General features: G+C 40.2%; 15 protein-coding genes, 6 long non-coding RNA genes and 1 pseudogene across 36 annotated transcripts; 9 read left to right on the top strand and 13 right to left on the bottom strand.

The window, feature by feature from the left end:
* Positions 1-8912: 8912 nt before the first annotated feature.
* Positions 8913-12564, bottom strand: LOC123470031. The gene is made up of 4 exons (XR_006643453.1): positions 12176-12564; positions 11854-12107; positions 11744-11791; positions 8913-10701 (listed from the first exon to the last, which is right to left on the bottom strand). It is a non-coding gene; the product is annotated as an uncharacterized LOC123470031 (long non-coding RNA).
* A 12429-nt stretch (positions 12565-24993) lies between these two features.
* On the top strand, positions 24994-27479 carry LOC116916600. Its single transcript, XR_006643490.1, has 4 exons — positions 24994-25185; positions 25367-25475; positions 25553-26091; positions 26283-27479. It is a non-coding gene; the product is annotated as an uncharacterized LOC116916600 (long non-coding RNA).
* Positions 27480-33837: 6358 nt separating this feature from the next.
* On the bottom strand, positions 33838-34260 carry LOC123469855. The gene has a single exon (XM_045169201.1). The coding sequence runs from the start codon at positions 34258-34260 to the stop codon at positions 33838-33840; it is 423 nt and encodes a 140-aa protein (XP_045025136.1).
* A 22424-nt stretch (positions 34261-56684) lies between these two features.
* On the bottom strand, positions 56685-61158 carry LOC116936404. The gene is made up of 3 exons (XM_045169387.1): positions 59948-61158; positions 57885-58489; positions 56685-56893 (listed from the first exon to the last, which is right to left on the bottom strand). The coding sequence occupies exons 1-3, from the start codon at positions 61000-61002 to the stop codon at positions 56799-56801; spliced, it is 1755 nt and encodes a 584-aa protein (XP_045025322.1). The 5' UTR covers positions 61003-61158; the 3' UTR covers positions 56685-56798.
* A 40-nt stretch (positions 61159-61198) lies between these two features.
* LOC123469985 (TLR4 interactor with leucine rich repeats-like) lies at positions 61199-62605 on the bottom strand. The gene is given in 3 exon segments (XM_045169388.1): positions 61199-61957; positions 61960-62241; positions 62244-62605. Coding segments are annotated over 3 exon segments (783 nt in total). The 5' UTR covers positions 62589-62605; the 3' UTR covers positions 61199-61801.
* A 7-nt stretch (positions 62606-62612) lies between these two features.
* LOC123469984 lies at positions 62613-63574 on the bottom strand (annotated as a pseudogene).
* Positions 63575-66574: 3000 nt separating this feature from the next.
* Positions 66575-67926, top strand: LOC123469719. The gene is made up of 4 exons (XR_006643033.1): positions 66575-66777; positions 66847-66970; positions 67045-67420; positions 67498-67926. It is a non-coding gene; the product is annotated as an uncharacterized LOC123469719 (long non-coding RNA).
* Positions 67927-69599: 1673 nt separating this feature from the next.
* On the top strand, positions 69600-71555 carry LOC116917071. Of its 2 annotated transcripts, none has more exons than XM_032922434.2 (7): positions 69600-69704; positions 69798-69852; positions 69911-70069; positions 70139-70237; positions 70304-70369; positions 70464-70607; positions 70698-71555. In XM_032922434.2, exons 1-7 carry the CDS (start codon positions 69682-69684, stop codon positions 71352-71354), a joined length of 1203 nt encoding a protein of 400 aa, XP_032778325.2. In that variant the 5' UTR covers positions 69600-69681; the 3' UTR covers positions 71355-71555. The 2 variants fall into 2 exon arrangements, with proteins under 2 accessions (XP_032778325.2, XP_032778326.2); XM_032922435.2 differs by having other exon boundaries at positions 69649-69726.
* Positions 71556-72270: 715 nt separating this feature from the next.
* On the bottom strand, positions 72271-80295 carry LOC116917070 (serine/threonine-protein kinase Tao). Its single transcript, XM_045168602.1, has 16 exons — positions 80166-80295; positions 79508-79605; positions 79047-79335; positions 78780-78975; positions 78558-78710; positions 78287-78462; positions 78055-78217; positions 77808-77986; positions 77449-77658; positions 77211-77345; positions 76964-77145; positions 76285-76888; positions 74915-75097; positions 74627-74745; positions 74444-74535; positions 72271-74378 (listed from the first exon to the last, which is right to left on the bottom strand). The coding sequence occupies exons 2-16, from the start codon at positions 79522-79524 to the stop codon at positions 74248-74250; spliced, it is 2829 nt and encodes a 942-aa protein (XP_045024537.1). The 5' UTR covers positions 79525-79605; positions 80166-80295; the 3' UTR covers positions 72271-74247.
* A 5768-nt stretch (positions 80296-86063) lies between these two features.
* On the top strand, positions 86064-90378 carry LOC116917068. The gene is made up of 3 exons (XM_032922432.2): positions 86064-87092; positions 87781-89000; positions 89458-90378. Exons 1-3 carry the CDS (start codon positions 87041-87043, stop codon positions 89689-89691), a joined length of 1506 nt encoding a protein of 501 aa, XP_032778323.2. The 5' UTR covers positions 86064-87040; the 3' UTR covers positions 89692-90378.
* A 2050-nt stretch (positions 90379-92428) lies between these two features.
* LOC116917065 (SH2B adapter protein 2) lies at positions 92429-95049 on the bottom strand. The gene is made up of 8 exons (XM_032922428.2): positions 94786-95049; positions 93936-94719; positions 93750-93859; positions 93474-93682; positions 93195-93382; positions 92956-93126; positions 92812-92895; positions 92429-92732 (listed from the first exon to the last, which is right to left on the bottom strand). Exons 1-8 carry the CDS (start codon positions 94851-94853, stop codon positions 92601-92603), a joined length of 1746 nt encoding a protein of 581 aa, XP_032778319.1. The 5' UTR covers positions 94854-95049; the 3' UTR covers positions 92429-92600.
* Positions 95050-96460: 1411 nt separating this feature from the next.
* LOC123470222 (DNA-binding protein P3A2-like) lies at positions 96461-104873 on the bottom strand. Of its 12 annotated transcripts, none has more exons than XM_045170241.1 (10): positions 102958-103106; positions 101302-101705; positions 100949-101220; positions 100661-100826; positions 100453-100565; positions 99945-100376; positions 98994-99384; positions 98802-98902; positions 96887-97066; positions 96461-96829 (listed from the first exon to the last, which is right to left on the bottom strand). In XM_045170241.1, the coding sequence occupies exons 2-10, from the start codon at positions 101600-101602 to the stop codon at positions 96692-96694; spliced, it is 2094 nt and encodes a 697-aa protein (XP_045026176.1). In that variant the 5' UTR covers positions 101603-101705; positions 102958-103106; the 3' UTR covers positions 96461-96691. The 12 variants fall into 12 exon arrangements, 11 of the variants coding, with proteins under 11 accessions (XP_045026176.1, XP_045026177.1, XP_045026170.1 ...); XM_045170242.1 differs by having other exon boundaries at positions 98994-99348; XR_006643866.1 differs by having other exon boundaries at positions 96687-96829; positions 96887-97029.
* A 107-nt stretch (positions 104874-104980) lies between these two features.
* LOC116917066 lies at positions 104981-106780 on the top strand. Its single transcript, XM_032922430.2, has 4 exons — positions 104981-105198; positions 105271-105443; positions 105501-106187; positions 106254-106780. Exons 1-4 carry the CDS (start codon positions 105115-105117, stop codon positions 106504-106506), a joined length of 1197 nt encoding a protein of 398 aa, XP_032778321.1. The 5' UTR covers positions 104981-105114; the 3' UTR covers positions 106507-106780.
* Positions 106612-107491, bottom strand: LOC123470223 (iron-sulfur cluster assembly 1 homolog, mitochondrial-like). Its single transcript, XM_045170245.1, has 4 exons — positions 107271-107491; positions 107078-107131; positions 106910-107015; positions 106612-106850 (listed from the first exon to the last, which is right to left on the bottom strand). Exons 1-4 carry the CDS (start codon positions 107352-107354, stop codon positions 106702-106704), a joined length of 393 nt encoding a protein of 130 aa, XP_045026180.1. The 5' UTR covers positions 107355-107491; the 3' UTR covers positions 106612-106701.
* A 34-nt stretch (positions 107492-107525) lies between these two features.
* Positions 107526-108580, top strand: LOC116918803. The gene is made up of 4 exons (XR_004391661.2): positions 107526-107667; positions 107739-107775; positions 107885-108081; positions 108207-108580. It is a non-coding gene; the product is annotated as an uncharacterized LOC116918803 (long non-coding RNA).
* Positions 108581-109447: 867 nt separating this feature from the next.
* Positions 109448-112136, top strand: LOC116920945 (uncharacterized protein C01G6.5-like). Its single transcript, XM_045169200.1, is given in 9 exon segments — positions 109448-109567; positions 109732-109894; positions 109994-110329; positions 110507-110639; positions 110641-110819; positions 110895-111191; positions 111254-111648; positions 111715-111767; positions 111847-112136. Coding segments are annotated over 9 exon segments (1746 nt in total). The 3' UTR covers positions 111917-112136.
* A 1744-nt stretch (positions 112137-113880) lies between these two features.
* LOC123469854 lies at positions 113881-118485 on the bottom strand (the record flags this gene model as incomplete). Its single annotated transcript, XM_045169199.1, has 9 exons — positions 118480-118485; positions 117999-118030; positions 117482-117929; positions 117299-117416; positions 117143-117234; positions 116961-117081; positions 116777-116887; positions 116448-116717; positions 113881-114239 (listed from the first exon to the last, which is right to left on the bottom strand). Coding segments are annotated over exons 1-9 (1557 nt in total), but the record flags the coding sequence as incomplete, so codon positions are not given.
* Positions 118486-118502: 17 nt separating this feature from the next.
* Positions 118503-119453, bottom strand: LOC123469715. The gene is made up of 3 exons (XM_045168921.1): positions 119183-119453; positions 118882-119117; positions 118503-118812 (listed from the first exon to the last, which is right to left on the bottom strand). Exons 1-3 carry the CDS (start codon positions 119229-119231, stop codon positions 118735-118737), a joined length of 363 nt encoding a protein of 120 aa, XP_045024856.1. The 5' UTR covers positions 119232-119453; the 3' UTR covers positions 118503-118734.
* Positions 119454-120341: 888 nt separating this feature from the next.
* On the top strand, positions 120342-121215 carry LOC123469718. 2 transcript variants are annotated; one of them, XR_006643032.1, is made up of 3 exons: positions 120342-120463; positions 120724-120817; positions 120872-121215. It is a non-coding gene; the product is annotated as an uncharacterized LOC123469718 (long non-coding RNA). The 2 variants fall into 2 exon arrangements; XR_006643031.1 differs by having other exon boundaries at positions 120343-120463; positions 120721-120817.
* LOC123469717 lies at positions 121211-121998 on the bottom strand. The gene is made up of 3 exons (XR_006643030.1): positions 121679-121998; positions 121467-121617; positions 121211-121397 (listed from the first exon to the last, which is right to left on the bottom strand). It is a non-coding gene; the product is annotated as an uncharacterized LOC123469717 (long non-coding RNA).
* An 86-nt stretch (positions 121999-122084) lies between these two features.
* On the top strand, positions 122085-124321 carry LOC123469714. Of its 2 annotated transcripts, none has more exons than XM_045168919.1 (7): positions 122085-122320; positions 122402-122734; positions 122801-123007; positions 123074-123240; positions 123312-123566; positions 123620-123791; positions 123861-123924. In XM_045168919.1, exons 2-7 carry the CDS (start codon positions 122503-122505, stop codon positions 123863-123865), a joined length of 1038 nt encoding a protein of 345 aa, XP_045024854.1. In that variant the 5' UTR covers positions 122085-122320; positions 122402-122502; the 3' UTR covers positions 123866-123924. The 2 variants fall into 2 exon arrangements, with proteins under 2 accessions (XP_045024854.1, XP_045024853.1); XM_045168918.1 differs by having other exon boundaries at positions 122087-122320; positions 123851-124321.
* A 230-nt stretch (positions 124322-124551) lies between these two features.
* Positions 124552-126163, bottom strand: LOC123469716. Of its 2 annotated transcripts, XR_006643029.1 has the most exons (3): positions 125931-126163; positions 125051-125513; positions 124744-124996 (listed from the first exon to the last, which is right to left on the bottom strand). XR_006643029.1 is itself a non-coding variant. In XM_045168922.1 (2 exons), the coding sequence occupies exons 1-2, from the start codon at positions 125106-125108 to the stop codon at positions 124719-124721; spliced, it is 336 nt and encodes a 111-aa protein (XP_045024857.1). In that variant the 5' UTR covers positions 125109-125672; the 3' UTR covers positions 124552-124718. The 2 variants fall into 2 exon arrangements, 1 of the variants encoding a protein (XP_045024857.1); XM_045168922.1 differs by lacking the exon at positions 125931-126163 and having other exon boundaries at positions 124552-124996; positions 125051-125672.
* Between the last annotated feature and the right edge of the window lie 13605 nt (positions 126164-139768).

Below are 139768 nucleotides of genomic sequence, written 5' to 3'. Positions count from 1 at the left end.
TTACTTTTTAGATGTGCTTTTCCTATCGATGACCAATTGTTGCAAACGTCTCAAGATGGAGAGGAGATCTTTTTCTTCCAAACCACTCAGAACTAATGAGTCATGCAATTTCTTAGCATACTCTGTCTCTTTTTTGGTTGCTTGAAAGACAATAATTCCTTAATAACCGGCATGAGGGTTTACATTAATCAGTTTAAAAAAATTAGATTACTTTTACAAGACGTTTTACAAGCGAGTTTACCATACCCTCCTCTTTTTCCTCGTTGTTGTAAAATATTGCCTCGGTTATGTGATCTCGGCGAGCTTTGAACAAAAGATAAAAATTAATTTAAGGACTTTCTTACATTTTTTTTTTTTAAATTTTGTGATAAATATTTACATGCTGGGCTCATATGTTTGGTTACGGAACCATATCTCGACAATTTTGAAAATACCTGTTTCTGTTCATCCTCTAAAAAAGCAGCAGCTCCAGTTTTCCACCTTCCGTTATGAAGAACCTATAAAATGGAAAACAACTTAATATTGCTAAAAGAGATAAATTACAATTAAACTGAGTTTACCTGACAATCCCAAACACGAGTCCTGCCATGAAGAACCGAGAGAAAGCCCGTCATTTCCTTGGTCATCCTATCATAATTATGGGGATTCGGATGTCCCTCAGATAATTTTACAACATCTTTTGAAAATACGGATTAATTGTAGATGACGTCATAGCAAAAGTTTAAATACCCCAGTGCCCATAACTTTTTTTGAAAATGATGCAGAAAGTGATAGATTTCTCCAGTTTTTTAATTTCCAGTTATAAGGACATTTAAATGCCGACAGGAAGCAGACCCAAGCCCAGTTTCATCTTGGGTACGAAATCGAAAGCTGCTTTCTCAAGAACCCTGCCCTTTCGTGACCATCACCCCGTCTACCCCCCTCAAAGAAAAACCAACAAAAAACCCACTACCCCGCCAATAGGGCTGTTCGACATCTTTTTTACATTTGTTGCCATCGCGGCAACGCAGCAGTTGTTGGTCTTCTACATCCTTCAAATGAGTTTCCAGTAACGGAGAGGGTTCTAGAGTCAACGAAGAATAATTTGAGTAGATATCCAGAAATCAATCATGAACTTTAAAGCTTTCCTCCTAGTATGTGTACACGTAATAATAATATAACTGTTCCAGTACAACCATCATTTGTCATCGGTTTTACATCATCTGCAATAAATTGAGTTAATAATTTGGTGACACTAGTTCCTATAATCAGTTTTTTAAATAGAGCATTTTTTTATTATCAATTATGCTTATTATAAAAATTTTACCTTTTTTGGACTTTTTAGCAACTCTTTGATCTAGTGGATCGCTTTTTTTTACGCTCTTTTGGTTTAAGAAGATGATGGTTTTTTTAAATACTTTTTTCTGAAATTTTCCCGTCTTAGATCTTGAACCACTAACCTACACAGATTTTTATCCATTTTCAGATTACACGGCTTCTTTTTAATAAATTTGATTAACGATCAAATAAGCAACCAGTGTCTCGAAACGGTGAAAAAACAACAGAAAAATACCGGTATTTCAACATGCTACTCGGTTTTGGCCACAAAGAAAAACCCAAACAGAAAATCGAATCGCACCGCCGAAAGATGGCCGTTTTTCACCTTTTTTTTCTGTTTCATACAATACTATCAGCTGTTTTTAAAGCATAGGTCTATATTGCGTCACCTTGTGTGTGTATTTGTGTAATTTTGTGTTCAAAGTTTTCACCGTTATGGGTTTTTCTTATTTCATAAGCGTGTAAGCATGGGGAGGAATAACGGAAACCAAAGTCACAATTACTTCGATTACGATGCAACTGGAAATACAAGTAGGCGCAAAATAGGGAAATGTAAGCGCGTTTTGAAAGGGAAACATGCTACTAATTTAGAAAGTCATATCAGGGCCTGTCATGCTGATATTTTTTCCGAGAAAGTAAAATTAAAAGAAAACGTTAGAAAGCGTAAAAATAATGAAGACCATGAAGACTCTCATCAGTTAAACAAAATTACAATTGAGATGAGTAAATCACAACAACACAAATATCGGTTTCACCAGACTGGAGTATTTAAATTCCCACTATTTAATTACCGGTAAAGGCCCCGTTTATCTGAATTGAATATTTTATTAAAAAGTGGAGGACAATTATCACAAAATTGAATACAACTCCCGTAAAGTGGTAAAAAAATTTCCCCCTATTTTTCCATAAATCAGGGTTTAAATGTACCACTATTTAAATTTAATTCATCCTATCGTTACATAAATAGAATTCAATGAAAAACATTAGACGGGTGATGGTAAACTAGACATCACTTTCGTATTTTTCGGAAACACAGATATTTCTTATTATATTACTTTCTTGATATGTGATTTAATATCAAATCACGATATTAAAATGGTAATAGTATACAATTATAAGAGCATACATTGCACCAAACAGTTATTGACATTAACAACAACACACGGGAATAATAATGTAAGCAAATCAGTCGGAAGAATTTACTTGCTTCTCTTCCTTGGTTAGGAAGTTGGAGAACTGGTTAAATGAGATGGAGGCCCTTGTAGCTTCGCCTGGTTGCTTCAGGCATTAGGCCTGAAGAAGGAGTAATGAAATTTTCACTAATTCGCTGTAGGTGATATCGAAGATATAGTAGGAGGAAAAGAGAGCCAAAATGCAGTCTGAACTCGTCATCGCTGACAAATCCATTAAAGGCTTGTTATCGATGACAAGAAAACACTGGTTAACGATGAACAGCAAGAAAGGATTTCCTCGATGAGGAATTTCTTTTATTGCATTCAACAAATTGGCTGATTCCTGATGAAAAGACAAAAGTATGGGTTAATCCTTTCATCGCACCCTTCCACAAAAAATTTCATACCTCTCGGCAATCAATGGAATGCCTGGGTTCTTTCACGGTTTTGTTATGCCCTAATAACAAAAGAGGCATCAATTCCATACCCGCTCGGGAACGAAGATCTATAACATTTAAAAATAATTAAATAGTATAATGAAAATAAAAATATTCTTTGGTTTTTTAATAATTAATAGGTGAAATTCGGTAAATTGGTAAAACATAGGTACTTACCAAAATCGCTTTTGAGGTTGTCGAAGCGAGGTGCCTTTAAGAGATTATTGATTTTGACGGTACGGTGTAAGCTAGCGTATTTTAGAATATTAGACACGAGATCCATCCAAGCCTGGCGGAATCCCGCACTTGACAAGTTTTTTGGTGCATAAATACGATCGAATTCGTTGAAGAGCTGATTAAAACAATGAAGTATTACTCCTTAAACCATTTAAAGAGTAAAAAACTAACAAAGGGAATTGAATGTTGTTGTGTACCACAAAAGGGAAAACTTGGCAACAATGGATGGCAGAGAGAAAAAAAGATGGGGGCGTGCCCATGAGAAAAGTGAGAAAAAACCCCTTCGACAGATGGTCGATAAAATCGTGCTCGCTAGTTAATCAGACAGAAATTCAAGTGCTATTAGAAGAATACAATTGTGCCAGACTTACTCCTTCTATCTTCCAAGTGATTATTCCCTTGCCTATTGTTAACCACCGAAATAATCGAAATGAAACGTGGCTAACTCAGTGGCCAAAAATGCCACGCTCCGATGTATTAAACACGACACGAGGTTACAAAAAACGAAAAATTGGAGCGACAGGTTGCGACTGTCCACCACAACGAAAACGAATAAGAGTGACCTCGTTGTTGCATCTCCCTCCGTCTTCGAGTACGGCGGAAATGCAGAAAAAGGGTAAAACAAACGAAGGGCGCTAACGCGAACATTTAGCTTTAGGTGTAAATGGGGAGGAGGAATTGTAAGGGAGGGTAACCTATAGCAAAAACAAAGGGTATTAGTTAAGCCAAGGTCAGACAAGTTCAGACTTGTCTGCCCCTCGGCAATGACACGATCTTACACAATCACGCACATACACACACAGACATACAAAACGAAAATTAAATTAACATTACTTCCTAACGACTTCTGTCGTTAACACCTATTGTGGATAACAGAGAAATCTGCCACACTTTTGTGCCGAAACCCGGGAATTCCTGAATTGGACATCCACTTGATCCACCATTACTCCAGTCAAAAGGTAAAAAAAACGCGTTTTTAAATGCTTTTTTCGACTTCGCCGAACGCAAATGTCATCTTGGAAGCATTCATAGTAATTAATCTGTGATTTCTTCTTGTTTGAATCGTCCGATTTTAATTCCTCGTTCATAAAACTTCGATACTTTGGTCGTTCATAGGATTCTTCACACCCCGATCTGAATTTTCGCCTCTCAAACAACCGATTGAAACCCGCTCTTGTGGAAATACTCTCATCTCGTCGATCAGAATTGGTTAGTTTCGTTTTTAATTCGTTTTGAAACTGATTTGACATTTGTCATGTCTTCGTTTTTAAGTAGCTCATAAGCCACCCTCCGATTATGATGGTAGGGTGGGTGGAATTTTTTTTTTTTAATCAGCTTGGCTATTTTCATTGTATGTCGGTATAGATGTACGCAAGTTTGTTCGTCCAACAATTAAATTCCACGCAACCTCTTATGTCAATATGATCGACTGGAAAACCGAGTGTTTTACTGAACCACCATTGACAATGTTGTTTACCGCAAAACAGTTGTTCCAATCGGTCAAATCTGGTGACATTCTTCATTTCCCTGATATACCTAATAACACGCAGGGCGTCGAACGAATGATTAAGTTGGTAACGGAGGCCTCAAAAACCGTGCATGATCATGAAAAACGTCACTACCATATTTTACAAACACTGAAATCGAGAGAATCTCTTACTCCTGCCATTTGTAATAATGAACTAGTTTAAATAAACCATTATTAGAAAAGATTTCAACCTTTATAGTCCTTCTATGAAAACCATTTCAAATTTCGCGCGCTCTGGCAGCGGCTAAAACGGCCTCAGTTACACAAATAATTGATCGCGTAAAACTGAAACAAATCATGTCTTAATTATTTCTAAAATTTAGGTTATTGTTTGAACTTTCAGAAAATGTAGTGCGCGGTTCAATTATTTTGTTTAGTCATAGAAGAAAATCAATTCTTGTGCAAGACTAGCAGCGCCACCATTCAATTTCCCATAAGAAAATAAAAACTCTGAAATTTTCACGGTTTTCTTAATTTTTCTAAGTAACCAATTATCGGATTCAAAATTTTTAAACACTATTAGAAAGGCAATTATCTGTGACATTAGTTTACCGACTTTGAAAAAATTAGCTGTTACTGTTCCGATTTTATTACACCAAAAAGGTGACAGGTACCAAAATTTTAGTAGTTTTTGGACACAAAAACGAGCGGCGGGAACGAACCAATGATCAAAAAAAAATTTATTTTTCAGGATAAAATCTATACCGACATACAATAAAAATAGCCGGGTTGATTTATAAAAAAAAAAAAAATTTCGACCCACCCTATTATGATGGCACTCGTTGATGGTAAAGCAAAAGAAGAGTTGCTCGAAGGGGAGCAAGATAACGCGTCCTCAAACAGCTCCACAGCAAATAAAGCCGACTCAGACAATCCCCTGCTGTTATTTCCAGAGCGTTCAATCATAAAAAGAAGACACACAAAACTACTAACGCAAGTTGCGAAATTAATTTAAAAAGGAGAGTCCGCCATCATAATTGCAGAGCAAATTCCTTTCCTCCAAAAGGAACTTGAGACAATTAATCAGATTGACGCGAGATACCTGAATTTTCTCCCGGAAGACACAACCGACGACGTTATCTCCGCAGCAGCAACAAGGATTGAAGCGATTGAAGAACGTAACTCCGCAGCAGTTGAAGCAGTAACGAATTACTTAAACCAGCTTAAGCCCCAACGTAAGAAGAAAATACCCGGACAAGCAAGTAAATAATGGAACGTAACTGGCAACACTCTGGATCAAGGGAACCACCGAACGTAGAAACGCCCTCATCAAGCCAAAGCCTTCCAGTCAATGTAGGGGCAGGTACCAGCAAGCAAGACAACCTCGAAGACAACGACATCCAACAAGCAAAGCGACGCAAGTTGGACTTGGAATTCAAGTTGGAGCAATCCATTCTGGATCAAGAACGGAATCTTGATGACATCAAAAGGAAGAGTGAGCGTGAGCAGCAAGACATCCAGCGATCGATCGATCACGAAAACCGCCGAATGAAAATCCTATCAGGGGCCCCAAAGAACCCACTGACATCAACACCACGCTCCTCGGCACATCACAGCCCGAACATAAATCAATCCACTGTAAGCCCGTTGGGTCAAGCAGAGGCGGCCAATCAACCACCAACTATGGCACACTCATCCAGCCTTGTTCAAATCCCATTCTCCAGGTAAGCGAAAATTTCTATCACTCCCTTTGACGGCGACTCCCGCCATTGGCTACCCTTTGCGCATGCTATACATGCAACTGTTGAAAAAACCAACATGTCAGACTCGTACAAGCTAATGAGCCTAAGAGATAGCTTGACGGATGACATTAGAAAGAGGATGGCCCACATCTTTACTGGAAGGAACAGCTACACCCAGGCGTGGTACGAGATACAATCAAAATACGGGATCCCAGGAAACATCATTCAAGCTCACGTTCGATGTTTGACGCAAGTGCCGGCGCTGCAACCTGGCGATCTTAAGTCCCTATTTGACCTAACCGTGAAAGTGCGGGACGCTGTGACAAGCGTTCATGGAGAGCAGAGCATGGGTGAATTCACATATTCAACAATTGTAACAACACTCGCATCAAAACTACCAGGCGATCTGCAGCGTGAATGTGGGCGATACGCCTACAATCTGCAACCACGAATTCCTTCTCTCGCGGATTTTGACAAATGGATCAATGCGACGGTCGGAGCAGAAGAATTATGCGGAGTAACAGTCAACACAGTACCGGCCAAAGTACAGCAGTCGTACCCTCCACGTGAAAGACCTCCATATGGGCCAACTATCTTGAACCTATCATCCAACGCAGCAGGACCGGCACAAGCAAACGGAGCAAGTAATTGGGCAGCATGCGCGGCATGTAAAGAAAATCCAGGACACCGATTATAGAGCTGAACGTTTTTAGAAAAATGCTCCCAAATCAAAGAGCCGCCTTGTGCGCTGAGAACAACCATTGTTTCAAATGTCTAGGACGAGGGCATTTTGGACGATCGTGCAAAAAAGAAGGCCCAGGATGTAACTCGTGAAACTCAGTTTATCACCACTCGTTACTACACGGAGCAGACCGAAAATTTCCCATTTCACAAGGTAACAAAAATTTCAATATTTTACTTGAGCGTGCGCCAATTAAAAGCAAAATATGTCCCGTGCTACTCGCAATCGTACCCCTCGTCGTGCAAAATCTTGAGATTCGCTACCACACGTGCGCCGTGCTTGATCCTGGTAGCGAAGCAACGCTGGTGAAAGCGAGTCTTGCGGCAAAACTTAGACTAAAGGACAATTCGTTCCAAATTAGATTCGGTTCCTTTCATCAGTCCGTACTGATGAACTCGTCTCTCGTCAGCTTTTCTGTCGTATCCGAAAATAATGTTATATTCGTCAGCATTAACAACGCGTTCACAGTGCCAGATATCCAGCTCTCCTTTCGTAACCTTCATTAGCCAACGTTAAAGGCCAACTGGCCACATCTACAAAACCTAGACCTACCACCCACCGACTCAGAGAAAGTTGAATTGTTGATGGGAATGGACATAATTAAGGCGCATCGAATATAAGAATTCTCTCACCCCCCGACAATGAATGCGCTCCTTGCGCCATTCGAACGCCGTTCGAATGGACAGTAATAGGGAAAATACCAGCGAACCTTATCCACGGGCCAAGTAGAAAGAGCAGAGTGCAAGTAAATTACATTTCCGAAGACATACCCTTGATTAAAATTATAGAAAAATTCTACACCAAAGAATCGTTAGGAACTGACTTGCGAGCCCCGAAGGTAATTTCAAAAGATGACGCTCGAGTTCTGAAAATTTTAGAAACCTCCGCTGTTCATATTGCGTGTGGTTGGCAAGTAGACTTGCCTTTTAAAGTGCCGCTCCATCCATCCCGAATAACAGAGCGCACGCTGTCTTGCGCTTTCTTGCCATCGAGTGCCGCCTAATGCTGAAAGAAAATTCTCCCATAGAAGAGAAATATCGAAAGATCATTGAGGCCCACCTCGAGAACGGCTACGCTTTTTGAGTGAACTACGACAAACTAGACAAGCCAGTGGGAAGGGTGTGGTACCTACCACATCATTTCATTATTAACCCAAACAACCCCAAAAAATCAGAGTCGTGTTCGACTGTTCTGCCAAGTTAAAAAAAAGTCTGTTTAAACGATTTTCTTTTGCGTGGCCCCGTTTTACTATCAAATCTCGTCTGCGTTTTATTGCGGAGCCGCCAATTCAAATATTCCATATCGGCGGATATCGAAGGAATGTACCACAGGATCAGCGTGAACCCAAAAGACCAGCCTATGTTGAGATTCGTCTGGCGCAGGCCAAGAAAAGTAAAGTAATAATACATTTAAAAATTCAGAATGACATCGGTCCAAAAAAAACAATTAATGACTGAATTAAAAACTACACTTGTAGATAAAATAATTAAGTTAGAAAATGAATTAAATGAATCTAATGAATGCAAGGAAGAATATAAGGTAATTTATTACTATAGTTGCATGACAATATATTTATATATAATAATCTGATTACAGAAGGAGAGTGAACGTTATAAAACTCTATATGAGGAAAGTGAAAATAATTTGGCAAGTCTTATTATTTTATTTCATATACAATATTACAATTATTTACTTAGTTAATAATATTTAATATAGATCGAACAAGTAACAATGTTACAAAATGAAAAAAATGCTCTCCTTGAGAAATTAGAAGAAAAGGAAAAAGGTTAAAAAAAATTTGTACGACAAAAATTTCTAAAGTTTTTACAATTTTTTGGGATTTTATAGAAATAAAAGAATTAAAGGAAAAACAACTGCAAATAGATAACATTATAATTCCTGATATAGAGATGAACAACAATGTGATAATTAAAATAGTAGAAGAACACAATGAGGATTCAGAGGACGAACAAGACCTGAATATGCTTAACAATGACTTTAAGGTATATCTATATAAAAAACAAAAACCCCAAGGGTTAAATACTATATACAAATTCATTTTAAGTTCTAAGAAGTAGATAACATGCAAATAATTCTTTATAACAACTATGTATAAACTATATACATTAAGTTAAAACTATACACTGCACGATTAAAATGGTAGCCGGTGAAATAGGACCGAAACGAAATAGGACTGAAAGTTTCCAGTCCTATTTTTCCTGTAGAAATAGGACTGGGAGTAATAGGACTGATTTTTAAATACATTCTAAACAGTCCTATTTCTTCTTTGACCGGTCCTATTTCTCCTTAAGGTTATGCCTGTTTTTTATTTCTACTCTTTCATATTTCAGAACAATGAGCCTCCAAACCGGTAGGCAAGATGATAGGGGAATTATCCGAGACAAGCGGGTTGGCTTATATCCTTCAGTCCTAGAAAATTACCGTTGACAAAATTTCAGCGCTTAATTCACTTGCAGCTTAAGAACTCGTTATGATAAAAAAAAAATTTTTACAGTACTTTAACCGAAATTTTTTACAATATATAGTTCATTTATAAAAAAATTAATCATTTCATAAATGTGAGTGCAATTTTACTTTGGTTATTATTTATTCTTCTTACGACTTGCATCATAGAGGGGCTACGATGGGTGTGGTCCTCACCCTTCTAGGGAGGGGGATGATTCACCAAAGGGGCTGAGATTCCAAGGTACGAATCATCCCACGCAACCCCCTCTGTGTTGCAAGATGTACGAAAAATTTACAATAGAAAAAGTTAAACAACATTTAGATTTATTAAATTTAATTATTTGTTAAATGAACTGTATTCAGTCAAAAATGACGGTTCATATTCTGCAATAAAAAGTTTAATAGGATAAGGAATTCTTAGCATGCAAGCGAAGTAAGCGTTGCCATTTTGTCAACGGTAATTTTCAAGGGCGTAGGCATATAAAGCCAACGCTTTTCTACTGCAATTTCCCCCCAATTTCGCCTACCGGTTTGGAGGCTCATTGTCCTTAAATATGTAAGATAAAGGCAAGCAAAATAGCCTTATATCCAAGGAGAAATAGGACTGTTTAAAATGTGTTTAAAAAGTTGTCCTATTTCTCCCAGTCCTATTTCTACAGGAGAAATAGGACTGAAAATTTCCAGTCCTATTTCTCCAGTCCTAATCCGTTTCGGTCCTATTTCACCGCCAGTCGTTAAAATATATATTAACTTATTACACAACTTTAAAACAATTCACATTTCATAAAATACTTATATTAATTTTGTTTGTTTAGAAGTTTCCAGACGTAGCAACATTTAAAATACCAGCTACAATAAAAACTCTTCTGGAAACAAAAGTGCAAAACATTAAACCAGAAGATTGGACTTTAGATACCCTGAAAAATTCTGGATATACATTGTATAGATTCCTCAGTGAATTGATGACATCATCATTTACTGAGGAATATCTAAAAAGTAATATATATATATGTATAAAATTATCAACTAATAACAATATAATCTGAAAATCACAATTAAGCACACAAGAAATCTGGTAAAGGTGGAAAAACTGGTACTGTAAAGCGGGAACCCATGGATCCTAAAATAATAGAAGAAATATTTGGTAGTAAAAAAAAAATTATGATTTTGATCAATATCATTAATTAACATATTTAAATTTTGATTAGTTTACACTACACAAACATGGAAGGACCTCAAAGGTACAACACCGCAACTAATGCGCCAGGCCATCTTAAAGTACTTAGGCCAATTCTTAAATAACATGGGAAAAAAATTAAAGAAATAAATATTTAACTATTTCTTATATGACAAACATGAATGACTACAAATTTATTACAATAAAATAGCCATATTTATGAACCAGGGGTCTATGACTATTTGGGATCTGCCCCGCGCCCCACGTAACCGTTCCCAACCGCTTGAAAAGTAGCTACCCGAGTTGCAACCAAACGGCAATTTTTCGGGTAGTTCGGTGTGTAATCGGGGCCAATCCCTAATGACCATGCCAACACGTAGATAATAAAATTAACCAATTTCGCAACATTGATAGTTTTCATATATTAATCATTTAAAAAAATGTCTAAAAAAATTCACTGTTCCAAAATATTGAAAAATCATGTAGGCAAATTACAAAATGAAAATGAAAACTTCTAGCGCTGCAAACACAAATGTTTTCTGAGATTGTTTATAATTTGTCCCAAACAAGAAATGTAAAAAATAACAAATATTTCATTAGTTTAAATTGTATAAGTAATAAATACAAAATCAAATACGTATAACTGAGAACTATTTCATTAATAGATACAATCATCAACAGAATATCCACCATATAGATAGTTAAATTGTAGCCCATAGCCAAAAATTAAAAATTTTGTAGTGAAATCTACATTCATATTTGATTGTACATTACACAATTTTAACTACATCAGTTAGCCTGTAATCTTTATCGGTTACAACTAACCCAAGCACAACAGACATGCAATAGTAGATCTTTCTAAATATAGAGTGCATACCATGAAGCTATTGTGTTGGGGCTATAATAAATTTGTAAATATACACTAATTACTATATCTTACAATCACACACAAGTTCTCAATAACAAAGTGTTATAAAAAACTTACCTCTATTAGTGTTTAGACCTGAGTTTGCCATGGATAGCATGCCAGCACCTACACATAATGAAACAATATAAATGAAGAAGCCGTGGTTCTATATTTATTCAGGAAATAACCTGTATTGTATCATTCATCATGTAGTTCATCAGAGTAGTTCACTAATATATATAGTGAGCTCACCACCTATTTCTTTTATAATCAACATAATAAAACAATTATTTTGTCACCTTGAATCGTAACTCTCAGATGATGAGATGAAATTTTATGCCATAATAACAATTCCAAAAAGCTGTGCACAGTTTCTGCAGGTATTAGTGTCACTGTTCCAAAACAACTATATAAAAAGTTCTCCCATGCTGCTAGAAAACATCTGAATACCAAAACATGCATTATAAGATGATCATGTGAAATCTTAATCAGAGTATAACAAAAGTTTACCAACGTAGTTTGAAGTACTGAAAACGGTGTTCCCCAGAATCAACAGGAATCGATACCAACCTACAGCAAAAGACTATATTTAAGTTAGCAACATTGACAGGTAATTGAACATGGACAAAAAATACAACTGTTAGTATTATAATAAATTAAATCAAAGCATCCTTTGTGCACAGTAGTATGCATAGTATATTATGGAAAACACCCTGCGACGAGCATAAAATGCGGAACGAGGACTGCAGAATACATTTGCATAGTCGGAACAACTAATATCATCAACAATTATAGATCAATTAATAAATTTGTCAACATATTAATATTTTTACAGTAATACAACAGTAATACAAACAACAGTAATACCTTAAAGATGTCAAAAAAACCAATCCACTGGTCCAAAAAATTAAAACTTACTATAGCCAATTTAGAAACAGAAAACGAAACATTAAAATTAGCACTAGCAGAATCAAATGGAACCATAAAATATGTTAAAGAAGAAACTAAAAAATTATAAACGGTAATAATTATTAATAACATCACATATATTTAACTTCATACTATTTTTCCATTTCTGGTTTAGAAAATAACAATAACATTAGGACAAGAAGAAACAAAATCAACTAAACCGGATCTCAAATCAACTTTCCAAAACCTATCAATATTAACATATGTAAATATAACTATTACTATAATAAAACTTTCTATTACTAGTTACAAGGAAAACAACAAACTTTAGGAACTAATATCAAAAACAATAATCGACGCAACTGAAAACTCAATTAAAACAGAAGAAAACACCACACATCACCAAATATGCTCCACCCCATTAAACAATACGGTAATAAATTTTACTTTTCAATCGACACTCTAACACACTTAAAAAACTATTTCATAGCATCTAACTTTACATTCAGTGTAGACTCACCAAACTTAAACTTCTCCACAGACATAGTTGACGAGACCCCTATTCCTAATCAATTTTGTTTTTCCGAATAATAAATATTAATATAAAGTTTTTGTAAAATAAGTAAAATAAAGTAAAGTATGTTTTCCTTACAAGCTCTCTTTAAACGTTTTGTCTCAGTTACATCTGTAGTAGAATCATCAGAATACAATTTAGCTGCATATTGCATAAATAACTTAAAGCCATCTTTTCCTTTCCATTTAGTACGCAGCATAAAGGTTGCTAAATAACCAGCAAACATTTTTTTGCTTCTGTTTGTATTTGGAAGACTTTTTTTTAGCTAAATTCCACAATCCTGAAAAAAACAATAACTTATTACTAATCAGACTCAATATAAATTGATTTACCCTCTATTTGGTTGGTATGTGCTCCATTTTCTGGATCTTTAAAATGCAAGCTATGATTAACTTTCAGATGAATGTTGTTATTGTGTTCCCTAATTTAACAACAAAAATTATTAACAATAAAACATACATCAAATAAATATAAATAAAAACTAACTCTATTTTGTCATATGCTTTTCAGCAATCAGATATAATGATAGAACCAGGTAGAATCCATTCTTTGATTACATCCAATAATGTATTTGCCGATCTATCACTCACTGCTACAAGAAAACATTTTCCAGATATTCTTTCAACTCCACCAAAAACCCATACTCCCTCTACCCTTTTGCCTCGATTATATTTTCCTATAAAAACGTTAAATTACAATAACTAAAATCACTACAGCATCTAACAGATTACTTTTGCCAAATTTCGATTCGTCTATTTCTACCGTAATACCAAAACCACCAATAGACCAAGATCGGATGCTGAGTTGCCAAGGCTGAATTCCGACCTGCGGTATTTGTCCTCTCGGGCCCTATAGGAGGGAAATGAAAAATAATATATTTAATTAAGTTGTAGTTAGTTTTATTACAAAATCTTTTGGAATCGTGTACTATACCTCTGTGCTGATATAATACAAAAAATTTTATCTCCAAAAAAGCTGTTATTTTTCCAGGAAACTTTTTGAAAGGTACTTGTCTACCTTTCCACAACACCCCTTCCCCCCTCCCCGTATTACAACTGTAGAACAAGAAGCAGACGTTTTTCTAAGTAAATTTCTTTTTCCTTATGAATAAGTCCTTTAGCATAATCAGATAACTTAAAAAGACTAATTGTGTCAAATAACTCATTACTGACATCACAAACTACACTACTCATGACATAAAAAACGAAAACAGTTTGACACTACAGTCACTAGTCACAGTCAATCACTTTACGTCTGCTACGGTACATTGTAAACAAGTACCTTTCAAAAAGTTTCCTGGAAAAATAACAGCTTTTTTGGAGATAAAATTTTTTGTATTATATCAGCACAGAGGTATAGCACACGATTCCAAAAGATTTTGTAATAAAACTAACTAAAACTTAATTAAATATATTATTTTTCATTTCCCTTCTATAGGGCCCGAGAGGACAAATACCGCAGGTCGGAATTCAGCCTTGGCAACTCAGCATCCGATCTTGGTCTATCTTTTCAGAATTGTTAATTACTACATCTTCCGAAACTTCACGGCAAAAATTGTACCAATCAATGGGAGTTCCATGAGCTAAGAAAAAAAATTAACAAATAGTATAGTATAGTATCGTATCATATCGTATAGTATAATATAGTACAGTATAGTATAGTATAGTATAGTATAGTATAGTATAATATAGTATAGTATGTTATAGTACAGTACAGTACAGTATAGTATAGTATAGTACAGTACTGTACAGTACAGTACAGTATAGTATAGTACAGTACAGTATATTATAGTATAGTATAGTAAAAAATAACAGTACAGTATAATCATATTAAGTAAAACATAGTTAACACATTAAATTAACACATAGTTACCTACATAAAACAACAATAACATACCTACATCCAAATCATTTTCCACATACTTCTGAGAAATTTCACTCCACCAATAATACGTTAGTGTTAAGATCTCATGAATCGTTAGATGAGACTTGTGAAACCAAGAATATTTTCTAATAGTAAATTTTTTAAAACATAACTTTGTTTTGTTAGTACTACCATTAACTCCAATTCTATTATTACATTTCAGTTGGCAACCATCAATGACAGTAGTAGAAGGAATCTATTAATAAATGTAAAAAATACAACTAATGTCTTAGTACATAGCTTATTGTAAATAATTACCAATGTTAGTTGCCCAGAACACTGAAGACAATACGAAGACACACTGGTATCAATAAATCGAATTTCCACTAAGTATTTGTACAAATCCATTGGAGTAAGCACAGAACAAATCATTGTTATGGTAAAAGATGTCCAACACAGTTCATCAAATGGTATTTGTGATTTTGAACTAGATTTCCTTTTTTTGCATTTGAAATAAAACTTTTCAAGCATTTCACTATTACTCTTAATAATATCACTTGAGGAACTCATGAAAATAGATACATTAGCAGCCATACCTGAATCAATACTAATATTAAGTAACAACACACCCCTAAATATTAATTAATTAAGTATAGTAAAAAAAATTCTAACTTAATTATCAAAGACCTACAATACTTAACTAAACAATACTTTTTAAAATGTCGTAATACTAATAAAGTAAATACTAGAATCACTTTATCAACTTAATAACCAATTGAATATACTGAATACTAAACATATAATAACAAATTTACCTACGGCAACTAGATTTGAACCCAGATCCTTTTAATTAACAATCCAGTGCTATACCCACTGAGCTAGCAGAATAATGACTTGATCATAAATGACAAATATTTTGCAATATCTATATACGTATTTAATCTATATTACCAATTAATGACGGCAACATTGCATTCCAACAGTTGGCAACATTGGAATTTAAGCCGAACATTTATTCAGTTTACAAGTAAATACAGATCAGTTCAGTATACTTGCTTCTCTAAATTCAGTAAAAGTAAAGTAACAATAAAGTATACTTTGGTCGGGTAAAATAGACTTTATCCAATTTTTCAAAGGATGCAATTGAATCCTTAGCACTCGGTGAATTTCGTCTCACAGCCTTCACATCGTCATCGAAAAAGGTATTAGCATCCATCCCCGCATCAGAGAGATCAAACACTTTTCTAAATCTTGATCTTGAGAAACTACCAATTGAGTACCTGCTTGGAATGGTATGGGACTGCAACACTGATTGCTACCACATCCGAATTAAGAAAATTGAACCAGTCTTCACAAAACGGCAAATGCTGGCGGCCATGTCCCGGGCATTCGATCCACTTTGGGCCTTCCTACCCATCACAACACGCGCCAAAGAGCTGTTCCAAGCGAAATAAAGGGAGAAGTGTGAGAAGACAACCATTGTAAACGGTGTATTGACTACTCGTTTTGAACCAATCGGCTGGGACGAGCAACTTCCTGCGACAGTGCTGACCCAATGGAAAGTCTGGGCTGCTGAACTTAACCTGCTGGAATCAATTTCGCTGACTCGCTGTTTTCGGCCCCAAGGATTTTCTTTTGGAGAATCGAGCTTTGAACTTCTTGTTTTCGCTGATGCGTCAACGGCTGCTTTCGGCGCAGTGGCATATATGAAAACGATAGCAGAAGGCAAAATCTGCACAAGCTTCATTTTGGCTAAAGGCCGTCTCGGCTCGCTTCAAACAATGAGAATCCCACGACTAGAGGTACAAGCTGCCGTCATGGCAGTAAGATTCACGGCACGACAGCGCCGCGATATCTGAACTTAGGAAGAAACATACCAAACTCAAGCACCTCAAGCTCGCCGCCACACAACTTACTCGGGGTAGCATGGAAAAAGAAGAAATCATTGATGCATCCGAGCTTAAAGAAGCACTAAGAAAGTGCATTATCGTCGCCAATGAAGAATGTTTCCCAGACGACATCGCCGCCATCCGAAGTGGAAAACCAATAGCCCGTAACTCAATTCTTCGTAAAGTAAACCGTTTTATAGATTCCGATGGAGTACCAAATATCAAAGGAAGGTTAGAACATGCGGAGATGCCCGAATACGCGCGCCAGAAGATTATAATCGGACCGCAGCATCCGCTTTCCTCTCTAATAATTGACGACGCGCATAACAAGGTGCTACATTCAGGAGAGGAACAGACACTGAGTGAAGTACGCTGGTCCTACTACCTTGTCGTATTACCTTGTCGCAGAACAGCGCGCTATTTTCAAAATAATCAAGAGCTGCCGACAATGCAAAATGGCAAGAGCAAAACCGCAACCACAGATGATGGCAAATCTCCCAAAAGACGGGCTTCAAGGTTTCCGACAAGCTTTTACAAATAGTGGCCTAGATTTTTTTGGTCCCCTCACAGTCGTCATCGGGCGTCGATCGGAGAAGCGATACGGGCTACTAATCACCTGCTTAGTGACTCGAGCCGTACAACTGGAGGTAGTGCACTGTTTGAGCTCAGATTCATTCATCATGGCGCCCCGGCGTTTCATTGTCTACCGCGGAAAACCCGACGTCATCTTCAGCGATAACGGTACAAATATCGTCGCTGGAGAGAGAGAACTACGAGAAGGCCTAGCAAATCTGAACGCAAGAAAGGTCAGAGAAGAACTGGCTATCCAAGCCATTAGCTGGCGTTTCTCCCCGCCTTCCAGCCCTCACTTTGATGAAGCCTGGGAAAGGCTAGTTCAATCCAGCAAATGAGCCCTGTGAGTCGTCTTTCAAGACCGAACTGTCACTGACGAAGTTTTGTCTACGGTGTTTGCCGAAGTCATGTCCCCTTTGAATGGTCGGCCACTTACTAATGTATCGACAGACCCAGACGAACCAGAGGCATTAACACCAAACCACTTCATCATAGTTGGACACCAGGGCCAGCATAATCCGCCAGACTGCGAAGATGCATTTGGTGGTTTGACGTGACGCCGCTGGAAGCAGTCACAATTTACCGTTAATCAGTACTGGCGTAGGTGGATGAAAGAGTATGTGCCGAATTTGATTGAGCGGAAAAAAATTTTCCGTTCTTCTCGCCAGCTCCAAGTCGGCGACGAAGTGCTTGTTATTGACGAGGATTACCACAAAAGGGAAAACCTGGCAACAATGGATGGCAGAGAGAAAAGAAGATGGTAGGCGTGCCCATGAGAACAGTGACAAAAAACTCCTTCGACAGATGGTCGATAAAATCGTGCTCGCTAGTTAATCAGACAGAAATTCAAGTGCTATTAGAAGAATACAATTGTGCCAGACTTACTCCTTCTATCTTCCGAGTGATTATTCCCTTAACTATTGTGGATAACAGAGCAATCTGCCACAAATGTTATTCTTACATGAAGGAGCTGCTTCAAGAAGGGACAATTCTCCTTTACCCAGCCTTGAACATGTGGAATTCCAGGATTTGTGTGGATTTTGGCTTGACGACCGCCAAATGGCAGTTCAAGTCAGTTCAAGATAGTGGTTTTCAAATGATTTTTGACCCTATAATTAAAGTTTTTGAACCTAATTTTGCGATTAATTGTCAAAACATACGCCAAGAAATAATTAAAGTGGCATCTGATAGACGCGCTTCTATTTCCAAAGAGGTAGCAGGGAAACTCTGATGCGTGAAATTTAACTGTTGCACACGTCTTGATCGTCATATACTTGGAATAAACATCCAATATGCTGAAAAAGGTAAAATAGTTCTAAAAACACTTGGAATGATAGTAGTATATGGGAGACATACAGGAGAACATATAAAAGAATTGATTCTGGAGTGCATCTCCAGTTAAGGGATTTCTGCTTTCAGATTTATTCTCTTACAATTGATAACGGCAGCAACATGATAAAATCTGTGCAACTTTTCTTAGATGGCGACGAAGGAAAAGAAGACATTGATTTTGATGAACTTGACATAAATAATGACGAAGAAAAAGAAGAACTTGTTATAAACGAACTCTCGGAAAGCATTCGCGATGTTGTGCGTGGATTTCGGTGTGCAGAGCACCCATTACAAATCGCAGTGCTGGACGAGCTTAAATTGAAATCTGTTAACAGATTAATTGCAAAAGCCCGTGCGGCGATGAAAGCTTTAAAAAATCCGGTATTTATGGTTTCGATTCGGCGTAGTTAACTGAAAAAACAACACTTGATGGGAAAACCACGTGTAATATAAATAACTGTCGTATGTCCCTTTTTTTGAATTATTTTTTTATAACGACAGGTGGAACCCGACACTTGCGATGCTAGCTCGTCTTCTTGAGCTTCGGGACTTCATCACTGAAACAGAAAATTCTCGTGCAGATTTAAAGATCAGTGAGATTCAATGGATTGGCATCCAGGGGATATCTTCCGTTCTCGAGCCGGCCCGAAAAGCATCAGTCAGGTTGCAAATGGAACAGCTGACCATAGGGGATTTTTACTAACTGTTGACGTTGTGTAAAATGGAGGTAGAAGAAATCGACACAGTATTTGCGAAAGCTTTTTCCGCGGCTCTTCAAACACGGGAAAATATGTTGATGGATAATGACATTTTTCGATCAGCTATATATCTAGATCCCAGATTTAAGGTTAATTGTAAAATAAAATAGATTCGCTTTGTATAACTAATAGTAACTTGTTTTGCTTATTAAGTAATTCTATCTACTGATGAAAGGGTAAAAGCCAAAGCTTATTTGATCAATCCGTGGCAAACTGTCCATCAAATGAGGTTAGACAGAGAATCTAACAATAACTCTTTCCCAAACGGACAAGTTGAGTCTTTCATTGCGCCTCTTGATAAGTTCGAATCAGCCTTGCGGGAACGTGAAAATTCAATCGTTTCTCCAACATTCACCATTGAAAACAAACGAATCGACCACCTTTTGGAAAACTTTGAAGGTCACCCATGAATAAATACGACTGAAAATGTACTGGAGTGGTGGTATAATGCACGAACTGGCATGCCAGAATTATTTATTCTTCTCGAAATTGTTCATGGGGTCCCTGTTACTCAAGTCAACGTAGAAAGATGTTTCTCTAGCCTCAAGTTTGTTCTTTCTGCTTATCGAAATAATTTGACTCCTTCAATATTAGAGGACATTCTTTTGATTCGATGCAATGACAAATTTGAAAAATAATCTATCAATACATGTTCGGTTCGAAGATTAATTTGAATTCAGTGGGCTTCAGTTGTTAGGTTCTAAGTTTGATCTGGAGTAGGAAACGGCTTCGTTGGAACGATCTTGCCTTATACCTCCCTTATTTCTCTTATATACCACAAGCCCGTATTACCTCATCTCTGCCTTCTCTTATTGTTTTTTAAAGGGATCTTGTAGGTCCCCCCCATTTTCATGAAAAAAACGCAACTCTTCCTATCCTTACACTGAAACCACGATATCAGAAAAGAAACGGCCAGTTCTCTTTGTGTTAAGGTGAAAACTGAAATCAAAAACAGACATTTCGGTTTTCAAACTATCTAAAACAGAATAGCCAGAGATAGCGATATTTTTCAGAGGTTTGGGTCGCTGTAAACAACAAATCTTTCGGTTTTCCGTGGACGCACCTATTTCCGTCCAAAATTGCCACCTGGTAGAAAAGTTTACAAGCCTAGATCGGACATAGAACCGATCTCTGCCGCTAGATCATCTGATCTTTTGACTGGTGGAGATCGGATGATCTATCATCTCTCAACTAACTTATGAAATGAATTCCCTGAATTAATTTTTCGTCGACACATGTGTAATTTTAAGCGAATCGGCGCGGTGTCCCCCCTCTGGCATACTCCCAGTACCACCCTCTACTTTGTACTTACAAGCGAACGCTGAACAAAGGTTCAGCGGGTGGTACTGGGAGTATGCCAGAGGAGGGACACCGCGCCGATTCGCTTAAAATTACACGTGTGTCGACAAAAAATTAATTCAGGGAATTCATATCATAAGTTAGTACCAGGGATTTCTAGCATCTACAGAAGAATGAAATCCGTATCAATGCCAACAAACGGCATGCAAATGGTTCAAGCCATTTGTGTACAATTAAATAAAAAAACACCCTTTCTCCATAAGCTAACATGTAAGAAACACCATGTTCAAAGATAGCTGGGTTTTACTTTGACGGAAAAACCAGCAATCAGAAAATTTTTCAATCTCACAGCTAAATAGAAAATTGTCTTAGCTATTAAGCGATATAAATGTATAAGAAATAGCTTATATGTTAGACTAGAATAAGCGGGTCGGAGTCATGCGCATTTAACACGGGCGCTTATGGTAAAACGCAAAAGCGTTCAAAGTGAATGACGGTTACTGTATTTATCCATGTCGTCATGGGAGAGGGAAATGTAGAACGACTGCAATTTACGAAGATGCCCTTCGACGAATGGCACCGTGGGAAGGACCTAAGAATAATTTCCCACGATTTTCGAAAGCTTACTCACCCAGACTTGCCCGACCAAAGGGAGTCTAAACAGAACTTTAAAATGGCATCGACTTTTCCCTCGGGTAGAGCGAGGGAGAGGAGATTCGAGTTGATGATCATACCGAGATATTCCAGATTTTGACTTGGGTTTAGCTCAGATTTCACGCAATTAATGACGAACCAAAGAAATTCCAATACTGATACAACAAATTTTAACTCGCATTTAGGGCTTAGGCTGGGTAATGTTGCTTACCGAAACAATTTAGCTTATGTTCCAGCTGCCTGTAAATATTTACGTCGTTGTCAATGGAGTAGGTGTAGCCTTTGTGAATGTTATGCTGGAGATCGGTGTTCGATTCCAGATGAGGTGATGAATTATCTTGGTTACCTTACGTGAAATTCTCGTTCATTTATAAAACAAATTTTCATCGAGCAATATGTGCTTTTTTTGTTAATTAAATATTTTAAAAATAATAATTCCCTTCGTTTTAAAGTTATTAATATTCCCAGCATATTCCAATGAAGAATGTTATAATAGACGCCCAGCTAGAATCCATTGACAAGATTGAAGAATGAGACCAGCTTTTGATCCCCACGAAACAACAATTTCTCTCTTTATTGTACGGTATCCTGCACAAAAATCCGAACACCGATTTAATTTTTTAAAGTCACCTATTGGTGGGGTAAAGGGTTTTTGTTTGTTTTTATTTATGAGGGAGGGTAGACGGGGTGATGGACACATAGGACAGGGTTAGGTAAGTCTAGAAATTTTTTTGATGCCTTAAAGTATTACGCTTTAAGGCAAGTAACAGGTCGGGACATTTTTGCAACCCCCAGGGTGGTGTGTTTTCTTAAACCGACAATTGGAAATATTGGACTTAGGCTGTGTAATATTCCTTACCCAAATAAATTAGATAGCTGCCTGTTTACAATTATGTCGAAACCGATGGCATATGTGTGGAGCCTCTGATTGCGACGCCGTAGATCAGTGTTCGATTTCCGATAAGAAATTGCGAAATATTTGGTATCTTTATTGACTAAGAGACAGCTATCAACTCATGTCAAACCTAAGGGCAAAAGCTTTGACGTATGCTACCGATAGATGGAGGTCTAAGTAAGACTTAAACCCATCTCTGTCGTCTGGCATCGGACGCGTTCACCCATGACGGGTCGTGAAAGTCGGCGTGAAGGACGTTTTTTGTCAAACCACGTGGCATGGATAAAAAAATCATCAATAGATTAAGAAAATTACGCTGCTTTTTATGGTGTTTGAACAGACTCCTTGTCTGGCAGTTTTACACCAAACAGACGCTTTTGAAAATGTGTCAATTTTACGGTTTTTGTCAAATTAAGGGGAAAACAAACCAATAACATCCTTAAATAGATCAGCTCCTACTTGTTAATTTAGCATCAAAGCAGACGTAATTATCTGCCGTTTGGTTCGAAGCAGAATCAATTTATCTGGGAGATTCCTCCTGTCACATTTATTTACCTGGAACGGCAACCTCGCGTCCTACCCGCCAAATTTGGAAAATATTTTTTTTTACAACTGCATTTTATTTATGTAAATAGATTTTCTCGTAACAAATTTTTTATTCACTTTCATCTATCTGACACAAGTTTTGCATCATTCAACATCGTCTGCTAGTTGACTTTTTTAAACAATACAAGTGACGTAAATATTTCAATGATGTTTCTAAGTTAATTTGTGTTGAAAATGGCTTCATCGAATGAAGAAAAGATATGTGTGATTCACATAGTTGATACGGCTTGTTCGGGAAAGATTAAACTCTTTGATGATGAAAAGCTGATGAAATGTAGAAATGCACAACTGGTGTACAGTTTTCGAACAAACTCAAAGTTCAGTGGAGTAAAAATACCTGAATCCCCTAATGACATTTATGGTTATCATTCTTCCTGTTACATTAAATCACTGCTGTTTTAGGCAAGCAGATAATGTTAGCTCATCAAAACAAAGTGCAGCTGGAAATTCTTCCTCATGCGAGTCAGGTAATCCTTATCGATATTTTTTCTTTACAATTTGCTTCATTAAAAATATCCATAACACATTATAAAATACAGCGGACAAAGAAAGAAGGTAAAAACTGAGAGAAGAGCTGGGAGAAGACTCTTAGAAGACTGTCAGAAGACTGCCCGCAGACTGACTGAGTGACTTACTTGACGTTATGACGCTTGACTGTTTTTTCAAGTGGAGGTTGTATATCTTTTATACGGCAAGACAGAGAGCTGAATTTAAGGTCAAATGAGCTCAGACGTGGTCAAAATAAAAAGTCAGGCGGAAAACATCTGGGTTTACCGTTAAGATAATTAAATTATAAAGGGGGTCATTCGGGGCAACAAACTTAGGGTCAAAACAGGGCAATGGCTGAGAGATAAGGACAATAAATGCAGCGTGTTCAATTTTACTGTTTGAATTGGATTTGGGTGGTGAATCTTCACAATTGTAGATCTCTTATTTACGAGTATCTTCCTAATGAAAGAAGGTATTAATATTTTATTCATTGTTTTTTCGCAATTTAAATTAATGTATACATCGTAGAAAATCCCGTCACCGTAATTCAATTGGGAAGGCGTAGCCGGACGGCAAGGCTGTGCTTTACTGCGTGGCTTTGCTGTCTGACTAGGTGGAGCCGGCCGTTGAGGCTGAGTCGGCTGTGGAAGCTGAACCGGCCGTGGAAGCTGAGCCGGCCGTGGAAGCTGAGCCGGCCGTAAAAACTGGGCCAGCCGTGAAAGCTGAGCAATCCGACAGTCCTTTTGGATTTCAATCAGCCATTGCAGATCATCTCTACCAACATGGCCGTAGTTCCGCATTGAATCGCTATTTCAAATCTGAAGCGTCGTTATCCTAATGGGAGTTGCTGGCTGTAAACGCCATCTCTTGATGTTCATGGCCATACTGTTCCGTTAAAAGAAATTTAAATCAACGCAAGAATGGCTAGCATGAATATATTTCAGGTTATCTTAGCGAAAAAGACGAGGAAGAGCCTTCATCTTCTAAAAAAAATACGGATAATAAGGGTGTGCCAAAGCATAAAAAATGTGAGAAATTAGGAGTCATGAAGACCAGCCGTTTCGTTGTAAAATACTCATCAAATAAAAAAAGAAGATGTAAGGAATTTATGGTAAGTTTACCACTAGTTAGCCTGTGCAATACATTGTAACTATTTTTCTTTGATATCCATAGACGAGGCAGCTGGCCCAAGATGGAGATGCTCTCATTGTAAGTTTAATTTACACGCTAAATGAAAAAATTCGCACAAAGGATTACACAGCAAAAAAGGATTTTAGTCTTTTGGGGTAAGCCTTAGCAACCCCCAAGTAAGTGGGAAAAAGCAAAATTGTTGTATTTTTTTTAAATTTTTGGGTTGTTAATACAATGCATCATGTGTGGGTATAATTTGTAGGAATATATACAACATGTCAACAATAGATGGCAGCACCTGACAGATGGCAGCACATACTAATGACGGATGCCTCGGCCTTCTCTTCCATACATCATAGGCCCAAGACATCCCAGCAGCCATTTTTTTAAGTTCTGCTCCAAGCTAGCACCACGCTAACACCACGCTGAAGTCTCTCTCATTTTCGTTTTGCTCACATTGTGTAAAACTGTGTTAATTATTCACTCCACTGAAGCCAGTCATTTCTACAGTTACATTCAGTTCTTGTCATCGAGTATTGTATACTCAGGTAATTAATTCTATGTTTCTCTTCAATGTTTATTCGTGTGTTGAAGAAGACTACAACTATGTTCTCATGTATCCTACAATAAATGTAGAAGCCTGTCTCAGACAGAAGCCTAGTTATGTTGAATCCATCTCTCATATACTCGTCTATCTCCAACATAATTTCCCCGAAATTTTCTGATTAGTGGTCCCCTGGATGGAATAAAACCCGAATAATTTGTGGAATTGGAAAATTTGGAAGAACCACGCTTTTTCATGGAATGGTTTTTGTTTAGCCACTTGCATCAAAAACACGTAAAATCAAAAGTTTTCAAATCTTTAATAAATTCCCTCAAAATTTCACCTAACACACTTGAATCGAATCCGAACAGGCATTTGTTAATTAATCTTTATAGAATGTGACACAGTGGTAAGCCATGGGAATAGCAGGGTGATCTGCAATTTCTGGACATTCCTGCTGCAGAGCTTCAACAAGACATAGAGAAAAATAATCTCAACTCAGAGGATCCTCTGAAAGATAGAGAAGGAAGGGAGTTTGAAGCTGTACCAGCCAGTTTTGTCTATTATGAGTATCAACTGCTTATGTTTGGTTCTTTATTAAGACGATTATTAATGCATAGAATTTTTCATATTTAACCATTGTTTGATGACTTTGTCCGAGATGCCAATAACGTTCCTGCAACAACCTTTAGCTCATGAACCCTTTTGGATCCAACAATTTAGGAGAAAATTGCTTTGGAGCTGCTCTTGTTGATGAGCTTATAACGGACAGGAAAAAACTAATTCTGCACTTGCTAAAAAACTGCCAGTGGCTACTGCACCAAAACTGCAAGTGGCTCCTGCTCAAAACCGGCAAGTCGCTCCTGCCCAAATACTGCTAGTCGCTCCTGCCCAGACACCAAAATTTGTGGTATATTCATGAAAATCTTCGTTCGTTGGGAATGTAATTTGCTTAAGAACAAAGAAAATTTTGATTTGTTTAAATTATTTAACATTATATCTTACAAAAAAATAAAAATTTTCTTCTTTCTTAAGCAATTAACATACCCAAAGAACGAAAATTTTCATATAGATATCCTATATTATGCAATTTCATATCAGGAATCGAACACCGGTCTCCGGCGTTCTAGCCGGAACCTCTACACATATGCCAGCGGTATCTACGAAACCACGCACAAACAGCTAGCTAATTTTTTTGATTAAGGAATGTTTCAAAGCCTTAGCTCAACATTTCCAACTGTCGCTTAAAAAAACACACCCCCTGAGGGATTCATAAATGACCTGACCTGTTACTTGCCCTGAAGAAAAAAAGCAAGATGTAGACTTTCCCAACCCTGCCCTGTCATCTCCTCACCCCGTCTACACTACCTATTAAAAAAAAATAAAAAATAAACGCGTTACCCCGCCAAAAGATGGCTTTCAACATTTGAATCGGTAGTCGGATTTTTGTGCAGGATACTGTACGTATAGAAGAACTCTAATAGAGTGCCACGTAGCGGTAGAGCACTATCGCATCTATCTATAGTAACTGAGATCGGCAACCATAATTAGGTGTATGTTGTATTTCTCAGCTTCATTAGAAACACACGGGAATTTATGCTTTTTGGGAACAGCTGCTATGGAAGGAAATCTCTACCGACAAGACTGCTGGACATCTCAGATTATATTGCGGGAAATCTCCGATAAAAAGATCGCCGGACATGACAACCGAGTCCATAGTTTCAATCACCGCAACAATATGGAAGAAGCTTAGTTCTTAACACAAATATCTATGTAACAGTGTTCCCTAAGATTAAACAATTTTGTGTAAACAGTGATACTATTCTTGACGAAAACAAAAAAATCGGATGTTTATATATGCAAGTGTTCAGTATGTAATCTCTATTCAGTGAAGGAGATGGAAGATCAACATCCTCTTTGGATAGGGGGAAGGAATGAAGTAGGTTGAAACTGCTTTCATTATGCTTGACGGCAACTTGCCGTAGTCCTGAAGTTGAAGTGACGCACAGTGCACACACTACGTCACCACGCATACGATTTTAGCCGCTCTTATTGCGCTTAGCGGTAACTCACCATGACCCGTAGTTACTGATGGCGCGTAGTATGTTACTCTCTCACCACACCCACTTCTGTCTCTACCGCCTAGGCGTGTTGATGATTTCTCCCATGGCGTTTGCAACTGTTGCTACTTAAGTGTTTAAAAAAAACCTCCTTTTCGCTATTGAGCTTAGATTTGCCCGTGCTCGCATCTTGTGTATACTTGTACCGGGATATAAATAAACGGCCTATGTTCTCTTACTCTTACACTAGGTATCCAGTATAGTGTTGTTTTGGTGGCTAAGCTTCCTTAATTTTCTGCGGCATTTATTATTTTATAGATTATCTGGTGGTTCCCGATATTGAGGGATTTTAGAGCTTGTACCACTGACTTTGAGTCTGTAAATATGGCCAATACCTCAGTCAAGTCATTTTGGCACTATGTGATTTCCATAGCTCTCAGGATGACATAAATTTCTGCTGTAAACATTCCCCTCCCTCTGATGTCCCTTCCCTCATTATGTATACCGCATAAGGTTTTTTTTATCTTCTTTAGCTGATTTATTGATGTAAGCCCTTCTTGTTGGCCTAAGATTGCATTCTAGTTCTTGGTTAAGGAGTTCAGCAGCAGCTTAGTTTGATTTGCTCTTTTTTTTTTACATAGGGGAGAATTTGAGTTCTGTTTGTGGTTTTTGCCTTGGTTGCCCAGCGTGTTGGGTTTACTGCAGGATTTCTTTGAAAGGATCGATACCAGCGAGTGTTATATGCTCTGTTGCTAGTTTAAGTGCGGGGGTGTTTCGATTTTTTCATGTTTTGGGGGATTTTCTATAGTCACTGGATGTTGAATAGAGTGGATGGTTTCAGGATTTGTATCCCGTAAGGCCAGTTACTGCTGGCGCAGAGGGTCAGTCGGGTTTAACGGTGGTAAGCCTGCCAGACTGTTTGTCCTTGCTACGGTTAAACTTATCTCAAGTGCCGTAGCACTATTTCGAAGACTACTGCGGTCGCCTTTGTCGGCTAGCGCTTGTAAGTCCGGGAACTGCTGTTCGCCTTATCGGGCTAGAGCAAGGTCTGATTCTGTTGGGTCTTGTCGGGCTCAACAGAGGATACGGTCGCAGAGTATTACTCTTAGTAGCGGTGAAGTGAAGGCTCCGTGGGTCTGGCTCGGTCACAGGCTTGCACGTCACGGCAGGCGGCTGGCAGGCTAAAGGAGACGGTGGCAGGAGGGCTTCGGACTTATCTGCAAAAGGAACGGGTTTGCAAATAAATAGACTTGACGCGACAGTTCGGTTAAGAAAAGTGAGTGTATTAGCATGGCTCGACGGCCCCTTATATACACGGAAAACTACACCGTTGTCTAATTTGTCCGAGCGTCCGATCCTGGAATAGAAGGCACCGCTGCTGATGATTGCCGGCTATCGATCAGTAAACTGCCCGATAACCCTGTGGGAACTAAACCTATATTCTGGCGGGATGAACTCTGCAGGCTCCGCCTCAATGAGTTGAACCCTCAAGTCGTTCCTTTTACCCTCAACAGGTGTCTCCATTTATATGGAAAAGCTCTCAGGCAGTTCCAATAACACAGTCTTGCGCTCCAGCCTCCTATCTACGGCTCTTGCGAGCCGTAGGCCGTCTTAAGTCGCTTGCTTCCGCTAATGGACTTCCTTACCCTCGGTAGCGCGGCACTCCACCGAGGAGGACTCGTCTGAGTCTAGCCTGCTTCGGCGAAAGGGTTGTCACCCGGACGAGGGCTGTGAGCTTCGTCCGTCGGAATTTCCGACACTCCCCCCGTTAAACCTTGGTCTAACTGAGTTCGCGAAAGCTCACTGTCCTCGTAAGGTCCGGTGTTCCGATGGTCATCATCTATCTGGCCCGCGTGGAGCTCCAACGGATATAAACTCTTTGGGTCTCTCGTTATCATGATCGACCCTTTGCCTCTGAATTTATCTGCGATGAGCACGTTCACACGCCTCGTCTTTCCGTCATTACCGGGGATTAGTTTTACTAGTCTCCCAAACTTCCATCTTGTTCTTTTGGCCGACTCATTGTGAATCAACACGACTTGTCCCAACTCAATCTCCTTGACGTGCCCTAGGGTTGGGCAGTGAAATTGCTCCAAATCCATCACATATTCCGTGTAGAAATCCTTCCACCATTGAGCCACCAGGGTTCTCCTGATCCTCTCTCTCTTTGTCAGCGTCACCCGGTCCGAGTATTCTCTCTCCTCGTCATCGACTGGGTGATGCTGCTGTTGCCGATAGCCTGTCACCAATTGTTTGGGCGTTAGCGGCTCCATATCATCTTCTGCCACGTATGTCAACGGTCTCGTGTTGATCGTGTCCTCTATCCCAGTCAACACCGTCTGGAATAGATCGTTTTCCATACAATCGCTCCCGTACGTTTTATACAGCAGCCGTTTAACGGTCTGCACGATTCTTTCCCAGAATCCACCCCACCAAGGGGCTGGACACGGTGAAAAACTCCACTTTATGTTGAGATCAACCAGCGTGTTAAACACCCTGCTGTCTCTGTACGCTGCTCTCAGGTACTTAGCGGCCAACGTGAACGTTCTTGCATTATCGGAGTAGAGCGTACTCTCTCCGCGCAAAGAATCGTCTCAGCGCGAAGATGAACGTGGAAAACTCCTGGTCGGTCGTAACTTCGAGATGGACTGCTCTCGTTACGGCACATGTGAAGAGACGTCACCGTCGATTTGTTTGGTTCAGGTAAATTATGAATCTGACTCTAGGGCTTCAGGAGTAGGCTCTAGGTTGACCAGGGTAACAGGAAGAACCTCTGGGGCCTTGGTGGGCGCCGGCGATGAAACAGGTTGAACGGGTTGAGCGGGTTGACCTGGTGCGGGTTGATCCGGTAAGTCTTTCTTCTTTGTGGTGCGGTGAGCGGCCGTATGGTCCTTGAATGGGGCCGAAGATGGCTGAATAGTTGGGCGGCCATTGGAATTTTCGAGATGGTAAAATTCCAAAGGCCCGCCGCCATCTTTGTACTCGGCCAAATTTTTTAATCGAAGATTCTTGTAATCAACGATGGCTTTAAATTCTTCTTCATTTGGTGTCCAGTCCACCAAAGTATCGGCCACTTCGGCCAAAATGCCCTCGAGTGCTACCTCCTCGGCTTCGATGAGAAGCGTGCTCAATTCTTGGGCGCATTTGGTCATAGTGGCGTTCAATTTATTGTTGAGGTCTTCAGTCGCTATGTGGTGCATGGTTGGGACCTGGAAAGCCCTCGGTAGAGGGACCAATGGTGGTCTTCCGTCGGCTAACAGCAGGGCGTGGCGCTGACGCGCGTGAAAAATCACATTGTAATCAGCAATCATGCGTGATAAACAATGGACCGAAGTATCGGTGGTAACACCGGACGTCGGAGGTGATGGGATGACATCAATTAAATTTTTCGGCACCGTGGGCTGAGCAGAACAAGCATCACGTCTTGGACGAAGACCAGTGTAGAAAGTGGAACGGGAGGTAGAGGTGATGGGGAATCAAGCAAAGGTCCTCACCAATCGATTGATCCGTCAATAACTGGACGATCTTTTCAGCTGGAATTCTTCCAGATGTGAAAAAATCGTCATCATTGGGGAAATCGCTTGATGAAGGCACAAGTTCAATTTTCCATGACGGACTCAGAGCAATATCATCACATTCACTTAGAACGGGAGCAGCAAGAACGGCTTCCCAATTGTTGGCTAGGGCTCGCCAAGAGCGTGTCGAAGCAATGATGCGATGGTACGTCTTCGGGAAGCGCTTGGTCTTCAACGGCAGGACGAGAAAGGTGTGCTGATCGATAGAAATATCAATCGCTCCACTGGAACTGGGCTGGCAATGGTAAAACAGCTGATGCTTATTACCCGCAGACCGTCTCAGAAAAAGGCCAAAGCCTTTCGATAAACTCGCCTCGCTAAGCAGAAGATCCAGGTTGGATTTGTTAGTCGCCATAACTAAAAGGTGGCAGAGAACAAAACAGATCCAACAAAAAATGTAAAGTGAAAAAAATGTACAAGCCTTAGGAAAAGGCAACGCTTTTTAGATCACCAACACTTAAAACACGCTAAAAGAGTCCACTCGAAACGTTCCAAAACTGAAAATAAGATTGAAACTGAAAGTAAAATTGAAAATAAAAAATGAAACTCTGGATGCTTTCTGAATTAAAAAAAAACTTTTATTTAAAACACCCAATCGCGACGGCTACAAAGCCTCAAGTTGGGATAAAAGTCGAAACAGAAAGAACACAAACATACAAAATTGCGAACATTAAATAGTCGGCAAAAAAGTAGGCTGGGCTACAGCATCCAGTGGGTGTGGCGAATCTCGTGCGCTGATTGGAAAAGATGGCTGCCGAAGTGCACGTTTTTCAGACGTCGCACCGTGGGAAGTCCAAGCTCCAATCCGTTGAGGGTCCAAGGTTGAACGCAAGGTTCATTGAACTTAGGCCAGCTGCAACACTTGCGAAATCAGTGTGAAAACAAAAAAGAAAGGCACAAAAAATGGAAGCCAAAATACTGGCAAGCAAAAGAATATGCACAAGTTCACACAAAGATGACAAGAGATAGCCTAAGAAAGCAATTAAAGACATTAAAGGAAGGGTACACAAAAAAGACGGTAAATTCACTAGTCAAAAAACAGTAGAAGAAATCCAAAAGATCGAGATCAATAGACATGAGTTTTTTGACTGAATAGACCAATCACGAATACCTTCGTCTTGTCGCCGCTATTTGCCGGCGACTCCACTACAAACGGGCCCGCAAAATCTACTCCTGTTATCGTGAACGGATTGGACATTTGCAGGCGGTCCAACGGTAGGGGCGCCGGTATTTCATCGAAGTGCCTCGAGTCCATTCTCTGGCATCTCGTGCACTTACTTGTCTCTTTTTTGATGGCTTGACGCATCTTCGGAATCCAGAAATCTGTTCTGAGTGCCCCCATCATGGTTTCCAAACCCAGTATGTTTCAACCGAAGATGCGTCTGTTCAATCAGCCTTCTGATTATAAAGTGCTCGGCCGGTAGCAGAATGAGCGCTGCTTTTTTATTGTATTCCATCCAATTTAGATGCCTGCCTCGACACCTGATTATCTCGTCTTTTTTGTCCCATATTAGGCCGAGTTTCCTCAACTCATATGGGACTTCTGTTTTCCCAGCTCTAAAGCTCTTCACCACTGCTCCGTAGTGAGTCGCCTGGGCTTCTTTGTAAAGCTCGAGCGTTGCCTCTCGAGTTTCGTCGGTGGTCAACCCGGGGAACTTCAATTTTCTCCCCCGGTGTCTGACCGTTGCCACCGGGCTTTCCGGATTCTCTTTGCCCTTGAACTTCTTTATCGCTCCCAGCATCGTGGCCAAGACTCTTACCATGGTTTGCATGCAGCTGAATCTTTCATGTCATTTCGCTTCGATTGATACCGCACATTGCGTTACTTCGTCTGCCTTTTCTTCGACCGAGACTTCCTGCAACTGGAGCTCGGTCGCTGAGCTTGGTGACTGCGGCCATTCCTCTTCCTTTCCCATCCAAGATGGGCCAGTCCACCAACTCTTCTGTGCGTTAAGCTGCGCAGCCGTAGCTCCTATGGATGCTACGTCTGCTGGGTTCTGTAACCCTGGGCAGTGTCTGATTTTCTCAGTTTCCACTGTCTGCCTTATCTCCGTCACTCTGTTATGAACGAACTGCTTCCACCGACCAGCCTCGCCTTTCATCCACCAAAAAGCTATCGCTGAGTCGGTCCACAGTAGGTTTCTCTTGATCTTTCTCTCCGTCGCTTTCTCGACGTAGCTTCCGAGTCTTGCTGCCAGAAGCCCGCTCAGAAGTTCCAGTCTCGGAATCGAGACGGATTTCTTGGGGTCCGGCGCTACTCTCGTCTTGCTACACAGCATTACCGGGTCTTTTCCATCCGTCCTCTGCAAGTATGCCACCACACTGTAGGCGTCATTACTTGCGTCGCAGAATAGATGGAGTCGTCCGTCATGCTCCCCGGCCCATCTGGGCTGATAGGTGTTCTTTAATTCGGTTATCCCGTTAATAAAAGTCTTCCAATGAGGTATCACCTCGATTGGAATGGGCTCGTCCCATCCTGTTCCAGCCAACCAGACCTTTTGCATGATGAGTTTCTCCACCAGCGTCACAGGAGCGATGAGACCCAAAGGGTCAAAGATTTTCAGCGCTAGGCTGAAAAGCAACCGTTTGGTGGGTCTGTCACCAATTTCGCGGGCTTCTCTAAGTACCTGCGTCGGATCAAACCGAAATTTGTCCGATACTGGATCCCAGATCACCCCTAACGCCTTTGTGGCTGACTTGCTTTCCGCTGTGCATTCCACACCGTTTCCTTGAATTGGACCTCCGACAGTCTCTCAATCAATTCTGCGCTGTTGGAGGTCCATTTGCACAATTCCATCTTCGCGGCCTTGAAGATCGTATTAGCTTCGCGAATACGCTTCTCCGCTTCATCAACATTGGTCTCACCCCCTAGCCAGTCGTCAAAGTATAACTGCTGTTGTAGCTGCCGCACGGTCTCCGGGTATATTTATTCAAACCCTTTCAGGTGTTTTAGGATGACGGCCTTGAGAATGAACGGGCTGCATGACAACCCGAACGGTACTCTTCTCCATCTGTATTCAATCAGTCTGGCTGTGCTTTCCTAGGGTCATCGATCCAAATGAACCTGATCAACTGCCCGTGCTCCGGGCGGATCTCCACTTGGAGAAACGCCTGAGTGATATCGGCAGTCCAGGCTATCCGATTCTGTCGCAACCGCAACAAGACTGCTAATACTTCCGGGTTTAGATTTGGCCCTATTTCCAAAGCATCATTGATGCTAGGTCTGTCCTTCATGTGGGCTGATCCATCGAACACCGGCCGAATTTTCGTTGTCTCCGCGCCTACTTTAATCACTGGGCGGTGAGGCAAGTAGGTGCAGTTACCGGTGAATTCTAAGTCGGCTTCTTCAATAAATCCGTCTCTGATATATTGCTGGAATATCTCATGATATTTCAGTTTATCTTCCAATTGGGTCTTGCCCAGCAGCCCTTGCAGCAGTATCATCGCTATGTTCCGGTTGGATTCGATTCTGCGATGGCCGATCTTGATGGGGAACAACACCATGTATCACCCATCTTCGGCCCGCTGAATCGTCTCCTGATAGGCCTCCAAGAATGCGGGTTCTGCCTTTTCTTGCAAGGTTATCCCCATATGTTCTAGACTCCAAAATTCATTGAAGTCCATCATTGGTTTTTGAGCGTCTATAGTCGCGGTTAGCACTTGCTCTTCCGCTTTGCTGTTTACACCTATCGTGCCAAAGATCAGCAAGCCGACTTTGCTTGCAAACGCGACCAGCCCATTTGCACCTGGGATGGTCTTGTGCTGCATTATCGACCAGATCAAATCCCAGCCGACGATAATATCAAACTGACTGCCTTGTTGTCCGGTTATGTACCGGTCATCAGCTAAGTCTTTCCCCTCTCCTATCAGGCTCCTTGAGAAATCTGTCGGGGAGACCTTCTTCGCGTTTGCTAGGAATTTCCTCGCAATCGCTTCGATTTTTATCTCTGGGGCGTCCTGGCTCAATCCCGTTAGCTTGAGTCCGAACACCGCATGGTTTTTGCCAACTTTGTTCTGGTCACCAAACCCGTGACCGCCAGGTAATCCGCCTGTATCTTGTTAGCTCCGACTCTGGTCGCCCTGTCCTGACGGACAAACGTTCTCTCGCTTCCAGAGTCTATTAATCCGACTATCTTTACCCTGTTATCGGCGTTCCCCTTGAGGTAAGCCGTGAACGTGGGCAATACTCCCGTCTTCGATCTAGTGGAGACCGTCAACGTGGTGGTGTCTATCGTCACCACCTTTGGAGTTCTTCGAGGGGGGAATCCTCGGTTTCCTGCGGAAGCTGTCGCATAACCCCCGCCCCGTGGTCTAGCCACGCATACGGCAGGGATATGCTCCGTGCTTCCGCAGTGTCGGCACGGTATCCGCAAAATACAGTGTTCCGTCGGATGCGATCGGGCCAGACACTTCAGACACCGACCCTCTTTCTCCGCGGCCGCTCTTCTCTGAGCCGACGACCCATGGCTGCATTTGTGGTGCAAATATGGTTTTTGGCAAAAGAGGCATAGCATGCCCCCGTTTCCATTATTCGACATTGTAGCGGCCGACTCTGGCACGGGCTTCCCGCTACAACTCACCGCCGACGTCTCATCTTCCTCTCGATGCCTTATTTCCCTTTTCAGGGCCTTCAAAATCTTTGAGAACGTTGGTTCATCATCGTCCCACCGATCCCTCCACCGGCTAACCAACGCCTTCGGAAAGGACGCCAGTAGATCCGGGGCGAGATAGGCTTGGTGTGTCCTAGTGTCTACTCCAAGGCTACTTAACGTCGAGACGTTATTCGCCAGCCAGTCATGGAGTTTCTGCCACTGCGATAGAGCTGAAGTCTCGCTCAATCGCGTGTTCGTCATCGCTTTCAATTCAGACAGATAGTGCTTTTTCAGCTTATCTTCATCTCCGAATCTATCGGTTAATAACTCCATCGCCTTGCGGTATTGATTCGACCCGTATTGCAGGTACGAAACCGCGTCGGCCGCCTTTCCTTTCAAACAGCCCCGAAGGTACTGATACTTTTGATCATTTGTCAGCGTGTTATCGTCGTCGTAAGTCGCCCAGGTGGCCTTCCAACTGCCCCACGCTGCTATATCTCCACTAAACAACGGAAGTGGTAACGCTGGGCGATTGACAAGTGTCGTAGTCGTCGGTGTAGGGTGTCGTTTCTGAGACTCTGCCAACTGGTCCAACACCGCTATCTCACTCAGCGCTACGTCTAGCTGCTCGCGGTCACTTATTCTATCATCTGCCGTCAAGATTCCAGCAAACTTCCGTGTTATTTCTCTGATTCTCTCGTGTCTGGTCTGCGCCTTGAGTGTATTCACTCGGCGTTCCCTTTTGTCTTTCGACGTTCTCACTATGTGACCGGAACCCATCAGTTCTCCCATCAGGGTGTCTCGTTCGGCCGTCAACTCATCTCTTGTATCACAAGAGATGTTTTCCGCCGATGCGCTACTTGAGTGACGGCTTCTCACCGTCATCCTTTCGTCTGAGGAGTCTCCCCCCTTCTCGGAGGTCTCAACTTGATCTGTTACTTGAATCCGCCTCAGCTCAATAAGGATATCGTCCTTGCATTTTTCATTGCCTTGGTGGTTTCGTCTCTGATCATATTTTGAAGAGTCGCAACGATGCTCGTCTCTCGGGCGTCCATCTCTTCTCTTATTCTCTTCAACCCACCGTCAACCATCGCCGACTGTCTCTGCTGAAGCTGGAGCTCTACTTGCGGTAGTAACACACCGATTCGGCGTACTTCCGTTTCAAGCATTCGCCCCTTTGCATCTAACGCCGCTATCGTGCCATCTTGTCTGACGGCTACAGTTTGAGCTTCTTGGCCCAGCCGTTGAGATTCCTTTGTAAATTTTGCGTCGACTCTTTCCACCCACCCATTAAGGTTGGCGATGTTGCTTTTTGCTTCGTCCAACGCTACTTCTTGCAACGCAAACCGATCATCCGAAACCTCTGCCGCCACTGCCGCTCGGGTTTTGATTGATCTCGATTCCGTAATTTTATTTATCCTTTCTTTTCCCGAAGAATTGAGTCAACTAAGACACGCAAGTTCGGTTTGAAAATATTTTATTTTTCGTGTAACAATAACAGAAATAAACAAGGACTTTAGCCCGAATAAGGGCTTGTCGGGGATTTTAGGGCGGCTTCCTCGTCCTCAGAGGGGTGGATGCCGTGCTTTTTGAACTGTTTTGCGAGCACTTTCTCAGAAGAGGTTGTCCGACCTCGGCTCTCTTTGCTGGATCGGGGTGTCTCCCCGGGCGTCTCCTTCCTCGAGCGTGTGGAGCTGCTGTGGGACTAGGAGGATTTGGCAGACTTGGAGGACCGTTCCGGGGTGATAAGCAGAGCGTCGGGAGCCGAGGTGGATGATCCGGTCTGAGAGGGTATATCAGGCAGCACCTGAATCTGCAACACGGCAGGTCTTACGATCGGCGACGGAACGTACGGTTCTGAGGCCTTGGCCGCAAGTCTTCGGGCTGCGGAACTCTTGGCAAGTTCTTCTTCCCGCTGAACGAGCGCTTCCTTTTCTCTCCGCAGGAGGAAGGTCTGCTGGAGGTAGAGTGCGGTTTCGGCCGCCTCCTTCTCTTTGCGCTGGGCGATTAAGATAGCGAGGGCGTGCTCCTCCTTGACCTTTTGCACCCTTTCGAGCTCGGCGCGTTCTTTCTCGTTGAGAAATTTCAGGTTTTGGTCCGCCGGTCGGGCGAAGGTAGCAAACCTGGCCGTTGGAGTCGTCTTTAGTTTGCTCGGCGCTGAGGTGGGACGAGGGAACGGCTCCCGTAGTCCTAACCGGCGGAAAACTTCTCGTGGGACTACCCGGTCTAAACCGATCCACAGCGAGTGTAGATGGTTGTTTTCTAGAGAACGCCCGAACGAGTGGTAGACAGTGTCCATGGCCGGGGAACGGATATTGTCGGACACTACAAAAAAGAAGAAGAAAGCGGAAAAAATTTGGTTATTGTACATTTTTTCTAAGTTCTTTACAAAAAAAATTTAAGATTTTCTAAGTCCCAGCTGAAAAATGTATTTTGCGGCTGAGTCCTAACTTTTCCCAGAATCCGACAAAATTTTGTTTTTTGGAACTTTGAAAAAATTTAAACACCGGGATCTCCGGTTCGAAGGACCAATTTCAGGAATTATAATCCCGTAAGGCCAGATTACTGCTGGCGCAGAAGGTCAGTCAGGTCTTACGGTGGTAAGCCTGCCAGACTATTTGTCCTTGCTACGGTTAAACTTATCTCAAGTGCCGTAGCACTATTTCGAAGACTACTGCGGTCGCCTTTGTCGGACTAGCACTGGTAAGTCCGTGAACTGCTATTCGCCTTATCGGGCTAGAGCAAGGTCTGATTCTGTTGGGCCTTGTCGGGCTCAACAGAGGATACGGCCGCAGAGTATTACTCTTAGTAGCGGTGAAGTGAAGGCTCCGTGTGTCTGGCTCGGTCGCAGGCTGGCACGTCACGACAGGCGGCTGGCAGGCTAAAGGAGACGGTGGCAGGAGGGCTTCGGACTTATCTGCAAAAGGAACGGGTTAGCAAATAAATAGACTTGACGCGACATTTCGGTGAAGAAAAGCGAGTGTATTAGCATGGCTCGACGGCCCCTTATATACACGGAAAACTACACCGTTGTCTAATTTGTCCGAGCGTCCGATCCTGGAATAGAGGGCAGCGCTGTTGATGATTGCCGGCTATCGATCAGTAAACTTCCCGATAACCCTGCGGGAACTAAACCTATATTCTGGCGGGATGAACTCTGCAGGCTCCGCCTGAATGAGTTCAACCCTCACGTCGTTCCTTTCACCCTCAACAGGTGTCTCCATATATATGGAAAAGCTCTCAGGCAGTTCCAATAACACAGTCTCGCGCTCAAGCCTCCTATCTACGGCTCTTACGAGCCGAAGGCCGTCTTAAGTCACTTGCTTCCGCTAATGGACTTCCTTATTCTCGGTGGCGCGGCCCTTTACCGAGGATGACTCGTCTGAGTCTAGCCTGCTTCGGCCAAAGAGTTGTCACCCGGACGAGGGCTGTGAGCTTCGTCCGTCGGAGTTTCCGACAGATGGTCAGGCATTTGCTCGATTTTTAAGGTAGCGTGTGGTTAAGTTATCCTTCTCATTTCAATTGATTCCAGAGCTAGCTTTTTCCTTTATAGATGTAGAAACGGTCGCCCCTAGTATCATCCTTAGGATGTTACTTTGGATTATTTCCAGCTTGCGTTGTCTAGTTTTGTTTGATGCACCGTAGGCTATTAGTCCATATCCCAGCTTGCTTCTTATTAGGGCTATGTAGAGGGTACGCAAAGATTCGATGCTAGGGCAATGTTTGGAGGATTCTTAAGACCTAAGGCCAGAGTCATAGACCCCTGATTGCTTCGCTATGGATATTTTCCCTCTCATAATAGGTTTACCCTTTTGCGGAGAAAACGATTCGTTTTCCATCCGACGAGAGCGGCTCTTGTGGGTGTGTTGGTGTTCACTCCAATAAGAGAATCCTTTGTAGCTAGATGGTGATCCCACCAGGTGGAAAATTACACTTATGCTCCACCCTAAATCCCCTATTTTTTCGTTTAGTTGTCTCCGCAAATAAGTACCCTTTTTTAGAGAAAAAAAACAATAGTCATAAGAAAAAAGCTTTTTAAAATTGCAATTTTGGTTTGTGTTGAGTGTTGAACATAAAAAAGGTCTTGGTCGAACACTATAACCAGGTGTTTGATTTCTTTTGCTATTAGTATCACTACTTTTTCTAGGAATATCATTGGTATCTGGATAAGATTTTCATAATTCCTGCGCTGATAGATGACAATGCCAAACCTGTGACACCCCCTTAGTTGGATTGCCGTTCACCAAGTGAAAGTGATTGTAACCCCTTCCCTTTTACCTTCAAACTTTTAATTTGTGTTAGTATATACCGTACCCGCCTTTAGTATCCGAACGCTAGGGCCATTAACGTTTCTATACCCTGGGTCATCTTGACGGAGTCGGCCGCCTGTTTCTTTCACATCGCTAGGATCAACCCATTTATTTGTTCCCCTATGTTCTTCGACCATCGCTTTACTTCATTTCCAACAGCTGACAGGTCCGAGTCCAGGGAAAAATTCCACTTTCGCTATGGAGCCCTTTTTATGCACCGGTGCTATACCTACACCATATATATTGTTTTTGCTGCGAAGAGCAAAGGGAACACAACAACAGTGGGTAGTATGCATATACATATACACACATAGGCTACGTGGATGCATATATGAACACTGGTCGCAACGATACTCGTCCACAGTCTCATTCGGGTCCCGAACGAAGATCGTGTTGCGCACATCTCTCTCCTCGTATAATACATTGCTCGCGCGTGCGCGGCCTCCTTTTCCTATCACTGCTTCATTAGGAAATGATTAGTTATCTTATTGGGCACAAGAAATAAGAAGAAGGAATTGGCAGGACTGAACTTGTTACGAGAAAAGTGGCCGGTTCGCAATTTTGGTTGAATATTTTTAGAAATTGGTGGCTGGTCTTACACAGTGTTTGTGCCCATGGTCTCAGCTGTCGCCCTGCTAATCATTTCAGTTTTCTACTCCATTACGTGAATTGGACATCCAATTTTGAAAAGAGGAGCTCAAGGAAATCATACTTATATTAGTCTACACACGGTAAGATCAAAAGACTCTAGACGGATTTTATTTCTGATCTGCTGCCTTATACTTTGTAATGCAAAAGACGATGTTGATACGTTCTTAATCCCCGTTTCAAATATTATTGATGCTGCACGTCTAACCAGTTAAAGTGAAAGTAACATACCTGTTTTTGCTGGCTTATTTAATTTTAAGATTTTAAAAATCAGAAATAAATAAAAATTGCAGAGGGAAATTTCCCAAACGTCAAGGTAACATTCCCACCCAAATCTTGCACCACTCGTTGGATTGAAAAGGTCTCCGTTGCAAAAAAATTCTTGGAAGTTTTCCAGCTCTAAAATTATATATCGAGACAGCCGTGGACACAAAAGAACCCAATCAGCCAAGCTGGAAGATACTAGAGGTTCCTTTTAAGGATCGCTTCCGGCGTGTCAAAGTACCTTTTTTCATCCGCGCTGCCAACGAAGATGAGCCTTTTCTGCGCCTTTTTCAGTCGCAGAAACCACTAGCTCAATTTATCTATGATGAAATCGGTAATATCCTCATGAACATTTAAAAAAGAAATACTGAAACCTGATTTGGAAGAACTGGACATCTCAAGAACTAACGCGACTGAATTTGGAGGATCCAGAAAATCTTCTGTCTCACAATCGTGTAGCAATCGGAATGACCACCTTTGATGAATTGGAAGCCCTTAAGAAAGTGGATGCTGGAAAGAAGGAGAGTTTCAAGCCAAAGAGTTCCAAAATGGACTGTTTAAGTTTCTCTTAAATCTACGGCTGCCAAGATCATCGCAAACGTCCGTCTATAAAATATCCTTTGGCCAGATACATTTCCAGACTGCCTCCTTCGGTAATTCAGCAAGATTGTAAAGCTGCGTGCCGAAGGATGAGAAAACTGTGTCGTCATCTTATTTAAAACAGCCAAATTGAAGGCCCAGATTGGGACCTGTGCCAAATCCAAAATGATGAAATGATATATGGGGAGATCAGACCCATATTAAACACCAGCTTTTCCCTTTTATCTCCTATCCTTCTACAGGAATTACCTTTTTCTTTTTACGAATAATTTTTTATTCTATACCCCAACTCCTCTAATTTTTTTACTGTTTTTAAACAAAGCAAAAAAAAAAGTTAAAAGATTTGAATTTTTTGTCTTTCTTGTCAGACCCGGGTAGGGTTAATTTGGACTTTCTTTTACGAAAAAGAAATTCAATTTAAGATAAAGACAAGACAGGGGGGGGGGGATGGAACGAAATAAATCGAGAATAAATAATTCATATTCTTAGCTCTTTTTCCCTAATTTTTTTGCAATGACACGTAAACTAATGACCATATAGATTGTTTTAGCTTGTTAAAAGTTATAAACTACCCCTTCCACTCTCCTTTCTTCTCCACTTCTTTCTTTGTCCAACTTTACCCAACAAATTGTCAAAATTGACCCCAAAATCCCCAATTCCTTCCAAAATTAAAAATTAAATTATGACTTAACCTTACAACAATAAAATTTTTCCGATTCTTCTTCAAATAGAATTCCATCTTCCACGTCTGCTGAATTAACCAAAATGACCGAGTAGTTTAAAAGAAAATAAATGGGACCAACGTTTTTCTGGCGCGCAAGCACTGCCGCTCCGTTTTCTACGTTTATTTCAAAAACTATAAGCCTCGCGTTAAAAACAACTTGCGTATCGTGATTCTGGTTTAATAACGAATCGAAATATAATTTACTACTATATGTGTGAATGTCAAAGCTATACGAAGTTTCTGTTAGCACAGATGTTTTAGTTTAGTTCAAACTTGGCATTTTTAAAAATTACCTTCCCCATGGATAGTTTATATCCACCGTGATTTAGTTGTGTAACATCGTGTTCAAGTTCAGCTTTTGACGTTTGAGTAACGTATTCTTTAAAGCGCTTGTCTATAATCCAGGTGTTAATAAGTTCCATCCAAGTTCCTTTTACAACACATCTTCAGGTAAATGAAAATTTCTATTTTCAGTAAGCAACACAATTAGTTCAACTGATCTTACTTTTAACGTGACAAGTGTTTTTCCTGGTGAGTTTCTTTTTTTACACCCGCCTTTAAAAAACAACAACATATATATATTGTTAAGAAATGAGGGTAAGGAATAGCTTAGATGGGTGTCTTTTGAGAACCGCTCGGTCTATTTCCTGAATTTAGCAGACACACACACAGTCTGAATCACGCATTACCGCGTTTAAACCGGTGCCTGCATTACCGCAGCGCACCACGAACACACCGGTGCCTGCATTACCGCAGCGCACTACGAACGGTCGTATTACCACGACCGTCCGGACCTGGCCATGCTTGTTGGCATTCCAGCACCAGCAATTTACACAACAGAAACACACATTCACGCTGGCCATGCTTGTTGGCATTCCAGCACCAGTAAAGTAGACACAAAAACTACAACACAAACACATGACACCAGAGACTGTTGAGTCCGGCTGGTTTCACACCGAGGGTAAGACTGCCCCAATTACAAAGGAGAAGATGGGAAAGAACAAAGGGAGTAGGAAGTCGTCACGTCAACGAAGAGGGAAAGTCGGCCAAAGGTCGAAGACGCTCACAGAACGTTACACGGCCTCTCCTGACTCGAGTTTTTCCCTGAAAAACCGAAATAAACAGAAAAATAAAAAAAACGAAAAAATAATTCAAGTAATAACAGTTATCGGGTTGCCCGCGTTTGTCTTGGGTAACTGTCCCCGCAAAGTCAAGTACGTCTTCTTCGCGTTGTCTACGCTAAGTTGGGAGTGATGGACCAGCGTCAAGGGCTCGTTGCTGATTTTGGGCCAGCAATTGTTGTAGCATCTCATTTTGGGCACGAACAATCTCCATAATAAAAGCAAAAACATCTTCCGCCATTTTTTAGTTAAGAGGATCTCAGAAGTTATTTAAGAAAACGGGTTAGAAATTAAGAATTCAAAAGAAAAACAAAATAAAATGAAACGGAGAAAGCAACATGAAATAAACAAATTAAAACTGGCAGGGTTTCGGGCGGTCAGATTAAACCAACCATTCAGAGGCCCGAATCCCACTTCTGACACCATGTTAAGAAATGAGGGTAAGGAATAGCTTAGATGGGTGTCTTTTGAGAACCGCTCGGTCTATTTCCTGAATTTAGCAGACACACACACAGTCTGAATCACGCATTACCGCGTTTAAACCGGTGCCTGCATTACCGCAGCGCACCACGAACACACCGGTGCCTGCATTACCGCAGCGCACTACGAACGGTCGTATTACCACGACCGTCCGGACCTGGCCATGCTTGTTGGCATTCCAGCACCAGCAATTTACACAACAGAAACACACATTCACGCTGGCCATGCTTGTTGGCATTCCAGCACCAGTAAAGTAGACACAAAAACTACAACACAAACACATGACACCAGAGACTGTTGAGTCCGGCTGGTTTCACACCGAGGGTAAGACTGCCCCAATTACAAAGGAGAAGATGGGAAAGAACAAAGGGAGTAGGAAGTCGTCACGTCAACGAAGAGGGAAAGTCGGCCAAAGGTCGAAGACGCTCACAGAACGTTACAATATGTTAAATTATAGTAATAAATAATTGAAACATGCAAATCGCATCTCTCGTTTCTTGATGTGTGTTAATAAATTCTAGATAATTAAAGTTCTTAAACGTTTAATTAGTGTAATAACCATTTGCTTCTCCTTGCATGCATTCTCGTACAAAATTGCCTTTGAAAAATGATATCCGATCAAACCACATGAGAAAAATTTTAAAAAGAAATTTTCTAAAAGAACTAATAGACTTACGAGCTTTTGACATTCGTTTAGTGAAAGAAAAGTAACGAGACATTTTAGCAAAAGTTTGCTCTGGCTCTTCACCTAATGTCATTGCTGCATGATATCTCAAGACCTACAAAGGCAAAGTATTTACTTTAAAGGTCTCTATCTTATCGTATAGTATTTTATCTGGTAGCATTGACTGGCTTTTCCACGGAATGTAAATAAAAAAGGCCTCATTTATTTCCGTTAAATTACCCAGAAAATTACCCCCGAATTCAATTTCGACAAGAAGCAGCCTTCTTTTGCAAGCTTGGTTATCTTTCTGCCAAAGGCCAATATTTACGGACTATAACGTAGAAGAAGAAATATCATCCTATCCGAAGGACTACCATATTGTCGCGGTTGAAAACGGAGAGTGATTTTCTCTTCGCAGATATGAGTCACCCGCACCTTGGACAACACTGCGACAATGGTGGAAAAATTACCAGGAGTCTGCTCTAAGGAAGACACGGAGATACGCAGTCCGGAAGGGGAGTAGTTCGCGTGACGGTATAACACGCTGCTATGAATCTGCGTCAGTTGAGTCTCCATCGAGTTAGCTTCCGATGCTTACCGGTTGGTGGGATTTTTGCATATTGACATAAAAATGTTGTATTTGCACAAACAAGAAATACTACAACAAGTGACGACTTAAACTAAAAAATGTTTTATGTTTTACGACAACTAAAAGGGGAATAGAAATTCACCTAAGTTCGGAGAACCGTCTGAATCTGTTACAGTTATTATTTTCCAACCTACAGAAGGCTTACAAGTCCCTAGTGTTAGTTTCAACTGATGTTATCGATGGATAGTAACTTTTGCGAAGAAGACCAGTATCAAAATCATTTAGATTGCGATTTGATTGATTGGAGCACAAATGATTTTGGAGAATCTGAAGATGATGACGACAACGACATTTTGGTAATTCTTGTGATTTCGATGATCAAGTGAATTAAAATTTATTTCTTGTTTATCAAACTCTAATTTTTAGAAGGAATTAGTCAATGTAGAGGCAAAGAAACAATATCTCGCTTTATTAAGCACTGCTTTTTACGTGAAACATGGGCCATCTAATTGTGCGCTGAAGGACCACTTGGCTTAATTGAAAATCGCTCTCCCAGAAAACGACGTGGAAGATGCATTCAGAAGTCCATATCTTTTCCATAAAAGTTTGCTCATCTGAAGAACACCATACGAAAAATATGTCTTTGCAACAAATGTTCCGAAACTTTGAAAACTGGAGTGGATTGAAATCCTATCAAAGAACAGCCAAGTTGCCATCCCTTTATAAAGAACGTCAAAGATATTCACGGCGGTTGCTACACAATAATGCTGTTCGTCGAAGAGCAAATACGATATTACGTAAAGCAATATGGATCATCCGCGAGAAACCACAAACCATCTGATGGTGTCGTTGGTGATATAGTTTCTGGCATACTCTATGAAGAAAGTCGTCACAGAGGATACATCTGCGATAACACAATCACGATCCTTATTTGTGTAGGTGGAGCGAATCCTTATGAACGTAGTTCGTCAATAATGTTTAATGGTAAATCCAGCTACTTTCTCTGGAATTGTGCTGTAATCAGAGTAATTTAAAAGTCTGCCTACATGATTAATAGATAAAAAGAAAAGTGCGAAAGTAAATTTGGGTTTTGGTCTTTTATGGGAGTGGTCAACGAGGCTCCATTTATGGTCCGACGTTCAAACGTAATCGTGTTTGCACTTTTTTATGGATATAAAAAACCTTCCATGCATATTTTTATCAAGCCATGAGTTGATGAACTCATTCGTCTTGGAACTACTGGAATAGTAGTAGATGGGACAACATACCACGTAAAGCCTTTAATTGTTAGCGTTGACGCTGTTGCCCGTCCTGTGCTCCAAAATACGACTCAATTCAATGGATTATACGGATGTGATTTCTGCCTACATCCTGGTAATCTCAACACTTCACCCCGGTGTATTTAGCAATTCAAAATAATTCCTTCTTATTTTGATATTTATTACCCAGGCCAAATTGCTAGAAAAGGAAAGGGACATTCTCGCGTAGGGGCAAGTGAGGACACTAGGGTGGGTGGTGAGGGACGTCCTCCGTTTTCGCCTAAAAATTCATTTAAAAAATTTGTAAAAATTGAAATAGCGTCCCACCGCATAGACTCTATAAGTTAATAAATGTTTCAATTTGATTATTCAGTTAATAAAAATTTTTTCTTATATGATAAAAAACCCTTATTACAAGATAGGTGGGGGTTGGGCTTATTGTAATCGATTAATATGCTGAATCATCGATTGCTTGTTATCATTGTAAGGAACAGTAATGGCGTCATGAGCTCGGTGATGATTGATGGGCTTAAAGGCCAAACCCGCCCACTAATGTCCCATTTTAGTCAAAAACAACTGTCCCGATTTCCCGATAAAGACAATTTTTTAAAACGTTAATATTATCTACAGTAATTGATCGAAAATTATAATTTTTGTTTTTAACAATAAAGAAATGATTAAGGTTAATTTCCATATTAAATTTACATGTCATTTGCGATTTTTTTTTTCTAGAAACATTAAATGGTGGATACAAAATTAACGAAAAAAACCGTTTTTTTTTTGTTTTGTTAATAACTGATACAGTTATTGACAAAACTCAACCAAATTTCATGCCAAAGTAGATTGTATGTATCTAAATAACATACTAAAAAAATTTTTAATTTTATTAAAATCTACTATTTTCCCCCTACTGTCCCTCTTGACCCGGTGTCCCGGCATACTCCAGTCTCCCCTAAGTAGACTCCCACTGACTTCTTTACCCCCACCAAACACCAATGAAAGACAAGACAATTTTTGTAAGGGATTTAAAGCAGTGCATTTTTAACTACAGCCAAAACGTTACAACATACAAACACACACATGCACACAAGAGGTAATTTTGACTAGTTAATTTATATCAAAGGTATACACATTTGCACACACATACACACATGCACACACATACACACATGCACACAATTTTGGTAACACACACTACTATTAACTTAGGCTAATCAAAAGAAAACTGGTAATTATAATCGTAAAAGCTCTGCCGGAACCACGGGGACAAATCTTGTTCAGGTTCAGCCACAGGCAGAGGTGGTCGGACCAGACATTCTGACATCGGTTGTGGTTTATTCGTCATGTTCTTAGAGGGGTGCAAACCCTGGAATAGACTGCGATGTAGGTTGCCAACCTCTGCCTAGATCTGTGCCTCCGTACGCATAGGTGGTGCTCGGAACCGAACAGGAGCTTTGTAGTTTTTGAAATTTAGACCCTTGAAACGTTTCTCCACGGGAAGGGTTGCTGGCGCATCCTCTTCCCGCTTACGCTTGGTCATCAAGTAATTTGGGCCTTCTCGAGATGGTAGTGGGCGCATCAAATCATCTCTCGATGGTATCTGGCGTAGCCGATTGAGATCAATCGAGACTAGGAGAGATAACCGAACGGTTGGTAGACTTTTTATCAAATCCCTGAAAGACATTTTCTTATTAGTTTGTGAATAGGTAATTTAGAATGTGAGTATTGAGTATGGGGAGTAGGAGAGGTCTGCCTAGCTATTGGTTAGATAGTTCAGCAATTAAACTTTGCTACTTTACAAACTCAGATAGACGATTGTGGGTAATGCATTCCGCATGGCGCTGAGGCCATACGCGACTGTTCATCCTTGAGAAGGCCAATAAGCCCTTGCCCGTGCAGTCTGTACACCATCCGGCGACTTTAATTTAAATTTGCTCATAGTCCGCCTTGGCTCGGCTCTCCCGCCACTCGCTTCCCTGTCAATAGGGGATGGGATGGCCTGCGTGAGCAAGCAGGCTACCATTTGGGCAATTTACACTCAAGGACGCATTGCAGACCAAGCAAAGCCTGGGTTGGGCATGCTGCAGCCAGTGTCACCTGAAGCGCGCAGGTTCGTCTTGAGACTAGCTCCATTGCCGCAGCATTAATGCTGCGGCCTAGGCCCATACCTTGGAAAAAACAAAAAACGTTTTTTAAAATGGCTCAGTGCAATTTAGTATACTTGAAAAGTACAGTATCCTCCACAAAAAAGAGGCACCCCCCCGGTAGCCCAATAAATAAAAATTACTTATGAGCGCTAGATGGCATAGTTTTTAATTGCAAAATACAAACAAAAAAAAGCATGCAATTTTTTGTTTGTTTGTTTTGACTGCAAAAACGAGACGGTTGCCATGATTTCAGTATTTTTTGCTGCGAGCAAAATTTGGAAAACGGAAAATAAAAGAAAAAAGTCGGGGAAAGCCTAACCTCTGAATTGTTACCTTTCCCCCACCCCGACTTTTTTCTCAAGTTTTCCGTTTTCCATATTTCCTCGCGACATGAAAACTTATTGGAAACCATGGCAACCATTTTAAGCTGTGTGATTTCGACGGACGCGAAAGATTCCCGAAACAAAGAAGAAGATTTTGCCCATACACAGACCGCTTGGCAAAATCTTACTGAAAAAGACGCTTATCGTAAAAAATTAGCGAATGACAAAAAGACTTCAATTATGCTTTAAAGCTATCGGCTGGTAGCTAGGTAGGTTAGCTTAGGTAAGCTATCAGCTGGTGGTGTAGAAAAACTAGTTAAATGTGAAATAGATTGCCCATTTTTTATTCCACAACAAATGTGGGTAGTGGAAGCCGTTGTTATCGAAAAACTGTGCCCTTCGTTATAATAATTAATTAATTAATTATAATGGGCAATCTATTTCACATTTCACTAGTTTTTCTACATACTGTCGTTTGTCTTTTTCATCAAGTCCCTGTGCATAGTCACTTAATTCACAGATTGTTATTATGGGCTCCCTTATCAGCCCGCAAGTTTCCTCTACAACATCCATTTTTGTCTGCTACAGAAAGTAAACACGTCTACAAAAAAATTAATAATAAATAAAGTACAGTCTATATCGAGGTCAAATAAAAATTAAAAGATTACCTGATAACGAAGGAATTTCGTGATCCAATTATGAATGGAACGGAAGATAATTTCAATGGAAAAAATTAAAACTAAAACTACAACGGGCGAAACTCCGTAAGCCGCCATGCAAGAAACAGAGTAATAGAATACTGGTGTAGCCACGGCCATGTTAACTCCCCCTCTCGGATTTTTTCCCAAAAGTTGTTGCCAATTTCGCGTATCGATTGTGAGAAAATGAGGCAAGATATCGATTTAAGTGTCCCATAACCGTAACTGCCACCTATGAATTGAGTTTTAAGGGTTGTTATTGTTATAACAACCCATATGTTTATACATACATTTTTTCAAACTAATTGATTTAGCCGCTTTTTGTTTACTTTCTGAAGTACAGACGACGAAAATGAGCGAAAACATATGTCGATTTCGGACTTTTCTGCACTGGTGCAATTGCCCCGAGAAAAAGTTGTTCGAGTGGTAATCTTAGTGCAATTCACTTTTTCGGTGCATCGAATTTGTACGTTCCAGTGGCACTCCGGCACCGCCCGAGGACACTCGAAAACTGCACTTTCTTGCCCGACCTTTTTAGTCAGTGCAAGCGGTGCAGTGCAATTTCTAGCAGACGAATTTAGAGAGTGTGTTGTTTAGTGATAGGAGCCTTTTTTTCTTTCGTCTGCTACTTCCTCCAGGGCGTAAAAAGTGAAAAAAGTTTTCGAGTGTAACGTTTATTTTCTGACAACCCAGTGGAGTGCATGACGTCACATGACCCTTCTCGCTCCGAGCCAGTGTGCACTGGCTACTGCACCGAGTGCAGCCATCCGAAATCGACAATAGCGAAAACGTAATACATCACAAGTTCACAACACAGCCGCTGTGGCGCTTTCGTTATGGGCCAGAAAGACTTTCAGGCCAAAAAGGCAATGGAAGGGCCCGCCATAAGCGTGGCTACACTAGTATTCTATTACTCTGGTAATACTTTTCCAATTCAGGAAATGTTCTAGAATACTACACTTTAAGACATTCTGCGTCTCCTCCAGTCTTTATAAATAATTAATCATCCCTAGTTTATCCATGAAAATTAATTCAAGTAAAAGGCTAGGGATACTGTTTAGTATTTTTTGCGTTTCTAGTGTCAAGAAAATATGTAAACATGGGTGATTCAAATGTGGATATGGGGATAATGGAAATGTGGTAAGTACAGTATCCTGCACAAAAAGGTGAACACCGATTTGTTTTGAAAAAGCCATCTCTGGGTAGAAAAAATTAATAGTTTACCTTTTTAAGGAGAGGTAGGGCGGTTTTGGCGCCAAATCATTATAAGGGGGGTTGGGTAATGTCAGTCCAGACACCTTTTTTTTTGCCCTAGGTATTCAATGTCTGGAAAAGTGTAGACTCGGTAGACTCCCCTACCCCCCGGCTAAGTAGAAAAATTTTTGCAATACAAAATAGTCTTTCCATTACTCGTTATTGTCATTATCGGGTCGGGTAATCGGGTAGCATATGGAAACACAAAATTATTTTTATCAGTATGCTAGCAGTTATTTAAAAAATTGTTAGTGGCTTGTTGGATACGTTTCCGTTGGCGGCGCGGGATAGTGGTGCGGGGGATTTTGTCAGGATCGAAGGAAAGTTCAACAGCGAAAAATATTTACAGATTCTTGGGGACGTTCTTCTTCCTTCCATTCACGCAAGATATCCCGGCAGGCGTATCAAATTTATTCAGGATAGGTCGCCAATTCATCAATCCAGAATAATCAAGCAGTGGTTTGACGACCATCAGGATGAAATTGAGCTACTTCCATGGCCGCCAAAGGGAGCCGACATCAATCCCATTGAAAATGTTTGGGGGGACATGGTAAAAGACTCTGAATTTTTCCGTCCTCGGTCGGCGGATGAAGTTTTTGATAGAGCCAATGGGATTTGGGAAAATTATAGTGGGAAGCCTACTTATTGGCAAAAACTAGCAAATTCCGTAACTAAAAGATTGCAAATTGTAATCGAAAATGAAGGTTATTGGACCAAGTATTAATAAAATATTTTAATTGATTTTGAGTTGCTTTTATTTATGTTGTTTTTATGCAATTTTTTAATATTCATGATATTTCATTTCCATTTGCGCAAATATACGAAAAATACAACGGAAACTCATAGGTATTACTGGTAAAGTAATATTATACTGTTCGTGGGCACAACCGTTGTGTTTCGGGCTGCGACGCGGGAGACCCGAGATCTAATCCTGTCAAATCTTTCAAATTTTATAACTGATATCTGGTATGAATATATAGAATTGCGCGGCATAATTGGGAAATGGAAAAATATATATTTTTTTTTTTTTTTAAGTTTGCCTTCATGAAATAACACGATATATAGATATCCGAAAGAGTAATCTTTAAGTTATAATGGTTTGATGGTATAGCATTGGCTTCATGCACGGATTGCGGCGGTTCAAGCCCCGTATAAGACAACCTTTTTTCCTGTGTTTTATGACATAAAATATATTAGTATCGATCACTAATAATATTTTTATAATAACATATGATTATGCGTTTTTATTTGAATGTTTTCATACGTGCTTGTTTGGTGTAATCATTACAATGACGGGTGAAAGAGTTTGACATCGTGATTGTTAGATAATTCTATAAATTTTCTTCTTCACCTGGGGGGGGGGGGAAGGGTTCGGGTGTCTAAGAAAAATACAACACACACTTTTTTCCAGACATTTATTCCTATCGCCAGAAGCATTACAGAGAGGTGTCTACACTTAAACTACCCAGCCTCCGCTTATGGTGGTTTTCCGCCAAATCCACCCTTCCTCTATTGAAAAAAGTATACAGTTAATATTACCTACCCATAGATGGCTTTTTAAAAAAAAATCGGTGTTCACCTTTTTGTGCATCATACTGTACCTTCTAGCGGAGGTTTCTTCCAGCTTAAATGTTCTCACATTTCACGTGAAAGGCCGCACATTACCCGTCGTTGAGTTGCGCCAACATCATTTCGCCCATCAGTCTCTTTTCTCTTTGAATCAATTGAGTCAAATAATAAATTCTTTGACTGTTTTCGTTGTTCTCTTCCATCTGAGCTTCGACCAGTTGGTTAATGAGATGGAAATCCGGGACAGGCAAGGAGAGATCTTCCATCGTCTGATTGTGGAGACGTAGCTTGTCCTGAATCCATTTCATCGTCAAGTTCTTGGCCACGTTGGCTTCATGCCCGCTTCTAATGTAGTCTTCCATCAGATGGTTCAGGTTGATTTCAAACAGATGCAGAGCGTCGGAGGGATTACAGAAGAGGCAAATGTCGACAAAAAGCTGCCTCAGCTTTCATTTTCCTCTTCTTCTTCCATCATTTCTTTGCAAATTTTTATATTTATTGTTTTCCTCTGTTCATTTCTTTCACTTTGTAAAACTTCGAAAATCAACAAATACATCTAGCAAACGTTCTTTCTTGGCTAACTAATCCAGTGATTGGGCAAAGACAAAAACGGGAATAAAAATCAGTGCTTTTCCCATCTTCGATGACATTAGCCGGTCGTTCTACATACGAAATTTACTATTACTGATTCTACTATTCCGGTTAAGATATCCGGAATCACTGGATTAGTTAGCCAAGAAAGAACGTTTGCTAGATGTATTTGTTGATTTTCGTTCATAGAAGTCATGAGAGTTTCTAGTATACCTTGCATTTCTGCAGATGCTGTTCGAGCGTTGATTATCTCCATGAGCTGTATCCAGGCTTCCAAATAATTTTCCCAGTACTGAAAGACTAAAGAAAAAAATCCATGACATGAATTATTCCTAGCCTTCATAGATAGCTTAAGAAGCGCAATATCATTTCTGATATCTCCTCCCTTTGAGAGGTAATTAGAATCACACTTTTGCTCTGAAATCATGTGTTTTAAATTATCAAAAGCATCGAGAGCCGTTGACGTAGATTGATTCTTCTCGTCGATTAGAAAATTCCGCAGAGACGGAGCCACGTACTTGGGGAGGCAGCCGAACAAAATGCAACCAAGACCAAAACCTACGTTTACATTATAATCTTGACTGGTTAGGAGAAAAACTTGGTTCTCGATTGCTCCTCTATATTCACGCATAATCAAGAAGTTGTAGATGACTTGCACTCGCTTTGACGGCGGCCTCCGGGTTGCCAATACTGAGACACAATGTCCTCCAGACGGAGGTGTACTGCTTCCAGTGTTCGCTTAGTGATAGATATTTCAGATGACATATATCGTTGCGCGCGTTGATAGCTTTCCTAAACGTGGCACTGGTAATAGAATAGGACGCGTCAAGAAAGTCAGCCATTCTTTTGCGGTTAATGTAAATTCTTCTTACCATTTTGCATTTTCGCATAGTCATAGTCAATAGTGGCGGGTAACTGTAAGCCGTTGTCGCATAGAAATGCTTTAAGCGCTGGTGTGACTATGTGCGTTAAACAAAAGAAAAGGATGATCGCAATTTGATTGGCTTCATCCAAATTAACTTCCGATGATATTGGTTGGATTGATCGGGGCGGGGACATCGCAGACTCTTTCAATTTATGTTCTGGTATGCTTACTGACGTCCTTCTCGATGATGTCTCGTTACGGTAACCATTTCTAGTTTGAACCATTTTTAAATCTGTTCTTAGTTGTTGATAAAGCACAATAATTAACTTTATTACATAAATATATTCACCTTTCATCGAAAATGTTCCATGTTAATCTACCGGCGTGTTCCTTTTTCTTCGTAAATTCGTTTTCAGGAAGCAAGTTTCAGGAAAGATATAATGTTTTTAGAAAAATATTAACGCCGCTATTTTTTGAAACATTGTTCAGACACATCCTAACAACTTTCCTAAAAAAGTGAAGAATGAAATAAATTATTATACTGCAATATGCTTCTTGTCCGTTTTTTGTGTGTGCCCGATTGGTTCATGTACAAAGGCTGTTTCATCAACTGGGAAACTTCAAATGATGATCAGCCGGCTCCAATTCCATTGGGTTTCGTAGTAGTCTCCTTTCTATTTCCATCTGTTCGTATATCAATACAAATTAAATTCAGATTAAACAAATCAAATTTGCCAGCTCACCTGAAATAACTATATCCGAATGCACAAGTTTATTTTAGTTCCAATATCGGCCGCAGGGCGTATACTCCGAAGCAATCGCTCACCTCGCCTTACCTAGTCCCCAATAGGTCAATGGCACAACTCTTTATAGAATACTTTTTTTTTACGTTGACATATAAAGAGAATCAAAGTTAAATTATTTAGTTCTCTGCTTCACTTCTTCGCTTATGAATTGTTGATCAAAAGTTACGTTTTAGAAATGTTAACCACACCTACTGTACCACTCATCATCTGCCTGCCAATCAGCCGAGGAGGCTGAATCCTGCGTAGACGTAGGTTAGGAGGCAAATAGGTGAATAGCATAACTCTTTTTATAAATCTATTAATTAGCGTATCATCTTTGAATGTTGACAGATAAGAAGAATGAAAGTTTCCGAATATAGTTCACTTTTTCGTTTTCAAGTTCGTGATCTGACATCTGAGGTTACGTAAAAAAATAGTTAAATCCACCAATCACTCATCTGGTCGCCAATGGTGTTTTACCATCAAAATTCACTGTATAAAAGGCTTGATAACTCATTTTAAGGCAAGGTAGGGAAAGCTGGTGACTAAGCTAGGGAAAGCTGGTGACTAAGCAGTTGTGGGAAATCCCACAATTGTCTAGTCACATTCCATTGAGGCGAATGAAATGTGCAGTTAAAGGTGAGGCTGGTGGCGAGATCTGCGTGCAAAGCACCTGTAATTGCACATTCCATTCCTAAGCCGGCTTGAATACGCAATTTAGTCCCATCGCGTTGCATGTGTGCTGTAGGAGGCGTCGCAGAGCTGGCTAGACCTCTTGATCGCCCAGATGGCCTAGGACTGCAAACAGATGCGAGAATGTCTGTGATCATTTCTGTGAGGATGGTCCCCCATCCAATATTGTGATATTCGTGAGTATACTCCCTGTCTTGTCAATAACCAGTTCTTTTATAATATACTACCTGTTTATTTGTTTTTTTTACTGTGGACGGGGCGTGCTCTTTGTCAACGTGTGTAATTTTTCTTGGAAAACTTATATAATAATTTTGTCTGCTTTTATTTGGGTTTTAAGTTTCCTTTCATCGGCCATCTATTGGTCAAATATTGACTTTCATACTGCTGACGACGAAGAAAAAAGGGCGCTATGCATAGAAATTTGTGCAGTGCAATGCTTGAGAGTTCATGGTTCATACATCATGGCGGCACAAAATCTGCTGGACGACATGTCTGATTCACTCTCTATTTCTGTCGGCGACGAAAATGTGGAAGACATAGACAGTATTTTATCCCAAATACTGCTTTTAGAGATCGGGGGAAAATATACCATAACCGACTGCACCGAAGAATCGATGATAGAAGAGGAAGAGGAAGAGGAAAAGATGAAAAAAAGAACGGAAAAAGAGATTGAGTATTTACAAAGTGAAAGAAATGAACATTATATATACCATACCCATTTGTATTCTAGAACATTTCCTGAATTGGAAAAGTATTACCAGAGTAATAGAATACTAGTGTAGCCACGCTTATGGCGGGCCCTTCCATTGCCTTTTAAGTGGCTTAATTAATTAGTGTGAAAAAAAGTATGTATAAACATATGGGTTGTTATAACAACAACAACCCTTAAAACTCAATTCATAGGTGGCGTTACGGTTATGGGACACTTAAATCGATATCTTGCCTCATTTTCTCACAATCGATACGCGAAATTGGCAACAACTTTTGGGAAAAAATCCGAGAGGGGGAGTTAACATGGCCGTGGCTACACCAGTATTCTATTACTCTGCAAGAACTGTTACTTACTAGTTCGTGTCCAATTTTTTTTTCACAATTTCATCGAACTGGCAACTTCGGACGTTAGCCAACTCTATTTGTTGTTTGAATTGTTAATTCCACGAGGTCGCGAAGCGACCGAAGTGGAATTTTAATTAGAGGACTAATTAAAATACGAGACTTTAACGGTGTGGAACACTGTATTTAGCTCCTCCCAAGAAGCGAAAGCAGCGCCATCGCCCGCATACGGGAGAATACCCGTCACCACCTCAGAACTCTTTACATATGAAACACAAATAAGTTCGAGGGGTGTAAGAGGTTAGACATGAATAAACAAAACAAATGAATGACTTCTTAAAAGTTCTTGACCTCTGGAACAAGACAACCCGGTGATTAGCTGCGTTGGTTGTACTTGAAGTTTTTGTTGCCACCTCTGAAAGGAAAAACAAAACATAAAATTTTTTTTTTTTTTTTTTAATGATTAATTAAATGGGTGGCGGGTGGGAAATAGAGACCGTTAAAGTCTCGTATTTTAATTAGTCCTCTAATTAAAATTCCACTTCGGTCGCTTCGCGACCTCGTGGAATTAGGAAATTGCTCGAGATCGCGTAGCGATCGATGAGCAGTTGGAATTGTATGAAATTAGAGAGACCTTAACTGGGTGTGGACACGATGTATTACAGCCATTTGACGCAACACAAAAACAAAAGAAAAACGGATTGTCTTCTTCGGGCGATAACGCCCCTTGCCACCTCAGACCTTTGAGGCTTCCTATGCATAACTAATAAATAGTAATTCTTCTGTGGGTAACGGAATCCTCTGCATCTTGATGACTGAGTGACGGTCAATAGCCATTGCCGCGACCCCTGTGAATACAAAAAAGAACATTTATCAACTGTTGGGATGGTGGGTGGGTGCCTTAACTTAGTTAAGGTCTCTCTAATTTCATACAATTCCAACTGCTCATCGATCGCTACGCGATCTCGAGCAATTTCCTAATTGTACTCAATTAGCTCCACCTTAACTGGGTGATTTAGAAGTCTAGTATTCACTCTACTCCCAGAATTGCATTTTGGAAATTTTCGGAGACGATTCTTTTATTATAGTGTGAGGAAAACACACTTTCCGTTGCCCAGCTACCCGTACGAAGGATTGTTTCGATAGGCAGGCCGGAAGATTTAGCTTTGGAGGCCGAAGCCCCGCGGGTAGAATGAGCGCTATATACCGATGTGTCGACCCCTGCGTCGGCTAACACCGATTTAATCCAACGGGCAATAGATGAAGCTCCGATTGGAGCGTGTGGAGATTTAATGCCCAAAATCAGGCTGGAAGGGGGCCGGCTTTCTCTGAACGATCGAGTCAAATTTACGTACCTTTCAAGGCACAGGACTGGGCAAAGGTTGGAAGGGGGGTCCAGCTTACACAAAGAGAAGGATTGGATATCGTTCGACTTGCGTTGATTCTTCCTCAGCTTCAATAAGGCGAACTTCACGACTGGACCCGAGAAAACTATTGACTCCGAATCAATTGCTGCAATTTCGGAAACTCTAAATAAGGATGTAAGAGCTAACAAGATGACAAGTTTATGCGACAAGGAGGTGAGGCTCAAGTCTACATCCGGTCCAAGTGATTGTAAATGGCGCAAGACAACCCCGACATCCCAAAATTCGGCATATTTTGGCTTCGGTGGAGTGGAATTAAAAATTCCCTGCATTAACTTGATGACTAATGGATGCTTGCCGACATCATAGCCTTCCATCTGTTCCAGCGTACCCGAGAGCATCGAACGATACACATTGATCGATCTATAAGCCAAACCTTTTCCGTGGAAGTCGGACAAAAATTCTAGAATCGTACCTAGAGCAGGAGACACGGGATCTTGATCCCGTTCTGTACACCAACTGACCCAACCGTTCCAGCAGCTCTGGTAGGCAGTTGATGTGGCCTCACGATTTCCTGCCAGGAGTAGGTGGACCACTTTGTCCGAAAGGCCTTTGTTTTCGAGTCTTTGCCTGATAAGGCCCATGCGACCATTAGCAGTGACCCTCGAGCCAGCAGTGGATGAGGGTTCCCTTCCGGATCCGACAGTAGATTCGCCACCGGTTTCAGGATACGAGGCGGTTGGTATGCCAACTCCATTATTGTTGGCCACCAAGGTTGTTCTGGCCAGACCGGCGTCAGCAGAAGCGCATCCGCTTGATCCCTCCAGATCTTTAACAAGCATCTGTGAATGAGTTTGAACGGCGGGAACGCATAGCCTCTCAATTTGCCCCAATCCCTCGTGAATGCATCCACTGCCATCGCGTCCGGCTGTGGCTGCCAACTGATGAACTTGTCCAGCTGACGGTTCCAAGCTGCTGCAAATAAATCTATTTGCGGGTTCCACAGGGACGCTATTTGCTGGAAATAGTCCGGCCGTAGTTTCCAATCGCCGGCTTCCAGATTCAGCCTGGACTGGTGATCTGCAACCACATTCAAAATACCTGGTACGTGTACCGCCTGGATCGCAGTCTGTCTACTTTCACACCAAGATACGATATCTAACATGATAGCGTTCAGATTGGCTGACTTGGTCCCACCTGCTTTGTTTACATATTGCACTGCCGTGAAATTATCCATCATAAGACGGACGGAAATTCTGCATAAATTCCCCGTAAAAGCTTTCAATGAAAACAGACCCGCCAGTAATTCGAGCTCATTAATGTGTCGATCCCTGTCATCTTCCTACCAAGGGCCTCTTGTCGTAACACCGTTTTTTACTCCCCCCCATCCTTTTTTTGACGCGTCCGAGTATATAATAATATCGGGTTCTACAGCTGTCATGGCCCGGCCGTTTAAGGATTCAATGTTGTCAACCCACCATTTTAGATTGTCCCGCGACTCTCTGTCTAGCTTCACGATAGCGCTAAGTGATCCATTGAATCTAGAATTTTCATTTATATGAAAACGTTGCAGTGCTCTGTAGTGGGCCTGTGCGAAAGGAATGCATTTGACTGCCCAAGCTAAATTCCCTAAAATTTTCGAAATCTCCCGGAGCGAAGCTGTTTCACGCTTCATTAAGTCGTTACATAAATACAAAATTTCGACCAACTTCTCCTGACGAAGAGAGAGGGAAAGGTGGAGGGAATTTACAATCAAACCCAGATATTCAATGATCTGCGTTGGCTTTTCGATAGTTTTTTCAATGTTTATTAAAAAACCGCAGTTTCCTAATATTTCTTTGGCTAATAAAAAATCTTTCCTCGCCCCTTCCTCGCAATTGTTAAGCAAAAGAATGTCGTCAAGGTAAATTATGAGACGGACCCCTTGTTTCCTTAGGAAAGTTATGACTGGCTTTAAAACTTTAGTAAAAATCCAAGGTGCGGACGACAAACCGAAGGCCAGGGTTTTAAACTGATAGAAAACCTCCCCCATTTTACTTTTACAAACTTCCGATCCTCCTTGCGCAGGGGGAGGGTTAGATACGCATCTTTCAGATCAATTTTAGTAAAGAAATCACCTGGGCGGATCAGCTCTTGGAGGAGGGGAATACCTTCCATTTTAAAGTGAACGGGCCTAACAAACTTGTTGAGCGCTTTTAAATTTACGATGGGCCTGAAACCTCCTGTACGTTTCGGGATCACAAATACACCACTGATAAAACCCCCTTCTGGTTCGATCGGTTCGATGGCCCCCTTTTCCAAAAGAGATTTTACTTCCTGATCACAGATTTCTAACTGATCTTTGCCCATCTGCATATTACCCTGGGGGTGTGTTTGAAACAGGGGGACACGAAATCAATTTGGACGCCCTCGCTTACACTCTGAATGATCCACGGATCATTCGAAATCGAGTGCCAGAAATCTACGAAAAATTTTAACCTACCCCCAACCGGGGGAGAACACGCGGCTTGTTTAGGCGCCGATAAAATTGGCACATACCTTTGGCTCGATTTCTGCTTGTTGTTCCTATAGCCTCCATTCGAGTTGTTGGAACCACCGAAGTTGCCGCCTCGGTTGCCACCATTGAAGCCGTTACGATGATAGCCGCTTGCGGAATTTCTAGGATTATAGCTGGTGGGTGGATAGCGACTTTTGAAGCTCGATGATTGGCCTGCCGGGCGTCCGATGTTCCTCAATTTCTGGTCGTTAGTCGCCTCTCTAACCATCTCCTTAATGAAGTGACTGCCGAACAGGGCTCCACACTGTTTAGCCTTAAAACGTTTCGGTTCCTTTAACAAGGAGACGAACTTCGGATCGGACACCTTCAATAAATTTTCGCGGCGGTTGGCCGTGATTCCATGGAAAGTGTGGCCCCACAAACGCAGGGCGACATCGACAGCCTCCGCCATGGGCGAGTTTTGAAGTTCTCCTTCGGCCATCTGCTCTTTCAGATAAAGAAGAGGGCGAGCGACATCTAGGACCTTATACTGTTCAGCTTTCAGGGTTTTTTCAGTAGCCTCCGCCTTCACCATTTCGGGGCACTTGAGATCTTTGAAACGACGGGCAAGAGAGGAATCCACCTGAGGACATTTTAAATCAAAATCAGTGTCAGAAAAACTGGGCAAAAAACTCTCCCGTAGCTGCTTGGCTTCCGAAGGACTCAGGGTTGAAGTCATCCAGTCTCTGACGACCCGCATGCGTCTTCTGGGGACTGCAAATTTTCGTGGCAGGTTCTCTCTTGGGGGTTCAGGAACGCCGATACCACCAGCACCTCCCGCGCCACCAGCACCACCTGCATCGCCTTCTTGCGGCTGTTCTCCTCGCCTCCGTCGGTCTTCATCTTGCTGCTCACGCTCTCGTTGGGCCTGTAGTTCACGGTCTCGCAGTTCTTGCTCACGTGCCCGGTCTAGGATATCTTGATCTTCCTGGTTGATGTCTCTTCTTTCACGGTTGCGATTTGCTCGATCACGATCGCGATTGTTTCGACGAGAATCTCTTGATGAATTTGAACTGGAACTGGAACTAGGACTTGAACTTGGGCTAGAACCAGCCATGACTGCGTTGCGTCAAAGCCGAAAAGCGTCTGAGGTGGCAAGGGGCGTTATCGCCCGAAGAAGACAATCCGTTTTTCTTTTGTTTTTGTGTTGCGTCAAATGGCTGTAATACATCGTGTCCACACCCAGTTAAGGTGGAGCTAATTGAGTACAATTAACAATTACACTCCCAATACAATACTCACTTTAACGGTGACTTTAAAGATCAATCACTCGGAACTTATTTGAGATAATACTGCTTCCGTTACCGTGGTACCAACTAACTCGCGATGATAAAATTTTTGAAAAGTCGATTCTCTCGACCAGTTAGCTGTTTTAAGGACGGTATCCACCGGGATACCTTGCTTTACGGCTTTAGAGGCAGCAGCACTGCGGCTGCGCTTTCTTCGGTCGGGTGAGAGAGAAACTGGCTGCTGTTGGGGAAAATCTTAATGAATGAAAGGAAATAGACATAATTTCAGATACACGAGAGATAGTGGCCAGAGCCAATAAAGTGGCTAACTTTTTAGATAAGACAGCGGCACCGAGATCGGAATTATTGGGCAAGGAGTCCAAATAAATTAAGACTTTAGGTGAGGTGGAGATCGTAACGACAGATCCATTGGTGATGGCGGGCCGCGTCTTGTGAAAAAACGGCCGGATCAACCGACCGCAAGTATTCCATATAAGAAACGTTGAGCGTCTGGAGACGCGGCAGGCCGGACAAGAAGTTGGCCGGCAATAGGCGCCACATATTACCAGACAAATCCAGATGGGTCAACGGCGAAACGGTCGTAAAAGCCTCAATGGGTCCATCCAATCAATTGTTACTGAGATCCAGCGCATCGAGCGAAACGAGCGAGTCGAAGGCCAGAGGATCGACGCGGTCAATGGCGTTGTCGTTAAGGGCCAACAGCCGTAAACGGGCAAGATGATGGAACGCTCCGTCTTCCAACGTCTCGATCAGATTTTTTTGCCGAGATACAACGATCGCAAACCAGCGGCCAGGGGGACTAGAGCGGCCGTAGGGACGTTACCCAAATTATTGTCTTCGAGACGCAGCGTGTGCAGTTTGCGGGGCGAATCGAACGCTCCGCTGACCACCGTTTGAATTTTATTGCCACTGAGGATGAGCGTGACAATCGAAGGTAGTTCGGCGAACAGGTCATCCGTCAGTCGAGTGAGCCGATTAGCGCTGAGATCGAGGACGGTGAGCGATGCGAGTCCGGCAAACGATTCCATTTCCAAGGAAGAGACCAAAAATTGTTGGAATCATTGAGCCATTCGAGCTGGCCAAGCGGCTGGAAATGGAGCAAACCCAACGAATGGAGACCATTGTGGCTGAGATCCAAACGGCGCAATTCGCCGTAAAAACTGACAGATTGTCTAAGAGAAGCGATGCGGTTGTGGGCCAAGTGTAACGAGCGCAACGAAGGATTCAACAAGATGGGCACAGAATCGAGTTTCGAGCCAGAACCGCTGGTCTCTAGTAGACTGTCGTCGCATTGGCACATGGACGGGCAAAAAGTTTCAACTGCCGTAGGAATCGCTACCATGACCACCACAACAAGCCAACGGGCAAACAACCAATTGTGATCTAAACCCATTTTTTTTTTTTTTTTTCCTTTCTTTTTTACAAAAACACACGCTGTTTGTCTGACTTTTCTCCGAGTCAATAATAAAACGATCCAGCTGTCTTCACCAGATTCCAGTTGCCTTTCATCACGGCCAATGTCCTATGGCTTTCATTTGTCCACAACGACCAAAAAAACCTTCAAAGCGAACGAGACAGTAGAGGGGCTGCGCCAAAGATACACACACACGCGAAAAAGACCAAGAAAAGGTTTGGCCACCGAACAAGAAAAAAAAAAGAACAAAAGTCAATGGCATAACCGTGATTGACTGTAGGCAAGATCCATTGATCATCAGAAAGAGAGAGAGAGAGCCATGCGTCTGTGAATTTGCTCAAACGACCCCCAACATGTGACTGAACGGGAGACATTTTCAGAAAAATAGGGGGTGTGAAACCATGAGAACAGACATACCTGTTGTTGGCGCCCTGGGCCGTCTGCCTGAAGTAGGGGTTCCCCTTGTCCCTCTTCCCGCCTTTGTTGAAACCACTACTCTGGTTATCACGGCTGACGTACGAGCTTTGATTGCGGCCGCCATTGCGCCGATTGGAATTGCCACCATTCTGGCTGTGCGAGGGACCGCCATCGCGTCCGATTTTCGCCAACTTGGCGTCGTCATCAACTTCTTTTACCATGACGTCAATGAATTTAGAGCCAAACAAACGCTCACACTCACGAGAAGAGAATGCCCGTGGGTCCTTCAGCAATGGTTTCATGGACGGCGCCACATGGCGAATCACATTTTCACGTAGCAATTTGGAAACATTTGCAAACGCAGAGCCCATTAAACGGAGAGATGATTCTACACTGTTCAATAACGGATCGTCCGCTCTCATCTGGTTCCAGGCATGCAGCATTGGCCGCATTGAGTCTATCATCTGATATTGAATTGACTTCAACATAGTCTCTTGAAAGTCTTTCAATTTAGGCAGGTTCATGGCTCTCAGTCACTTTCTTTCCATGGACTCATCCAGCTTAGGGCAAAATAAATCAAACGAACTGTCGAAGACTGGCTTGAAGTTCAAGCGCAATGCCTTGGCCTCGCTGTTAGGTAAGCCTTGAACTAGCCACTTACGAACCTGACGGGATTTAGAAGCAGAAATGTTAAACGTTTTTTCATTGGCAGCAACCACGTTTGGCGAACGGCTGCGAGACCGAATCCTGGAAGCTGAGCGTGTACGCGAACGCGGGATGGAACGAGATCGTGATCGGGACGGGCTACCACGTGGACGATTGCCTCGATCGCGCTGAGTTGAGTTGCTACGAGCATGGCTATCACGAGGAAGATTATCCCGATCGCGCTGAGTTGAGATGTTACGAGCATGGCCATCACGTGGACGACTATCTCGATCGCGTGAGTTGCCACGAACACTATTAGGCAAAATAGATAAAATATCATGATCAGGAACAGATACTCGCGAATCGATAGGTGAATTCCCACGAGGAGGATTCGCCGAAGAAAAAAGAGCACGTTGGCGTAGAACTGAAGAGCTAGATTCAAACGAAGCAGCAGACATTTTAATGTCGTCACTCAGAAGGAGCTAAAAGAGTTCTGAGGTGGTGACGGGTATTCTCCCGTATGCGGGCGATGGCGCTGCTTTCGCTTCTTGGGAGGAGCTAAATACAGTGTTCCACACCGTTAAAGTGAGTATTGTATTGGGAGTGTAATTCAGAAAACTTACACACACTGTAAAAAAATGTCTTAGGGTACCCATACGTTTAGTGATGTCAACTGCTATGCCTTTTAGGAGTGGATGTATAAATCAACCTCATTCATCTTTGTGTGAACAGTAGAATTGGCTACTACTCATTAATCATTTGTTTCCTTATGCCAATCGTTACAAGGGCTCAAAACATCATCATTTGGAATGTTTTCGACCTGCTACCTTGTAGACACTTTATTTTTTATAAAGTTTTCTATAAGAAAATTAGCAGTATGTGCTGACATATTCTTCAAATGTGTCAATTACTAGTTTTTACCTGACTTTTGAATAATTTTCAGCCTTAAATCTTCAAAAGCTGTGCAACCACAGACATAAAACCTTCAGTAGTTTATCTACGATAAAGTTCTGATGGTCTTCTTGGTCTTCTTAAATGAACGCTTGGGTTGTCCACATGCAAAGGTATTATTTGCAGTAAAGTTATGTGTGTCATTTGAATTCAATCAGGCATGAAAACTAGTTTTTTTTTTTATTTTTCTTCATTTTTTTATTGTATTACAAAAAGATAAGGACATTGAAAGAATCCAATGAAACCATTAGCATTTGGGGAATGGGCCAGCTATTTGATGTCAGCTTTTTGCTGAAATCAACGCTGAACTCCCTCACTTCCAACAAGACAAAATGTCTCATTGAGGATTTAAGAAGATCCCTGTAAACAAATATGAGTAAACAAGTACTTCAAAATTTTATTTATGCAAGTAAAATCAGTAGCTGATAATAGGGTTGGGTGATTGATTTTGACCAAGCGACCGGGAGCCGATAATGATGTCAGCGATGCTAGCGTAGAAGATATCACTGGCATTTACAAGACTCTAGATAACACGTCTCGCAACCAAAGACTATCTGATGGACTTTTCAATTTCCTCTTTAGTAATTTCCTACAGGATTTTTTTCTTTTTTCTTTGACAATTTAATTAACGGTGCATTTTCAAAGGCCAAGGGATGACTTCGCCGTATCTGGAAAGAAGAGATAGGGAAAGAGAAAGGAACATGATCCAGTATCCAGGAACATCAGTGCGTCACCCAGCCAAAAATCCGACACAATTAAATGCATGTTTTAATACATGTTTATATTGGGACACTTTAGGACGATATAAATTATGTATTGAATCATACTTAAGTCTAAAATATAATTTTTAGATAAAAAGAATAATGAATTATGTCCCACTTGTGGTATACTAGCATAAGTAAAATAATAAATTGAAACATGAAAGAATTGTACTCAATGCGTTTCGAACTACGGAACTATATATCGGTAGCCGAACGTGCTACCAACTGTGCCACCTTCAATGGTAATTGACTCAAGAAATATCTACCCAAATTTGATTCAAGTGCGTTAGGTGATAGAAAAATTTTGGAGATTTTTTTAATATTTGGAAACATTTGATTTTACGTGATAGAATTTGGTTTTCGAACATCAACGATTCATAAAAATTGATTTTGTGAAATTTATAATGATAACTTAACTTAATTGAATTAACATAATAATTTGAAACAGATAAATCGACATTATAAAGTTAAACTTTCGTATTTATGCGGATACTTGGAATTGAAGTGGCTAAACTAAATAAAAATACCCTGAAAAATTGGTTCTTCCCAACTTTCCAAGTCCATAAAATATTCGGGGTATATTCTCGTTTATTCGGTTCAGGCGTTCACAAGTCCAAAAAAATTATAGTTTATTATTTGATAATATAATGAATGGTATAAACACCCCCGAAAATTTGGGAAAATGTAAAAATTTAGCTTTTTCCCATTATTCCTGGGGTGCTAACCCCGAAAGAATTATATCCTTTTTAACAGTCATATAATAATTTTCCAAAATTTTACGCACTAATCACATCAATGCACTATGTTAACTTTTGTTTAATCGGTGTGAAGCACGATCTATTGAAAACTATAATATAACTCATAATAATTGACTTCTAATAATATATACATTAAGCAATAATTGCCTCCGCCTTGTATCAAACTGCATAATATTACTTTTATATCACATTTTATTACCAGTTCGTAAAGTAACAAATAATTAATTTTGATAGTATGCGATTTATTGAAAACTAGCATAATTAATTGCTTCTGTTTTATTAGCATGTATTAAATTGCATATTGTTACTTTATGATCATACTTAATACAAGCTAGTATGATAAAATCAGGCTAATATATCATTAACTATACTAGTATGCGATTCATTGTAAACTTGTACAATTAATTGTCTCAGATTTTTGGCTGGGCAACTAAGTGCGGTGAACATCACCCGCAAACCCTGCTACGATGAATCACGCTATCCAGCTGATTCAGGGTACACACCTGCTTATCGTATGACAGCAATGAGCTCAGCTTGGAGTTTAGAACGGGCCCAGTTCATTTTTGATTTCCGAACTTCCTATGAAGACGTTCAATTCGACTTGGTTGAGCAAGAAAAAGTTGCATGCTAATTCAGGTATTCTAAACATTTGATTAGTCTGTTCAACTCGGTATTTCAAAATTCGGTGTCAATGCCACTTCACAGAACCGTTCACAAGAAACGAGAACCATCATGACATACCTATGTGCCCATTCCGTCTATTACACAGGAGTCGCTGCCCGCCGTATTGGACGCAGCGATCGCTAGTTTGTCCTTCAACCGGGAAACCGTCAGTGTTTTGTTCTTTTTTTCTAATGTTTGGAAAGCCCAGTATCTTAAGCTATTGTTTTTCAATTCAAATAGGAGAAACTCTGCAACTCCATATGAGCTGGGAGGAATACCGTGGCAGAATTGTCAATTACGGTCACATTAAGGTGTTCGCCATGGCTTCAGTGCAAGAGACTAAGCAATCGTAGAGCGCAGAAGACGACTTCCAGCTGGATAAACCAAAATTGGATATTCAGGTAACTACATAAGCCCAAACAATTATTTGTTTCAGGAAGAAAATAATTTCAATGCTAAAAATAACCTCCGTTTACCAGGTGCGAGGAAATCCCCAGATAGGCCAGGAATGCTTCGCTACTTTCTCGTTCATGAATCCAGTGCCAGTTACCCTGACGGAGTGTGACTTCACATTTGAAGGATCGGGTCTGGTTCGTGCCCAAACAGTCAAATACCAGTGAGTGATCATAACTAACGACATGCATCATAATGGAAACATTTTACTGATATTCGAACTTTTAAAAAATTCGTTAGTGACGTTAAACCGGGAGAGATGATCAGCTTCTTTGAAAAGTTCCTTCCCCGGTTTAGTGATGAGCGTAAACGGGTTGCAACTTTCAACTCTCGAGAACTGGGTGATATTGTCGGTTCTCGTCCAATTCATGTCAGTGAGGAGCCGACGTTTCCTACAATTGAATTACGAAATCCCTACGACATAACATTTTGCGCCTCAAACTTGGACTGCCCGTAAAACATCTTATCAAATTAGTAAAATTGACTTAAGTAATATTTCACGATATGCAAACTGATATAGCATTAAAATGTCTGTCATTATCTTAAATGCCATTTAAGCCCCCTATATTCCTCCTTTTTCTCCACTGTATGGTTCAGGTTTTTGAAATTGTTGTTATTCTTACTTTTCGGTAACGGAATATTCAGCAGGAATAAATTTCACCAATCAGATTTGCCACGTTTCACTTGAATTTAGAATTTTTTATTTAGCAGTTAAACCTGTTCTGTAGTAATGAGATAACAAATATAATAGCTGCGTGTGCATACTCATGAAAAAAGGACTTGGTGACAGAGACCATTTGGACATAGAAGGCCTGACAACGAAGCGAACCAGTGGGTTACATGAGCGCCTATACAATTATAGATTTTAAAAAGACATTTCATGTCCTATTGGTGAAATACTGAAACTGAAAATTTACCCCAATGGCTAAGCCTTTTTGCAGTTAGTGGTATGATAGTATCGGCTAGTACCGTGCTCGACGTGGGATAGCCAGAACACGCCTAAATAATTTTTTATGTTTTTTCTACATTAATACTACACAGTTATTTTTTTTACAGACAGAATCGATCGTACGCGTTATTGAATATTCCGTAATGTTCATTTATGACATTGGGTAAATGAAATCCATTAAAATTAAATGGGAAACTGCATCAAGGCTTTGTGAACGATGTTTCCACACTAGATTCATGGTATATAAGGGTTCTGTTTACTCTCATATTGAGGTGGATACGTACGGGATACATGTTATAGTATAGCAATGTATCGTCGGGCATAGTATAACCAAATTGATACATAGCCGGAAACGTATCTGCCCCATACAGTCAACACTGTAGTTGACATTTTTTAAAATATATTATTACAATTTCTTTTGTCTTAAATAGATAAATACTAATAAGAATGTGTAGAATAGCCATCACAAGTTAAACCGCGGACATATCTATTTCTGTTTCTCAACAAAGCTTAACCCTCGAAGCTCACATGGAACAATGATCTGGAGACCGTGGCGATATCAGATTTGCTGATAACTTTAAAGCTCCATTCATTGAGCTATTTTATTCCTATTTTCTCACGTTTCAATTTTTACCAAATGTTACTGGACATTTTGCTATCGTTATGGATATATTTATAGCTCATTACAGTCTGCAGCAAGCGTCTCAATTTTTATTTTAAAATTCGTTCACCCAAATGACGAGTCAACAACCCCCCGGTATACTCTTCTCTTTTTTTGAAGAAACAAATTAGCCTAGTTCAAAGGAACGATACGAGATGCATTCCAGAAGAGTCGTCATTATTTGTTTTTATATGCCTCAGAAAACTAGTATAGTGGCTCGGATTTGGAAATGATGTGAACGTGTTATTGTCTTAATTCGTCCTGTAACATTTTCAGGCACTACGTGATGCCTTTCTACAGCAGCATATGCTAGCATATGCTGACATTGGAGAAGGTAAGATAATATATCCATCCATTAAGTTTCATGTGCACGACCAAACTGAAGTATCTCCTAAAAAATTTCGATTAAACGCTTTTCAACATGCAGGGCACAGGAAAAGCACGGAAAAATAATAATTTTTCAAAACCATTCACGCCTCTGAAGGCACTTGGTTGCACTTCCATCAGATCATTTTAAATTTTTATTTGAAGAACTTTTTTGAAAATCAATTGAAGAACTGTCACTAGAGACACGCTAGGTCGATTCAGATATGAAAAAAAAAAGCTTTGATCGAAAACTTAAGTCTTAACAGTCGGGAGTAAAGTAGACTCTAGCGGAAACAAAACCATGTAATAATGGTAAGTTTCAACTGTTGTGCCAGATAGCGCGCTGGCCTCGGCAATACCGCTCGGTCTCCGTTGTCATAGTGAAATTCAACAATCAATTTATAACATTTTTGTGCTTCGGCTTGCTTTTGGTTGCCAGACATTTACAATGGAACTTCAAAGTGAACTAATGTAAGCAGTATGTTAAACATAAGTATTTTTTAAATATTTGATATTTAAAAAAAATACACATTTAAAAAAATGCTTTTCCTGTTTGGACCTAAGCCGACCTTCTCGGAATAAACACCGTTCGAATGCCGTCACTGCTATGCGCGTAATTGTAAGTGATGGATTTTTTTTTTTACTTAAAAAACTGATTGCACGCAGAATAATGATAGGATCGACGAGAAGCGGTGACAGAGCTGGAGCAAAAATTGGCAAAAAGTAAGAAACAGCTATTACGAGAAGAAGTGACCTCATTTGAAAAACGAACAGCAATAGCAGAAAAGAGAGAACAACTTGAGTACGAAGAGCTACAAAGCTTGCAGCTTTTTCAGGTTGAGTCGAAGGAGTCTATCAATTATGCTTTCATTTATATAGCAGTTTAACTTTCGAAATTCCGTTAGACAAACTTGAAAATTCGTGAATCTGTTTTATCGGCTCTGGAAAATGACGAAGAAGAATGTCGAAAACTGAGCGAGGAGCAACACCTTCACCTACTCCAGGTACATAACACAATTTTAGAAAACAGCTTCTGCAGATTATAGTTTTATTAAGCCATGTTTTTTCAGATGCAGCAGCTTGAAGGCGACCTAACCCAGTTAATGACCAAGCTGGAGTTCTTGCAAAACTACCAGGTCAGAAAGGAGTTCTTACGCATATGGGGAACTACCCTAGACATCAACTAGTTTTCTTGTTTATTCCTTCCTGAATGAAACTGTATCTTCGTAGAACACTATATCGGACGTGGAAGGCTTTGACAGAGTGGTCAGTAAATTTCAAGAGTTAAACCAAACATGGCAAAACACGGTTACTGACTACCATGAAATATTAACCAGCGCAACCAAATCAACGTTTAGAAAGGGACATCCAATGGTAACATTTTATTTTCACCACACGATAATTGTACTCCGCATGACTTACAACTTAAATCAAGCCTAAAGCCTTTTGAAAAAAAATATACAGGAGGCTGTGATGCGGACCCTAGTTGGAACGAATGCTGCCGACAGTCAACGAGTTACGCATTCACGCGAATCAACGGATAGCAACAAGACGGCACGCAATGCACAGTGGCAGACTTGTACGATGGTAGAATCGTTCAAACAACACGGCCATACTTACTTGGCAATTGTAAACTTAGCAGCGCACTTGTCGTTTCACCCAATAGCGAGAACTCTTACGAACGTAGGTGGTTCTAATCTACGGGCTGTTAAACCTACCAAAACTCTTTTCGGAAAAAAAGACGAGTTGGAGCGAGTTCCTAGCATCGAACAGATCAATCTACCAGTACAGAGCAACAAAGAAAGATGGAGAGCATTGGCTGCGGCAGCCATGGGCGATGGTAGAGGGCAAACTCGGGGTGAAACGGATGCTTCTGTTTCATCCGACATAGGTCGAGCTACTGACTCGATGAGCATTGAAATAGAGAACAAACTACTGGCAAGTGCTGAAGTTTGCAGCGTTTCGCCCATTTGCCCGAAACAATCCATCATCAATCAAATTGCTGTTAGCAAACTCAATTTCATAGAACAAATTTTATACGACTTGACATTGATCAAAGACGAGATCGAATTTCACACTGATCCCTTATTTTACAATGAACCCGGGCATTCGTTTGCCTAAGCAGGAAGAAGGTCTTCCACGTTTTCCTCCAAAATTAAGTAGCCTAGGACAATTCGTCAAAATCCTATCCAACCGCACATGGAAAAAAGGATTTTACATCAATTTGTCAGTAGAATTTATGCGCCCACCTTATTTAATTCTCTTTTTAATGACGTGTGTCTGAAATAACTAAAACGCAGAATATAATGCTGTGAATCATGACCTGCGTAAGTTTTCGTTAATGTGGCTGATAGGTAGACGACGAAAGCCTAGGTATTTCATTACAAATTAATGGTTCGTAATGTTTGGTAGCTGTAGGCCTACTCAGTAGATTCTACTCTCTATTGTTAGCCACACAATACATTTTGGTTAAATGTACATTATGGATTGCATGATGTTGACCGTATGCAATGCATCCCTTGTTCGTCTCTTTTCCCACTCCGCACGTTTTACTGAGATAAGTATTACGTTAGCGAAGAATGATTGGTTAAGCAAAAAATCACAATAGATCTGTACGATCCTCAGCTATTTGGACAGTCATACCATTGTCGTTCATACCATGTGTCTGTTACCAAAATTACAGTTTGTAACATTTGTTGGGACAGTTTTGCCATTGATTCTGAGGTCATAAAAATATGAAAAAATCTAAAAAAATTTAAAAAAATACAAAAAATGTGAAAAAATACAAAATAAACTGTCCGATTAGTCATTTAGAGGTATTTCCAGACAATAGTATTAATACACTTCAAAAAAAAAAATAAAATTAGTCTAAGGTAACATTTCAGTTTGATCGCGTCTTTTTTTTGTTTGAAGAACAGACGACACTAAAATGAGATGCAAGATCACTTTATATTACCCATTGCTTTCTGCAGACCGTTTCAGACATGCACATTTTATTTGAACGACACTCTGACGCACTAAACTAAAAGCTTCCAAATAAAATTTGACAAGTGTATTGTATTAGAATATGTTTCTGCAACACTCATCCTTTGCGTTTGTTGTAACAGACATGATCAAGAGGGCCTATGTAGAACTTAGGTTTTGGATACCCTATAGGTCGGGAGAGATATTCCAAAATAACCCCGCCCTCCTCTGGCAAAGGATTAAAATAAAGAAAAAAAAATCTAAAATGGAACAATTCCAGGAGAGAAATCGTGGCAGAGATAAGGAGTCGGGCATGGGAAGAAAATAATAATAATAATAATAAAGAAAGAATAAAAAAAAAAAAAATACACGGAATACGTCGGAAAAGGGGAAACTCATACAACTGTCCAAATATTTCATTGACGAGAAATTCTACACTCTTGTCTCCTCTTGACCCTATTTTTGAGACGAACAATTTGCACGTTATGTGAGCCGATATTCAAAGTCATCGAAGACGTCGAAGAAGTAGGCAACTTTTTAAACGAAAAGCACTGAAGAGGAATAGCTAGGGGGTGAGGTGGCTATTACACAGTCGTGGGGAAACGTTGGCATAAGGAAGAACTATTATTCCACAAAGGGGCTAAATATGTTTAAGATTTTGCCTTTGTTGAAATACAATTCACTCATTTGATGTAAAACGTGCTCACAGATACTGTTTTCGTTTGTTTGTTTGTTTTCATTAATTGCTAGACCACTTTCATCCCACTGTTTTCCCCAGTTGCAAGCGTGTAACGTGTCCGAAACTTTCTTTTGTTCGCCGACAAGATATATATACACGGAATCACGCATCTACTGTATCAACTGGACAAATTAATTGCTATAGTTAGAAAAAAGCAAAATGAATAAGAGAGATGGATCAAGTTAACTTAAGCATCGATGGATGACTAATAGTTAGCTCTGGCTGTTTGGGAGTACCCTGAACAACAGGGGAGAAATTGAAAGATGCTAAATTTCAATCGTCCTATGGTAATTGGATGTTTGGGGTTTCAACGAAAAGGTAAAGTATTGGCATGTTTATGACAAAGTCAACTATGCGATAATCAAATGCAATACGATTAGGGTAGAAGAAACATCACTTTAGATCTAAGATGCACGAGACCGCCTTCTTTTGTTGTTTGTTGCAGTAGCAGGACTCGTGGCCAACTAGTCATAGGTCGCGACGCTTTTTGCTACTGGACTTTCAAAACCAATTTTTACAGGCAAATTGCTACAAAGCAGGGAAACGTGTCGTTAGATTCGTGAACAGTACGGCTGAAGTTCGAATGTGATATGTACCACGAGTCAAATTAATGTCTAGCATACCCACTTGCATGGATCCTCCCCAAAGAAAAGGGAAAGAAAAGAAGAAAAGAAGAAAAAAAAAATTAAAAATAAATCCAAGGGCCTCAATAGGTTTAGCCTTAGGGCAACGAAAAGTTTTCGGGTGGAAAAGCAATGGTGCATAAGCTAATTGGAGAGGCTTTACCATATCGGCCAGGCCATCCTATTCTCGGACGATGAAACCGAAAGAGAATGGGGTTCTACTGTCAAGATGGATTAGCAGTCTATCTTCTGGTGTATGTACTTTTTTTTTTTTTTTTCCTTTTTGGTTTTGTTTTTGTTTGTTCTTTTTTTTTTTCTTTTTATCCATTTTCTTTTGTAGTTGCTGTTACTATTTCTTTGTCTTGTTTTTCAAGGATCATGCGGATTTATGGCCTGTTGAACATAGGGATAATTACAAATAAAAAAAAGCAGGTTCGTCCGAGATGGATTCGGAGGAGGGTGTTGACTAATTGCCCACCACCTCCTTTCACCTCTCCATAACCTAATGGCTATATATCAATCAATCTGTTGGGAGGCAAGCCTGCATGCTTGTGTCCTGCTTTTAATGCCAGGGATCGATTCGACCATCATTCCCGTGCCACTTTGATGATGGCGTGCGGAGGTGCTGAAAGTAAATACTATACAAGGGTGAGAGGTCGGCTAACACCTAAGTGGATGGCCACACAATTCATGGTCGTCCAGTGCAGGCGTAGTTGGAAGAAACCGAATTGGATGATGGAGTGAACGAGGAAGATTGTGACGATGATGATGCTGAGGTGGTTGCCACTGAGTGATTTGCACCGTGGTGGTTCGGTACCCCTTTGAATTCAAATCAATGATGAGAAACAAACGGCAATTTATGCTAAGATAGCAAATGCGTTTACCTGGACGATTCAGGCTAAGCGTACTTCCCGTGATGCTGTCAGAGTCTTCGTCTCCATACGTTTCGCGGGGAGGTTCAGCAATGGCTAGTGCACTGCATTGTAGTCATTTCATTCACATTCAAAAATACAGTCGTTAACGCAAAACAAACACACAAAACAAAACAGAAAGAAAAATGTGAAAACCTGAAGCCGAGTCTCACGGATTCGTCGTCAAAACGTTCTAATTCTTTGGCCTGATTTTCGTGAAGCAGACGGATCCGGTCGGAGCGTTCACGTAAGAATTCTCGCGTTTCTTCTTCCATCTAGCGGTATTTTGAAAATTATAATTATCAATATACTAAACTGGAGCAGTTTCAAAGCTAATAGCTGCTACGATGTAGGGGAAACCAGATGCGGTAGATTTTTTTTTTAGTGCAGATAAGACGTGGGGAAAGACCTAAATTTATTAATTTTTTATTTGAAGACGCTCACCTTTTGTTCCAGTAGGGCACGGCGCACCGACACCCTTTCTTCCAATTCCGCTCTCTCCCTATTGCGCTGTGCTTCGGCTGTCATTTTACTCTTTGACTGGTAAGCCATAAGAATTTCCAATTCTCGTTGCAGCTTATCCCGCATCACTTGCGCTTCCACTTCTTGCGATTCGTCTAGGCGTATCTAGATTTAAACAAATGCAAAGGAAGGTTAACATCTACAGTGAAACATGACCTGGCAAGTACAATTTGCAGTAAGCGTTTTTATTGCTTGTACAACAAAATCTATCTTACAACCCTTTGCTATTATTCAACACGAACATTTACCGACCAGCCTTTGGCTTAATGGTTAGGCTTCAACGCAAATCTACCTTGTCTGCCTCAGACAGCTAACGTACCATTTTATAGAACGGAATTTCATTTGCGGATCGCAAAGAAAAAGTGTCTTAAACTACGTGGCCGATCTAAGAATTGGAAAAGCAGTCCGGGTCCGACTCGTGCGGCCAAACAGTAGCCTATAAACCGGATAAATCGGACTGGGCGACAATATCTCATGGCTTTAATACCTCAACGTAGTGCCTTACCAGAATTATTAAATTTATTTAGTGAAAACTCATCCTATTCCCACAGAAAGCCAAAATACCACACAAAGAAAGATACTGTATCTATATCATTGTCAATGGGCCATGGATTTGAGATTCGTAAAAAGGGCAAGTTTCTAATCGGGTAGAAGTAAACGCGATAACATTGCGCCAAAATATTTTGTGCTGACCGCTTGCCGCAGGTTTACGTGGGCAGCGAGATAGACTTTGGAAGCCAATGGAAATCTAGACTATGTTCTATAATGCAGATACAATTGCCTCGTAACGTGATCAAGTCAACATTTTACCGGTACAACTTGTAAGCGACTTCACATTGGCTGATTGACAGGTTTCCTTTAGTGGGAACGAGTACCAGTATCAAGATGGTATCAAAATTTCCCGAATTAATGAGGTAACTACGCTAATCTAAAATGAGAAAGCGCTAAGATAGTAGAATGTGCCTTCTCGTCACTGGAAATTGCTGAAAATGCAAAATTTCCGCAACTATCCATGTGCCGATACCGATCCTCTTAAGCCATCACCCCCCTCCCCTTTCCTTTTCACTCAAACACACTATTAGGATTATACATCAGCTAAGAGAACGCATTGGACAAACATGGGACCGATTTGCGATCGCAGATGTCCGACGTGGTTTCTTAAAAACGGTAATTTGTTCTTCCCTTCTTTCTTTTCAGTTAACTGATGCCCCGTCAAATACTCTGAAGCCATACAGTGGCTACTAGGCAAAATGGCAGATTGACAAAAAGCAAAAGCAGAGAGAAATACATACCGACTGTTTTTGAAGCATTTCGGCGATACTTCGCTCGTACTGTTCACCGAGAAGAGTCAATTTGCGTCGCTGATCTTCTTTCAGTTTCTTGATCACACCTTTTTGTTGGTCTCGCGGTGTCGAGGCCAGCTCTTGGGCCTTGAGCGCTTTATATTGGCGTGTCTGAATTTTAACCGTCTCTCGGAACTGCTTACGGATTAAAATTTCTTTTTGTTTCAAACTTTTGGGCTGTTGCTTCAATTCGACGGCGTGTTTTTTGCGTAGTTCGCGCTCTGCACGCTGGGTGTACTCGTGCTGATTGGACAATTCCGTCTGATGCTGTCGCCTAAGCTGTTCCTCTCGCAGCATGTGAACTGCACGCTGCTGCCGATATTCCAGCTCTTGCGTCAGCTCATGGTGGCGAAGCAACATGGCGTGGGCCGTCTCCAATTGAGCTTGCCTCCTATTGAGCTCTTCACACAACAGCTCACGTTCTAATCGGTGATAAGACAGGAGTTTTGCACGCCGTAATCTGCGCACCTCTAATTCCAAATAGTCCTTCTGGCTCTTCGTCAAGCGTTCTTCCTCACGCGCTTCGATTGCCTTCAAGGAATCTTTGTAATTCCTAGAGACACATTTTTTAAAAAAATTTTGAACACAAGAACTTCGTTAATTTTTCCCTCTTTAAAAACAATCATACTGTAGGGCCGCATCTCGTTGGCGTTTTGTTGTGCTCTCATCGCTGCTGAGTTCCTGCTTCCACCTTTCTTTAGTTTGCTTGTATTCGCGACGCACCTGAATTTCAAAATTTTTCTTTTCGAGCAAATGTCGCGCGTTCATTTCTTTGGTCAGCTTTTTCTCGCCAGATAAATTCTGCTTCAGCTTCAAGTTGGGAAAGTGTACCATTAATTCGGGTAACGCGAAGAGAGCTTTGAGCGATTTTCTACCTTGCGTTCAAGTTCTTGCTGATGTTTCACATGAAGCTTTTCCAGTTCCTTGCGGAATGATGTTAGTAACGTTTCGTACTCTTTGTCTAACATTTGCTTATGGCCCTCCATTTCTACTCTACATCTCTCTTCCAGCTGTTAAGGCGACAATGGAAATGAATGAGGAGAGTTCGAATCCAAGTTACAAAACACAATAAAAGGAAAATAAAATGAAACAAAATAAATACTGCTTTACTACCTTGATCAGAGCACTCTGGTGTTCTCGGCGCATGCGTTTGTAGCCAGACATTTGCTCGTGCATTTCTTCTTGCATGTGCTCTTTTTGCTGTTTTGAAACGATCGACGTAGTTCTAATGGTAGCGAAGTGATTGGTATTCAGGCTGTTGGTTGCGTTGGTGCTAAGTGATAGACCGTCGCTCACACCCGACAAGTTGTTGGCGTGCAGCGACTTTTTTGGGGGGAACAATCACACAAAATAAAAAGAAACATACAAACAAAATAAATATTGAAGCTCATGGGACAAATGAATGCTTGCAAAAGGAATGATTTTAATGAAATTGAAAAATAAATAAATTATTAGCGCAGCGAAAGCTTTACCTTTGTTCGATTTCGAACCGACATGGGATATATCGAGCTGTTTTCCGGATCCGCTGTGCGTGGCGGGATGCTGCTCGTAGAGCTACTTTGTGAACTAGCGCTGATGCCGGTTGATTGAATACTCTGTTCGGACGTTATTGAATTACTTTTACTGCTGTCACCACCTTGTTCTTCTTCGCCTAAAGAAGACAAATTTCGTAAGTATTCGTATCTACAAAGACGACGAGAAGTACACGCGATCGACCACCTTCTGCATCACCAGTATTGCTTTCCGTTTCACAAGAATCAACCATCAATATTTTCTTCATTTTACGATAGTTTAAATTGTCCAGATCACGAACAGCAGCTTTAGTGCGATGTATCAAGTCAATTATTACAGTCCCAGGTCTTGGACGTGTAATAAATTGATGCTATTGCATAATAATGAAAAATCTTAATTACCAGTTCAAACGTTCTGGGCAATTGGTAACTATACGAACATGTAAAAGACGACCAGCCGTAGGTCTGTCAGATGGATTCTTTTGAAGACAAGAGTCGACGAAATGACGAAATACTTCAGACCAAGTAGATGACGATAGCGATGGGCTATCATTCTGCGCTATGTGGTACAGGGCACTCATGGCATTCATATTGAAATAAGGGGGTTTTCTCTCAGCTGAAAATAGAAACGGGCATTCATATTGTACAAGATAAATTATGATTCTATGATGATTGAAAGTAATTTGATGCATTAACCGTTAAAAGACGTACCTAATTCCACGCAAGTAATTCCCAATGACCAGACATCCACTTTTCCATCGTACTGTCCTTCGTCCATTGCAAGGATAACTTCTGGCGCCATCCAATATGGAGTTCCGACAAAACTATTGGCCGGACAATGTAAACTTGCCGATCCGAAATCAGCTATGGAATGAAACACTTTTTTAACATCTAGATCGACGGCATATTTCCCGAAATCGATGAATTGGCTACCTAGCTTAACAGTTCCAATTTCAGTCAGAAGAATATTGCCAGCCTTGACGTCGCGATGGATGCGATTCATAGTGTGCAGGTAGTCCAGACCACGTAGAACACCGTCACAGATGCCAGCAATCTCCTCCTCACGTAATGGCCTCTTATGTACTTCAATTATATCGGAAGCTGAGCCAAGGCAGTACTCCATGACCAACTGTGTACAAGAAGCATAACATTAGTATATCGAGCTCTAAATGTCTGATTATTCTGATCAGAAATACTGACCCAGGCTGTGTGTTCCCTGAGATAACATCCTTTATACTCAATTGTATTGGGATGGCGTAACTGTCGAAGGAAACGAATTTCTTTGAGGATATCCTGCCATTTTTCATGGCATTGTTTTCCCATATAGGACATTTTTTTAATGGCCACAATTTCCTTCGTAAAAGCATGACGGGCATAATAAACAGCTCCAAAACTTCCATGACCGATCTCTCGGAGATCTTCGAATATCCGGTCTGGGTCGTCATGGTCAAAGAGGTCTGCTACCTCTGGGTCCTTCAAACTGCCTGCCCTATATTGAGTATTTGTACTGAAGGTTACTTAACTGAACAGTGAAAAAATATTTGTTGAAAAGAGGGTTGGTTGGATTTCAAGAGTCTCAAAACAATGGTTGGAAAGTGGATATTATTGGTACACATGAATTCAGACTAAGCATGGTATATGGCAAAGCTGCCTAATATTACCTTGGCACAGTAGGCATAGTTCGGCTGTTGATCAGTCACAGCCTCTATTAAGGAGAATACATTGAAGTTCACAGCATCACTCCAGTTCCCATGACACACTGTAGATGAAAATTCTTTTAAGACACTCTATGCAGTTTTCAGGCATTGCACATAACACTCTCCTCGTTCATGATTTAACGAAACTAAAGAAAAGGATATTTTACTGTCTCTCACTGAATTTTTAATTCACAAAAACTTTCAAATGACTGAAGTTAAGTCCATAGGGAAAATTCCTATTAGTGGCACTTTATAAGATGACAATGTGATACAACACTGATTTTGTTTTGGGTAATAAGGGAATTGTATGTCTGGCAGAGATTTGTGTTGAAGTAAGGTCACCTGAAAGGCTTGTCACTGAATATATGGCAACACAACTGTTCCGACGACGTAACAAAAACCACAGTTGAAAAATTTGAGAAAAATTAATGCGTTAGCTGCAAAAGAATTGACTAGGATCTAACGATTAAATATCAACAAAAAATTTAGAGTAACACAAATCTAGGCAAAAATGGCGACCCTCCTCAAAACAATTCAAGCACGTCTTTGGGTTCCTCAGACAGGTAAACAAACAATTTGGTTGATGGTGATAAGAACGCTGAAACCCACAGAAATTACTTACCAAAAAAGAAGGAAACTTTTTACGTCGAGTTAGAAAGTCGCTAGGGAGAATCGAGTATCGGTAATTCCGGTTAGAAAAACAAGAAGAATGGCGGATCTATAATAATTTCCACTAGAAACTGTGGGCCACACTGAGAATACAACACCATCTAGGTCTCAAAATAGTAGTTAATATATACATCATGGGCGAGTAGGTACCTATAATCCGATTCTCCTTGCATAAACCATGGCCTACTCGATAGGTAACGTAAAGCCTGAAGGTTCCCTATCCTATCCGCACTTTAGCAGTGAAGCAACCAATAGCTCTTTTCTTTTTACTCGGTGGTATTTACCAAGTGCCCCCTTCTGACAGTAAAAGTAACAACCTTACCGCATTGAAAATTTGCCGCCGACATTGGCACTTTTAATTCAGACATGAAGCTCTGTTAATAAGAAAAATGCATTTAAGCTTACAAGATAAAATTGCTTTGAAAGAAGAAACAACAAAACGCCATTCATTTAGAATACAGCTTTATTGGTAAAGGTTAATGGCATATACTAGTATCGAACTTCATTCTGACTGCCGTTAACTGTTAAAGTGTCATCACAGTAAATAGCTAACATGAAATACAGTATATCAGTTAGATATGGCTCCCTTTAACTACGGCGGAGGCGTTAGAGAAATTTACTTAAATTAGAACCCTGGAAACTAGGCAGAACGTAGCACCATTATGTAGTTCCAATTTCAAAGTCTAGTGGCGCTGACGTCCATCATAGTTAGACCCTTGTGTAAAAAGGGCCTTTACTTTTGAACTTCCAAGCTCCAGGTTTTACTTTTCGAGTAGGCTATGCATAAATATAAATTGCATTAGTAACTCGTTTGTTGCGTCCAACGTGATTGAGAACTACTGTTTACGTCGTTCCAGGAATTTTTTCATCGGCAAAAATGTGCGCATTTTCGTGCAGCGTGTTGCGTACGAGACGCTTCTTTTTCTATCGCTTTTGCGTTTGATATGGGCTTCTTCCGTGAACAGCCTTTTCCATTGGCCAGTTACAACCCGGAAGAAAAATCCACAAATAGCATTTAAGCAAACGCAAATACGAGTATGTCGTAAATACTGTATTTTGGAAATATTTTAACTCGATTTGGGTTTTCCCTTAAAAGTTATCAGAAGCAGAAACTTTATCATGAGTCTGAAATTCGTTGGCAGAGTAGCTGCCTTTTCGAAATGTATACATAGTCTTTCAAGTTGTCACCAATATTAAAAACTAAACCACATCTAACTCCATCGCATTTTTATAACGTGGAAATAATTTCCACATAGTCAAATTAGGTAATGAATATAACTATACTTAGGTCGCCATTCTTCTGTAATCGTTCTGGTTTGAATACAGTTGCTGCTCATTTTTTTTTCAACACGGAATTTGTACAAGATAAAAAGACATTGTTTAACCTGATACACCATTCCAATTCAAGTTATAGAAAAAAAAAAACCCTGCTAATTGACTAATTTGTTCTGTTCGCCATCTAAACAAAGCCCCAAGTTAAAATATAACATAAATTTTGGCTAAATTGGTTGCTTTAAAAGTGTTTACCGGTTATTATACCAGATGTTTTTCATGTGTTCTGTTTGCTTGTGTTATAATCACATATCACTTAGGCTACTATACGTATACAGCTATATTGTCACTAATGATCTAAAAACCAATTTTTAAAACTATTTATTTGTTTTCCTGGAATTACAGATTTAGAACTTAGTGGGTTAGGTATAATATAACATTTAAAGGGATACCACACCCACGGTAGGATTATTGTTTGTTTTGAGTTTGATTCTTACGCCAAACTTGTAAGATTTTAGCAAAATGTTAAGCACAAATTTGAATTTGCCGATAAATGTCTAAACATTTCTATTCAACTAAACTATATAGATGCCATGGACATTATTCGGCTACTAGATGTTGATCCTCATTAGGCTAGTTTTTTATAGATTAAATTTGGCACGTTGATAAAGATTGTGCATTAACTGTATAAATTGCCTACTAATCGACGCACGGTGGCAATGACTATCTTCTACATGCTAGTTCAATAATGTAGCCTACTATTCATGGTAATATAAGTATTGGGGTAACAGGCGGGGCTTTTAAATGACTAGATCATTCTGTACTAACCAACGTGGTTGCAAAACAAGAAGAAAACAACAAATTGGACACACATATATTTCCTAGGTCGCTTTTAATCGTCAGTTTTCTATTCAAATTCCCCAAGAAAATTTTTTAATCATCTAACACTCTTAATCGCCAAAATTATATCAACCTAGTATTATTTTATGCCAAAATTTCGGGTTTTATACCAAAATTTTCCATTCCGTATAATAAGGGATGTAGAGAATGATTTGTTATACAGTAACTAGGCCTAACGATTACAGCCGGTTAAAAATTCGCAACAGGTCTTGTGATGGGCCCCAAATGCAACGATTAGTACATTCAAGAATTATCCGAAATTATCCTGAGTTCGAAAGCTGACAAGGACTATAGACCAATGATGTGAAGGTAACATTTACATACGTGGTTTTACGGTGCTAAACGAGCTCTGTTTTACGGAGAAACACGGGTTGTGTAAAAATCGAAAGAATCTCGTACATTTGCCAAAGAATCATTTCTTTGTTGTTGAAAGAATCACAAAATCCCCAGTTTGCAGTAGGAATTACATGGTTTTAGCATGAAAATTATGATTCTTGAATTACAAATCAATCACTTTTTGATTCAAAAATCACTCGCGATTCTAGAATCTCGTATACCTACACCGCGTTAAAGAGTTTTACACCCCCTGGAGAAAGTTATAGACAAAAATCCTCAGACTGAAACGGCTGTTGCTGAGGTGACCATCAGCTGGATCACCTCTAGTCTCTTTGGCTAATATTCTTTTTACCGAGCTTTTAACCAACCAAATCTACTAATAGCCGATCAAGAGGTTGGGAAAAATGGGATACAATTGCAAATGCGCGAGAGCACATGTTTCAAGTTTCCTTGGCAGCAAACGGCGAAGGTAAATTGGGTAAAAACACAACTACAATTGCGCTAGTAGTAGGTGTGACGCAGTTTTTGTCGGTGAGCTTATTGGTGCTGCGAAAACGCCTCCAATTAAATACTAGTAAATTTAAGAACATTTACGTTTTCAACTACAAATCTAGTGGCTAACTAGGATTTGGTCATCCATGCGATTTAGGTTTATCCTGAGAACCCAAAAAAGACAAACATAAAAGATTTGAACAAAATATATAATATAATAACAATAATAATAATAAAAGGAATAGTATTCAACAAATGGCTAATTGGCTATAAGCCTAGATATAGTTTGGTTTTTAAAACGATTCGCCCATCATGAGCCATTATTTATTTTATTTTTTTTTTGAATTTTGGATTAAAACCTTATTGTTAGCAGCAGCAGTTTGTTTCTAAATTCAATATCACAGAGAGTGAAGTTCAACCGTATGGATTGTGGCTTTGTTTTTCTAACTTCGTCTGAATCTGCGGAATCTGCTCAATTTATGCCGTGCATGCAGATAACTAGACTATCAATAAGAGGACTTGATAGGAAAACAGCGAAAAAAATAGCTGGCACTCGTTGGCAAAGAAAAACTAAGACTATACCCAATTGTCTTAACAATAATGAAGGCGGACGGAACAGAGATTGCAGGTCACTTATACCTGTCGAATGTCAAAGAGAGAAGCTACTGCCGCAACTGGCTCATGAGACAAAATGGCGGATCGTTTCCGTCGGACGAGCGTTGGCTCGACGCCTACCTAGGGCATAGAAAACGGAAGCCAATCGTTACAGAAAAAGAGAACGATTACGAAGGGTCGTGAGCGAGGTTCGGTCGACCAACTTCCTTTTCCCCCACAGTTGTTGGACATAGTACCTATGCATTTCTCACACCCCCCTCTCTCTTCCCACCGAATTTTCTTTTCATACAGCATTCTTACAGGTTGTGACTGCATCCTCTCACCGTCCTTCCACCACTGCCGGCTAAAGAGGAAATACTCCTTAATTTAAGGTAGAGAGAAAGGCGAGAATTGAGAGAGAGAGAGAAATGGCTCCGATACGTGGACAGGTAAAAGGGTGACGTAAACTGAATGGAAAACTTTGCTGGAAAAGAGATTAAGCGTATACAGGTGAGATAGTACTAGTCGGTTGGCTACGCTACTCAAGGCTGTTCCCAGTTGAAATGATAGAATGGCCGGCTGATTAGGCGGTTAGTCCCAGCTGTTTGGAACCTACTCGGCCACTTCCGCTGCTTTTCTCGTGAAGTTACAATCGTCGTTTCCCTTTTCCCAAATAGGTCACTGCTCTTCTTTTTTCCTCCTTCCTTAAACGTATACGTATGTGTGTGTCTTTTTTTTTTTCATTCCAGTTTTCAATATATTTGCTTTTATGAACAAAAATGTTTCTTTATATTGTTCCCATTTTGTCTCTTCCCTTTTCTTGTCAAGTCGCCGCTTTCATTCTGAACAACAACTTCCACGACCATTAAGTGTGCGAATGGTCACTAAGGAAATCACACGACCGAACCGTCGGACCATTCTACCATTTTTCTTCCCTTTTTGATGGGAACTTTCGAACCATTGAAATGCCGTGCCGTACGGCAGACTGTCGCAGAGTTCTACGAAGCGTTCCATCGAACGATGGAGTTACTTTATCGATTCCACGATTGTTTCGTTCTCATTTACAAGGTTGGATGATAAAGGTCTTTTTCCATTAGAAAACGGACTTTGTGCCAGATTATGTAGAAACGAGCTCATTGTGTAGAAATACACATGAATCTACATAGGCCTACCCTGTAGGTTATCTGATTGAATGACGATTCAACAAGATTTTACGAGCCGTAAACCAGCAATCGGTTTTCTGCTGCCTGCATTGATTCTTGTTCTTGTTGTATAGAAAAGAAATTTACAGTATATTTGTGTTAGGTATTCTACCTGTTGGCTATTGCGTGGGTGTGAGCCGATGTACCACATAGGCAGGAAAAGAGGTTAAATAGAGAGGTTGACATTTCCACTTCCGACCAGCGTCTACTACGGTCTCTATCTTCCCACCACAGACAGTGGTGTGTGTGTGTGTGTGTGTGTGTACCTCCTGTATAGCATCGACTCGACATATTTGCCCTAAAACGAAAATAAAAATGGTACAGGTGGAAAACGAAAGGAGGTAGACTGAATATTTCACATACTACTGTGCAAGAAGGTGACTCCCGTTTCCGTTTCCTGTCGAGTTTTCTGCCCTCTACAAGTGAAGTAGCCAGAGGAAATGGGACGGTAGCACCTAAGTGCGACCCATGTAGGCTTCAAGAACCAATAATCATTTGGATGTACTCTGTACCTTAGAAAAATAGTAAAAAGTTTGTGGTTTTAACTGAACTTCCCTGACGTACTGCACATAATAGTATATACAAAAACCGACGCTGATGACCGGCGAATAACTTGTGTGACTTGCGCGTTTGTCAGCCTGCTTCCTGTTTTACACAATGGGAAAAACAAAACCTTGGCGCGACTATTCTTCTGGTTAAAAATATTAACTATTCATGATACACCTCTGCTTTAAAAGCCATTTCGCGTGGGGACGTTTTCACTTCAGAAAGTAATCCATGTGCAAGGAGTTAAAGAATTGGTTGTCCGCTTTCATATTGTTGTCGTCTTGTCGCAGGGATTTAATACTGATGGGGCCACCGATTGAGAACAGAAGTAATAGCATCGTGCATTGTCTATACTGCAATCGTCTAGATGCTTATAACTCAAAATCAAGAAAAACGAAGGCATTTGTCAAGAGCGAGCTGACCAAAGAGCTACGGTATTCAGTATTTATATAAAAAACCGTATAAAATAAAAAACAAGGGCTTTCTTAAGTCAATTTTACTTAAACTATAATACACTCGCTGTTATATGAGATCGAAAAATCACGCACATATGTCAGTAGATCACTGATTGCCGCCTGCTTCTCCATATGGCAGGAATGAGTCTGAATTGCCCGAAGGGAATAGTGAGCTTCGTCATTGCCGAGTAGCCTTTCGTCAAGCCGTAAGTAGTAGTTGGGGGGGTTGTTTCTTGATATCGGAATCTGGCTGAACGTAGTTGCTTGCCGACCACCTTGGAGGTAAGGTGTTATATTTCTCTCGTGGTAAAAATTCAAATACAGAAAGGAAAGAGCACTTCTTTGACGGCCTCCACAGTCCGATGGTGTTCCTATTCGTTTTCTTCTTCAGCATCGCACGCAGCTGGTTCTTGTCCTTGATACCAGACTCGCAATCACGCGGTTAACTGCGATCAAAGAAGCTGCGTTAATAGCCATCATATCCAAGCCATATGGTCAACTGCTGATACAATCGGTGTATTTTTCTCCAGCGGTGCCTTTCAGAGCATGTCACTCCGGCTAGTAGAACTGGCGTTGAACCGCACCTGCTACAGCCTGAAGGAAGAAGCAAGACAAATATTCCCTGCTTGGTCGACTACAGTCACGACTTATCGCTTGGTCAGTCAAGTTGTATAAAGCAAACCCACCGGTGCGTCGCTTTGCGTTCTGTGAATGTAGCCAGTTTTTCATGTCGAGGAAGCTTGCTTGAAGGGAAAGGATTCGAAAAAGAATTGAACTCATCAAGCTGAGGCAAACTGGACAGTGCTTTTAGACCTTGGCAAAGGACGAGAATCTCCTGGAGAGCCCACTCTGTTTTCTGGTTTGTTGCCAGCTTGTGCACTTGTTCGTAGTCATCATTCTCTGAAATTTCAAAATCGAATTTGAACCGATTCAAACGATATTGAAAAGAACCTTGCAGTGAATCAATCCAGTATCGCTTTCTGAGGCTTACTTCGGTAACTATCGTGATTTACCTCTAGCTTTCATAGAAAATGGCGAATCTGGAAACTGACAGCCCTGTCGTATGGCCGAAATGGTGTTACAGTAAGTTCTTACCTATTTTTCTTTGTTTTTTTTGCGATGTTTTAATGTTTGTCGAATTTGAAGCGGCCTACTTTTTTCAACGGCCAGTTTGTACTGCAGAACTTGACAACAGCTCAATTTTTTAGGCCAAATTTGTGACATTCTTTGCTACTTGAATTTTGACAGATTACATCAAAGACACAAAACAACAATTTATGAAACAATACGGTCGTGTTGTTTCTACAGAAATTCGCTTTAGTCTACCACAAAGTCGTACTAAGTCGTTTGTTAGTTCACGCCACCAAATTGATTCCTTCCGCTTTTTTTAAAATCTAATCCGCCTTGTAGTACGGTAGTGGACAATGCACGATAAAAAGATCAGAAAAAAAAAAAAAAATCAGTGAAAGATATTTACACCCACAAACGTAAAACGTGTTCGTGTTTCAGTGAACGAAAAAGTCTGTTTGTGTTTATCTCAAGGGAGATGATCAAACCAAAACTCGATCAAAGAATGTAAATTTTGTTTTAAAAGATGTTCTTGGAAATAGCGGTTCACCTTATTGTACATTTCGATAGTGCTTTTTGATGTTGTTACTGTTTTTGTTTTTTTCGTTATTTAGGTGAGTTACGATTGCATGTAGTATTAATACCAACTGTATGAAATGCTATCTAATTGTGGCGTCCAATAACGTCTCTCTTCTTGTTTCAGATAGTCGACCGAAGAAAGAAAATGGCATTCCTGACACGGGCGTCAAAGCTCCGTTGCCAAACAAAGCTCGCCGGAAAAAAATGGCACGCAAGAATGGTTCGTCTGTCGGTGTAAAACACGAACGTTGCAGTCCCGGCGCAGAGACTGGAACAGGTTCTTCACCATATAGTCCCATTTCTGGTTCCTTTCGACCTGCTACACCACCAGCTGGAGAAACGGCAAGTGACTCGTGTTACTCCACAGTGGAACGGTTCAGCCCGCCCAACTTCAACGCACCCAACAACAAATCCATGTCGAAAGGGCTGGAAATGTCGCGGAACTGCAGCGATTTCATGCGCAGTTTGGCAGCCAAATACAATCATTCAAATCCCAATGACTACCGATCGCAGGAAAGCAACAGTTTCATGTCACTATTAGACTCGCGTGCATCCTATAAGGACTTGATTCCAGGCGAAGCATCCTTACAGTCGGCCCCTTTCTCCCTCTTTAACCTTCCGCTGAGTACGTTCACTTCTCATGCGCTTGCTGCTAGTAAACACTACGAAATGGCATCTGCAGCGGGAGAAACTGGCAAGAAAGAAAGGAAAGCATTTGCCGCCATGCCAATGCTGCCATTGTATGGATTGGGCCAAGACAACAATATCCGCCAAGCACTGGCACCTGGCTTCCATTCCGGCCCTGCCATGGACATGAGTTCAACTCAAGCGCTGCTGAGCATCGTCCGTTCGGCTGCTGCCCGTGGTTCGCCACGTACAGATCCATACGTTAGCGACACGGCAACCCGAACTGGCATTGCCTCACTGAAACGCCCAGCCGAAACGGTTGCAGTGGCGTCTCACATCCCATTGGATCTAAGCGCTTCTATGGCCAAGCGTCCAAACATAGATTCACAACTGGAATCACTGAGCCGTAGTCGATTGTCCCAACATGCTTCATCTAGGTCGCCTGCTATGGACTCGAATAACGTTCCCGGGAGACAATTCTCTCCTATTGGCAGGAAGTCACCATCCTCACGCTTCGCATCGGACACCAGTAATGCTTACGGAGACAAAAAAGTAACAATTCAGAACAAAATAGCAGTTGGACAACTTCCCCCGAACCGTGGCCTGGGTTGTTCCGCCCATTCTTGTAATATGACCGCAGCTGAAGTCCGTGAGTGGTCAATCAGTCATGTGGTGGATTTTATCAAAAGCATTGATCTCTGCTGCGAATATGCACAGGTAAGCAAATCATTTTCGATATACTTCAGATTATTTAGTAGACCTACTGGTTTGCTCATCCTTTGAATACCTTTTACCCAGTATATGCTCTCTACATTTCCAATGATCTCGATGATCATCGTAGAAGGAAATCACATATGGTAGCAAATGCGGGAAGAGTTCTAAATACAGGACGGCAAAGGCCACATGCAATGACTATTTTTTTACGGCCAACTGACATCAAGTTCGGAAAACAGTATAGAAATTAACAACTAATATATATTTTTTTGATTGAGGAAAAATTTCTGCAATATATAGATTAATATTTACATTAAACAATGCGTCGATTTCAAACGAACGACAACATTTTCTCCTACTTTCTAATCATACCATTTCACCATTATCTCCATCCTGCTCCTTATACTGGATATAGCCTACTTGAAAAACCTGTTAACATTTCTCGCATTCCACGTTTCAGGCATTTGAAGACCAATCAATCGACGGTAGTATTCTTCCCCTGTTAACCGAAGAACATCTAATTACAAGCATGAACATGAAACTCGGCCCAGCATTGAAGCTCAGATCTGTGCTGGCAAAAAAGATAGGCCACTGCGCTGTATGCCTTCATTGCGTTCACTGTCACACGGAACCGACTGGAGCTGAATCGCCACCGTCTTCGCAAGACCACCAAGATAATGCGAATAATACATGATTGCTTTAAATTAGCTACAGGTCTGTAAATACGTTGCAATTAGCGGCAACCTCGTCGCTTCCAAAGATAAAAATAATTCAAAGCTGCTATACACTATACTGCTAGAACGCTACTCGCTGTCCATAATTTTAGACTAGACAACAGTGAGGGAGGGGACATTGAAACAGTTAACCGTTTGATAATTGTTTTGTTAACTATATTTCTGCTGGGGAAAAAAAGGAACGAATTTGGCATTTGAAAAATATGTAATTTGGGAGTTTATAATCTCGGCTACAAAATCTTCCTTTGCTTATGGGATTGTGTAAAGTTGAATATGATGTCAGACGTGCAAAAAAGAAGCATCTCAAAAAGTTCAATTGTCACATAAGGGTTGGACAGTAAAAAAAAAAGACTGCTCAAACCTACCAAGCAAAAGTGACCATTTTGAATAAAGACCTACTTATTATTTATCCTCTTATTGTAAAATGTGACAATTTGTTTCTGTTATTGTATTTCAGGAATCTAATTATTATTATATAAATATCTTCTAAGTACTCGCAACAATTTGATTTATGTTGTATTTGAAGCAAATCACTGTCCCTTTTATTGCCTCATGCTTGGATGTTATGAATATCGGAATGTGATGTTTTTTTTAAGTAAATCACGTTCCAAATAAAAATATTCCAATTGTGTTACTTTAAAAAGGAATGTTGAATCAATGTCGACAATCATTGTTTTTCAATCTTCTTAAAAAACGAAAATTGAGAGGCAGAAATGAGAGAAATGGCTTCGATATGTACGGACAGGTAATGATGAAAGCTGAATGGGAAACTGTGTTGGAAACGCCTTCTTTTACTAGACTATAGCTGAAGCCACAGCCAACCCTCAGCAAGGAAATCATCAGTTGTGACTGTGACGCCCTAATTTCCATTCGACTTTGTGGCACCGGCGTCGAATTTCTTTTTAATAAGGACAAATGCAGAGTTTTATGGGCTTGAGCTCTTACCGTCGCGTGTTACCATGTTGTCAGTAATGTTCTTTGAGTAATAGAAAATTTAAAGGTCGTGGGTCCAGGTGGATTTGGGTGGATGGCATAACTTGTAAGTGTACGTTTTGTCTATTATGAGTGCTTTATTGTCACGGCCACCTTCACGGGATTGCTCACGTCGCACTAGTTTCATGATGGGGAACGTTGACCAGGCCGCTGGCTGATCTAAACACGACAGTGCAGACGACTGATTGACTTCCACTATCATTAACTAGCCTACTCTTCTCACTATCACTGATATAGAGCCCTTTGTCCCGGCTAAAACTACCAAACAGCACCAGAGAGAGCGATATTCATTACAAAGATAGCTGTGCCAATAAAACTGCTTTTGTTTTAGACGGGGTTCGAGTCAGTGCCTCCCCTTATTTCATCTCCGAACTCGTATCCGTAACGTTAACATATCCGCAACATTCGAGTACCCTAAAGACCACTATACTAATAATACTTTAGCTGAAAATTTCACATACGAAGACATCTTGGAAAAATATAATGAAGGCTTTATTGTCTCTTTTAAAAAAATTTGTAAAATTTGCATTATATTTGAAACCTTTGCCTTTATGCATCTGGGGACACTAGACATTTCACCATCGCGGAATTTCACTGCTTGGGAAATTCCTTTTGCTATTTTAAATTATAGGAGCAATATTTAAAAAAAAATTTTAATATTCAGAATCTCAAAATTTAGAATCAATTGATATTTGTAATAGCAAAGTGAGTAAGTACACATCTCCAGCTGATATTATCTCAACATGTCACGAGAGATCCTAGTAACATAGTAGTAGTATACGTAGCGAACAATGGGGTAACATTGTATTTAACGGTTCTGAAAGTGGAAATGCAAACGCCGAACGACGAAGTTTTTATTTGTGTATCTTCGACAGACGCCTTTCCGATAACACAGATGTTAACGGTGGCGAAGATCATAAAGGGTTTCTTAAATAACTTTTGAACTGCCATATTAACGAATGCACCGTTTTGTTTGGTATATTTCACCCAAATATGGGCCCAGCAATCTGCGGGTGTTTTAAATACATTTCTTCTAAATAGTCTCCACTTCCTGATATACTCGTAGCCGTTAACATTTTAAAAAAAGATCGCACATAACCGTCCGAATACCAAAAGCCTACAGAGAGAGTGTTGGTTCCCCTTCTTCCTATATATAGTCAATTTGCAACTCTTCAACATGCCACGAATGAACATGTCTATGTTTTGTTCTAGCCGGCCAGTGGCCAACAAAAGATACTCCTCATCATTATAAAGCGTGTAGGCTACAAATGAATATAGAGAAAGTGTCTGAACCGGTATAAACAATTACAAACCAAAGCAGAAGACGGCTGGTTTGGTGAGTTGGAAAGTTTTGGTGGAGTTTACATTGTCATTTAGAATTGAACTGCTGCGGTGCAGCTTTCTTTCTTCATTATTACTACGGGTGATGGTCGCTTATATTTCATGAAATTAAATGAATTATGCCTGAGCAGTGCTGCTTTTTCGTGGCAAGACAGCATCAAACCGAATGTCGACTGAATCCCACTGTTTAACTCTGAATTTGTTCATGTCACCTACCGGGCAACATGAAATGTCCATGATCGAATTGGATCAAATAACAGGAGGCAAAGATTTTTGAGATCCGCACTTGCTGATGGATAAGAAAACTAACAAACGGTCGATAAAAACCTGGATTTCTGGCCAAGACGAGCAACTGATTGTAAATCCGACGAAGATTTTGTAATTTGCAAACCTTCAAATAGGGAAGACAATCAATGAAGATGCACGAAATGATCAACAGAAACGTAAAGAGACAAATTTTTCTTATGACTGGAGGCGCTGAGGCGACGCATAATTCGTTCGTTTTTTTGCTTTTTTTTGTTTTTTCCGAACATTTCTATGTGAAACTATAGGCGTTCTCGATTGCACGGCTGGATCCCGAGTTTCCTCCGTTATTTTGATGATTTAAAGAGGGTAGCTGCTCCATCGACTCGATGCGTCGACGGACCGATTCTCCTCTCATAATTACCTACGAAAATGAGATTACGTCAACTTCTCGCTTAATAATGATTAGTTAATTTAATAAAAATTGTTTATGTCGAAGGTACCTCTCGAATTAGGGGTGGCGTTGCAACTCTTCTATCCGATAAGTTGCTCAGCCCGTTGCGGGTAGACGAAGATACAGTCATTGCCTATTTAAACAGCTTGAAGATGGCAATCATTGACAGTGATAGATAGAAAAAGTAAATCACCTGAAAGGCTGATTCCGCTACAACATACTGCGTCAGCGTAACATCAGATGAGCCTCCCGATTCCAGAGGGATCGGGTGCGAACGAAAGTGTTCCAGCATGTCGAAAACGGATTGAAACCAAAGGTGTTGTACTCGACATTGCCCCTCACTACTAATAGTAAGACGTAGATGCTGTAACAGAGGTAAGAAAATTATTAGGCAATTGCGGGCGACAGTCTGAATATCAATTGTAATTTTACTTTAGCACGGCCTTGGAAATTGAAAGTTAAAACGAATTCGCCTTTACGGGTTTCACTTTGGCGGACAAGGAAAACCCCATGTCCTACCGCTCCTTCTTGAAGAACTAGCCCGGCCGCATCTGACCGACTCAACGTCCCGTGGAACCAAGGGTAGTGTCTCAATGTACCATACAAATCTAGAACGTAATCTGAATTTAAGTCATTACTTGCACCATTTAGTTCCGTCAGCAACCATTTTGATTGCTTAACATACACAACGATGTAAACAAAATAAACTACCGTGTTCCTGATCAAGTCGACTAGTGCCTAAATCAAGATCCTCAAGACTGGGTGAAACGGGAAGCAGCGAACGAGATCCCCTCAGAGATAGAGTTCGTTGACCAATGAAATCGGTGGTTTGAATTGCACTGACGGACACCGATGAATTTTCATTTGGATTGCCGTTTGACTCGATTTCTCCTCGGTGCACTGTGCCTTCGGTTGATGACCTTAAAGTTGCTCACCAATGCTTCGTTAGGATATTATGTATTTAGTTGATGACGAATTTATCGTTACCCATTAGTTGTGTTTATGCATCGTGCTCCAGATAAGCGTATCGAATGCAACCATTTATGCATGTCATCACTGGATGCAGCTTCAATGACGTACTCGAGATTATTGGCAGCCTAAAAGAGAAATGAAGGTTTTCAAGATTCTCTGACAATTCATTTATGCTTCAAAAATTTAAATTTTTGTTTTAACCTTTAGAACAAAAGTGTTTTCCTTATCCGGCATTTCAAGCGCTGTTGTTTCTCTTGCCTCAGTTATCAAGAAACAGAATACTCCACATTTTGGTTGACTGGCTTTAGGTGGAGAGAAAAACTCCAACATATAGCCACCAACGGTTTTCACCAAGCAAAGACGGCAACGTTCCCATTTCGGAGTACCATCAAGGCTTTCACTGGTCAAGTAGTTGACCGTACCTTCAAACAAGGATTCTACCACCAACTTTGACATGCGAATTTTGCCACGTAAGAAAAGGCCAGAATGCTCAGGCTTAGATGAGGAAGGAGTATGACTAGCGACTGCTGAGCCTGAGAGTTCAACTTCATCTGAATGTTGCTTGTGGAACAATCCTTTTCCTTTCCGAAAACCTTTCAAAGAAAAGCGTCTGAAGAATGGCTTTGGCCCTGTCTGTCTAGGTTTGACAGAAGGGTAAGAAGTAGAAGAAATATCTCTTTCGGTATCCGAATAATCACTACAGTCTTGCACAGTTCTCGGAACACTGCCTGGTCTCAAATTGGAAGCAGAACTTGGGAAATGTGTGATCCCATTGCTTTTCCCATATTTGACAAAGTCACATGAATTCACCACTATGCCAGATAACTTTTTTAGTTCCACATCATAGCTTCGAACAAAGAGGTCCACAAAGCGTTGAGCACAATCTTGGTAAAGGGATATCAGAGCAGAATCTGCAATCAGTTGAGCTTCACTGCTGAAATGAGCATGAATGTGTCGCGCTAGTTCAAATGCAGCTGACCTAGCCCTGAGATAACGTAACGGGGCACTATTATTAAACAGCTAATTATGACATATTTTGATAGGAACTTACTGCCTCTCGCAGATTTCACTCCAGACAGCTACATCTCGGGCATCGGCTGTGATCGCCTGGACGGCCATTTCGTTTTTCTTGTTTGTAGTCGTTTCCTGCAGAATTTGTGAACCTTAACGTATAAGCAGTACCTTCCCTACGAACTTAACTTCACAATAATTTAAGTTTTTAACAACGTTGTGATAATACATTGCAAAACGAAAATAATCTGTCGATCGATGCTGAGTTACGTATCGATCAACTTTCATGTCAGTCCGATAAAGAAGCGGATTTCCTTTTCCATAGTAGAAACTTCTTGTGGGTGGAGCCTAGTGCACGTCAATGGACATTTCAACAGAGGAGGGCATAGCGAAAGAGAAACAAACTCTTTCTCACTACGATATAAAAATTTTAATCCCGATACTTAACATTAATAAAAGATTTTTTTTTTCAATATCCGTACAAATTTGTTATCAATTTTTAAATCTTTAAATTCTCCGCTCTGCGTTATAGAGCGTAACAGTAATGCACTTTTAGTACGAACAAAGATTATTACTACACTCAAGAAAAGTTTGAGTACGACGCCATGCCAAAAACATTTTGCACTAAAAACTAGCGTACTATATGTCCTAGAAAAATATTTGTAACAATAAAAAAAATATGGAGAACACAAACTGGTGCTGATGATCGTATTTTGTGGATTAAGTAGAACAAAAATGTAATTCGCAACTATATGCAACTAACAATTCAATAAAACAAATGTTTTTTCTTCTTATTCGGTGTTTTGTGATCGTCGGCAATTGGAATTTGACATTTTTTTTACCGGTTTCCGCCCATTATTTCTTTTTTTGAAGTAGTAAAAATGAATGAGAGACTTATGAATCTCGTACAATTGAATCACAATCAAACTATCGCAGAACAATAACCTCGTACACTTAGTCTTAAAGTTGCAAACCCCTAAAATCTCAATGAAAAGTGAATGCATTAAGACGGTGGCTAACTGATCGTCTGATCGTCAAAGAAATTGGGCTGTAAAAGCAATTAAGTGATGCTGGCTGAAATGTTAATGAACAAATTGTATTACACTGACGGTGTATATGCTGACAAGTGCTCGGTGATGGGGAAGATGATTGTTCGATACAACAAAAAATGGGCGGCGAACCGAAAGGAATGCCAGCCAAATATAGCGAAATAGAATGTATAGGCAAGAGCATAAAGTGAAATTAGCACGAATCGTATACACACAGATAAAAACACAACATGGGCAAAAGATGGCCGATAAAACCAACAGAGAGATGGATAGGGACCGTGACTATAGCGTCCAGGAGGGAAAATCGAAATCGAATACAGTGTATAGCCTATTATGTACAGGTTAGAAAACAATGCCTTCGTATGTCAACTGTTTTGGGAAAGAGTCACATCATCATGCCCGAATTGAGCTCTTTTAATAAGTAGGTTAGCAAAGAGATTTAGGAGCCTAATTATTTTGCAATACGACAACGAGAACAATCTGCGTCAGTCAAATCAAACAAACACACACACACACACATAACGAAATTGGAGCTTGTCTTCTTCGCTGACGATGTCACAATATCCATCCCTAAACCTAATCGTGAATCCACATGTGGGAAAAGCTAATCACCGCAAAACATGAACTAGAAATTCGAAATGTTAAACTCAGTCTTTTCTTTTTTGGTTTTTGTTGGTTTTGTTTTTCAACGATCGCTATGGAAAAGAGAAGCGATAGAGCTCACCGGCCAATGTTTAATAAGAATCGAATAGTTCAAGACATACATACACATGCACCAGTTACGTAAACAGATTAAACGATAACGATAATACAATATCAAGAAGTGAATGGTCTATACATGGTCAGCAGAAGAAAAAAAAAAGAGAGAAATGCGGGAGTGCTTTTGGTAAGTGCCTTCTACTCGGAATTGGAAGAGGGTGAAGTTTCCTGAAGGTCTACCACATCGCCAGACGTCACTTGTTGCATGGCCGATGCCAAAATGGACGAGTCGACCTCACCGAGAAGCTGTGAAGTCACCATGGGCGCGGCCGTCACCTTTCGCCCGTCGCCCGTTAGCCACATGGTGGTACGAGATTGATTTATGTCAAATACCTGGAGAATGTGTTGCTGCGTCCCGTTCGGCCCTAGCGCTAGGACGGGGGTGACGGCCAATCCTCCAACGTTCATTCCCCCGGTTGCTGTCCCAGCTGTTGATGTTGTCGACACCAAGGCTCCATCATCTCCTCCATTAGAATCTGATTTCGGTAGGGACGATATTAAAGGTCCCAAAACCTGATCAATAACAATGAGCAAATATCGCGATTAAAAATAAACACCACGCTTAAATGATGGCAACGCCAACGGACTGTGGAGCGTTCACGGACGCAATCCAACCCCTTTGCTCCTGGGATGTTCTACACGGGCATCACGTTTCCCCCTCGAATTCCCAACAATGGAAGACAAATGACCCAACCTATTGACGTTTTCGCATTGAAATCGGGAGGGTTCGAAAACGCACGGAAAAGGGATGAATAGAACAATAAATCAAATTCATGGCCAATTCGAGAACAAAAATACACCAAGATGTATTTGCAACGATGTAACAAAGGGGCAGCACAAAAGGAAAAGATATCGAATTCTCGAGGAAAAAAACAAAAAAAACAAAAATCCAACAAACATTCCAAAATAAGAATAGAAAAAAACAAAAGAAAACAAAACAAACAAGGGAGGAAATGAACCCAGAATTAAATTAAACCTTCGAATTATAGGACTGACGCCGAGGGGGGAGTGCCATTAGCATCACATAAATAATAAATACGGTCATTGTCTTCAAATGTTTTCTGAACAAGGAGACAATTCAAAGGGTAACGTTGAAAGGAACAAGTACTCTATGGCCACTATTACGATCCATAATTACTATACAGAACACTGACGATCGAATGTTTACACTTTTTATTATGAAGTATTTTAAGACAACGCGACGTAGGCTGCGTACGTAGACCTCCATAAGTGAAGAACTAGCCTTTAGGAAAGCTATTCTTTTCAGGGGGGGTTAGAAACACGGATGTAAAGCTCTCCTTTTTTAAGTCACACTTTCATGACTTAACGACTGCAAATCGTTGTAACAAAGAAACAAAACCAAAAAAAAAAAACGCTTTACCACTCACACGGACAGGAGACTTACAATTGCATGTTCTACAATCATTTCAAATATTGCATGTTTTGTTTTTTTTTGTTTCTTTCTTCTTCTTCGTTTATGGATAAATAAGTTATGGCCTACGGCGAATCGGCTTGTTCGCGAAAGATTGCATTAGCTTTGCTGTGACTTGCTTGACTGTTTCCCCGCGTTGATGTGACTAGACTAGTATAACCTTGGTCGTTGTGGTCGCCAAGCTGTGACTGATTTACCACAGGGCGTCGAAGCCCAATTAACACAAATTAAATAAACAGACAACAAAACACAAAAACAAAAACAAAAAAACACATAAATATACGATACAAACAGACCAGTTTGAACACACGTGCAAAAAAGGAAAAAAAAAAAAAAAAAAATGAAAAATGTGAGACAAATATTGAATCAAATTCACATTGGGAAATCGTACGCATTCAACCAATTTTCGGTGTGTCCTTCGTTTAGAATATTATTACTATTTTTGTTTGGGTTTTGTTTGATTTTGTTTCATTAGATGAAACAAAACGACAAATGCTCCCGGGCGATCAAAGCTGTTCAGGAATCGTCGTGTTTTACCAAAAGACGTGGCGGCTCACGGCGCCCCTGCGCCCCATAAAAAGAAAATTCAAAATAAAAATGACATACACACAAGCACAAAAATAAAAATAAAAAAAAGAATAAAACATCAATAAATAAATAATAGTAACAAAAAAAAAAAAATTAATAAAAATAAATAAATAACATGCTGATATCATTCCTTTTCACTGGTGGCAATAAAAAGAAATCGCAAGAAACGACAAAAGGATGGGGGGGACGGGGGGTATAAGATTTTCGATTCTGCTGCAATCAGTATACCTGAACAGAAGCATCTGATTGACCCATCTGTGCGATGTTGGCAACCATAGCCTGATACATGGCGGGAACGGTGATCATTCCTGAGACACTGACCGGATACGCTACGAAAATACAAGACGTAAATAAAATTTCATTAGCACTGAAAGGAGCACAAAAAAGAATGAAAATTTCTCATGTGAATGCAGTTCGTACTTTGGCCATCTTCACCCGTGAGAAGGATGTGGTGCTGGCCTTCTTGGCCGATGGTGGATTCGGTCACGGCCGACAAGTCGACAGTGGTGACTGTCGTGCCGTCGGCGGAATTGGTGAGCGTCGTCACGCCATCTGAAGACGTGACACCCGTGATCTGCGAAGTGGGGACGAACTGCCAAATCATCGGTTTCGAGTTCATGAGGTGATGGTTGCGGTCATTCTGATGCTGTTGCTGCTGATCGTGGTTGGCACCATCGTCGTCGTCGCACTGGTTAACGGTGGACACTCCCTGGGTGGCAACCACTTGGGCCGTTGTTCCGTCCGGTAGCGTGATGATCGGATTGTTGGGATCCACCTGGAAGAATGAATTAGTGAATGAATGAGGATCGACCTGCATGAAATAATCGAATGGAAGTGTCAGTGAGTTTCGTGTCAAATCTATTAACGCTTGGCAAAGTTTCGTTATAGAAATGATGATAAAAGTCGAGAAACCAACCAATCAACAAGGCCAATCGCACTTGCCTATGTTCTGTATCTAACAATAAGAACAAGTTCAAACTGATAAATGATAGAGCGACCCAAGTCGCCATGCCACAACCAAACGGCCAGATAAACGTCATAATCATACTGATGGTAAACTGGAAACATAAAAGAGAACATAATCAGCATTGCCACTAATGCATGAACATAACAAGAAACAAACGTGAGAGTGATAAAAAAACAACAACAGAAGAAAAATAAATAAATAAATAAATAAAGAAAGAAGGAAAGAAAAGAATAAAAAATAAATCAAATAATAATAACTATAAGAGAGTAAATATAATAAATACCCACACGGAATGATACTAACTAATACACAACGCGGAAATTCGGAAGCAACCGAAGAAATAACGTAGAATAATCAACTGGGCAATTATCGGTATGCGATCGGATCTTTATAATGAAACCAACCTGTATGATGGACACTGTCCCGTCAGGATTGCTGATCGTTTGAACGACAGTCGGTGCGTACTGGGCACTGGGTGCCGAATTCGTCTGCACCAACTGCTGCACAGATTGCTGCTGCTGCTGTTGTTGCTGTTGTTGTTGTTGTTGTTGTTGTTGCTGCTGCTGCTGCTGATGTTGAGCTGGCTGAGACGATGGTGGTGGAGCTGGTGGATGTTGTTGCTGATGTTGCTGTTGCTCTTGCTGCTGTTGTGGTTGAGCAACAACATCAGCACTCCGTTCGGCTTGTTGTTCAGCTTCCGATTCGGTTTTTATCACTTTTGCAGGGCGACTAGTTTCCTCCGTTGCATCTTCAGAGAAGGCGGGCAGCAGGTCTTCCCGTCCGTGGTACTTGTAGCAATTGATGACAATTTGCCGCAACGCGTGCGTCCACGACACCTGTGCCGATGCAGGAGAGACAGCAGAATGAATCAGTTCAACACGTGGAGAATGCGCATAAAAGAAATGATCCTACTCTTTGCTTATCGTCTTCGGGGCGAGCATCCATTCGAACATTGGCCCAAGGTACTTCTCCTGGCCACCAAGGTGGTCGAGTGGATTCTTTGCCCCATCCAGGTTTTCCTCGACCTAGAACGATATGTTCCTTAGCCGAACGTTGACTTCTAGAAACTTAAAAAAAAAAAAAAAAACCAAACCAAACCAAACCAAACCAAAACACTTACCGGTGGAAAACTTGAGCATCAGCGGAATAAACGCTCGCAATTGGGCTTGCGTCATTTTTTCGACTGGTGTAGGGATTCCGTCGATGACTAGCGGAGGTAATTCATAGAGAGACGGATCGTCTAGAGCTGGTGGTGGAGCGTGATGCGCCAAAGCCGTTTCCAGATCCTGCACGTAGGAATTAAATTCACATATTATATGACAAAGCGATCACACACACACTCACACACACACTCACACACACACGCAAAGGAGAAGGGAGAAATGACCGTGTCAACCGGATGACTTACCTGAAGAACGGTGGATTTCACATTTTTAACAACATCTTCTAAAGGTTTGGCGCCAAAGACGCGAAAATTGTTCTGCGGTTTGCCCGGTGTAGCGATCAAGACGATGGCTTGTTGTCCGACTCGAGTTGCATATTCGTCAATCGTCTGGCGGAGTTTACGTAAAAGCCTCGTCTGTTGCCTCCGACGTATGGATGGATTCGTTTCAAACGAGTGGGGTCGCTTCCTCTTTTTGGACGAGTTTATGGCTGCAGCCGCTGCCATACCAACAGGACCTAACGTTCAGAAAACAACAGAATTATCGTACAAATCCAAAGGTCATATCGAAAATATATTTAAAAAAAATAATGGGTTACCAGCGGCTGCGAGCTGGGCGGTTATGTCATCGCCGAGCGTCGTATTGGACATGAGATCTGATCCGTCATCGTCGTCATCGTCGTCGAAATCCATGGAATCTGAATCATCTGAAGCGGCATCGGCACCTTGCTCGTCGTCAGAATGATCGGCAATATCGTCTTCAATGCGTCCACCAGAACAAGCCTCGACGGCGGCGTCTGTTCCGTCAACATCGGCGACACTACTGCTACCATTTCCGGCCTCCGAGCCGGCCATGACGGCCAGGCTTCCGCCGTTACTGCTCGTCATTTTCACCACCATCTAGGCGGTTCAATTGGCTATGTCCAGTATGCTGTCGATGACACACACGGACGTCTAGGTGATGCAGAAGGAAGATGATGGACGACGAAATCACTCGGTGAAACTAAAGGCAATACACAAAAACAAAAACAGAACAAATCTAAATCAAACCGGAGTCGACGATCCAAACAAAGATTTCGGTTTTGTCTATACAAAATAAATGTCTATTGTGTTGCAATGGCGCTGGATTAAAACAACGACGAAGATGATCATCTATTTGGCCAGTGAGGACGAGCTCCGGCTCAAACGCATTGACTGTCAACACGGAGCAATGAAAACAAACAATCTCCCAACTTAGAACTGAATGTACATCGACGAGGTGGAATTTTTTTCCTTTTTTTTTTTTGGTCGACAGATCTCTTCCTCCGTCCCCTCCTCCCCCTCCTTCACCAATAAAAAACAAAACAAACAAAAAAAAACAATTATTTAAAGGATAACGTAAGTAGCCCTGTAAAACATTTCTCCTCCCCGAAAAATGATGACAAAACGTATGGAAAAGTGGAAGGACGACCCCTTTACCCACCCTCACAACGAACCAACCCGCACCCGTCAGTGTAGGAGGAAAATATCAATACGGTCGCCTTGGAAACGCGTAAGTATACAATGGCGCAACCCAAACACTCCTGCTTTCCATTGGCGGCCTTTCTCCCTCCCCATTTACCACCCCACCCTTGCACGGATCGGGCAAAGATGAAGAAAAAAAAAAAAAAAAAACTGCCTTTTTAAAGGGACAAGGACCCTGCAGCAATCATATGATTCCTGATGGAAATGCTGGCTGAGGACTACCACCCAGCCCCAGGCAAATCGTTCAAGAGCTTAAAGGGAGGGCGCTGTCAGAAGTTGGGCTTGGCGCGGAGCGTACTCGTGACGTGCCCGGGACGGGGTCCCTCGTTGGATCGATAAACACGACGCTACGTCCTTTTTTTTCTTCCTCCCTCTCGCTGGTTGACTGGCGTATTGAACGCACCGATGCGATCATCGAACGAAGGATTGTACGAAACAAACGACGAACGATAACAAGTGACGAGGAACGAAAAAAAAAAAAAAAACCCTGGCGGACTTTCCTACCTTATACGCCGTAAGACTTACATGTTTCACTGAATGCGATTGAAATAAGTGAGTGGCCCTGCTCGGCAGCAAAGTCCAATGAATCTTAACGTTTGACATAATGAAAACTTGTTATTTTTTTTTTTTTTTTTGGGTTTTGTTTTGTTTGTTTCTCTTTGGGAGGGCAGGGTAAACTAACGAAACACGTGCGACAAAGAGAGCGAAATGACACCGAAAAGACGAAGCAGATGAAGCAAAGAGGAGGAAACCTGTAATCGAATAGAGTTGACGGCGCAAACGACACGGCTTTTGTCCAAGCGCAATTCGGTCCACTACGTCTGCGTCCGCCGCCACCGAACTCGCACCTGCGTGAGTCTCGCAACGACGCCAGTGAGACTGCGTTGGTTTCACCAACTCCCTCCTCCTCTCTTACTTTCCCTCACCCCCACGTCGAAGAGATTCTCTACTGTCCGGCTATCGATGCAACCAACCAACCAACCAACCAACTAACAGCAGCTCCCTCCCACTCACCCTTTTTCCACCCTCTCCCTCCCTGTTCCCCAAAGAAACGAAAAAAACAAAACAACACAAAATAGGAAAAAAAAAAAACTTTCTTGAACATAGTATAGTCTAGGCCAGATTAAACGGGGCGAGATGGCGTTAGGGTATACACTTGCGCACTAGAGGGAAAGAAAACAAAAAAAAAAAGCGCGCACGAACCCACGACTGGGACCCGCGGTGAAAATCTTGGCCAATGTGCTGTTTGTTAGCACAAGAGGTGGTCGAGTTTGATTGCACATCTTTTACCTTCGCTAACGGTGTGATGAATTTTCATCGGCGGTATTTGAACTTTACAAGAAGCTATCGAACAAACCTCTGACACTCGTCGTACCCTGGTAAACATAAAACTCGGCGAAACTCCTTTCCGACTAGTACGTTATTCCATCACTCTCTCTCTTCCCTCTTTCTTTTCGTTCCCTCTTTAATTCTATCACCCGCTTCCACCTCTCATTCGGCAGCAGTGAACGGGCCTCGATCGATCGCCGAGCATCCAACCCCTCCCTCCAACGGCCATCTTTGCTATTCACGGTCCGGGCTTCGATAGAGTCCTATCGTCCTCTCAAACAAGGGCTTTCCAAGCGTTCTTCACCCCACTTCTTTATAACATTCGCTGGAGGGCCAAATTACGCGACAGGCAATTTTCGCTTTCATCCCTCGTTTAGAAAAATGTTAAATTTAAACAGGCAACTTTTGTAATTATAAAAAAAAACGTTTAGTATGACCAGTTCTATTTGATCAACGACGAAATCCTATGTTCCCGTGAAAGCTTTACACAAGTAAAGTTCCTTTTCACAGAGTTCTTTTGATGGAGAGACTCGATTTTTTTAAATTTACGTACATCGTTCATCTGCTTGAACCAGATGAAGAGAGTCGTCAGCCCGACATGGGGTACGTGCATACCCTTTCAAAATATTTGTCAGGCACTTCATTTCACGCATCATTTGATGTATTCACGAAATACTGATATAGACACAAACACCATTTACCGTATTTAATCATTTAAAATTAGAAGGCTTGATTTTGTTGACGATGATGTAATGTTTAAAAGGGCAAGACGTTTACGGCATACGTGTAAGAAATTTAGAGGCGGCCGAATGCGTTTATATATAGAAACAGAGCCGATACAGAAATAGCAAGCAAGTTGCCAGATGTGTTCGGTTGTACTTGTGTGAACAAATGGTGCACACAAAAAGGATGGATGGCTTTCTAGTGATGCCGCCTTCATCCAATGATTGTTCGACTTGTCAAACTTCAATTTACTAATTCCCCTACTCATGATAAAGAAATGCAATAGTTTGAGGAGCAAGATTTCAAATTTCAACTGCTTTGGCGCTAACATTCAAAGGTCCCCAACAATCAGAACTTATCACCCTCTGGCAAATGGCCGCCATTCTTCTTTCACTGAGCTTGCGCACTATCGAGCACTGCAGACGAAAACGAACACCCATTATCCGATTCAACTATACACTCTGATTCACAACTGATGTTCTTGAATACATTATCTATTTATATTTCATCGATGATGAACTTTTCTTACCGGTTTTAGAGGTAGTTCCAAGCTGGAATCACGATTCATCGAGAAGAGCACTTTTAATGAGTTCAGTAGGAAGACAAGTTGTCCTGCCACCTGGTGATTTTATTTCATACTACGAATTCAATACTCGGGCATTTGAATTCTCCGTTTGGATTTCGTCCCTCTATCAGCCGTTGAGAATTGAAATTTACACCCACAATTCCATTTTTTTTCGTTCTTAACTACCAGATCAGTGCCATTAAAAAAATATTAAAGCAATTAAAACAATTAAAATCTAGTTTCAGTTAGTCTGATTCGTATTTATTTTCAGCTGACTAGAGTGTATTTGAAAATGTTCACATCCGATAACGAGTTAGGTGACTCGAGCATGAGTATTAACGAACCTAGATTACCAAGGCCCTTCCTAATTAATCGGGTAAATTAAAACATATAGATAATTTTTATAACACATAAAGCCTATTGCTGGTTTTTCTTTTTGAACTTTCAGGGTTTGGAAATTCCACCCCAAGTGTCTGAACCATCATTGTACTCCGAAGATGTATTAACCAATTTTAAAGAATCCTTCCAACCACGAGCTACCGTTGCTCAAACCTCACCTGTCAAAAGTCCAGGTTTTATTCCTCAACTGACTCCACTTTCAGTTCTAAAAAAGACTACAAGGTAAAATTCAACAAATATTATCAAAACTTGAATGCATTTTCTATTACAATTCTACAGCTGGGCAAAAAATACATCACCATGTGGTTGTAAAACACCACCGCTAAATGCCACTGGTATTGTCATGTCTCCATCCATTGACCCAGAAATCAAAGAACTCATTCAAGATCAGAATAGGCAGCTCAATCTCCTCCAGAAACAAGTTAAACAGCTTCTTCAATATCAAGAAAGACTACAAGACCAATTAGGTGATAAACAAAGAGCTAATGGAGCCACCCAAACATCATCATATTTTGATGTTCAAAGTCCCAAGTGTCATCCATCTGCCAGATTTTTCCCCCAATCCAATAGTGGTTCTCCTACTGCACGCCAACAACAGGATCGTACAGAGATAACATTAACTTTCAGAGATCTCCAACTTGAAACTATTGTAGAACAACCACCAAGTCCTCAGCCTTCCTTTGTGGTAAATATGCAAGACTATCAAGAATCTGTATCAGACCAGTTGGATGAAAGTACTGAATCATGTGAGAATGTTATGGAACATGTTCAAAAGCTATTGGCACAAGCCAACATAAGTAATGGCAGAAAACCTCTGATGGAAAAAGCTCCGGAAATGAATGTTGAGAATAAGACACCAGAAAGGCATGTGTTTCACGACATGTTCCCGGAAAATCCTACTCGCAAAGTAACGATGCAGCGAGTACAAGAACTTGGAATCAGTTTCATCAATCCATTTGCATTGAAGTGATAGATTATTCTGAAATTTTTAAATTGGTGTTGTGCTAAAGTTGTTTTGTCTTGTCATTTTAGTACTCCACGTAACCCAGTATATTATCCTCGTTCGAACGCCAAAAGCTATGCCTGGGATGCACGTAAGGAAACGGATCAAAGTGTGGAAATGGAGCGTTTGGCAGAGAAATATCTTGGACAATCGAAGCCCGTTGAAAACAAGACATTAGATTATACATTTAAGACTTCAAAATCAGTAGAAATGAGTATGTCGTCCCAGCAATATCTCGAACGTTATGGTCTTCACGAATACGCAGAATCTTCCTCTCGATAGTAATCGCGTCGTTCTTCCTTTCCTAAAGATTATCACATCATATGTGTATCAATATTTGCCGTCGGATCAGTATATATATGTATTTTTTAAAATTTAAAGAGCCCAGGTATTTGACTATGTATTGCTGTTATCATCTATGTATGTACTAACCCTTTAAATATGTACAGTCAATTAAGGTTCTACAAATCATTTTTATCACACAGAGAAACTTTCTCCACAGCCACATGTTCCCTTGATGTTGGGGTTATTGAATACAAATTCTGATGAAAGTTCATTTTCAACATAATCCATTACTGTTCCTAGAAGATGAAGTTGCGCTTTGATGTCAACAAAAATACGAACTCCTAAGAGTGCAATTACATACAATGTTTGTTTTCCTTGTTTGTGAGAAGCTTAATATTACCATCTTGAAGTACTTCTTCATCAAATTTGTCTTTTTGTGCTGCAAAATCTAAAGTGTAACTAAAGCCATTGCAACCCCGCTGCTTCACACCTATCCTTAAACCAACCTGGATAAAATTTAAGAAAAACAAATAAAATGTGTATCTAACAGCATAAAATGAAAACTCACGTGATCATCTTTGCCTTCAGTAAGTTGTTTCACTCGATTCAATGCACTAGGAGTCTGTGTATAACGTCACCCAAAACAGAGGCCCAAACATACGATTTACGTAGTTAGTACCATTTTAAATGCATTACCAATTATATACACATGGAACAGTGGAATATTACGTCCAACACTTCATCCTTGAAAGCATACTTACAAGAACAAGGGCAGCACGGGTTGGAAACGGTTTTCTTGCTTTAATTGCGCGTACTGTAGCGGACGCTGCAACACGGGCTGCCATTTCAGAAGTTTACAAAATAATCGTCAAGTTTTAAGAACCATTGCATAACAATCTTACATAAACCAAGGCCAGAGTCATGGATTACCAACCAAGGCCTACTTAATGGTTAAGGCCTGTAAACTTGAATGTTCCCCTATGACGGCGAGAGGATTTGCAAAATTCCCTATCCTTTCCCCAGTCAAGAGCCAATCAGAAGAAAAAAGGAGGCGAAGACTTCGCCGTCTGGCGTTCAAAAATGCCACCTCGTAAGGATGGGAAGATAGAAAGAAAATGGGGGTTGGGACTAACGTTTGACGTCTTCAGCCAAATAATGGTAAGCATTTTGTTATTTAAATTTAAGAAATAGAAAATGCTGCAGAATTTGAGTTTCATTTATTGTTTCAGTGTTCTGGCCCTACGTTCCTTATTGGCTGGACCAAAGGTACTGGTCTTCTTATTTAAACTTAAACGCAACTTTTTCTTGTTAGACAAAATTGGTTTCAAAAATTTTCTCAAAATAACTTCAATTAATGCTTTGTTATTTTCACCAGGACGAGCGATTTCACAGAGAAAAGTGTTACATGTCTCCAGATGGGGCAGAAGGAATTCAACAAGGCCCTTCAACATGAAAGTCGAGCTTGACATCTGTCAAAGGCACTCCTTTACAAATAGATACACCGTCCACAGCCTTGACACAAACTCAACTGTGGGATAGAAAAGGCCACCACAGTCTGTAAAAACAATAGAGGTAATGTTGTTTATGAGATTTTAAGTTTTGAAATAATATTGAGTAGTGCCCTCTCTCTTCTCAGCAATTGAAGTAAATTTGCATGTCTTAATTTGTTTTTGTTTATCGGAATTCATTAATGACAGGGTTTTTTCTTCCGCACGGCCACCTACTTCATCTGATTGCCAACTTGATAAATCTTTCCAGTCATTGCGAGAGTTATATCGTCTTGTGATTGAGGGACGGATTTGCCTTTCCCTTGGACGACCTTGCTTTGCAGTTACTTCACTCGGCACATTTAAGGCGCATCGAGGAATTACCGTGCATCTAATAGCTTCTAACACCGTTCCCTGATTCCATTCTCAACCCTTAATAACAGTTCCCTACCTTTTTTATTTCCGTTTAAGTCGTGAACACACGCTGAAACAAGATTTCTGTACATTCCACCGGTTCGAAAATAGAACGAATGATATTTATTTGATTGTTATGCATGTAAAAAATATATCCGTTTCATAACTAATTTCCCTTAATTTTTTGTTTATTTTTCATTTCATGCCTCAATATTTATTTTTCAACGAGTTTGATTCTGAACGCCAGATGGCAAAGTCTTCGCCTCCCTTTTTCGTCTTATTGGCTCTCACAGGGGCAGGGATAGGAATTCTGGCTACACCTGTCGCCTTCATGGCAGTAGATACATGTTTACAGGCCTTAACCATTAAGTAGGCCTTGTACCAACACGGGTTGCAGTGAGCGAGCTCAGGCGGGGGTGAGCGCGTACACGGCACCCTATTTCCAGCGTTCCTAGCGGCGGAGGGCCGCAACTCGTGTTTTGACGTCTGCCAGGCTTTGATAAAACGCTCACCCCCGCCTGAGCTAGCTCACTGCTGCGTTTTAAATTTCAACAGTGCTTTGAAATTGTTACTTTTTGTCTTCGTGTTTGGCGAAGATGACATCCTGCATCTGAGATCTAAATAGCTACTTTAAAAAATAGGCAAAACTGCGAAACGACTCTTTTTTCCGTATTTTCGTAAGTAGCTCTAGCCATTAAAAGGTTTCCCCACCTAGGTTTTCCTCGTTCTCGCCTTCAATTTTTCTGTGTTGTTTAATTTGATTTGTCTTTTACAACAAAAACTTAGTATGAGGGTAAAAATGAAGACAACACGAGTAGAAGTGAGCTAGGTTTGGCGGGGGTGAGCGAGCTCAGGCGGGGGTGAGCGCGTAAACGGTACGGTACCCCTAGCGGCTGAAGGGTGCATTTAATGTTTTTGCGTCTGCTGGGCTTTTGTAAATAGCTCACCCCCGCCTGAGCTAGCTCACTCAATTTCCACGTGCTTAGATTTTCTTTTTTCCTATTGTTTTCGTTATTTTATGTTAGTGTTTGATCACAATGGAGGACTCTGACAGCAGAGAGGAAGATGTAGGCTCTGACAGCAGAGAGGAAGATGTAGGGAACGAATATGTAGAACCAGGTGTACAAGAAAAACCAATCAAAGCAGATCATGGAAATGTAAGAAAAAGTCCTAAGGGAGTTGGAAATGGTTTAAGTGATCCAACAAGGAGACGTGTGACTTTACAATTTAAGAGAGAAGTAATTGCTTATTGCTTTTTAAAGTGTATCTTTTATAATTGATTTCCTATTTGTTGTTAAAGGCTCAACGGATATAAAAAAAGTACAAACTTGAAATGTTGGTGGGCATTCATTCCCCGACAAAGGTAAAAAAGAGTTGGCATTTTGAAGCCTATGGGGAACGAATGAAAGAGTTTGTCAATTTCTCAGCCACTGGGAAAAAGATGAAGACCGATATGAAACTTTTGTCGAACAGCTGGTTTATAGGTAACTTTTTGTTTTGTATTTTTATTTTAATGGACAAAACTCTTTTAAATAATCTTGATTATAATTGACATTAATGTCTTCGCCACTGTTTCCTTTTAGATGATGAAATCAATAAACAAGAGGAAGATGAAGCCTCTGGTGACTCAACTTTGACTTCTCAACCCTTAATTAGCGCCCTGGGAGAAGAAGCTGTGGCAATCGCGCAGCAGCGTGGTGCAGAGAAACAAAAGAAAAAACAAGAAGAGAATGATCGGAAAGAGGCCACCCGAATTAAACGAATGAGCCAGCTGCCACACACCAACAGAAAAATTCAAAAGAAGGTGGGATCCAGATCAGGATCTTTTAATGTAGCTTCCAAAACTGTGCCTGCTGCTTCCTCATCATTTACCAGCACCTCAAACTTTAAAGTTTCAGATCATCGCCAAAATACAGAAGGTAATAATTTAAGTTTACATTAGAATGTATTGTGTAATTGATAGAAATGAAATTACAATTTTTTACATAGGTGCAAAAAAGCAGCTTTTCCAAAGTAAAAACACCGTCGTCGATAATAGTTTAAGAACAATGGAAAGTCAAAAACATTTAAAATCTTGAAACTGGTTCAATTTCTAGATTTCGACACAATTTTAAAGGTGGAGGAGTTAACCTTTGAAGAAACTCATCTTTTGGATTTCATGGGCGATCTATCAGCACCGTCTCCTAGCACACTGGGCCAGCAGAGTACATTCCCTCCGGCAGTCGCTAAGAAAACCACACCAGACTTATAAAGTCAAATATGTCGCTCCAAGTTTCGGTTCCCGTAAATCCAAGGTATCCAAAGCCAAGGAGTACCCTGCTGCTGCTCCTGCATTCCAGACCACTCCTACTGAAGTTATGGATATGTCTGCCGAAAAGCCAACTGAAAAAAGTTCTCCGCCCTCATGCGGTAAATGGATAGTGGTTAATACTCATCATCAGACCAATAAATAAATTATGATTTTGATTTCTTACGAAAATTAAGGTGGCGGGAACAACGTTCTTGAAAGCACTTCTGCTTCCGGTCCGCCGCCTCATTCTATTAGACTGGAACAGCTTCCGGTTGAGTCAACTAATCTAACTCGGGCCGATGATGAGACATCCGTATCTCCTTCCAAAACCGCTGCCCTCACGCCTGTGGACACCTTACAGATTTATGGAGACAAAAATGTCGCTACAGATGAAGCTTCTGGTGCACCCAAGGATTCCCATGCCGAGAAGAACCCTGCTGCTACGACTGCCGAAAGGGCAAATATTGTTGAAAAAAGTCTTCCTTCTATCGGTATGAGTATGAGCATGAATCGTACATATCGGACCAATTTTAATTTTGGATATAATTTTCAGGCGTTGAGAACTATGGTCTTCAGAAAACTTCTGTGTCGGATGCGACGGATGAGTTTCCACCAACTCCTCCTCCGAGTAGACAGGAGCAGCTTTCACTCATCGAATTAACTACTCTTACTCCGGTGGACGCTAAGGAAAGAGTTACTCCCTCCGCGAACGCTGGGCAAAAACCTAGAATGGGCACCTCAAAGAATTCTAGAGGCAAAAATGTAGCTCCAGCTGCCGTTTCTAGACGTAGCTCGAAAACTCCTGCTGTCAAACCCAAAACCTCAGCAAAACCTGCAGCTTCAATCTCAGCCTTGCCCGCCATGCCCGCCAAACAAAAGCGATCGTTAAAAAAAAGGACAGAAGAAGAGTACGACATGGGGTTTTGTGACATTTCCCTTTGTTCTAAGGGATAAATTTCCAGGACGAAATTGTATTTTTTCGAATTTAAATTAATCGTGTGTCCTTTAAAATAGCCGAATCAAGATTGGATTGGTTGCGACAACTGCAATAGATGGTTTCATTTCAGGCATTTTAACCCGAACTTGACCATTCTCGCTATCCGGACAACAAGTTATACGAAATTCCTTTCTTTTTATTACATTTAGGTGTGCCAAAATAAAGAAGAGTGATTACAAAAAAGAGGATCCCTACGTATGCCCTCTTTGCAAATACTAGACAGCAAGAAGAAAGTTTTACAACGATGGTGATTGGTGAAAGAGGAAAACCGAAACACAGAAAAACCAAAAATCATTAATCAGTTAATTCTCGCTTTGTTCACCTCTCACTTCCCGGATCTCGTATCTCCGATTTGTTTTTGTGTTTTCAAGCATTTGTTGTGTTGATAAACCCCGTTTGATCTGTTAAAATAAAAATGAACCAGAAGGATTGAAATTTATACTAGTTAAGTTTACTTTCTTTTTTGTACAATTAAAATCAAAGAAAGTGGTATTCCTGAATCAATTGGAACAGCCCCGTCGAAACCCCAAGGCTGTCTTCTTATTGGCCCTGTTCCCCGTCAAGTAGCCCACGGCAATTCGAGCAGCCGATAATGGCGGTTAGGTCGACTTTGTAGCCGAACTCCGTTTTTCACTTTAACGCGGATATGAATAAAATTATGCTTAGAAAAAATATGACTTATAGGTTAAAACACGCACTGGGGTCAGCGTTACTACATATCAGAAATTGAAGAGATTCCCTTGATATTAAAAAGCCGAACGTGAGGCCCAAAAGGATCTTTTTTTGAATTTTGACTCTCCGTAAGACCATTTTTTTCTAAATTTGGGGGTATTTTTCTGTTACAAAACAGTTTCAGTTGGTGGAATAGATAGAGAATTTAATTTACTTAAACATACTGAAAATTGAATTAGATCCTACGATATAAAAGATACTTACAAGGCCGAAAACTACACTTTTTCTGGCATAACAATCTGGGTATAAAATTTCATAAATTATTAAAATATTTAAAACTCAACGGAAAAGAGTTAATTTTACATAAAAATGACCGTATCGTCAGGGGCTTACATCTCACCTGAAATTTAATAAATTCCCGTCAGGGAAATCTGCCGAAAATGAGGCTGAAGGTGATTTTCTTGGAATTTTAGCCGCCAAGAAGCTGGTTTTATTTAAATTTAGGGGTAAATAGCTAATCAAAAATAGTTTTAATTAGTGAAAAAGATAGACAATATAAAGAACAACAACATACTTAAAATTGAGCAACTTTCTTTGGCTTATAAGGTACGAATAGGGGTAAAAACGCCAGCCGCAGAGCGCGCGGAAGTAAAAATTCTTTGGCCGTCGATTACGCATACGTGTGTACATATTATGCTGATTCTGAATGCATATTTCGATTCAGCGTAAAAAGTTGAGTATAGGGTGTAATTTTCATTCATTTTGACGGTAGCCTGCGGGATTTAATTTTTTGAGATCAAACTTTTTTCCGAAAAAAAGTCCGCCCTGATAACGTATGCGAGTTGCTGCGCTTTTTCCCTTAAAAAAAAACAAGTCGTAAACTAATAACTCCCGCAGGCTACCGCCAAAATGAATGAAAATTACATCATAGACTCAACTTTTTACGTTGAATCTAAATATGCAGTCAGAATCAGCCTTATATGTACACACTTATGTGTAATCAACGGCAAAAGATATTTTACTTCCGCGCGCTCTGCGGCTGGCGTTTTTACCCCTATTCGTACCTTATAAGCCAAAGAAAGTTGCTCAATTTTCAATATGTTGTTGTCCTTTATATTGTCTATCTTTTTCACTAATTAAAACTATTTTTGATTAGCTATTTACCCCTAAATTTAAATAAAACCAGCTTCTTGGTGGCTATTTGGCGCAGATTTGGCGCGAGCTGTACCAGATCGACAAAACGAAACGCTTACCTACATTTTCAGGTTTTATATTTTATTAATTCTGCTTAATATGTCGCTTTACGCAAGCTTTTTTACCGTTAACTGTATGCTAATCTTGTATAATGCCCAAGTGATTCGATGTGACAACTAAGATTTAATTGCAAACTTCTGTTTATTAAAAAAAACGCAAATGCACACATTCTTAGGTTGACAATATTATTGAGTAATTAATCCTTCAGCTTCACCCTTTTGCATTTCATCCTCCTCCTCTTCCATTTTATCCTCCTCCTCTTCCATTTCATCATCATCCTCTTGTATTTCATCATCATTCTCTTCATCGTCTAGAAATTGTGGAACTTCTTCCGCTACTACATCTTTCCTGTAAAATTTTGCGTAACTTAATGCAACTTCTCGGAGGTCTTCTAATCGCCTAATTTCCTGAGCCTTTAGAAATATGTGAGCAAGCAGGATCTCATCAGTGGAAAGTTTGTGTTTTAGCTCATTTATTTCAATGGTTAATGAGTTGATGCTACAACCAACAGAAGTGATGAATTGTGACATTTCCAGGAACGAAAGCTCAATTTGTTCCTTGTTTCTTTTCCGCTTATGCCAACAGTCGACGAGTTTAAATTTTTCCTTATACGGCCCTATCGTAATATTTAAACTAATAAATTATTCTTTACTGAAGATACATGATTTGGGTAAAGTACAGTATCCTCCACAAAAAAGAGGCACCCCCCCGGTAGCCCAAAAAATAAAAATTCCTTGTGAGCGCTAGATGGCATTGTTTTTCATTGCACAATACAAACAAAAAAAGCATGCAATTTTTTTTTTGTTTGTTTTGACTGCAAATGCCAGACGGTTGCCATGATTTCAATATTTTTTGCTGCGAGCAAAATATGAAAAACGGAGAATTTGAGAAAAAAGTCGGGGAAAGGCTAACCTCTGAATTGTTACCTTTCCCCCAACCCGACTTTTTTCTCAAGTTTTCCGTTTTCCATATTTTCTCGCAACATGAAAACTTATTGGAAACCATGGCAACCCTTTGAAGCTGTGTGATTTCAAAAATGAAAAGCTATTGTTTAAGTGACAGACTATTTCAGACTAGAAATAAGTAAAGGTGACTAGAAAAAGTGACTAGGAAAATTGACTAGAAAAAGTGACTAGAAAAATTGAGTAGAAAAATTGACTAGAAAAAGTGACTAGGAAAATTGACTAGAAAAAGTGACTAGAAAAAGTGATTAGAATAGCGGTGCTTCTTTAAAATGTATCGTGCAAATCAACCAAAAAACCTAAGTGAAGCACAGCGTGGGGAAATAATTGGTTTGACTAGAGCCGGGCATTCCCAAGCGCAAATCGCTAATTTAGTTGGTTGCTCAAGATCAACCGTCCAAAGGTGGCAAAATCGTTTTTCTGAAGAAGAAAATGTCAAAAGAAAAAGAGGGACGGGCTTAAAGAGAAAAACCACACTCCAGCAAGATAACGCAATAGTGCGTTTTGCCTCTGCTAACCCTATTGTTAAGGCTAGTGTTATTGCAGGTTAGGGTAGCGTAATTTTTTTTTTTTGCTTCATCAGACCCATTTTTTCTGCTTAGATTCCCTCGCAATACCTGTAAGTTCCCAAACGATAAGTCGTCGTCTAAGAAATCGTGGCATTATTGCTTGCGTGGCCGCAAAAAAGTGCGATCTTACGCAGCGCAACGCGGAAAATCGTTTGAATTTCGCGGCGGAGTTTATTAATAAGGACCCTGTGTATTGGTCAAAAGTAGTTTTCTCTGATGAAAAAACTTTCGGGTATTATTATTATTAAAATTACGTTACGGTAATGTTATCTTAAAAAATTTCACTATTCCAAAAAGGTCTGACGAATGCGGTAGAGTGTTTGTCTACCGGAAAAAGGGCACGAGATTTCAACGGGAGCATATCCAGACAATTAATAGAAGTGGACGCAAGACAATGCCTGTTTGGGGCTGTTTTTCTGCCGCTGGGTCTTGCCCACTAATTCCGATAGAAGGCAGATTTACGAAAGAAAAATATCTTGAGATCCTAGAGAACAATTTCCTGCCCTGGATCAATGAAACTTATGGGCCGGAAGAAACCATCCCTTTCATTCAAGACAATTCCCCTATCCATACAGCAAGGGTAATAAAAGCTTGCTTTGCTGCCCATCCAAGGATCGAGGTTCTCCCGTGGCCTGCCCGCTCGCCCGATTTAAATCCCATTGAAAACGTGTGGGGGGATATTGTGCGTGAATTCGACGCGAAAGATTCCCGAAACAAAGAAGAAGTTTTTGCCCATGCACAGACCGCTTGGCAAAATCTTACTGATAATCACGCTTATCGTGAAAAACTAGCGCTTTCAATGACCAAAAGACTTCAATTATGCATTGAAGCTAACGGCTGGTGGACGAAATATTAAACTAATTTCATTTATCAGTTGGTTTAAATTGAATAAATTCTCTTTTCAAAAAAAAATTTGTTGCATTCTTTTCTTAGATTTATTTTCCAAATGCTATAATTTTTTTCGTCTGTCACCAATAAGTTTTCATGTTGCGAGCAAAATATGAAAAACGGAAAACTTGAGAAAAAAGTCGGGTTGGGGGAAAGGTAACAATTCAGAGGTTAGCCTTTCCCCGACTTTTTTCTCAAATTCTCCGTTTTTCATATTTTGCTCGCAGCAAAAATATTGAAATCATGGCAACCGTCTGGCATTTGCAGTCAAAACAAACAAAAAAAATTGCATGCTTTTTTTGTTTGTATTGTGCAATGAAAAACAATGCCATCTAGCGCTCACAAGGAATTTTTATTTTTTGGGCTACCGGGGGGGGTGCCTCTTTTTTGTGGAGGATACTGTACTTAGGCTAGCTGGTTCCCAAGGGAAAATCCCTTCTTCAAAATGTTCTATGGTAATGAGTTCAAGAGGAGTTTCTTCAAGATCTTGACCTTCTTCAAAATGTTCTATGGTAATGAGTTCAAGAGGAGTTTCTTCAAGATCTTGATTCACAAATTCGGCGGTTTTGGGGCGAGTTTTTGTGATCAGCTTGTTGATTTCCAATATTTTTTTCTCTGCTGAAGCGTATAAGGTCCCTTGCTTCCTCCTCAACTTCGTTCTCCATTTACACCCCTCTGGTTAAAACGATGGTAATTATGACAGTAGTGAAATATTTAAATAACGTAAAACAAACCTGCTACGGCAGACACTCTGTTTTTTACATTTATCCACTCGTAATGTAACCATTCTAACTCATCTTGTAGTGTGGAAATATCGGTTGTAGTCTTCCGCTTTGATCCACTCTCTGATTATGAAGTAGATGAGGAAACATAATTAAGAATTAAGAATGATATATATTTTATTTACAGTATGCATACTGTATTCGAAAGATTCTTTTATCAGTTCCTCTTGAATGGATGGCAAATCTTCCTCGGTCAACTGGTTTGCATCAAACAACATTTGGAAACGAGCTGTGTAGAATTTCAGTCCAGCAACAGCCTAAAAATTAAAGCCGATATCACCTTTAACAGATTTTTGTTACACACATCTCCCCAACTACCTTGAACATTCTAATTGTTATTATTCGTGGTATGTTCCACTCTTTTCTTTCATTGATATAGAAGCCTGCACAAGTGAAAAAGTCAATCCAGTCTAAAGATTCAAATTCTATTAATATTAAGTAAAAAATGAAATATAACCCATTATGCAACATTACTTCCTTCGCTCATGCATTTGGTTGAATTTTGGAATGGTCCATAAATCGAAAAAACGCGTTCTGTTTCTTCCCCTAACAACATACATGCGCCTTCCTTCCAGTGGCCAAAATATAGAACCTACAAAAAATAAAGTGAAAAAAAAATAAATGAAAGTTTTCATGCTATTGAATTAATTCAGTTACTTGACAATACCAGCCGTGCGCTTGACCATGCACATACGACAAAAACGGACTCATATTTTCCGTCAGATACTTGTATTTTGGCAAAAGGAATCCTATATTTCTCGCAAAATCCCAATATTGACAAATGACGTCGTTGATCAAGAACTTTGCATTAAAATCCCTGCATTTAATATGCGCTGCAAAAGTATCTCTAAATGTTTCTCCCTCGCGCATTTCGACAGCAGTGTGAACAACGTCGTGACCACAAGAAGCCATAACAATTCCTGTTGCTTCCAATTTCTTGTATTTGGTCGAAACTTCTCTGGCTGCAAGAAACTGAGAATTTCCACATTTACTGCTTATTGTGTTTTTTCCGGGAGGTCTCACGAGATTAATTTCATCCTTAACTTTCTTTGCATTTTCGCTAGAAACTATAAGTTTATCACCAAACCAAGCTTTGCCTTTCTTCCTGAAATTCGATTATAAAAATGTTATCTTTTTATCCAGTGAAAAGTTTTTACTTAAAAGCACAACTCACTTTTTATCCGTATAGGGGAGAACGGGGTCAAACTGGACAAAAAATTTCTTTCCTCTTTATTTAGATTTCTATGTTCTTTTTCTAATATTTATTTTTAGTTAATGGTGCAGCACCTTCTTGGGTAACTCCACAATTTTTTTGTAATTTTTAAATCTTAAAATAAACGAGTTATAAGGATTTTAATGAAGTCGTTTTTTTTTAGTTTTTATTTAAACGACGGGGCGAAACTGGACAGGGACGGTGTGAGATTGGACACTGCCAGTTTTCCTCATAAAAAGACATAAAATAAATTTTAAAAAAATATGGGTAGACTGCTTATTCAATATTTTATTCATTTATATTGAAATATTTGCAATAGAAATGAAAAATAGAGAGTTATGTCATTTTTACGAAATAGGGGGCTGAAATGGACAATTTGTAGGCGGGTAGAGTAAAATGGGAGGGCTTAACAGAGTATCGAGTATCGATTTGTCAAACGGGCGTACATGGCTTCTCCACAAGCACCTCCCACTCCAATATCGAAGTTGTCCGATATGACCCCAAAACTGTGTGTCCAAAATGACCCAACCTGGTGCTATTTAGTATTTCGTTAATAACTTAACACTGGAAAGGCATTAAGTCAATCGTCCGTCCGTCAATCGTCCGTTCGTCAATCGCCCGTCACAATGCAAACCAAGCGGGCACGGTTTACCAAATTTATCGGTACAGGCTCTGCAAATAGTTTTTCTCTTTCCTTTTACTCGTCCAACAGGGAATTGAAGTATTCGTAAAGCTTGCTCGCTTTATTAAACAACTTTTTGTTAATTGTTCCACGCTAAATAAACAAATTACAAAAAATTATAAAAATATAGTTGTTATTATAACATGTCAGACTTTTCTTTACTCTTCCTAAATCAGCAGATATCGCCATAATTGTTTCCAAAAACTTATATTCAGAGGTACCTGGCGTCAAGTATTTTAAATGACGCCACAAACGCAATAAATCGAATGAAAAAAGATATTTTGTAGATACAGGAGAGCCAGGGAAGTATCCAGAAGTAATAAAGTCTGTGAAATCCGCTTCTCGATTAGTCGAACAGTTATCACAGTGAAAAATATTTCTATTTAAATCGAATCTCCCTATAAGAAAATAAATTTGAGGTTTTAGATTTTAAAACTGATTACGGAAAATGTATGAAACCAACCTTTTGGCGTGACGACAGCGTGAAACGGGTACCTAGCAATTTGTGACATGTGTGTATCGCATTTGTCGCATTTTGGGGAACACAACGGGATAAAAACGCTCTTTACTACAATCTGCCCCTGATGATCCACAAACTCAGTCGGAAGCAATTGTTTTCCAGGCCGAGTATTAGAATAAAATGATCTTTGATGAAATGGAATCCGCAGGTGGATTTTTTCGTCACATTTTCCACAGTGTTTTTCACTGCAATCAAGGCAGTTGATTATTTGATTGCTTTGCCCTACTAACACATAGGATCCAAATAACATAACATGAATGTACTTCCATCCGTTTTCCATACTCATCCGTGTGGGATGGCTACGGTTTATAACATAAATGTACAAAATTGAACGAAATAAAATAAATAACGTACATTCTACTTTGTATATTCTTATTACGTTAGATGACTGTAAAATAGCGGATGTAGTTTTAAAATTTTTTCTCATCCAACAATGGATATGATGGGTACATACAAACTCGGATGTTAAAACAGTGAATGCGATTGGATCACTATTGTACATGCTCGTAATGTACAATAGCGGATGTAGTTTTAACATTTTTTGTCATCCAATAATGGATATGATGGGTACATACAAACTCGGATGTTAAAACAGTGAATGCGATTGGATCACTATTGTACATGCTCGTAATGTACGAAATTGGATTATGAATCCATGACCCGATTAATCCATTTTGTATATCCATGTTATACTGTTTGGATATGGAATATAGTATTCATTTTACGTACAAATATGGACATGAAAATAGCTCTTCTTCTGTCCTGTTTAGGACAGAGAACGAATGTTAAGTGCACATACACATCTGTATGTAGTCTGATTCATTTTACTACATCATAGTTGGATGACGCCAGTATATAAAAAATGGTACTCTAAAACATGCATTGGCTAAATTGTTATTTAAATTATCAAATTGCGTAAGTTAACGTTCAAACCATCAATTAATTGATGGTTTCAAATCGACATTCAACTCTACGAGGCTTTTAAATAGCGTGAGCTATATTATTTTTATGCATTCCAAAATTGAAGTACAGAGAGGCGTTTTAAATCACGATTTGTATTTATACAAAGCAGACCAACATTTCAATTTTATAAACCTGGCAACCATAAATGCCTTCACTGTAAAAAAAGCCAAGCGTCATAGTCGCCATTGTCCATCTTTCTTTTCTACTGAAGAGTGAAGATCTTATTTTCACAGCACATTCATCTGTTAAATTAATAATTAGGTAATAAATTTTCAATAGTTACATCTCTAATGAAACTGTAAGTTTTGTTGTGAAGAATTGTATATCGTTGTCTTGATTTTAAGTAGCCTATTTTTAACATTGCTAGTGGCACTGACTATAAACTTCATACTTTTGGTAATTATTCTGAGCTTGTATAAAGTTATTGTGGTAAATTAAGCGATATAGCATCTTTTCCATTACTGGTAAACCCTTGTGCAGATTCATTTTTTGTTATGTTTTCTAAACTTTTGTTTCAGTAGGTTTGTCGTAACAAAAAAGTTTGTGCTTTTGGCCTATCAGTACAGCAGGCAGTGTGGAAATATTTTAAGCGACACAGCATCTTTTCCAATTTTGGTAAACCCTTGTGCAGATTCATTTCTTGTTATGTTTTCTAAATTTTTGTTTTAGTAGGTTTGTCGTAACCCAAAAGTCCTTTTGGCCAATCACCAGATCAGCCAAGTGTAAAAGACATCATGTTCTTCGAAGACCCAGGTAGCACACAGACTCTGTTTCAGGTCTGTTACAGATCTGTTTTTGAGAGTCTGTAAATTGTTTGTAGTGTCCCACTTTTACAGACTGTCACACAGGTCTGTGACAGACCTGACTTACAAAATCTGTATAACAGGTTTGTTACAGACCTGACTTACAAAATCTGTATAACAGGTTTGTTACATAACGCGTACCACAGTCTTTGTACTACCAACTGTTTACAGATCCGTCGTTTCAATAATACAAGTATACAACTCACGCGATTTAAAATTTGTATTCAACACGCATTTCATTTTATACACCACTTACACATGATTGTCCAAGCAAAATTATGTAAAGCTTTATGAAATTTAGCAATAGTTTTCAATACGGAGCGCCCATCCGATATAAGTTGGTGATGCACGGCCAATTAATTCCGTCTATTGAGTAGGGGCGAGGGATTAACCTGAAACGAGAATGGAAGTGACTTTAGATTTTTTAAATATCATGGAAGTGTAACGACAGAAAGCAATACCTCTAAATAAGAGTGGGTCCATTCCAAGGATATGAGGATTGAATGTGTAGCAACCAAGGGGTCAACAAAAACCCTTTTTTGACCATGGTGTTGGCCTTTTATTTTTCTCGAAAGGACAATCTGATAGCTTTCAGTCAGTCTAATTGCAAATCTAAAGCAAAATCAAAATTAGAAATAAACCAAGAATAATGAAAACTATTGCAATAACCTACAGATCGCTTTCCATCAACACACATGATAGCTTGGATGATACACGAGTAGTGGCAACTTTGAGCATGGTTAACAATTACACAAAATACTTTAACATGCCAAAACTTACAAGTGTGCTGAGAAGACATGAAAATTCCAATGAAAAGACATGACGACGAACTATCACTTGTCAACAACACGGCCGGCTGGCGGCTGCTGGTAGGCGCAAGAGAGAGTCCCCCTAGCGGGGGCTAATAGATTTTTCCCTTTCCATAAACAAACACACACACAGTTTCGCCACCCAATCCGCCGGAATCGCATTCCATCAACACACACGCAAAATATTCACCATAATTCCCAAAATATTTCATATAATTTCCCAAAATAATACATCGATGTATTATTTTGTTTTCATTTAAATTGTTTGTGCTACTTTATGTAAAACAATTCATTCTGTTTTCAGAAAGGGGAGTTCTACATTGTAGACTTACACACACCTGAAGGATTACAAGTATGTGTGGTGCCAGATATTTGGTGTTACTACGTAGACGACAAATTCTGCTGTGTTTGGCCACATTTTCATCAGACAAAGGAAATCAAGAGTAGGACTCAACCCAAGAGAGAGTGGGCCTCATTCTATGCGGATAAGAGAAATAAGACTTTTGGTAATTCTATACAGATAGACTTTTGGTCTATTAAAATTATTTTAGAATATTTTGTAATGTCTCATTCAAATCTCCTTTTAGGAAGCTACAACGAAGCTAAAGCCAAAGAAATTACTGCCACTCAAAAGACAGATTTAGCTTCTGAGCCCGAAGATCTTGGAAGGGGTAAGAGGGTTCGCAGGATGAGGAGACCATTTTCTCCTGCAATTGACTACCATCTTGACTCATCGTCGTGTAGCGAAGAAGAAGGTGCTTCGCAACTGATGAAAAATGGATTGCCTCCTGCCCCATTCTTATTGCCGGTCACCCAGTCAACGGCCCTTTCAGATGAAGGTACACCAGGATATTATAGTTCGCTACCAAACGAAGAGAATGCAGTATCACCAACTCAAGAGATCTGCAGTGAGTTAATCAGTAAGTGTAAATGTTAGGAAAATGCCAAACTTTGATATATTTTAACATATTGGATTTAAATTTCAGGTGCACCAATCACTTCTCCACAGTCTAGCAGTGAAGTTGAAGATCGTTCTATGCAAATCCATGGACAAGTTCAACGCAAGAATTCAGGCGCTGCTGGCTCAACTTATAGAAAAAGAATCAATGAAAGTACATCAGGATATTGTAGTTCGCTACCAAACGAAGACAATGCAGTATCACCAACTCAAGAGATCTGCAGTCAGTTAATTAGTAAGTGTAAATGTTAGGAAAATGCCAAACTTTGATATATTTTAACATATTGTTCTTAAATTTCAGGTTCACCAATCACTTCTCCACAGTCTAGCAATGAAGTTGAATATCGTTCTATGCAAATCCATGGACAAGTTCAACGCATGAATTCAGGCGCTTCTGGCTCAACTTATACAGAGAATGTCGTTGCTGGGTCCTCCGGCACTCCAGCATGTGGTTCATCTGGGACAATGGTAGTTTCCGATTCCAAAGGATGTTTAATTCTCTCATGATCTAGTTTCAAATAATTGTGTTCATCTTGCAGGGAACGTTTAACCGTTATGTAGTATCACAACAAGATTTTCACATTCTTCGTGCCCTGAAGCAAGTCAATGCTACAATGAAGGAGATGGATCGAAAAATTTTATCCATAGATAAGAAGGTGGAGAAGACGGCAACTGAAGAAACTACTTTTGCTGACATCGAAAATTTCCCAGTATCTTTTCCGCTAGCAAACGTTGAAGAATTCATTAAGCTTGAAGACATACTAAATGAAGATCCATCTAAAGCTGCCATTGTGGTAATAGTTTACGTCAAGTTTTACATAACAAATTTTTACATGTACTTTGGCAGTATCAGTTAGTAAAGTCGTGTGGTGGGATGTCGGAATCGGATGCGATTTGTCGGGCGTGGATCAAAATTACTTCCATTGAGTGTCGCTCTGACTGCAATTGGAAGGGTGTCAAAAGAGGCACTCACCAGAAACATGGGCTCGAACTTTCATCGATTAAGGATGCTGTATTAAGTAAGGCTTGTTATTCACTTTTTCGCTTATTATATTAATTGTAATTTCTATCGTTACAGAGGGAATCAGAATGAACGCTACGTACGCAGATCTCAAGGATGCGGTGTTTGAACATGAGACCAGGAAGTTTTTCGTCCGCGCTCCTGAAAAAGTTCGCACTAAGCTTCGCGCGAAGAAGCGCCCAGCAGGCACGGCTGATCATCCACAACTTCCCAATGGTGTGGATTGAAAATCGTCGTTTCAGTTGTGAGTTAAGGACCATCATGCCTTACCCCACTTAGTCAAATTCAATTTCAACCAATCAAGAATCACTTCTCATGGATTATTGAAAATCCAAATTCAATTTCAACCAATCAAGAATCACTTCTCATGGATTATTCAAAATCCAAAATCAAGATATGTTGAAGAATCAAGAATGTCAAGTTGGCGCGCCGTGCCGTGCAGAAACCCCTAGTTGCCTAGTAACTTTATTACATTCACGTGTATTAACATGTATGTCTGTCCTTAATTAATAAAGTTGGTTACGAGAATTTTTAAGCGTTTTTATTCGTTCGTTATCGATACACATTAAATGTACTGGGTCCATTCAATTTACATCCGAATATCCTAAAAATAAACTCATTATTTTTCAATCCAAATCTGTATATACCTGGTATGTAAAACGGTACATACCCTCTGGATACAAAGGGTATGTACCGTTTGATTCAATGTACATCCGATTCATATAGAATCCGATTTGAATCGGATGTACATTGACGTACGTTTATGGCCAATTTATTCCTTTAATCATTGTTCTTCTTCGTACATACATACAACGTACGCATCCCACATCGAACGGAGGGGTAAATTGGATGGTTAGGTTATGTCCAGAGAACGTACGAAATCTATGTCGCACATCCATTAATGTACATCCATGTTACATTCTATTTATGTAAGTGTGCTAGTAGGGTGGTCACCACAGTTCTTGCAACTGAATCCCCTAATGCCATGGTGATGCTCAAAAGCTTTGAAAGCAAGGGACTCAACATCAGTCCACAAACAATCAAGATCCTTTTCTTCAGATTTTCTTTTTTTCTTTTCTTTTATTTCAGAGGACACGGAGTCAGCTATGGCTTGATTGGCTTCCAATTCAGAAGCAATCATCAATTCTTTCAGCTTCTCTCGCAACTGCTGGATGGCATTTTCCTTTGATCCTTGATCAAACACTAAAAAGAAATTAATTGATTTACCTATTCTCAATTCTTGAATTTAAAATATACCTGAAGAGTTCACTGTGTTTTCATTGGCATATGAGTGGTCCATTCGTGCTTGATCCATGCCTTCTGGATCCGCTAAACAATCCAAGTCTTCATTACCTGTCACACAATTAGATGATTAATTAGGGACAATAAAAAAGGATGGATTATGTGCACTAATAATCAGCTGAGCTGCTGCTCTTTGTGTTGTATTGTGGTTGGGTTTTATGAGAACTTTGTTGGGCTTGCTGTTTGAGTTGCCGTTCTTGGTTGTTGGTCACTGACTTCTCAGTTAACTCCTTTGCATGCCCTAAACAGGACCCATGTTGAACTTGGGTTCTCGTTTCGCTCGTTTTGCTGCATTTCGGTTAGCCGCCTTTCTTAGCTGACTTTCTTCTTTTTCCTTCTCTTGCTGAAGCCTTTCCTCTTCACTTTGTGGAGTTGGTTTACGGCCCTTACGAATCATTTTGTCAGTGTGCCTATTAAACTGCAGATTGAATCACACGCGTACAGCAATTACTAAATTAATTAAGAGCACTCTTGACAATTAAGCGGTACAACACGCACGCACACATGCAGTGAGCTAGCTCAGGCGGGGGTGAGCTATTTACAAAAGCCCAGCAGACGCAAAAACATTAAATGCACCCTTCAGCCGCTAGGGGTACCGTACCGTTTACGCACTCACCCCCGCCTGAGCTCGCTCACCCCCGCCAAAGCTAGCTCACTTCTACTCGTGTTGTCTTCATTTTTACCCTCATACTAAGTTTTTGTTGTAAAAGACAAATCAAATTAAACAACACAGAAAAATTGAAGGCGAGAACGAGGAAAACCTAGGTGGGGAAACCTTTTAATGGCTAGAGCTACTTACGAAAATACGGAAAAAAGAGTCGTTTCGCAGTTTTACCTATTTTTTAAAGTAGCTATTTAGATCTCAGATGCAGGATGTCATCTTCGCCAAACACGAAGACAAAAAGTAACAATTTCAAAGCACTGTTGAAATTTAAAACGCAGCAGTGAGCTAGTTCAGGCGGGGGTGAGCGTTTTATCAAAGCCTGGCAGACGTCAAAACACGAGTTGCGGCCCTCCGCCGCTAGGAACGCTGGAAATAGGGTGCCGTGTACGCGCTCACCCCCGCCTGAGCTCGCTCACAGCAACCCGTGTTGTGGATTACATGGTTTGAGTATTCCCATGGACTACTCGTTTGTTAAGGACGGGACTCTTCGACATTTCCTATGTCGGCCATGTAATTTTTAGATTTTTAAATTGAATTCAATTAAAAAAAAATATTATTGACTTACCAAATGTCCCTATATGAAAAATCAACCATTAACGAGATATTAATTATTTTGTATCAGAAAATAGGGAAATTGATCGGGCTGCCGGTGCCATCTGGGAGCCAAAAATTCTAACTCATTGCTTGTTTTCTTTGTACAGTTTCAAATTCAGTTGTCAATCAGCAAGATCATGCGATTTTAGTTGATAGATGGCACCCGACAATTTCGAGTTCAGTTGTCAATCAGAAAGAACATGCGATTTTTGGTTGATAGCTGGCACCGGCGGCCCGCCCAATTCCCCTCCTACCAAAATTTAAATCGCAATATCTTCTTAAATGATTCGTTTAATAAAGAAAAAAATAGATGGTTACAATTGCCTTTCAAAGCTGCATTTAACAATGTTTTTTTTTTCATGAAAATAGCCCACCCGACCAGAGTTGCCGCGATCGATTTAATGATCGAGATCGATTGATCGATCGATCGAGATTTTTGCGATCGAGATCAATCGATTGATCAAACCGATTTATCAGGATCGAGATCGAGATCGAAAGGGGTTGAACGAAATCGATCTCGACTGTGGCGACACCTAGTGGCGGATACAGAAAGTTTTTAAAACATTCATTAATCATACGACATAAAACTTTTTTCAGATAGTAGACGAACTTCGCGTCTTGTTTTTTTTTCTATAGGGCAGTAAAACATCCTGCGTTGCGCGTTTTCCACAAATGCGAAAATCTCATTTGTGTCCAAGTTGGTCTGCTGTGGCTGCAGCGTCTTATGGAGAAACCATCTTCTTCACGTTAAAAATTAAGTTTTCATAACTATAATTTAGATTTCCCCCTTTTCTTCCTAGAAGTGGGTACCCTATTCATCTTTTCATTTCCTATTTTTTTTTTCTAGCTCCAGTTCTATCTACTTTATTTTTATTTTATTTTTGTTTGTAAGTTGCTCGTCTCTTTTAGCCGAAGAATTTCGTTTGCTGCCAGAAATTCGTCTGCTACAAGGGGATGAACAACAAACCATTCACAAACTATAGCTAAATAAAAATAAACCAGATAGAACTAGGGCTAGAAAAAAAAATTGGGAAATGAAAAATAAATAGGGTCCCCCCTGCTAGGAAGAAAAGGGGGGAAATCTTAATTATACAGTACCCGCAAAAAGTGTCCGAACGCGGGCCTTGTTTTGGACTTTTTTACATTGAGTCTTACGGCGGCGGGTACCTAGCGCGGACCGGGAAATCGGGCTCAAATATGTCAGCAAAGCAATTAAATTTTACAGTTTTGCTGACAAAATAACAAGCTATAGGGTACTAATTTTTTAATTTTTTTTCTAATAGGATTTGTTGACCAGCATGCTGGTCAACAAATAAACGAACACTGCCCCTAATTTCTATAGCGTCTTATGGCACCATGCCCTATTTATAGATATTTATTTCGTATGTAAGGAATCATTATGTACATAATACAATTATTCCGTTACATAAAGAACTCTTTCGTTAATATTCTATGTTAATGGCTATAGTGTAATTTCAATATTTAATTAAGGAGAATTTTTTTAAACAGGGAAGGTCATATCTTGTTACCCGACAAAACTAGTTTAATTTTTTTCCACCAGGGGCGATGTATTCGCCCAGTAGTTTTTTGACAGCTAACTATCTGTGGTGACAGCAGTCGCTATTTTTTGTAGACAAATCCTTGTCGAGTTTTTGAAAAGTGTTTCTCCTTTTGTCAAACAGATTCAGGTATTCATTTTAAATAGTATATAGTAAACAAAAAACCTTTTCGTTTGTAAAACCAGCGCCCCTGGTGGAAAAAAATTAAACTAGTTTTGTCGGGTAACAAGATATGACCTTCCCTGTTTAAAAAAATTCTCCTTAATTAAATATTGAAATTACACTATAGCCATTAACATAGAATATTAACGAAAGAGTTCTTTATGTAACGGAATAATTGTATTATGTACATAATGATTCCTTACATACGAAATAAATATCTATAAATAGGGCATGGTGCCATAAGACGCTATAGAAATTAGGGCAGTGTTCGTTTATTTGTTGACCAGCATGCTGGTCAACAAATCCTATTAGAAAAAAATTAAAAAATTAGTACCCTATAGCTTGTTATTTTGTCAGCAAAACTGTAAAATTTAATTGCTTTGCTGACATATTTGAGCCCGATTTCCCGGTCCGCGCTAGGTACCCGCCGCCGTAAGACTCAATGTAAAAAGTCCAAAACAAGGCCCGCGTTCGGACACTTTTTGCGGGTACTGTATTTATGAAAACTTATTTTTTAACATGAAGAAGTTGGTTTCTCCATAAGACGCTGCAGCCGCAGCAGACCAACTTGGACACAAATGAGATTTTCGCATTTGTGGAGAACGTGCAACGTAGGATGTTTTACTGCTCTATTCCTAATTCTTGCTCATTTATACATTATTAATTTATATTTATATTTCCATTAGAAGTATAATAGTGGTCTACCTTCTTCAGCAGCTTGCGAGGGATTATTCAGTACGGCAGGCTTAATTTTCACTTCTAAGAGATGCAAGCTATCTGATTTGAATTTCAATATGTTGCTGTTTTTGAAGTTAAATGGCTCCTGCTGTCGTGAGTGGGAAAAAACCCTCAAAAACGTCTGGTAACCCCACTAAATAATGCTGTTTATTGTTATTTAATTGCTGGAAAGATTCAAACATAAATACAATGATAAAAATTTAACGCGATCGATTCGATCGATTTCGATCATCGATCGATCATTTCATTTTTGATCAATCGAAACGATCGAAACGATCAAATTTTTTTTTGATCGAGATCAATCGATCGCGAACTAGTGATCGAACGGCAACTCTGCACCCGACACCCTTTAACAAGGCGAGATAGGGAAAGAGTCCCGTCTTTAACAATAGAGTAGTCCATGGTATTCCATGTAAAACGCCTTGTGACTAGGCCACACCCCACGTCACTTTTCGCGAACCCGATTTTTAAGGCTTTTTCGGGCTCACTCTCTCCAAAAGTGCTGCACCATGTGGAGATCTCATGCACTACAACGCTTTCTCTCGAGACCTCCGCTTGGTGCTGGTATTCGAAAACTCTATCGCTCTTGTTAGTGCAATCAGACCTCCGCTTGGTGCAGCACTTTCGGAGAGAGCGAGATAAAAATTCTGGTTTGTGAAAAGTGACGTCGGGAGTACTGTAGTAGTTTAATCATCTAATCTATGACTGCCAAGAACATGGCTTCTGTCGTCGTCTCGTCGCGATATCCCCTATTCTATTGTAACAAGACCTACTTAATGGTTAAGGCCTGTAAACTTGATTATATCTTCAATGGTGGCGAGGCGTTATCCAGCGACTCAGCGAGAGCCAATCAGAGAAAAAAACATGGGTTACGACTTCACCATCTGGCGCTCACATTGTTACCTCATTGATAAAACCCTTCTAAAATAAAAACTTGGTCTCCGCGAGTAGTGCTTTGTCCCGGTGCAACATGGGTTGTGTTAACCTTGACCAGCTAACAACGGAAGTTACTGGCGCGACACACACACACACACACACAAATGTATTTTTCTCGCCATCGTGCCAGCACCTTCCGTTATTAAGCTCGTCAAGGTCAAGTCATATTTGCACCGGGGCCGAGACTTATCCGTGAGATGGTGTCGAAGGTGTCGAAGGGTCAAAACCTTCATCGCTTCATCATAGTAGGACTATCTCGGGCCTCTGATATACAACTAGATATCGATCATCGCGACGGCTCTCAGAGACGTTTCGTGGTGATTCCGAGCGATAACAGCCTACAGCGCGATGCACCTTTTTGCACAGCCGATGCATTTTCCGGTGCACACTCTCCACAGTGGAGTTTTCTGCAGCGCTGCCATTTCATTTGTTTTTTTCTTCCCTCAATTTTTATTATGTAGTTTATTGTTTATAATTTATTTATTCATATAAATACATTATTTTTACCTATTTTAAATCATCCATGAATTTAATAGACATCGAGAATGTATGACACATCGGTGTGTTCTTTATTTTATTTACTTTATTGCTACCCAAGTGCCTATGGGTCATCCCTTTTCACGGGGATATTAAATTTTAACGGGAAAACTTAAAGTCACAAATTTAAAACTATTATGGAAATGGCCATATTTCGATAAAATCTTTCCATTTCTGTAAAAAAGGCTTACAAAAGTACTTATTGGAGTACTAAACTGATTCACCATTTATCGGGTAGGTCAGTGCAGTTTGGCGGGTCTCGCCATCTCCCTGGTAATGTAAATAATTTTTTTGCGGGAAATCTATAACTCCAAAATATATAAATTTTACATAATTGGATAGCTCTTAATGAGCGCTATCCATTTCTGTAAAGTAATTAAAAGAATTTACATAAAAAAAGTTTTTGACAGAAAGGTTGGTGTAGTTTTTGCGCTCTATGAATATACTCGACTCACTAGACATATGTAAAAATTGTATTTCTTTTTCAAACTTGTTTTCCTAATAATATTTGCTCACACATTATACAGAAATGGATAGCCCTTACCAAGAGCTATCCATTTATGTAAAATTTATTAATTTTGGACCTATGGTTTTCCCGTAACGAATTATTTAAATTTTAAACTAATATCGGGTAGGTCGGTGCGGTTTATTGGGTCTCAGGTAATCCCCATCTCGCAAGCAATGTTTAAGTATAATTCCTGTTATTTAAATTTCATTTATTGCTTTGGTATGGGGATAACATAAGACCCGCTAAACCGCACAGAACTAACTGAAGCGTGTTTAAAATTTAAATAATTTTTACGGTAAAACTGTCCAAAATTAGTCCAAAATTAAGAAATTTTACATAAATGATAGCTCTTGGTAAGGGCTATCTAATCATCTATTTAAGAAAAATTAGATAGAGTTGGTTGTTTAAAGTTCTTTTATAAAGTCTTAATAAATTCAAACTACATATTAAAATTACACTTAAGCAAAAATTTGCACTAATAATTATGCTAAGATTGAAAAACACTTTTTTTCAAGAGGGCCTTATGGGACTAAAACACCAGATGGGATTGGGCTGAATTGCGAGATGGGGACGTTCAAATACGACGTCACGCTGTTTTTGAAAAAATTTAACCCCCTCCCCTCCTCGTCACGGACCGTCACAAAACCTCCAACCCCCCTAAACGGCACGTCACAATACTTTTAACCCCAGCCCTTTTTTAAATTAATAATTGAGACCAAAAGAAATCGACGTTTTTCAATGAGTCTTTATTAACTTGATAATTCTGGATCTGGTAGTAGATTAAGAAATGCAGTCGGAAACTCTTTTATGCCTAATACTGAAAAAAATATTAAAGAATATCTTCTTCCCATGGTTGCGCTAGATGTTTATCCATCGTGAAGATGGGAACGGTTGTTGAAAAATGATCTGAATCCTCATTAGGAATAGTAAGGCCGACCAAGTCAAGATCATCTTCGTGAATCCACTTGACTGTTTCCTCTTCTCTCTCTTCTGATATATTAACAGCCATTAATTCCCTCTGTCTCTTAGCAGCAAGTCTTAGAGGTCGAATTTTAACTACTGGTTTAGGAGTAACCGCCTTATGCACAACAAAGTGTGTTTGTAGCACAACTTTGGAAGCAAAATAAACGTGACACTTTGCAAGTGCGCTTCACCAAAGTTTTCTGAACTGACGGACAATAGAGATCAAACGGTAATTTCTTGAACGACCTTGTTGAATGTGGTAGCAGATCGTCCCACTTAAGAGCGAGAGAAACAAACAGAGATGGGAATTGGTGATTCTCTTGATCTGCTTTTGACTCAGGAGCTTTTAATCTTTCTTTTGACTGATGAATTGGTATAGGCAGAATTAAAATCTTGAAGGAATTAGGGAGAAATAGGAGCTTCTTGGCCGAGAGCAGCAAGCTGTGTCGACACATTTCACAATTTGAGTGAAATATTGTCACACTGGTTGTATTTAAACAAGCACAAACGAATACAACAAGTGATGACTTAATTCTAAACAATGGTTTAACTCGAACAAAAAGGGATAACCATTACCAAAAGTTGGAGAAACCTCTGAAAACTTCTAGGGAAACCACTAACGGAGCCCAGCTTCGGGAGCTCACCCGATGGAGACTCATCTCACGCAGATTCGGGGCAGTGTTTTACACCTTCGCGCGAACTACTCCCCTTCCTGACTGCGTATCTGCGTATCTTTCTTAGAGCGGACTTCTCCCTATAATTTCTTCACCACGATCGCAGCGTTGTCCAAGGAGCGGATGACTCATCTCTGCGAAGAGATAACCAATCTCCTTTTAAACTCGCGACAATCTTGACTGGTCCTCACATGGTTTGCCAACCCGAGCTGGGGTTTTGTCATCAAATTTTCACTTTTGAGCTCTGATTTTTCAGGCTGAATAAATTCAGCAACAGTGGGAAAGCCATCGACCACGACTGATCACCAAATTTTAGCCAGCTGTTTACCTGTTGATAGTTAGAATTTTTACATAAAGGTAATTTTACATTCTAGCAATGTAAAAATAAAAAATTTACCTGTATATTCGAAGTTATTTTTTTTAAAGACACTATCGACTGTTTTTCCTTGGTCATCAAAAAGGTCGCCGAAATTATCACGGGGAATAATGAGGCCCGATAACTCCTTGCTCAAAGGAGCCATTTTTCTCTCGACTCTATTGAAAACGCTCCTTCCAGGAGCATTAGTAGTGATGAACAAAGCCTCCAGATCGTTCTGAAGGAAATGGTGAATGCCAACCTCAATTGTCTTTTGGAAGCAAGGATTCTCGTCAGGCTCACCATCTACCGTAAAAAAAACACTGGTTTTACGACACCATCACGGTTCTTCGAAAGCTCGTCAAATTCTGGTAGCTGAAAAACTCTTTCAAAGTCTAATCCGTGGGCAATTGGGCATAGGCAGTGGATGAAGAATGTTTTCCAGATCTAAAAGCTATATAAGTGGGCCCTGAATAGCCAACTGCTGCTGGGCTTCCAATTCCATCTTTTTGAATTTTGATGCCAGCATATGCGGACGGGATTAATTTGTGTTTAGCTGCAACAACCCAATCATGATCGGGAAAACTCACCTGACCCACATAACACAATGCAGTCCGTCGGATGTCCGACAGATGTTGAGGTCGGATGTTGAGTAGGGGAGAGCGGGGTCAAACAGGACAAAAACTTTGTTTTGTCTGTTATTCAGTGTGTAACAATGTTATGCTGAAATAAATTAGATTAGTGTAAAGAACGTTGTTTATATAACATTAGGGAATTTTTTCATTGCCATACGTTATATAGTTTACGAGTTATTGAATTTTGAAAAATAGGGGTAAAATTGTTGTTGAGGAAAAATGTGGGGATGAAACTGGACAGAGGGTGTCCCATACTGGACACGGTAAATTGCACTAAAAGTTTCTAGTTATTAATGTTAAAAAAATGTCCCTAAATACTTTATCAATAGAACATCTATTTTAGCGTAGATTAAATTTCAAAAAAATAAATTAACATGAAGAAAATAAACGAATGAAGTTGGGGGGGAGGACTGGACAATTTCGATACCATATGGAGAAGTGGGCGGGGTATCTTAGATATTGCGTGATCGATTCTTGATCGATTGTTAGTAAAACAAATTTTTCGAAGCAGACAACTTTTTTGGACTATGATTGGACCAACTTAGGCTCCGCCCTTAAAAAATCGATTTCGTCCGATTGTACCCCCAAAACCGTGCCCAGTATCACCCCCAATGAGAGTGGATTTTTAATTCATTAACAACTCTTAAACCGTAATTCGTAATATTTTTTTATACCGGCTCTGTATAAGTAAATGAATTAACTAGCTTCTTTAACTATTATGCAACTATTAAGCAATGGACAATAAACTTATTCTTAAAATCCTTGTCGAGTTTTTGAAAAGTGTTTCTCCTTTTGTCAAACAGATTCAGGTATTCATTTTAAATAGTATATAGTAAACAAAAAACCTTTTCGTTTGTAAAACCAGCGCCCCTGGTGGAAAAAAATTAAACTAGTTTTGTCGGGTAACAAGATATGACCTTCCCTGTTTAAAAAAATTCTCCTTAATTAAATATTGAAATTACACTATAGCCATTAACATAGAATATTAACGAAAGAGTTCTTTATGTAACGGAATAATTGTATTATGTACATAATGATTCCTTACATACGAAATAAATATCTATAAATAGGGCATGGTGCCATAAGACGCTATAGAAATTAGGGGCAGTGTTCGTTTATTTGTTGACCAGCATGCTGGTCAACAAATCCTATTAGAAAAAAAATTAAAAAATTAGTACCCTATAGCTTGTTATTTTGTCAGCAAAACTGTAAAATTTAATTGCTTTGCTGACATATTTGAGCCCGATTTCCCGGTCCGCGCTAGGTACCCGCCGCCGTAAGACTCAATGTAAAAAAGTCCAAAACAAGGCCCGCGTTCGGACACTTTTTGCGGGTACTGTATTTATGAAAACTTATTTTTTAACATGAAGAAGTTGGTTTCTCCATAAGACGCTGCAGCCGCAGCAGACCAACTTGGACACAAATGAGATTTTCGCATTTGTGGAGAACGTGCAACGTAGGATGTTTTACTGCTCTATTCCTAATTCTTGCTCATTTATACATTATTAATTTATATTTATATTTCCATTAGAAGTATAATAGTGGTCTACCTTCTTCAGCAGCTTGCGAGGGATTATTCAGTACGGCAGGCTTAATTTTCACTTCTAAGAGATGCAAGCTATCTGATTTGAATTTCAACATGTTGCTGTTTTTGAAGTTAAATGGCTCCTGCTGTCGTGAGTGGGAAAAAACCCTCAAAAACGTCTGGTAACCCCACTAAATAATGCTGTTTATTGTTATTTAATTGCTGGAAAGATTCAAACATAAATACAATGATAAAAATTTAACGCGATCGATTCGATCGATTTCGATCATCGATCGATCATTTCATTTTTGATCAATCGAAACGATCGAAACGATCAAATTTTTTTTTGATCGAGATCAATCGATCGCGAACTAGTGATCGAACGGCAACTCTGCACCCGACACCCTTTAACAAGGCGAGATAGGGAAAGAGTCCCGTCTTTAACAATAGAGTAGTCCATGGTATTCCATGTAAAACGCCTTGTGACTAGGCCACACCCCACGTCACTTTTCGCGAACCCGATTTTTAAGGCTTTTTCGGGCTCACTCTCTCCAAAAGTGCTGCACCATGTGGAGATCTCATGCACTACAACGCTTTCTCTCGAGACCTCCGCTTGGTGCTGGTATTCGAAAACTCTATCGCTCTTGTTAGTGCAATCAGACCTCCGCTTGGTGCAGCACTTTCGGAGAGAGCGAGATAAAAATTCTGGTTTGTGAAAAGTGACGTCGGGAGTACTGTAGTAGTTTAATCATCTAATCTATGACTGCCAAGAACATGGCTTCTGTCGTCGTCTCGTCGCGATATCCCCTATTCTATTGTAACAAGACCTACTTAATGGTTAAGGCCTGTAAACTTGATTATATCTTCAATGGTGGCGAGGCGTTATCCAGCGACTCAGCGAGAGCCAATCAGAGAAAAAAACATGGGTTACGACTTCACCATCTGGCGCTCACATTGTTACCTCATTGATAAAACCCTTCTAAAATAAAAACTTGGTCTCCGCGAGTAGTGCTTTGTCCCGGTGCAACATGGGTTGTGTTAACCTTGACCAGCTAACAACGGAAGTTACTGGCGCGACACACACACACACACACACAAATGTATTTTTCTCGCCATCGTGCCAGCACCTTCCGTTATTAAGCTCGTCAAGGTCAAGTCATATTTGCACCGGGGCCGAGACTTATCCGTGAGATGGTGTCGAAGGTGTCGAAGGGTCAAAACCTTCATCGCTTCATCATAGTAGGACTATCTCGGGCCTCTGATATACAACTAGATATCGATCATCGCGACGGCTCTCAGAGACGTTTCGTGGTGATTCCGAGCGATAACAGCCTACAGCGCGATGCACCTTTTTGCACAGCCGATGCATTTTCCGGTGCACACTCTCCACAGTGGAGTTTTCTGCAGCGCTGCCATTTCATTTGTTTTTTTCTTCCCTCAATTTTTATTATGTAGTTTATTGTTTATAATTTATTTATTCATATAAATACATTATTTTTACCTATTTTAAATCATCCATGAATTTAATAGACATCGAGAATGTATGACACATCGGTGTGTTCTTTATTTTATTTACTTTATTGCTACCCAAGTGCCTATGGGTCATCCCTTTTCACGGGGATATTAAATTTTAACGGGAAAACTTAAAGTCACAAATTTAAAACTATTATGGAAATGGCCATATTTCGATAAAATCTTTCCATTTCTGTAAAAAAGGCTTACAAAAGTACTTATTGGAGTACTAAACTGATTCACCATTTATCGGGTAGGTCAGTGCAGTTTGGCGGGTCTCGCCATCTCCCTGGTAATGTAAATAATTTTTTTGCGGGAAATCTATAACTCCAAAATATATAAATTTTACATAATTGGATAGCTCTTAATGAGCGCTATCCATTTCTGTAAAGTAATTAAAAGAATTTACATAAAAAAAGTTTTTGACAGAAAGGTTGGTGTAGTTTTTGCGCTCTATGAATATACTCGACTCACTAGACATATGTAAAAATTGTATTTCTTTTTCAAACTTGTTTTCCTAATAATATTTGCTCACACATTATACAGAAATGGATAGCCCTTACCAAGAGCTATCCATTTATGTAAAATTTATTAATTTTGGACCTATGGTTTTCCCGTAACGAATTATTTAAATTTTAAACTAATATCGGGTAGGTCGGTGCGGTTTATTGGGTCTCAGGTAATCCCCATCTCGCAAGCAATGTTTAAGTATAATTCCTGTTATTTAAATTTCATTTATTGCTTTGGTATGGGGATAACATAAGACCCGCTAAACCGCACAGAACTAACCGAAGCGTGTTTAAAATTTAAATAATTTTTTACGGTAAAACTGTCCAAAATTAGTCCAAAATTAAGAAATTTTACATAAATGATAGCTCTTGGTAAGGGCTATCTAATCATCTATTTAAGAAAAATTAGATAGAGTTGGTTGTTTAAAGTTCTTTTATAAAGTCTTAATAAATTCAAACTACATATTAAAATTACACTTAAGCAAAAATTTGCACTAATAATTATGCTAAGATTGAAAAACACTTTTTTTCAAGAGGGCCTTATGGGACTAAAACACCAGATGGGATTGGGCTGAATTGCGAGATGGGGACGTTCAAATACGACGTCACGCTGTTTTTGAAAAAATTTAACCCCCTCCCCTCCTCGTCACGGACCGTCACAAAACCTCCAACCCCCCTAAACGGCACGTCACAATACTTTTAACCCCAGCCCTTTTTTAAATTAATAATTGAGACCAAAAGAAATCGACGTTTTTCAATGAGTCTTTATTAACTTGATAATTCTGGATCTGGTAGTAGATTAAGAAATGCAGTCGGAAACTCTTTTATGCCTAATACTGAAAAAAATATTAAAGAATATCTTCTTCCCATGGTTGCGCTAGATGTTTATCCATCGTGAAGATGGGAACGGTTGTTGAAAAATGATCTGAATCCTCATTAGGAATAGTAAGGCCGACCAAGTCAAGATCATCTTCGTGAATCCACTTGACTGTTTCCTCTTCTCTCTCTTCTGATATATTAACAGCCATTAATTCCCTCTGTCTCTTAGCAGCAAGTCTTAGAGGTCGAATTTTAACTACTGGTTTAGGAGTAACCGCCTTATGCACAACAAAGTGTGTTTGTAGCACAACTTTGGAAGCAAAATAAACGTGACACTTTGCAAGTGCGCTTCACCAAAGTTTTCTGAACTGACGGACAATAGAGATCAAACGGTAATTTCTTGAACGACCTTGTTGAATGTGGTAGCAGATCGTCCCACTTAAGAGCGAGAGAAACAAACAGAGATGGGAATTGGTGATTCTCTTGATCTGCTTTTGACTCAGGAGCTTTTAATCTTTCTTTTGACTGATGAATTGGTATAGGCAGAATTAAAATCTTGAAGGAATTAGGGAGAAATAGGAGCTTCTTGGCCGAGAGCAGCAAGCTGTGTCGACACATTTCACAATTTGAGTGAAATATTGTCACACTGGTTGTATTTAAACAAGCACAAACGAATACAACAAGTGATGACTTAATTCTAAACAATGGTTTAACTCGAACAAAAAGGGATAACCATTACCAAAAGTTGGAGAAACCTCTGAAAACTTCTAGGGAAACCACTAACGGAGCCCAGCTTCGGGAGCTCACCCGATGGAGACTCATCTCACGCAGATTCGGGGCAGTGTTTTACACCTTCGCGCGAACTACTCCCCTTCCTGACTGCGTATCTGCGTATCTTTCTTAGAGCGGACTTCTCCCTATAATTTCTTCACCACGATCGCAGCGTTGTCCAAGGAGCGGATGACTCATCTCTGCGAAGAGATAACCAATCTCCTTTTAAACTCGCGACAATCTTGACTGGTCCTCACATGGTTTGCCAACCCGAGCTGGGGTTTTGTCATCAAATTTTCACTTTTGAGCTCTGATTTTTCAGGCTGAATAAATTCAGCAACAGTGGGAAAGCCATCGACCACGACTGATCACCAAATTTTAGCCAGCTGTTTACCTGTTGATAGTTAGAATTTTTACATAAAGGTAATTTTACATTCTAGCAATGTAAAAATAAAAAATTTACCTGTATATTCGAAGTTATTTTTTTAAAGACACTATCGACTGTTTTTCCTTGGTCATCAAAAAGGTCGCCGAAATTATCACGGGGAATAATGAGGCCCGATAACTCCTTGCTCAAAGGAGCCATTTTTCTCTCGACTCTATTGAAAACGCTCCTTCCAGGAGCATTAGTAGTGATGAACAAAGCCTCCAGATCGTTCTGAAGGAAATGGTGAATGCCAACCTCAATTGTCTTTTGGAAGCAAGGATTCTCGTCAGGCTCACCATCTACCGTAAAAAAAACACTGGTTTTACGACACCATCACGGTTCTTCGAAAGCTCGTCAAATTCTGGTAGCTGAAAAACTCTTTCAAAGTCTAATCCGTGGGCAATTGGGCATAGGCAGTGGATGAAGAATGTTTTCCAGATCTAAAAGCTATATAAGTGGGCCCTGAATAGCCAACTGCTGCTGGGCTTCCAATTCCATCTTTTTGAATTTTGATGCCAGCATATGCGGACGGGATTAATTTGTGTTTAGCTGCAACAACCCAATCATGATCGGGAAAACTCACCTGACCCACATAACACAATGCAGTCCGTCGGATGTCCGACAGATGTTGAGGTCGGATGTTGAGTAGGGGAGAGCGGGGTCAAACAGGACAAAAACTTTGTTTTGTCTGTTATTCAGTGTGTAACAATGTTATGCTGAAATAAATTAGATTAGTGTAAAGAACGTTGTTTATATAACATTAGGGAATTTTTTCATTGCCATAC

This window comes from Daphnia magna, linkage group LG2 (genome assembly GCF_020631705.1).
Source record: "Daphnia magna isolate NIES linkage group LG2, ASM2063170v1.1, whole genome shotgun sequence".
Lineage (NCBI taxonomy): Eukaryota > Metazoa > Arthropoda > Branchiopoda > Diplostraca > Daphniidae > Daphnia > Daphnia magna.
The sequence above is the reverse complement of the archived record's forward strand: the minus strand, read 5'-3'. Positions and strand labels throughout refer to the sequence as shown.

Excerpts from the sequence above, each read along its gene's own strand:
- LOC123469855 (XM_045169201.1), bottom strand. The coding sequence starts at position 34,260 with ATGATACTGCTGCAAGGGCTGCTGGGCAAGACCCAATTGGAAGATAAA.
- LOC116936404 (XM_045169387.1), bottom strand. The coding sequence starts at position 61,002 with ATGGCTGGTTCTAGCCCAAGTTCAAGTCCTAGTTCCAGTTCCAGTTCA. Across the intron at positions 58,490-59,947 it reads AAGCAGAAATCGAGCCAAAG|ATCACCAGTCCAGGCTGAAT; the intron begins GTATGTGCCAAT and ends ATGTGGTTGCAG. Across the intron at positions 56,894-57,884 it reads TCCCGTGTCTCCTGCTCTAG|GGGTCGCGGCAATGGCTATT; the intron begins GTACGATTCTAG and ends TTGTATTCACAG.
- LOC116917071 (XM_032922434.2), top strand. The coding sequence starts at position 69,682 with ATGGAACTTCAAAGTGAACTAAT. Across the intron at positions 69,853-69,910 it reads TCACTGCTATGCGCGTAATT|GATCGACGAGAAGCGGTGAC; the intron begins GTAAGTGATGGA and ends GAATAATGATAG. Across the intron at positions 70,370-70,463 it reads AGTTCTTGCAAAACTACCAG|AACACTATATCGGACGTGGA; the intron begins GTCAGAAAGGAG and ends GTATCTTCGTAG.
- LOC116917070 (XM_045168602.1), bottom strand. Across the intron at positions 77,146-77,210 it reads AGCAAGAACTTGAACGCAAG|CTGAAGCAGAATTTATCTGG; the intron begins GTAGAAAATCGC and ends CCCAACTTGAAG. Across the intron at positions 74,536-74,626 it reads TCCGTGAGACTCGGCTTCAG|TGCACTAGCCATTGCTGAAC; the intron begins GTTTTCACATTT and ends ACTACAATGCAG.
- LOC116917068 (XM_032922432.2), top strand. The coding sequence starts at position 87,041 with ATGGCGAATCTGGAAACTGACAGCCCTGTCGTATGGCCGAAATGGTGT. Across the intron at positions 87,093-87,780 it reads ATGGCCGAAATGGTGTTACA|ATAGTCGACCGAAGAAAGAA; the intron begins GTAAGTTCTTAC and ends TTCTTGTTTCAG. Across the intron at positions 89,001-89,457 it reads TCTGCTGCGAATATGCACAG|GCATTTGAAGACCAATCAAT; the intron begins GTAAGCAAATCA and ends TCCACGTTTCAG.
- LOC116917065 (XM_032922428.2), bottom strand. The coding sequence starts at position 94,853 with ATGGCCGTCCAGGCGATCACAGCCGATGCCCGAGATGTAGCTGTCTGG. Across the intron at positions 93,683-93,749 it reads TGCATAAACACAACTAATGG|GTCATCAACCGAAGGCACAG; the intron begins GTAACGATAAAT and ends AGCAACTTTAAG. Across the intron at positions 93,127-93,194 it reads ATTTCCAAGGCCGTGCTAAA|CATCTACGTCTTACTATTAG; the intron begins GTAAAATTACAA and ends CCTCTGTTACAG.
- LOC123470222 (XM_045170235.1), bottom strand. The coding sequence starts at position 101,602 with ATGGTGGTGAAAATGACGAGCAGTAACGGCGGAAGCCTGGCCGTCATG. Across the intron at positions 100,377-100,452 it reads CCGAAGACGATAAGCAAAGA|GTGTCGTGGACGCACGCGTT; the intron begins GTAGGATCATTT and ends GCATCGGCACAG. Across the intron at positions 98,903-98,993 it reads CACGGGTGAAGATGGCCAAA|CGTATCCGGTCAGTGTCTCA; the intron begins GTACGAACTGCA and ends GTATTTTCGTAG.
- LOC116917066 (XM_032922430.2), top strand. The coding sequence starts at position 105,115 with ATGTTCACATCCGATAACGAGTTAGGTGACTCGAGCATGAGTATTAAC. Across the intron at positions 105,199-105,270 it reads GGCCCTTCCTAATTAATCGG|GGTTTGGAAATTCCACCCCA; the intron begins GTAAATTAAAAC and ends TTGAACTTTCAG. Across the intron at positions 105,444-105,500 it reads GTTCTAAAAAAGACTACAAG|CTGGGCAAAAAATACATCAC; the intron begins GTAAAATTCAAC and ends ACAATTCTACAG.
- LOC123470223 (XM_045170245.1), bottom strand. The coding sequence starts at position 107,354 with ATGGCAGCCCGTGTTGCAGCGTCCGCTACAGTACGCGCAATTAAAGCA. Across the intron at positions 107,132-107,270 it reads CCCGTGCTGCCCTTGTTCTT|ACTCCTAGTGCATTGAATCG; the intron begins GTAAGTATGCTT and ends CGTTATACACAG. Across the intron at positions 107,016-107,077 it reads CTGAAGGCAAAGATGATCAC|GTTGGTTTAAGGATAGGTGT; the intron begins GTGAGTTTTCAT and ends AATTTTATCCAG.
- LOC123469715 (XM_045168921.1), bottom strand. The coding sequence starts at position 119,231 with ATGTCACAAATTGCTAGGTACCCGTTTCACGCTGTCGTCACGCCAAAA. Across the intron at positions 119,118-119,182 it reads CGCTGTCGTCACGCCAAAAG|GGAGATTCGATTTAAATAGA; the intron begins GTTGGTTTCATA and ends ATTTTCTTATAG. Across the intron at positions 118,813-118,881 it reads TATCTGCTGATTTAGGAAGA|CGTGGAACAATTAACAAAAA; the intron begins GTAAAGAAAAGT and ends TTGTTTATTTAG.
- LOC123469714 (XM_045168918.1), top strand. The coding sequence starts at position 122,503 with ATGAGGAGACCATTTTCTCCTGCAATTGACTACCATCTTGACTCATCG. Across the intron at positions 122,735-122,800 it reads GATCTGCAGTGAGTTAATCA|GTGCACCAATCACTTCTCCA; the intron begins GTAAGTGTAAAT and ends TTTAAATTTCAG. Across the intron at positions 123,241-123,311 it reads GTGGTTCATCTGGGACAATG|GGAACGTTTAACCGTTATGT; the intron begins GTAGTTTCCGAT and ends TTCATCTTGCAG.
- LOC123469716 (XM_045168922.1), bottom strand. The coding sequence starts at position 125,108 with ATGGATCAAGCACGAATGGACCACTCATATGCCAATGAAAACACAGTG. Across the intron at positions 124,997-125,050 it reads AAACACAGTGAACTCTTCAG|TGTTTGATCAAGGATCAAAG; the intron begins GTATATTTTAAA and ends ATTTCTTTTTAG.